Source organism: Rosa chinensis, chromosome 4 (assembly GCF_002994745.2).
Source record: "Rosa chinensis cultivar Old Blush chromosome 4, RchiOBHm-V2, whole genome shotgun sequence".
Taxonomy (NCBI): Eukaryota; Viridiplantae; Streptophyta; class Magnoliopsida; order Rosales; family Rosaceae; genus Rosa; species Rosa chinensis.
The window spans coordinates 54,049,981-54,192,387 of record NC_037091.1 but is presented as its reverse complement, the minus strand read 5'-3'; the positions used below and the strand labels follow the sequence as shown (position 1 = coordinate 54,192,387).

Sequence of the window (142,407 nt, the reverse complement as noted above, 5' to 3'; positions counted from 1 at the left end):
TAGAAGAAAAAAAAACCTCGAAATAGGTCGCAGGAAAATTTGACCGGAAAAAATCGCCGGAAAAAGTGGCTGGCGGTTGTTGACCGGTGTTGACTGTTGACCAGGCTGACGTGGTAGTGGGTCCCCGAATTCTGACGTGGCAGTGGGTCCCCCGGATACTGACGTGGCGGATGCTGATGTAGCAGTGGGACCCCGGATGCTGACGTGGCTGATGATTGTTCTGCTAACATGGCTGTGAGGTATGTGGGTCTGCGTCAGTGGGCTTGGGCTTGGTCTTGGGCTTCTGGGCTTCTTTTCCTTTCTTTTTTTCCTTCCTTTTTTCTTTTCTTTCTTCTGCCGGCTTTTCTGTTGGCCGGTTCTGCTACTTTTATACCGGTTTTTGGTATTTTTCTTCCGGTTCCTAGATCCTAGAATCGAAGAGCTGCTGCTGGAAAAATTTGGTAGCAATCGGAGGTCCGGAAGGTGGTTGATTACACGCATTTATATACGTGTAATTATATCTAAAACACTAGAATTAAGCTAATCCTCATGTCAATTATTATGTAATTAATCCACTTTTATTTATATTGTAGTAAATAAGCGGAGTTGTGGATTTCAGAAAAAGTTGTACCAAAATGGAGCTAATTGGAGTTATCGACAAAAAGATGAAGAGTTAACATTGGTCAACCGGTCAATACAAGCAAATTTGTGAAAATCATTCGTTTGAGCTTGGCGAAAGCACAAGACGAAGAGAAGAAAATGAAAGCAAAAGAAGGAAAGAACAAAAAGAAATGGTGGAGATTTGTTAATTAAACAATTGTTTAATTAAACAAATGTTTGGTACGAAAGGGAGGCCTCCGACGTCTTCGGAGCGATCTCGTAGAGCAAAACCTAGGTTTTGCATGTTGGCGGCGGTGAACACAAGTTCCCCAGACCAAGCAACGGCAAGGCTCAGGCGTGAGGGTGGCTAGGTGACGGCGCGACGACGGGCGAGGGTAGCGAGAGCTGCAATCGGTGACGGAGACGCGGTTGATCACAGTGGTGAATCTGTTCAGAGTCATCTGGGTGCCAAAGCTTGATCTCGGGATTCGGCGGCGGCTTCACAAGACTCTACCGAGGTTTACGGAGGGGGCTCTGTTCCTCTAAGGCGGTCGGCGACAACCGCGGCCTTCAAGAGAGGGGGCGGCGACCCTAGTTTTTGGGGGCGGCGGTCTGATTTGCTTCTAGGCCGAGGTCCCAGAGTTTCTCCCGTAGTCCAAGGCAATGGTGGAGGAGCGCGCACGCCCGCAGGAGGATTGATGGGGCGCGTCCTTCCGGCGACTCCGGTCTGCTCGATCTGAAGGGAAGAGAGGGAAGAGATGGATTCTGGGCCATTGGGCCTCCAATCTGTCTGGGCTGCATCTTTGTGGCCTGGATGGGTTAGCCCATCTCTCTCCTTTTTCTTCCCTTTCAGTTTTGGGTTGGGTGGAGTCTTTGGGAGGAGGCATGTTCCTTTCTTTATCCTATGTTGGTCTTTGATTGGTACTATGGCTGTGTTGATTTGTTGCGACGTACACCATTGGGTCTTAGGCGTCAAGATGCTCAAGACGGTGGTTCCATTTTTAGACTGGGTAGGGTTAGGGAAGTTTTATTTTGTTTTGCTTTTCTTTTCGGCAGTTCCTTTAGGTTTTTCCTATTTGTTGGCTAGTAATAATTTGGCTGCTTGTTGCAGTCTGTAATGTGTTTGAATTTTTTAGTTTAGGCACCTCTGCCTTTGCCAGTCTGAATTGTACTCTGAGATGTATTATGAAGGATTTGCGAATCCTTCTAGCTTGACGCAGCGACGTCGTTAATATATTGGAACCTGATTCCATTCCCCTAAAAAAAAAAAAAAAATTAAACAAATGTTTAATTAACAACATGGTGCTGCACGTGTATTCAAAGCAAAGGGATTGAAATCAAATTGCTTAATTAATCATCAAGTCATCAATCAGCTGCACGTGCTCTTTCATTTTCCTTCTTCTTTTATGTCGTCCTCTTTATTCTCTCCTTGTCCACTCACACGCTGCCACGTGGCAGTCTCAACCCCAATTCTCACCCTCAGCGATCATGAGCCACTCACCCCATTGGTATCATCTGACCATTATATCTCCTAGTCTCCTTTAATTGATAGCCACCGTATATATAGAGGACGACCTAATTCTTCCCCTCTACCTTAGACACACAACAGCCGCAGCACACCCCAATCCTCTCCCCAGATCCATTTTTTTTTCTTCTCTACAGCCGCACACCAGCCCCAATTACCACTTTTCCATAACTCTCTCACTGACTCTCCCATTTCACTCACTCTTCCACATTAAATTATTGGGCTATTCTCAAATTTCATTAAGGGAGATCATCAAGACCTTAATTTCATCTTGGGTAGTTAGGAGGATTCAAGCTAGCTTAGTTTTCTTTGCTTTCTAGCATTGTTGAAATTAAGCAAAACTTATTCTCTCTCTTCTCATCTATTTTAATTGTACATGGTTTTGATGTTAAATCTTGTTTTAATTATGAGTGAGTAGTTTAATTTTGGGAGTTAGGGTTGTGAATCCCTAACTCATCTTGTATAAATATTGATGCTTTAATTTTAATAAATGCAATTTTCATTGTGTATGCTTTAAATCCGAATTTATTGGTCCTTAGAAGCATGTTTCTAGGCTTTGTCACCCTTTGAAATTATGTTGTGGGCAATTGTGATGAATAGATTGATAAATTGACAACTCATTAGTCTTGTGGCATCTAGGATTTAAGTGTGGTGACCATTAGCTAGCTTAATTGTAGCTAAGCTTGCTTGGGTCTCTATTATCTTGCTCTCTAGGCCTCTAATTTTGGATATTGCGGCCTTAACCGGCGTAATGCCCAAATTAGAGAGTTGATTGTGGGCTTAACCGGCATAATCGATACACCGAAAGGATAATTGGTTTAGTGGCCTTAACCGGCATAATCGATACACCGAAAGGATAATTGGTTTAGTAGCCTTAACCGGTACTAGATACGGGACTCGACACATATAGGAAATGCATGCATTTGTGAAATTGGCATCGATGTTTACAAGATAGTTAGTGTGAATCACCCGACACTCGCATGTTCCCATTAATTTGAAAATCCAAATTTAATTTCTTGCTTGATAATTAGTTGTTTGCTTTTATTTTAGTTTGCATTTAATTTACTTAATTCCCAATTCAAAACTTCCAAACAAAATTCTACCTTCCATTGTGCATAACTCATTTGGGCTACAAGTTAGCGGCTTTGATTAGGTTTAGTGTGAGCTAAGTCGAGTATTGCCGAGGCTTGGTGCCTTGTGAATATTATTTTGCTTTATTTTATTTTTATTTTTCATTGTATGCTTTTTAAGTGACTCTACCGCCAATTACTTCGGTTAGGTCCAACGCCTAATCCCCGAGGTACGATAATCAAGGTTCAAATACTTCCGTTACTTGACAACGATTCGTACGCTTGCGAGAGTTTATGAATCAAGTCAGTGGTGAACCGGTGCAGGGATCCCTTTTTTTCTTCTTGGAGGGCTGGTTCGATACTTCCGATGGCCGGTTCGGTGGTTTTCCGGTCGATTCTGGTGGTACAGCCACCGGTTCTGGAATCTTGGAATTTAGGGCTTCAATATATGCGGCAGTGGTGGCACATTTAGGGTTTCAGGGTTAGGGTTTCGTGTTGATAACGTGTTTAAGGAAAACTGAAATTGGGAGAGAATTGAGTCTTCCTTTCTTTGATAATAGGGGTCTCTTTATATAGAGGATTACAAGGCATAGAATCAGAGTTCTACATGGAAACATAATATTACAATTGATTAGATATCTCCAAGATTCTCCGATATTATCTCTAATTCTAACCCTATTACCATTAAGTCAAGTAACCTAGAGTTTGGACCAGACACATATTCTAGATTTACATGAACATTAATCAAATAGTCTTTATTACTAATTAATTATAGCATTAGTATTTTCCTTAACCAAATATAATTCTTTTTACATGCATTTTATGACAACCACAACAATTAATGTAAAAATAGATAATCTTTGTTTTAGATGTCGTAACTACTTCCCGTACAACTTGTTATTACCGTTTTTTGAACTAATTTACAAATATTACCACAATGTGTTATCATATAGGTAAACCATTATATTTTGACTAAAAGCACGTATGTTCTCATTGGTGTAATGAAGTTCTTCCTTGCATAATTTAAGTCATATATTGTGTAATTTGCATCGTCGAAGTTGTAATTACTTTTAGTCGATGCAATTTATCACAAACTACAACAATTGATGTAAAAACAATAATTTTTGTTCTAATAGTAGTGATTACTGTTTGAGCCAAAAAATATTTTTGGCAAGATCCCTTTAGGGGATTTTTTTTTTTGGGTTAAACCAAGGTATCCCCCACCCGTAGGTAAGGACTAATCCCTCTCGAGCCGGGTCGGACCCATTTAGGGGGGAAGCTCTCCAAATACTGGCTGCTCCATTCACAAGGCTCGAACTCGAGACCTTGCTTAAGGGGAACAAGCTCCTTACCACTTGAACCACCAAGCATTGGTTCCCTTTAGGGGATTTAGCATAGCGGGCCGATACCTGCGGCCAAAAAATAAGCCTACTTGGGTTTGGGTCACAGCTTCACCCATTCTAAGATTCATAAGGAAAACGAGCCCTTATTGGAATCAGGTAGCGGAGATTGAATAGGAAACGTCAATCAATAATCATTCTATAGCAAGGAACAGTTTAAACCCTAGAATATAAATACTAGGTTTCAAGGACGAAAAAAGGACAACTCTTCGATCAATCAAATAGATTATCAAAGCCTCTCCGGAGCGAACCTACCTGCAACCTAGTTGCAAACCAGCGAAGCAAGGGTAATGCCCTGGCAACCCAGCGAAGCTAAAGTCATGCTTTAGCAAACCCTGTGCTTTCTCCTAACTTCCCAGTGATTGCTCTGTTTAGTCTACAACACTAAGTATCGATTCAGTGAACGCAAAAGATCACAACCAAAGCCCTTATCCGGAAGGCAAGAAGTCCTTTTCCGGAAGGCATAGAAAAGAACCTCGTGACGAGGTTGGTGCTCTCCTCGTCCACAACGCTCGAGAAGAAGTCAGGTCAAGGGATTCTCCGACGACTGCACCCCACGGTGCTGGCACGCCTGCGCACACACTCAAAAGAGACTGTTTGCAACCAGACTGGTTTTGGAGCCAAACATTTTGGCATGCCCAGTAGGACCTGCATAGCGTTTCTTCGTGATTGCAGCCTTTGGGAAGTCAGGCGATAATCCCTACCAAAAGGTTTACGTTAACTGCCCAAACCACCGGACCACCAGTTACAGGCCGCACTCTCGTGCAGACTGTCGTGGTCTTTCTGAAGAACATGTGATTCAAAAGTTCTCACTTAACCCACAATCATCCAACATGTCAACTGAGCAGGGAACAACCTTGCTGATGAGGCCAAAGTGCATGCTGATAAGATTGCTGACAACAACCTTACACAGTACCAGGAACTTCTGAATTCTGTTAACACCCAAAGCAAGGATACTGCAGCCGACATCGCGGCCATGCGCAAAGATAGTTCCAACCTTGCGACCCAAGTCGCCATGCAGAGAGCTGAGTTGAACCAGGCTAAAGAAGTGCTGAATAAGGCTTTAGGAGATCCTAATGCCATTCTTGGTTCGCTTGGTCAACCCTCAGGCGCTGGTAAATACATACCACCTTATGCTCGCGAGAAGGCTAACAGCAACACCGTTACGCCATTTGCAACAGCTGCCGCTTCGTCAACTAAAAACAAGGATAAAGTTTTGGTAATTGGAGGCAAAGAGAAGTCTACACCTCCGGCAACGTAGAAGAGTAAGACTCTGAAAATCGGTGAGGGCACTCCTACTGATCCTGTTGTGTTTACTCAATAAGACAGTGACGGGGCGGAAAATGTGTACGAAGAACTTCTATGGCATTGATCAGACAGGCAATCCAATCAAGATAACAACTCTGGTAAAGGATGTCACCACGCTAGCGGTGACTCTTCCGCAACCCTTTATCCCCCGGACTATCCGTCTGGAGGAAAGAACGGCGACTGCTAGCCAAGCTATACCTGTGGCGACCAGAATGGGTATACCACAGGGCCGTAATATTAAGCCAATAGGAGCTCGATACGTCGTAGACATACCGTAGACCTACCAACTTAATACTACAAGGCCTTTTTGAAAATGCAATTTTTAGAAAATAGGAGACCAAGAAAAAACTTTTAAGAAAGGACTTTAAATCAACAATCCAATACTCAAATTAACAAGTCTGGAAATGCTTAAAAATAAAGTGGGCAAGTGCACTGTGGCACCTTAGGGCTTACATCATAACTGAAATGAAAGGAGTTCAACAATAACAATAAAACAAAGGGGTGAGGCGCGCTCCCAGGTAGGCGGACCTCACAGAGTTCAACATGGAATGAAAAACGAGTAAATTAATGGAGTACCAAAGGGAAGAACTTCAAGCAACAGGAGCAGCAACACACGGACTCGGCCAACGACCCACTTCTAATCCAAATCGTCCGGAATGACCTCGTTTTAACCTGAAATGTAGGGGTGAGCATTTCGTCCTCGCTTGCCCAATAGGGGTCGACCCAACCTTAGTTAGGTTTGAAAACTATAGGTAAAACATAGCTACTAGAATATAGGTTGCGCGCATTTGTAAATCTAGTAAAACATATGCAAACAAAAATAATCACAATTGTTTCGTTTCAGGAAATCATATGCAGCATGCTTCACATAACTTGGAGCTCCGAGATACTTACCTGTCGGCTAAACTAAAATAAATCGGTGACCGACCTGGTTCGTTATCCTTCGATAACCGGCCAACTACTCTATAGTCTTTATGGCTACAAGTAGCGAAAGTGTCCATTTCCTGGCTCTGAGTCTCCTATGACTAGTTCACTGTCTGTACTCACCTTTCCTCGACAAACATAGGAGCACAGCCCCCTCTGGAGGTTCACGGTTATCGACACCGTGGGATCCCTAGGAATCTACGCATCTAGGTCCCATTCACTTTTAGGTCACAAACACAAACATACAAAGGGTACAGTATCTCAACATGCAAGTCTAGCCTCGGTTTTCGCAATCAACAATCATCAGTTATGAAAACATAGTTATCACGAGGCATCGACTAATGAACAACCAAAAACATAGTTGCAGGCAACATAATATTATACTAGAGCATTCCACATATATCGAAAAGCCTCTAACAAGGAAGGGACAACTCACCCTACTTAGAAAATGCTGGCGTACTCCACACTCTGATGCTTTCCGCTTAAGCTTCCTTAACGATCGTGTTTTCTGAACCATTACTTAGTTTGTAAGTAATTATCCAAGTAAACATCATGATCAACTTAAAGTAACCGCGCACACTAAATCTTTTTTATTTCAATGAGGCCATTAATTATTTCTTTTAACCTTTACCAATTTGGGAAAGTAACTTATTTCTTAAAAAGGAAAACGTCCTTATCACTCCACTAAACTTTCGCCAATCCGAGCGACCAAAGTTGAGTCGATCCTCACGTTTTACGAGGTCGGTCAACATTGGTCAACTCTCGGAGTTGACTTTTGACTTTTGACTTTGACTTATGACTTTTGACCGAGTAATCCTTTATTTACTATTATTTCTTATTTATTAAAAATAAATAAGTAAATAATTCTTATTTATTAAAAACAAATAAGTAAATAATTATAAATAAAGTTTTACTTTTACTTTTACCCATTTACTTCTCATTTTTCACCTTTTCACTTTTACCATGACTTTTACCTCCACACTTTCACTTTTACCTTTTACCTCCTTTTTTACCGAATTTACCTTTACTTTCACCTTCTTCACTTTTTACCACTTTACCACAGTAAAAACTCATTTAATCCAACTTTTACCATTTTCTTTATTTCCCTTTTCTTCCAAAAATAAATCCATTTCTTTTCTTCTTCCTTTTCTTTTTCTTTTGGCCAAAACTACACAACAACAATCACCAAATCTTCAACAACAAAATTCCAACACTATGAATATTAGGCTAATAAAATCCTACTGATTAAACTCTTCTCAAAGATCTAATTTTCACAATTTTCCCAACAACAACAATGGCTCAACAAAATCAAAATCAACCAAATAAATTCCAAAAATTCTAGGGTTTGTCCAAAACCCATTCCTTACCCTTTCTTCTTCAAAAATCACGGCCTATTCCTTCTCCTTGGCCTTCTTCACCTACAAATCCGTCCAACATCATCATCTCAACCAAAAACTCGAAAACAAGGTTGCATGTATAGATCCTTACCAAAAATCATTGCCAAACCCGTAGCCTAGCTTTATGGTTTAAGGAGAAATCGGGTTCATGCACCAAAAATCAAAATGGAAATCAAAAACTCGAATTTGATATGAAAGATGTATAGATCGAAGGAATAGAGGCTAGATTAGGATGGATATTACCTTGATTTAAGCTTGGAAAGAAGAAATCACAAAAACCCCCAAATTAGCTTCGGGTTCTTAGGTTTTTGGAGGATTGAATGGCCAAATTTCTTGATTTTGGTTGGAGAAATGGAAAGAGGGGAGGAAGAGGAGAAAATCTGGAAATTTTGGTGAGGATTGGGATTCCGACTAGGCGGCGGCGATTTCCGTTGAGAATGAGGAGAGAGAAGCTCTCGGGTAGAGAGAGAAAGCTGAAATGAAAAATGAGGTGGGTTGAGGCTAGGGTTTGGAGAATGTGTTCCTTAAATACCTCTCCCAAATTTAATTGTGAAAAGTTGAATCTGCCCCTCCTTTTGGGCCAATGGGCTTGGGCTGCTCCTATTTCATTTTCCTCTAAATTTTCCTTAAGCCCACTCCGAAAATTACCTCTTCAAACATCCTTATTTCTCCGATACTTCACCGAATCCTTTCGGGAAAATTTTCCGGGCTTGTCCTAAGCCTCGATACTTTAAAAATACTTTTCTAGACCCAAATTGGATTTTCTCTAATTTCTTAATCCTTTAAATGGCCTAAAAGTTTTAACCTAAGCGCGAATACTTGTGTACCTTACGAATACGTAATTTCATACATTATACGATAAATTAAAATAAACAATAAAAAGTACGGGGGTCTACAATACCCCTGCAAACTGCTCGCCAGACTATGGCGATACCTCCTCCTCCTGGCCTAGAGTATGTCAGACGCGAAGAGGTTGAGGAGATGATTAGGTTGGATAACCCTAGGGTCCACCTTGATGGGGTTTATGAGGGGCCTTCCCCACCGCATATAATGCTCGCGCCCTTTCCTAGAGGCTACAAAAATATCATATTTTCTACTTTTTTAGGGTGCAATGCGGCCAGTATCAGAATGATGACATACTCAAGTGCAGGATTTTTGGCACCTCTCTTTCTGGAGCTGCTTTCAGATGGTTTTCTAAACTCTGACCAAGATCAGTAGCAGATTGGCCTGCAATGGAAAAGCTCTTCTGAGAAACTTTCGGGCCTATTGAACCTGAGGTTGACTTGGCTTCTCTCAATCAGATGGCCCAACAGCCACCGAATTCGCTGTTGCTTATCTTCAACGCTTTCAGATTCAGAAGGCCAAACTGGGTATGGTATTGCCTGAGAAAGAACTGGTCAAGTTGGCAATCAAGGGCTTGGAGCCACGCCAGCGAAAGAAGTAACATGGCAGCATGATCCAATCAATGGGAGAGCTTATCACGGAGGTGGGGAGCTTTGAGCATCTCCTCAGAGAAACCGACGCTAGAAAGAATGAGTCTAAGGGTACCTACGTGCTTGGAAAACATCGTACAGTGGCGGCCCTGAGTTATCAGCCGACCACATATGATCCTTATTATCAAGGTGAAGAAGTTTTCCAGGATGAAGATGATGAAGAGGAGAATGATGTCTCCTCGTTTGAGCTGACAGGAAGGAAGAACTCAGTCCTCAAGCAGTTGAAAATATCCAAGGAGCCTGTCAAGCTCAAATCTGTAGCCTTCAACAAACCTGAGTCCGCGACATACACATATGATGCCAATAAGGCACATGAGATTTTAGATGAGATGATAGCCGCGAAGATGGTGAAGACAGATTTTGGACCATTCCCTTGACCAGATCAGTTGAAAGGAAAAAAGTACTGCAAATTCCACAACTTATGGAATCATAACACAGCTGACTGTGTGAAGCTGAAGGATCAGATTCAGGTATGGCTTAATAATGGTAGTTTGCAGGTGGAAGCTCCGGCGACCCCGGCAGCACTAGTAGACCTGAACCCTTTTCCTAACACCCGGGTCAATATGGTCGATGTGAATTGGACCAAAAAGAACCAGAGGAAACCAACCCTGGACCTAACTACGAAGGGTCTAGAAGAAGATAAGGATGAGGTCCCAGCAAAGAAGAAGGCCAGACCTGTCAGCGAGGCTAAGCCAGTGGTCTTATGCTCGCGATGCAAGGAGGAATGTGGCATCCAAGTCTCCCATGAAGAGGTTGAACAGACATTTCGTTTTGGCTCTTTCCCGCCAATCAAGTGAGCTTCGCCATCACGAAATTATCAACCCTCTAGTCCAAAAGCAAGGGACAAGACGGAATCACCACCATCCCCAAAGGATTCCAACTTGTTCAAGAAATTGAAGGCGGCCGTAGCCGAACAGAGCCGAGAGGGAAAGGCTAGGGAGAAACACAAAGACATCCTGACCAAGCCATACATTCCGCCTTCCAAGAAGGGGAAGGCAGTAGAGATCAGCCCTTCCAAGAAGAGGAAGCTACAGCGCAGGTTTGGAGCTGCCAAGCGAACACTAGAGGCTCTGGCTCAGGTACTGATCAAGTCTTCTTAACTGGTCAAATCCCCTGAACAATATCAAAAGGAGATGGAGGCGCTAGCGGCTAAGCCTTTAGTGGCTCCCTACAGCTTTCAGAAGCAAGTAAGTTCAGAGTCAGGGGCTTCTAGGCCCAGTGTTTTCTGCAAGATCACTAAAGAAAAGATACCACTGCCAGCTAGGAAGGAAAGCTCGCCTACTAGGCGACCACGTGTAAGGCGCAGGTTGTGTCGCGAGGAACCTGAGACCAAATCTTCAGTCTTTGAGAGACTGGGGGGCAAAGACAAGCCTTCAGATACTTTGCAATGCAAACCTAAGAAAGTTCAAAGCCTAGTGGTCGCGCCCTCTACGCAGGTCCCAGAAGATAAACCAGTGTCGGACCCACCAAGACAGCGCGGCGATAACAGAACACGAACAAGAACAAAAGCCGCCCCTCACGGATGAATTGTTGGTAGCTCTAGTGGCTAGGAAGTTCAACACTGACATACCGGTTGATGAATCTAAGCTTAACCTGGAAGACGACATGGATGATACAGAAGTGGTTGACACCTCTTGCAACATGGTTTATGTACTCCTCGTGAGATATGCTCTACCAGTCGCCGCGCAGGAGTGTACAGAAACCGAGGAAGGGAATGATCACCCTTTGCAGATTACCTCAGCGGCAACAACACTTGTAGAAGAGGCAGTGATCCTTGACACTGAAGATGCCAGTAGCAAAGAGTTCTTCATGAGCTTTGCAAGACTAACACCCGCTATAGTTCAGCACATGCGGCCTTTGTATATCACGGCGGAAATCGACGGCACCAAGGTTAGCAAGATAATGGTCGATACCGGAGCTGCGGTTAATGTCGTTACTACAAGAACCATGCAGCTGCTTGAAATCAAGAAAGAGAAAATCCAGTCTACGTCCCTCACGCTTAAGAATTTCGCGGGGACTATAAAGAAGACATTAGACCTAGTCTTCCTACGTATCAAAGTCGGCCCGGCAGAGGGGGTTTATGCTTTCTTTGTGACGAACTGTTACGCAGCCTATAGCGCCATTCTAGGACGAGACTGGATTCACCGGAGCTATTGTGTTCTGTCTACTCTCCACCAAGAACTGATTATGTGGAACATGGTTACTGATAAGGCTGAGGTGATCAAGGCTGATCCTTGTCCATTTCCGGTTTCCGCGAATTATGTAGATGCCAGGTACTACTTGGAGTCAATCACTCTATTGCAGGTCAGTGGCATCGACAATAAGGGCCGCCCCACGGGGGTGACGGCCTCTGAATTAGCACAGTGGGGGCTCACGCTCTCAAAGGAGGACCTGGAAAGGCCCGGCCACACTGTGCCCAATACTTTCAGTAATTAATGGATTACGACCTTCTAGAGGAAGGGATAGAGGCCTTCCATTCTTTGTACGAAAGGTTATCCTCGTACTTGATGGAAAAAGAGGCCTATGATCGATTTACGACCTTAGAGATTGTTAATGAAGAGTTCAATGACCAAGAAGAGGAAGAAGAAGAGATTCAGCTTGCTCCAGCAGCTTTAGACGATACACCTCCGAAGGTCAGGGACCCTACTGAAAAGGTCAATCTGGGAACAACTGAAGAGCCTATGGAAGTGGCTATCAGCGCTTACTTAGAACCTAGCGAGAGACAGGGGCTCATCGACTTATTGCTGGAATACAAGGATTGCTTCGGGGAAAAATACGAAGATATGCCCGGCCTGTCACCAGACTTGGTATGCCATCAGTTGCCAACACTCTCCGACAAGAGGCCTATGAAGCAAGAGCTGCGAAGAATGAACTTTGAGACCCAAGTTCTAGTCAAAAGGAAGTTGAAAAAATGCCCAAGTCAGGCATTATCAGGGTAGCCAAGTACAATTAGTGGCAGTCCAATATAGTGCCTGTTCGCAAAAAGAATGGCATGATGAGGGTCTGCGTGGATTATAGAGACCTTAATATTGCTACACCTAAAGACATCTACCCCATGCCGGTCGTGGATATGTTGGTAGATGCAGTAGCAGGACATGAGTTGTTGTCCTTCATGGATGGAACTGCAGGGTACCACCAGATTCCGGTCGCGGAGGAGGACAGACACAAGACCGCATTCCGCTGCCCGGGATTCGCGGGCATTTTTAAATATATGGTCATGCCTTTTGGACTGAAGAACGCTAGGGCCATGTATCAGAGGGCCATGAACATGATCTTCCATGACATACTGGGGAAGATCTTAGAGGTCTACATTGATGACGTGGTCGTGAAATCTAGGAAGCGAGGGGATCATATGACAAATCTCAGAAAGGTCTTTGAGCGCATGCGACTACACAAGCTCAAGATGAACCCCGTTAAGTGCGTCTTTGGGGTTCAGGCAGGCGATTTCTTGGGATTCATTGTCCATCAAAGGGGTATCGAGGTCCCTGAGGATAAGGCAAACGCGGTTATCAACGCATCTCCCCCGCGAACGAAGAAAGAATTGCAGCGACTGCTGGGTAAGATTAACTTCTTGCAATGATTCATCTCTAACTCCGCAGGTAAAATCCAGCTCTTTTCTCCACTACTAAAGTTGCAGGGACAAAATGAGTTTGTGTGGGAACCTAAACATTAAGAGGCTTTTGACAAAATCAAGGCCTATCTGGCGAGCCCGCCAGCGCCTGTTCCTCCCAGAGATGGATTTCCATTAAAGTTGTATATTTCAACAGCTGAGGCTTCCATTGGCAGCCTACTCGCTCAGGATGATGAAGAGGGCGTAGAGCATGCCATCTTTTACCTCAGTAGGACACTCACAAATTGCGAAACAAGGTACACTCCAATGGAAAAGCTGTGTCTTATATTATACTTCTCAGCGTGCAAGTTGCGACATTACATGTTGTCCTTTACTACTTGCATTATTGGTCAAACCGATCTAGTCAAGTATATGCTATCGCGACCTATCTTGAGAGGTCGTATTGGCAAGTGGGTGCTCGTCTTATCAGAATTCTCGCTACAGTATGTCCCCCAAAAGACAGTAAAAGGGCAGGCCATTGCAGATTTTCTTGCATACCACACCCTATGATGGATGTCCCCGCAATGAGAGATTTAGAGGTCGCCGTTGAAACTATAGATCGCCTGGATTTAGCGTGGTTACTGGAGTACGCCGCGCTATATCAAGCCACTGTCTCACTGCAACCCTGGGCATTATATTTCGATGGTTCGCGCACCGATACACTAGCAGGGGCAGGGGTTGTTCTGGAAAACCCAGCAGGCGATCGTTTTTCATATTCTTTCCAGTTGGAGTTCCGGTACACTAATAACCAGGCAGAATATGAGGCCCTCATTATAGGCCTCGAAGTGTTGCTGGAACTCAGGGTCAGAGACATCCAGGTACGCGACAACTCTTTGCTAGTGGTCAACCAGCTTCGCTAGAAGTTCAGGTGCGTCAGCTATTTACTCGCCCCATATCTTAAGCGCGCTCTTGATCTTTTGGTCCAATTTGATGACGTGGACTTGGAACATATTCCTCGTGAGCGCAACTTTGCTGCAAATGAACTCGCTCAGCTGACTACAGGCATTACCTTGAAATATGGAGTTCGCGAGAGAATTCTCAAGGTTGAGCGACGCACGCTGCCTTCGTGGCTTGCGCGGCCTGACCCACCTGATGACTCAACGGTGGCTGTCTTAGATCCTATTGACGTGGATTGGCGTCTACCTTCAGGATTGGCGCCACGGCGGGGTGGGAATACCAAGAGGGGTCAAATGAGGGGGCGCCGACATTCAGGATTAAGTCGGAGTTCCAACCTATCCTAGGTTGGTGTTAGCTTCCGCTGATCGAAGTTGCCGGTTTTGCTTGTATGATATGTTTTTGTACTCTGCTAATCCTTTTTTTTTTTTTTACAGCGGGCTTGCATTATAACTTGACGCGCGAGGCAGAGTGTCGCGTGGCGAGGATTAGAGGTTGTTGGTGGAATCGTAACCTGCTCGACCTCCGTTTTCTCACCGGTTAGGAGCTGTTGGTCGATCAACAGTTGACTCGCGCCCTTGGTAAGTAACTTCCGTTGATCTGTGCCTTGGTTCAGTTCTCCCCAGGCTAACCTGTTGCCTTCCGTGTAGATTCTCCGCCGGGTAACAAAGCGAGCCGTGACGCGTTTGCCAAAGCGATGGACTGCGCAAAGATTAATGACTTTCTGGAGAACATGTACGCCACTGGGCTGGCGGATCAGCAGAAGATGGTCGATCCGCAAACATTGGCGGTAAGCACGTCCGAAGTCCCAGTGGTGCTGCCGATGCCGCACCACTCACATCTCGGCGCCGACGGTTCGTTCGTTGTTTAGGCGGGAGGTGGTACCGCCCCAAGAGCGCCCGCCACCCGATGTGGGACCCAGAAAGAGAGGGTGGTGCCCTCCAAGGAACCAGTGACTATTGCGGGGCTGGAGCCGCAGATGCAATTGAGGCCTGTCGCCACTGGTACCACTCGGGCGGTTCTTCAGAAGAACCGGTGACAAAATGAAGTCGATTAAGAAGAGGAAAACGAGGCAGAGACCATTGGGGCCCGCAAGCAGAAGAGGGCAAAGCAGGCCCCGCCGACGGTGACTGTGGCTGCTGTTGGAGAGGAACAAGCGAGCGGTCTGGACTCTTTGGCGCATATGCTGAATTCCTGACCGACCCTGAGTGGGAGTTTCTCTTCCACCTCTGCGAAAGGCTCGGGTTCGGCGGGCTGGATGGGATCATGCGTCCGACGGCCGTCCAACAATCGGCCTTTAGCTCAGCCTTCGGGCATCTGTCAGTGGGGCTCCATGAGTTGTTCTTGGCGGTGTCACGCCAACCCGAAGTTGAGCGGCAACTGAAGGAGGAAATCGAAGGTCTCCAGAGGGAGCTGTAGGAGACCAAAGATAAGCTGGCGGATGTGGAGCGGCGCCTGACCAAGGCAGAGTGCGACGCTATGGATGCCCACGGTAAACTGAATGTGGCCATTGAGAGGGACCTCGAGCGGAAATACCACATCTCCAAACTAGAGCAGGACATAGCTCTGCTGAAGGATCAAGTGGCGGCAAAGGCCAAGAAAATTGAGATTCTTCAGCGGGAGTCTGCCGCAAAATCTACGGAGGTGAAAAGGTTGGAGGGCGAGGTTGCCCGGTTGGAGGCTAAGAAGAGCCGCTCTGAGGCTGCAGCCGTGGAGGCGTTTAAACAATCTGCGGAATATAAGCGAGCCATGATGGAGGCGGAGAAGGTTGGTGCTGCCGCCAACTTGGACATGCTGAAGCAGAAGGGCGCCATCGACTGGGTGAAAGCGTCCCAACCCGCCAGATCATCTGGTCAACTGGAGCCCGCAAGCAGTGTGGTTCCTACCCGAGCTGGGGGTGCCAGCTCAGGTAGCGGAGAGAGTGGTGAGCGTTCGGCGGACTATTCTCAGCAGACTCCACCTCCCACTCAATCCGACATCTCCCGTGCAAACTTCATGGCCGCCAATACCCGAGCAGATGGCACCATGGTGACGCTGAGCCCTACCGCTCTTGGATCTAATCAGACGAGCCACCTGGCTGGGCCACCCCTACCGCTGGAGGGTGAAGAGGTTGCCGCTGCTCCTGAGAATTAGCTTTTGTAATGCCGCTGAGGCTTGTTTATTTTTGTAATGTGACTACTTTTGGGTGGGGAGTCCCGACCCTGAATATACGAAGAATTTTGCTTTTGAAATATTCGAAGTGTGGGATTCATTTAGATGACTGTTGTTTTACCGCTAGAGTTTTGACTTGTGCTTTTACTAATCAACGAAACATTAAAGGAATTAAAATTGTTCCAAGTGCAAGATGTAGCGGACGTGGTCCGCCGAATATTGTTGGCGTTGCTAGTTAACTCTTGTGCTTGGACTTGAAGACAATGGTTTGAATAATTCTTCGTTTCATTGATAGCTGATAGGTCAGAGTTTACAAAAGAGGGGTTGTACCTGTTGGGTAGCTTCCCTTAGCTAAATATTGAACAAAAATTTAGCTAAGTCAAGATGCTCTTGGGTAGCGGCATGACTATTTGTAGTAATACCGAAGATGCTCCGTATTCCAAGGGTGGGTCGTTGTGACGCCATCCTTGTCCATTAAGAAGAAGGTGCCGGGGCTAACGACTTCTACTATTTTTTACGGTCCTTCCCAAGTTGGGCGGAGTGCCGTTGGCGGTGGAATGACTTCCTTCATTACCCAGTCCCCCAGTTGGAGGTTGTGGGCTTTGACTCTGGCGTTGTAGAAACGTGATACCCGCTGTTTGTTTTGCAAGTTGTGCAAATGGGCCTTGTGGCGTCCTTATTCGAGGAGGTCCTTGTTGAGGTTGATGCCTTCACTGTTGGTCTCAGAGCAGTGCCCTCGACCCTAGCAGTAGGTTGGGTGACCTCAACTGGTAGGACGGCTTCAGTGCCAAACATCATGCAGGATGGTGTTTTACTAGTGGCGGGAGTAGGGGTAGTCCTGATGGCCCAAAGTACTTCTGGGAGTTTCTCCGCCCATAATCCCTTGGCGTCGTCGAGCTTCTTTTTTAGCAGCTTCTTGATTATCTTGTTTGCTGCTTCGACTTGGCTGTTGGATTGGGGGTGAGCGACAGATGCAAAACTCAACTTGGTGCCCAGGTTGGCGGTGAAAGATATGAGTTCCTTGTTGTTGAACTGTGTGCCGTTGTCTGTGATGATTGTATGGGGGACGCCGCAGCGGCAGTAGATGTTCTTCCAGAGGAATTGGCTTACCTTGGCGGTAGTTATAGCCTTTAGCGGCTCCGCCTCTATCCATTTACTGTTGTAGTCGATGGCGACGATGATGTACTTGAATTGGCCTTTGGCGTTTCGGAGTTTTCCAATCAAGTTCAGGCCCCACATGGAGTGGATCCATAGGCCAATTATGATCGACAGGGGCTCCGCCGGGGCATGAGGAAGGTCAGCGTATTGTTGACACTTGTGGCAGGACCTGGAGACCTTCCTGGCGTCGTCGCTGAGCGTGGGCCAAAAGTAACCTTGTCGCATTGTGCGATTGGCCAAAGACCTAGCGCCCGAGTGGTTTCCACATTCCCCACCGTGTATCATTGCCAGAACTGCCTTTCCCTCTTCTGGGGTCAGACACCAGAGGTTGGGATGGGTGAACCCTTGGCGGTAAAGCTTGCCATTCTGGATGTTATAACGGGTTGCCCTCCGCTTAAGCTGCCGTGCTTCGACCTTGTCGGTGGGTAGTGTTCCATTACGCTTATACTCTATGATTTCATCCATCCAGCTGGGATTGACCTCAATATTGAAGATTTCCGCCAGGGTTTTGCTGATGCTTAGCTTATCAAGGCACTCCACCCTTGTGTCCACTGGACTTTGGTGTGGTTGAGCGGTTGCTAGTCTTGCCAGTGAATCAGCCTTGGCGTTCTTTTCCCTGGAAATCTGTGTGATCGTGTGAAATTTGAATTTTTTGAGTAGTGTCTTGATGTACCCCAAGTATGCCGCTAACTGCTGGTCTTTAGCTTGGAAGCTGTCGTTGACCTGGTTAACGACTAGTTGAGAGTCGCTAAATATGTTGACACTGTCAGCTCCTGAATCGATGGCGAGGAGTAAGCCGGCAATGAGCGCTTCGTACTCCGCCATGTTGTTTGAGGCTTTGAAATTGAATTTTAATGTGTATTCCACGTTTAGTCCCCCTGGTCCCTTCAAGATGACTCTGGCGCCGCAGGCCTTGGCACAGGCGGAGCCGTCTACGCGGAGGTTCCAGTCTGACTGCTGCTGGGGGGCTGGTTCCCTAGCGGTTACCATTTCTGTGTTGGCCTCTTGTGCCCCTAGGTTGGGTTCATCCTGAAACTCGGTGAGTTCAGCGATAAAATCTGCCATTACCTGGCCTTTCATGGCAATCCTTAGCTTGTAGTCAATATCAAACTCGCTGAGCTGGATGGCCCACTTGCTAAGGCACCCAGAGTGCTTGAGGTTCTGTATTATTTGCCTCAGCGGTTGGTTTGTTAAGACATGAATTGTGTGAGCTTGAAAGTATTGGCAGAGGCGCCTAGCGGCGACAACGAGTACGAGATCGAGCCTCTCCAGAGGGGGATACCTCATCTCCGCCCCATTTATGCCCCTGCCGGTTTAGAATACCGGGAGCTCCTCCTGGCCCTCTCGTCGCATGATAGGGCAGCTTACCGCTGATAGGGATACCGCTAGGTAGATGTATAGTGTCTCACCCTGTACTGGAATGGAAAGAAGTGGGACTGCTGCTAAGTATTCCTTCAAGCTCTGGAATGCCGCCTCACACTCTGGGGTCTAGTCAATTACTTTCTTGTATGTGTTTTTCAGCACTTTGAAAACTAGGAGGCATCTGTCGGTAAGTCTGGAGATGAATCGAGAGAGAGCGGTTAGCTTTCCTTGGAGGCTCTGAACGTGTACCTTCCACTCCGGGGCCTTTATGTTGAGGATGGCTTGCACCTTGTCAGGATTGGCCTCTATCCCCTTTCGCTGACTATGTAGCCTAGAAATTTGCTGGCGGTGACGCCAAAGAAATATTTTTCTGGGTTGAGGCGCATACCATAAGCCAAGAGAATGGCGAATATGATTATGAGGTTTGCCACGTGTCCGCTGGCCTTGATGCTTTTTACCAACATGTCGTCCACATAGACCTCTATTATCTTGCCAAGGTGCTTAGCGAACATGGCATTCATCAACCGCTGATAGGTTGCACCGACGTTCTTCAAACCAAAGGGCATGACATTGTCATAGTATAGGCCCTTGTCGGTGGTGAAGGCGGTGCACTCTTGGTCCCCGGGGTGCATCTTGATCTGATTGTAGCCAGAGAATGCGTCCATCATGCTGAGTAGCTCGTGTTCAGCGGTTGCATCGACCAACTGATCTATGCGGGGTAGCGGGAAGCTGTCCTTGGGGCATGCCTTTTTGAGGCCCTTGAAGTCGACCCACATCCCACTTTCCTCTAGGTTTCTTGACCATGACCAGGTTGGAAATCCACTGAGGGTAATTGACTTGGCGGATGAACCCGATGTGCTAGAGTTTGGCGACTTCTTCTCCTATTGCACGATACCTCTCTTTATCAAAGGCCCTTCGCCGCTGCTTGACAGGATAGAAGGATGGTTTGATGCTCAACTTGTGTGTGATGATCTCAGGGGAGATCCCTGGCATGTCAGCGTAGGACCACACAAAGACGACGGCATTGTCACGTAGAAACTGGGTGAGTTCAGCCGCTACCTCTAGGTCTAGCTGGGCGCCGATGCGGACTGTCTTCTCAAGGTGTTCGTCGGAGATGCTGACAACCCTCAAGGATGTTTCTGGGTTGACAGGTTCCTTTTTGACATATTTCTTCTCGTCATCCTTAGGGTCTTCAAAGATGTTGGCCGCTGGTATATGGTTTCCTACTGTTAGGATCTCATGGCGGCGTGCTGATCGTGTGACCGTTGTTGAGTAACATTCTCGTGCCAGCTGTTGGCTTCCTTTCACACTTCCTGTCCCGTTGGGTGTAGGGAACTTCATGAGAAGCATGTACCCAGCTATGATGCACTTGAGCTTGTTAAGTGTCGGTCGACCGATGATGGCATTATATGAACTGAAGCAATCGACCATGATGAACTCCGTATGTATCTCCGCCGTACATGGACTAGCGCCGATAACTAGTCGCATGTAGTCAGAACCCAATTGTTGTATGACGTCACCAAAAAAGCTGAGCAGCGGCTCGTGGTCCTGGTGCAATTTTTTGTTCCGCTGGAGTTAGTTGTAGCAGCCATTGAAGATGACATTGACAGCGGATCCGCTGTCAACAAAGACTCTTCCCACTGACCATTTGTCGAGTATGGCGTCAATCAAGAATGGATCGTCGTGGGGCAGATGTACTCCGCGCTCTTCCTCCTTCGAGAAGGTGATGGGTTCCCAGTCAGATCTTGGAAGTTTAGCAGATCTCTCATAGCGGATGTTGCAAACTTCCTTGGGGTGGTTAGAGCGTGCATAGCGCTTTCTTGCCCTATGAGACATGTTGGTGATCGGAGCACCGCCGTCGATGGTGTTGATGCGGCCCATGGGCTCAATGTTGGTGACCACTGGTGGCGGTTGGCGCACTTTGAATTGTTCCAGCTTACCATCACAGTACAGAGTCTCAATAGCTGTTTTGAGAGCATTGTAATTGTTGGTGTTGTGACCGCTATCCTCGTGATATTTGCACCACTTGCCGGTGTTCCTTGGTTTTCGTACTCTTGGGTAATTTCTTGGGGGTGGTGGCGGAATCTGGTCCTCGCACTGGTCGTATATCTCCTCATATGAGGCTGTGAGAACTGTAAACACCGCGTACCGCTGAGAAGACTTCGTCGGTTTGTTTTGGTTATCCCCATGGGATGAGCGGTTGCCCTTGTTGTAATATTGGTCCTTCTGCCGCTTGCACTGGTAGTTGCCCTGTTGCCACTCTCTCTTCTTGTCAGTTGGCGGAGTAACAGAGGTTTTGTTAGCGGTTTGCTGCTTGCTCGAGGAGGGCTGAGCGGACTTTGCCGGTGCATGGATGACTGCCTCGCCCATGACGTGGTCATATATGGCATTTGGGTGATTGTAATTGAGGTGGTAGAGAAATGGCCCCTTGAGGAGTCCTTGCTTGAAGGCTGCCAACACCATTGTTTTGTCAAGATCGCGGTACTGAGAAGCTACCGCCCGCCACTTGGTGACAAATGCCTTCAACGCCTCCTCGACGCCATGTTTGACGTTGAACAACTGACTTGTGTTGTAATGTCCGATGGCTAGGAGGATGAACCTAGAGAGGAAAGCATTTGATAGTGCCTGGAATGAGTCAATGGATCCCGGCGGGCACTCAAAGAACCAACTCATCGCCTCAATATCCAATGTTTAGCTGAACAAGTGGCAGAGGGTGGCGTAATCAAATCCCTTGTTGTTAGCGACCTTCTTGAAGGTGTCCATGTGAACGAAAGGGTCGGTCATGCCGTTGTAATGTGACATCTTTGGTGTCTTTGCATATGCTGGTCTAACGGCTTGCAAGATCCTAGCGGTGAATGGTCCTGGTCTAGCGGATTTGGGATTGGCGCTGGGGCGCCTGCCTCTGCCCGGATTAGCCTTTGCTCTAATTGCTACATTCTCTCTAGGATTAAGGCGGTTGTGTCGCCAGCGGGCCCTGCGTGGAGATTTTGCTGAACTAGTTCCTGCCTGGGGACAGGTGGATTGCCTTCGGTCCTGGCCCTAGCTGCCAAGCGGTTGGTGTGCAGCTGTGACTCCGCTTCCTGTTCCATCATTAGGCGGGGCAGGGGAGGTGGGCCCATTCCCAATAGTTCTGGTGGGTTCGGCGATACCTGCATTTGTATGATTGGTACGAGTACCAATCCGCCGGTATTGGGTCTACTACGTCTGGTGCTCCTCGCTCTGCCCTGGGTTAGCGTTTGCCTCTAGCGCCCTTTTCAGCTAGTCGAATTTTGACATCAGCGTGGCCACCTGCTTTTGGGCCTCGGCCTTCTTTCTGCACTCTTGTTTGCGCTCCCTATTCTCCTTGTGGAGGTCTGCCAATGCCAGCTCATACATAGCAGCGAGATCCCGGCCTGGGGGGCGACTACTGCTTGGCAGTACCTCCGCTGCAGTCTAGGTCAATGGGACCTGGGATGAGCCCTGGGGTTCCACGCCAGGGTTGACCGGAGTGTTGAATAGTGCTCGGTTAACGTTAACCGTGGGGTTGGTGGGATGGGGGTTGGCAGATTGATCCGCTTTCTCCTCAGCGTTTCCCCCGCTACCGTTAGTCATGGTGATTGTTGTGGTGGGATGGCCTTTTGTTCAAGGGTTCCCACAGACGGCGCCAATGTTAATGTTTAAGATTGAGCGGTGGCCCAAGTCTTTGTTAACGCTAGTCCGATGGGCGGACCGCTACTCGCAATGTTCTCAGAGCTTCCGCTACCTGTCAAGTGAAATACAAAGCGGTGTCAGAGGGAGACCGCCCTGGGCGGTCTTCTCTTCTCCGATGCCAAAGTTAGTCAATGTATTTATGTTGACAGAATAACAGTAGGTAAGTAGTAAATGCGTAATTAATGAGGAGAGATGAGAAAACCTTTTATAGGTGGGGAAGAGGCTGAGCTCTTCCATGTTTTCGATGTGGGACTGATGTGCTTCAGTTCCCAGCTTCTGGAGCTTCTGATGCTAACTTGGGGCGGCGCGTCAGTAGTGATTTGGGGGTGAGCCGGGGCTCAGGCGGTAGACTGTTTGGCTGTGTTTCCGTAGGTCACACAGTTGGCTGTAGTTGGTACTGCTGGTTGTATCATGAGCGCGACTCATTATAACTAATTATGCTTGCAAATGCTTATGTAAGTACATGGCTGAAACATTGGTTTTCAGATCTTCTAAGAGTTTCTGGATTTTCTGCTGGGAGGGGCAGTGAGATGGTCACTCTTCCTCTTGCTCTCTTCACCCTCCTCAGATCTGAGCTGCAGCTGCTATCATTTGTACTGCAAGGAGAGGGAAGGAAATAATCCATCGCAACCCTTCCAGATGGTTATCCTCCGGGATGAAGTGGTCATCATGAGGAGAGCGCAGCCCAGTTGCCTCAACTCCCTCAGGGGAAAAACATAAGTTTGTTCATTAAACCCCTGAGGTAGGGCACCGAAGAAGAGCGTTCGGCCTTGATTGGCCTCCCACCCTTCTTCGATTTGCTCTGCGCGAGGGAACCTAAGGAGAAGGACTCCCCATAATGTGGTATCCAGCGTTAGGAGCACCGCGTGTTCTTCAGCGTAACTAAAACCGGTGAATCCCATCCAGGCTCTCTGAGGCTAAAGACATGTGGTTGGACCTGAGATTAGGCCATAAGGCCTACCCAGGACTTGAGATTAAGCCATAAAGCCTAAGATCTAGAGGCTGAGAGCGAGATTATGAGGGGAAGATTTCAGAAAGAGAAGAAAAAGAAGTAGGGCTCGCAAAGTTATTTCTGGATAAGCCATGGTTACGTGCATTCTCACTTCCATCAAGTACAGGTATTTATATGGCCAACCTCAGTGGCCTTAGCCCTTTGATGGACGGTTGAAGTAGATTCAATGCCATCAATAAGAATTGAATACTATGATCTCGAAAATGAAGGAAATTAAAGACGCGTGAGAAACGGAACGGTCTTCAAGGTAACCGTTCCTTTTCGAGATTATCTTTTTGAAACTGTTTAATGAACAGATGAGGCAGAATTAAGTGCACACAAAAAAGAAGTGTTTGGGCCAGTGAGTGGGCTAAATAGATAACTAATATTAATACTGATTTTGTTCGTACAAAATAATGGGCCTAATACTAGAGGCCTAAAGGCCTCGGCCTGCATAAGTTAGGCGAAGGAAATGTTCATCCAAACGAAAGCTGGCATCAGCGAGGCCCGTTCTGCTTGTTGGGTTGCCGTGCGGGCCTAGGCCAGATTTTGAGATAATGCCTCATAAGCGGCTAAAGGCTACTCCAGTAGAGGCTCCTCATGGGCAAGCCTGGCCGTCACGGCGGCTAGTTGGGCCTGAAGGTCTTGAATTTGGGACCGAATATGATTCTGCGCGAGCCTCAAGTCCCTAATGAGGATGTCCCGTTCACCCAAGAAGTCGCGCGAGGAGTCCGTCCGTTAGGCGAGGGCCTGATATTGTGCCTTGGCCTGCCTGTCCTGGGCCGTCGCGGTTGTCTTCTCATTTAGCCACCTGGGAAGATCCTCCAGTAGCTTGTCTATGTTATGAAAATGGTCTTCAGTAATGGCATGCTCGCGAAGGACACGGAGGTACTCTAAAGCTCTCGCAAGCGCACCAGGTGTCAGAATATCAGGGCCCAGGAGGCAGCGAAGGCCTTCTCTAGCATCATCTACGACTCCAGGGGGAGTCACTTCAAGCACACGTGCCAATCGTTCTAATCTTGACGGCGGAGCTTTCTGAGGAACTGGAACATTGACAGGAGCCTCAAGAGGTTCCGCGATAGGGATTGCCTCCGGTTCTGGCTCTGAGTTCATCACTTCTCCTGCATGGGGGGCAGGCTCCTGGTCTGCTATGTTTTCACTATCCGGTTCAGCGGGATTCTCGACAGCTACCTCCTCGACAGCGATAGCCACTTCCTCATTTGGAGCGACGTCTTGACCTTAGAAGGAGGCGTTAGAATGTAGAAAGATTAAGACAGGAGTCAAAGGAGAGATGGTTACAAGGAAATGTACCTCTTCAGCAAACATCGCGCGAAGAGTTACTGTTACCATTTGTTCCGGGATAATCTCAGCAGTGTCTGGAACCAAATCAGGCGTTACTTCCAGGGTGAGTGTCACGGTTGTCTGTTCGCGAGAGGTGTCTGGAAGTGGCACTATTTCCTCAGCCTCAGGAGAGCTGTCATCTAAAATCTCCACTGGCACCATAGCCAATTGCTGGTCACTCACTGCATTGGCAGAAGGTGGAGGGTTGGTTGAGTCAGGCGGCGGTTCTTGGGCTTGCGAAGAGGCTTCTCCTCCGCCAGCAGCGGATGATCCTTCCTCAATTTGCCTTGAGGACCTGTGACGAACCTGCAAGTGAGGAGCGTTATAGTTTCAGACATAATGGTAAAATGAAAGGTTTCAATGCTCGCTATGAGTATGTATTACCAGGCAATCAGCAAGTGATTCGTCTTCTTCCCACGGATCAATCCGGGGGTCAGCGCGACTACTTTTTCGAGCCAAAGCTGCAGCAATCTGGTAAGAAAAGGAGTCAATTTAGACTTTGAAAGAAATTGTCGAGGCATCAGGTTCTAAGAAGAACTCCTTACCAATTGCGGATCTTCATCTTCAGAGGAGTCTTCGATTTAGGCTCCATCGCTATTGCTTTTTGCTTCGCAGCCTAGCCTGTGGCCTGGGAAACAGCAACCGCTTGAGTGCCGGAAGGCGGCATACTTCCTTACTGCAAGGGAGTTCGAGTTGGGAAGATAAAAAAGTGAAACAGAACAGGGAAATGGAGAACAGGCTAAGGGAGTTACCTCGTGAGAGGGCTCGCGGATAACAATTTCGGCTTGAACAGGACGCGAGACTCGCTCGGGTCGTGGAGCTGGCGCAGGTACTGGGGAACGTGCTTCATCTTCAGGGAAGCGGGCAAGCAGCTCAGTATCAGTGTCATAGGGATACCTCAGATCTTGGAAGATAGTTGCGAAGAGCTTGTCATCCCTTTGCCTTCAGCAGTTAATAGAAACCTCTGACCACCATCGCTCATAGTCCTCAGCGGCCCCATCGATGGGGTCGAGTTTGTTGGCCCAGTTAGGAAGGTCGACCAGCACGAGCATGCTTTGGGCTAGCGGAGGCCTGGTTGTGGGACCAATTATGTGCCAGAAAGTGTTGTAGTTCCAAGCATCATAGAGGGGGAATGGTACTAACTGGATCAGACCGAGTTGGCAAGCAAAGTGGTTGGTTGCGTAAAGCTCGTAACTGAGTTCATCAGCAGCGAGCCTGATGTCTGAGCAGGAGATCGTGCGGTGAAAGGCCAAGCGCGCGCGATCACTATAGTTGGGGTTCCCAAGAAGGAACCCATGTTCAAGCAAAGGCGGAAATCTTCTACTAAGTACTAAGTTGCAATAGGGCATTTCGTGCAGGAGATACAAATAGGTGAAGCACTCAGAGTAAGGTGGGGATGTGTACCTTGCTTCGCGGCTGAGCCATTGACCCAGAAGCGCGTCAGCAGGTGGAAGCGGTGGGATATCATCCCGGCGGAACTGCGGGAAATAGGTTTGAATCCAGAAGTCAAGGATCCAAAAAGGGCCAAAAATGCCAGTCTCGAAAGGGTGCATAATGGCTTGGTATAGAGTACAGTACAGAGCGCCTAGTAATGGTTGTCCGAGCCTTACGCGGCGGCCGTTGTAGAGGGCTGTGGCTAGGAAAGTCCAAGGATCAGTGGGCTTGTTAGTAGAGGTGCAAAAGATGAATTTGCAAAGCCAATACTCTAGGAATGCAATCCCGCCGGTCGCATTGTGCTCTTTGTGGTAATGGGCCAGCCACCGTGGGTAAGAGCTGCTATGCGAGCCGCAACCGGTTTGAACCATTGTTGAAGTGAAGGTGAAAGAGTCAAATTGGCCATGCACGTAGGGTTCGCCGTCGATGGGTAGACCGGTGATGGCTAGAATATCTAGCAATGTGATGCTCATTTGGCCAAATCGAAAATCGAAGGTGTTGGAGGTGGTGTTCCAGAAACAAAGGAAGGCGGACAACGGTGAACGATTGCCACCGCGCGAAAGTTGAAAGCATAGATCAATGGTGTGGGTAATACTTGCTGCGTTCCAGCGAGCCAGATCTCGCGATCGTGCCTCGCAATACTAGGAGAGCTTAGCCGCGGTAATGGTAGTGGGCCAGTACCCTATTTTGGCTCTGTGCGGATTTGCGCCCCAGCTTGTGAAATCTCCTGGGGTCCTTCGGAGGACCGGAATGGGCCGACAGATAGGTAGGCCATAGAGGGTGTAGATACCTCTACTAGCATGACTAGTTTGCTATCTCACCAAGCATAAGTAACACCCTCTTTGGGACACCCACAAGCCATGGTGAGGCCCAATCACTACTTGCATCTTGTAGCCCTATGTTCAAGCTACGCCACGGTATCCGGAAGTCACAAATCCGTCGCCGGGAAGCCACCTTTCCGGCCTTGCCAAGTTGCCCTCACAAATAGGCTTTCTACACTAGAATAGTTATCTTTGCTTGTCCCACATCGAAAACCATGTAAAGGAGATGGCTTCCTTCACTTATAAAAGGAATGCCTCCTCCCACAACTAAGTCAATCCCATTACATCTTTTGTAATCCCCTTGGGCCGCAAGGCTTAACACACTAGTGTAACATTCAAGTGGACGTAGTTTCCCGCTAAGGCGGGAGACAAACCACTATACATCTTGTGTCAATCTCTCTCTCTCTCTCTCTCTAAAGCTAACTAGAGATCCCACGGATCACTAACGTTAACATTGGCGCCGTCTATGGGAAGCCAACAATTGGCTTCGTCACCTACCATGAGCTAAGTCTGCTTAGCGGAACTCAAAGAAATTCTTCCCTCCTTTGAGCCATTTCAAATTCATTGGTCAACCGTTTCTCTTTAGTCATTCTTGAGTCTTCATTGGTTCCCAGTGAGTTCATGTTTGAATTTGTATTTCTTGGCGGCAACTTTTGCCAAGGCATGATCAAACACTACTCCAGCGGTACAATTAGAGCAGAAATGTGCAGAAACTTACACCTTGAGGGCAAGTCAACACCCAACTCAAAGGTCAACGCTGACCTACAAAAAAAAAAAAATTGTGCCAATTTGCTATGGACACCCAGAAAACTTCTCTGGGCACCCATGTTCATTCTTCGAATCATGCATCAGCGGTACATTTCCCGCCAGCTACTCCCAGCAGAAAGAACCTCCACAGCTTCTCCGCTGACCGAGTCATCATCCGCCGGAAAGACATCCGCCAACTCCACCAGTACACTCCACTGGCCCAAGCTCTATTTAACGAGCTCCACACCACCAACGGTTAGCCAACCGCTAGCCACCTCCGCTGGTCAAAACCCCGCCAGCCACAACTTCCTCCAATCAAGGCTTCCTCCACTGGCCAACCACCACCAAGCTTTTGTCAGCCTTCATGACGAGCTTCTGCTATGTAGCATAGCTTCTTCATCTCTGCATGCTTCCACTAGCATCACCGCCAGGCCACACTTAGTTAACTGGTACAGCGGCCTGCCACCCAACATCTCCCGCTAGGCCTGCCATTCACATGCTCATGTCAGCGGCAAGAGACTCCGCTAGATGGCACCAACGGCAAGGCAAATCACCGCTCCGCTTCGCTGCCACGGCCAGATTCTAGCCTTGCCTCTTATAACACCGCCAACAAGAACCACCTCCATGTCCTTCGATCAAAGCTCCGCTAACCTCAGGGCACCGCCAAGCCTGCAACAACCTTCGCTGCATCCCAGTTACAACATCGACGCACCACGTCATCGTCCAATGTGCAGCAACTCATCACCTTGAGCATATCAAGTCAAACGAACCGCCAGCAAGCTCCGTCGAGCATCACCGCTGGTCAAACTCCATCACCACCGCCCAACTTCCTCCGCTGGCACCATCTTAGCTCGATCAGCGACAGCCCAGCTCCGCCGAACTCCGAGCCTCCGCTGAACTCCAGGTCCGCTGCACTCCAGCTCCGCCGAGTTCCAGGTCCGCTGCACCCCAGCACCACCGAACTCGGAGCCTCCGCCGAGCTCCAGGTCGGCTGCACTCCAGCTCCGCCGAACTCGAACTCCGCCTAACTTGTCCTCCGTTGAGCTACTCCACCGCTTAGCATCAGCGCCGAGCTTCACCAGCTTCCGAGCATCACCGCCCCGCTGGCTATAACTCCCCCGACTCGTTCCGCTAGACATAGCTCCGCCACCGCCGGATAGCTTCACCGCCGACCAAAGCTCAGCTAAGTAGCACTCCCCGCTGGCCAATCTGCAATCTGCAATTGCAACTGTCCCAGAGCCAACGCTCACTTCTGCTGGTCACTTGCAGCTCTTGCTCTGAATGTTGGGCCCTTCGTCAATTCCGCTTGCAGCAGAAGCCAACGAGATAAGTCTTCTGGGTCTTCTTTTATTTGATATGCACGACATGTGCCCACCACTTGCTCATGATCAGAGTAGAAGTCAACAGAGACATAACTAAAATGCTATGCCATGTGTACCTTTGTCTGCCATGCACACATATAGCACAAGCATATTTAATCACTACACTTACAACATGCTCTTCATGCATGGGTATGGGGCGCCACAGAGTTTAAAATGATTCATGGTAATATAAATATATATATATATATATATATTGCTTTATTGAACAAAGTAATATATTATATTCAATACCATGTGTCCCCCCATGCATAGATCATCTTAATCCAACTAATTGTATGTCGGCAACTACATTGCCACACAAAATAATTAACTCATTGGCACACAAACACTCATGGCCGTCCATAATGCACGTGTAGCTCCATTATCTTAATCTTGCAACTATATTAATGGGCATTTATACATTTGTCTGGACAACGTCCCTTATCTCAAGTACATATTTAACTTCACGATACGTGTGTACTCCCACGGCCCAGGTGACACTGTGTTGTACATTTCAATTAAAGTGACCACATGCTTATATTCTTGTATAGCTACAGAATAAGAAATTAACTCCAACTGGCCTACTTTCCTTTCATACCATGTCTGTGTTCAAATGGCCGCCAGTACAATCACACTTGGTTAATAGGCATGCAAACATGCAATTGTTTGAACTCATGCCGTGTAGACATTTAGCTTCTTCGGTCTATAGGCTGCTGCACATATACAAATTATTTATGTTGATTTTACAAATCTACATATTAATCATCTATTTTTGCAAGGAAATTCAATTATTTCTAACGAGCACTCAACCTCAACTACGAGTTGACATACATTATCAGAGCAACTCATCCGCCAAAGCAGCGGAGCGTCATGCTTGGACAACTCCAACATGATTTGGGTACTTGCAATAATTCCAACTACAACTTGCTCCAAATCGGCACAAGATAAGTCACTATATCTTATCTTTTACGCTCTTTCAATTTCGAGCTAATGCCATGCCAATACCATGCTTTTACTACTTCTAAGCATGCTTATAGAATATCACACTTGATTTATCTTTACATGCTTCCATAACTTTTAAGCATGCCTACAACATTTCGTAGATTTGGCAACACTTTCTACACCTCACATGCTAGACATGCCATGCTTCTGTTTAATTGCAAAATTAAATAAATATGGGACAATCAAACAAAATTTTATTACTTGCTCTATTTGTTTGTCATGTTTCATACAAGTACAAACTTTACAAGTCTGTGGTCACAGCCAAGCGGTAAGGCAACGACTCATAATGACAGTGACCGCTACGCGGCATTGCAGTCAAGTTTCTCCTCCGAGAAATAGTAAAGGGACTAGTTAACACAGCCCACGGCGGCCATTGATCCGGCAGTTAACCCCGACGCTTGGGTACCAAAGATTGGGCTCGCTACCCAACACCCTTTGCTCCGTGCAGCTCCCCCTCAACAAACAATTTACCGACCATCTGGAGGTCCGTCGTGGCTGGGGAGTGGGGGACTCCCTGGAGGGCCTAGCAGGGGCCCACCCGAAAGGGCAAAAGCATTCGCTCCAACCAATTCTAGATGGACGACGCACTCGCACTAATTATGCTTGATATACGGCACAAACCTACACTTTGGTATCAACCCGCAAGAACACCCTTCTTGACTGGGGACTTCGGGGACTTGTGCATACAGCCCAGCATAATTAGCAACGGTCACGCTCATGCCTCAGGGCATCACCTTCGAGCTACCCGTTAAAGCCTCAGCGGCATCCACGAGCTCTCACGCTCTCGCCGCAGCGGTACCGTCGAGATGTCATGCTCTCGGCTCAGCGGCATCCTCGAGCTCTCACACTCTCGCCGCAGCGGTACTGCTGAGCTGTCATGCTCTCATCTCAGTGGCATCCCGAGCTTCCGCTCACGAGCTTACCGCTCACGCCTTCGCGGCACCCACGAGCTTCCGCTCACGAGCTTACCACTCACGCCTTCGCGGCACCCACGAGCTTTCCGCTCACGCCTTCGCGGCACCCACGAGCTTCCGCTCACGCTTTCGCGGCACCCACGAGCTTCCGCTCACGAGCTTACCGCTCACGCTTTCGCGGCACCCACGAGCTTCCGCTCACGAGCTTACCGCTCACCCCTTCGCGGCACCCACGAGCTTTCCGCTCACGCCTTCGCGGCACCCACGAGCTTCCGCTCAAGAGCTTACCGCTCACGCCTTCACGGCACCCACGAGCTTTCCGCTCACGCCTTCGCGGCACCCACGAGCTTACCGCTCACGCCTTCGCGGCACCCACGAGCTTACCGCTCACGCCTTCGCGGCACCCACGAGCTTCCGCTCACGAGCTTACCACTCAGGAGCTTTCCGCTCATGCCTTCCCGGCACCCCCGAGCTTACCACTCATGCCTTCCCGGCACCCCCGAGCTTCCGCTCATGCCTTCCCGGCACCTCCGAGCTTCCCACTCATGCCTTCCCAGCAACCCACGAGCTTCCGCTCATGCCTTCCCGGCACCCCCGAGCTTACCACTCATGCCTTCCCGGCACCCCCGAGCTTCCTCTCATGCCTTCCCGGCAACCCCGAGCTTCCGCTCATGCCTTCACGGCACCCCCGAGCTTACCACTCATGCCTTCCCTGCACCCCCGAGCTTCCCGCTCATGCCTTCCCGGCAACCCACGAGCTTCCGCTCATGCCTTCCCAGCAATCCTCGAGCTTTACACTCATGTCTGCTCGATACACCACACGTTAATGGAACATTGAATTCTTCTACCATTTGTCACTTGTGACAAATTGAATTCCTTTCGCGTTCCATTAATACGAGACAACCAAACAAACACAAGCGTTCACGTATTCATCATTCACGAATTACAAACGTTTACCTTCGCAGCGCTCATGCAACTTACATTTATCATATGCAATCCATATGCTCACACGACCATACGCGTTCTCGAGTTTGTACGTCATAATCGATCGTACTCGGCACCATTCGCGTGTATACATCAACATGTATCACGGACCCATACGTTCATATATGCCAACGCATATCAATGAAACTCACATTTGTTGCCCAATGCAACGAGCATTCTACATATGCTTGTTTTTTGTCTTTGTTTTGCAGGTTAACGAGTCCCTTCTTGCTTACGGAGTTCGGGGACTTGTAGGGGCTCCGTGCCGCCCAGTTACTTATGCTTGATGACTTCATGATTATAACTCCCCAACCAAGAAGCTCCTCTTACTTGGGGACTTCGGGGACTTGTAGATACCTCTACTAGCATGACTAGTTTGCTATCTCACCAAGCATAAGTAACACCCTCTTTGGGACACCCACAAACCATGGTGAGGCCCAACCACTACTTGCATCTTGTAGCCCTATGTTCAAGCTACGCCACGGTATCTGGAAGTCGCAAATCCGTCACCGGGAAGCCACCTTTCCGGCCTTGCCAAGTTGCCCTCACAAATAGGCTTTCTACACTAGAATAGTTATCTTTGCTTGTCCCACATCGAAAACCATGTAAAGGAGATGGCTTCCTTCACTTATAAAAGGAATGCCTCCTCCCACAACTAAGTCAATCCCATTACATCTTTTGTAATCCCCTTGGGCCGCAAGGCTCAATACACTAGTGTAACATTCAAGTGGACGTAGTTTCCCGCTAAGGCGGGAGACGAACCACCATACATCTTGTGTCAATCTCTCTCTCTCTCTCTCTCTCTCTCTCTCTCTCTCTCTCTCTCTCTCTCTCTCTCTCTCTCTCTCTCTCTCTCTCTCTCTCTCTCTCTCTCTCTCTAAAGCTAACTAGAGATCCCACGGATCACTAACGTTAACAGAGGGCGAGAGCGTCGTCCGGGATGGAATCTCGCGGCGCTAAACCCAGTCCAGCACTGTGGTTTGGGAGTCTGAGAAGCAGAGGTCTCTGAACATTGGTATGGATGAAACAGCGGGCACCAATGCTGGTTCCCCATGTATGAGCGGCCTTCTAGTTGAGTTCTTCCTCCTGATCGATGATCATCTTCTTAGGGGGAGCCATTTCTGGGTTTCTGTGAGGAGTATGTAGTTTCTGGGTTTAAGAGACTGGAAGGGTTTCTGATGTGACAGGTTTGAAGTAGCTGCGGGTTTAAATAAGAGATTTTGTGAGGGAAATGATACGACGAAAAGACGTTTTGCAAAGCGAATGGACGCGACCTTCATTTATGACCTCGTTTTAGTCATCAGGCGTGTCGTCTAAGTCCCCTTCAATCAGTTACATTTTCGCGGGCCTAATTTCGGGGCCTGGGGGGCAATGTTTGAGCCCAAAAGTATTTTTGGCAAGATCCCTTTAGGGGATTTAGCATAGCAGGCCGATACATGCGGCCCAAAAATAAGCCTACTTGGGTTTGAGTCACAGCTTCACCCATTCCAAGATCCATAAGGAAAACGAGCCCTTATTGGAATAAGGTAGCGGAGATTGAATAGGAAACTTCAATCAATAATCCTTCTATGGCAAGGAACAGTCGAAACCCTAGAATATAAATACCAAGTTTCAAGGACGAAAAAAGGACAACTCTTAAATCAATCAAACAGATTATCAAAGCCTCTCTGGAGCAAACCTACCTGCAACCTAGTTGCGAACCAGCGAAGCAAGGGTAACGCCCTCGCAACCCAGCAAAGCTAAAGTCACGCTTTAGCAAACCTTGTGCTTTCTCCTAACTTCCTAGTAATTGCTCTGCTTAGTCTACAACACTAAGTATCGATTCGGTGAACGCAAGAGATCACAACCAAAGCCCTTATCCGTAAGGCAAGAAGTCCTTTTCCGGAAGGCATAGAAAAGAACCTTGTGACGAGGTTGGTGCTCTCCTCGTCCACAACGCTCGACAAGAAGTCAGGTCAAGGGATTCTCCAACCTCTACACCCCACGGTGCTAGCACGCCTGCGCACACGCTCAAAAGAGACTGTTTGCAATCAGACTGGTTTTGGAGCCAAACAATTACTCCACCTACAACCTATTTACTAGTTTATGGACAATTTAACAAGTTGACAACAAATTTGTTGTCAGAGTGGTAAATCTTTATGTTTTTATCATTAATAAAATGATTACTTCAATAAGTATGCATTTTACCACAATCCACGGCAATTGATGTAAAAATGGTCATTTTTGTTTTATTTGTAATAATTACTCCACCTAAACTAATGTACTAGTTTGTGGACAATTTAGCAAGTCTGACAACAAATTTGTTGTCAGAGTGGTAAATCTTTATATTTTTATCATTAATGAAATGATTACTACAATGACTACACATTTTATCACAACCCACAACAATTGATGTAAAAGTGGTAATTTTTGTTCTATTTGTACTAACTACTTCAAAAACTATATCATTTACAAGATTATCAACCATTAATTTTACAATTATGACAACATTTGTGTTGTAAACATGGTAAAATTAATATTAGAGCAAAAGATATGTAAGTACTCAGTATTGTAAGGAGGTTCTTCATTTGATAATCAATGGTATCTATTTGATAAAAGTTGTCCTACTATAATATTTACATCTTTGACCACTCAATTACAATAACCGCAACAAGTGTGGTCATGAGTCGTAATTTTAGTTCTACTAGGTGTAATTTACTATTTTGACATTATTTATTACTTGTTTCTGAACAATATTACATATCAAGATAGAACGTGTTGTTAATATAGTAAATTTTATTTTTAAAAATGACACATATCAACATTTAAGTGGGTAACTTGTTAACCGGTTCAATAGGTTTCCACTACATTAATTTATTAAAAATTAAAAAATAAAAAAAAATAAGGGTATGACATGTCTAGACTAGGGCTAGGCATTAATTGGCAAAAATCCGGTTACCGACCGAACCGAACCGGATTTTCTGATTAGGTAACCGAATCGTGATCAAAACTAGGGTTGGGCTCGGGTCGGGCCGGGCCCGAAAATTAGTGAGACCGAGACCGAACCCGAAACTGTCGGTTCGGGCCGGTTCGGGCTTTTTGTAAACTGAAAACCGATAGAAACCGAACCCATTCGGGTCGGTTCGGTTTTCGGGCTTTTCGGGCCCAAAATGCCAGTTCGGCCTGTTTTGGTACCTGGAAGACTGGAATGCATATCAACTTAAAATTTAATAACCCATCACTAAAACATAGCTTCACCAAGCTCAATTATACCTTGTAATTGTTCAATACTAATTAACAATCGTATGCCCAGATTCCCACTCCTAGCTTTTATATCACAAACAACTTGTATTCAATAATTGGCACAACCACTTAATATGCAACGTAAAAGGAGTTTTGACAATTTCTTTCTTTAATTCCCAACTATCAAACCATAACCACAGCTCTGCAACTAAATCTAAACAACACAAACCAAACTTACGGTATCATAACTTCAAAGTTCAAACCTTTCAAAGAAATCCCAGCTTGCCTTACCGAATTTTTTGACCAATTTTGTTTCTATACACAGCTGGGCTCTTGTGAGTCTTGTCTGAAGTAAGAAAACAGTGTTCTCCACCGCTTCACCACTCCTTCCTTTCAACACCGACAATTCTGTATTTTTTTTAAAATACCCACCATGCATGAGTTCTTAATCCCATATACAAAAATCAATTCGGAAACGGCCAAAGAGAAGTAAAACCACCGTTGAAAACAATGGCAGCAGCACTGAACCCAGGAAGATCTGAACCCAAGAATTAATCATTATCACTAGTTTGAACAAAACAAAAAAACCCAGAAAAATCATCCTCCCCAGAAATTCGCTGCGAGGAGCGAAGTGTAGACTGCAGACCATCAAGGCTCAAGGAGAATCGACGGCGACGACGAACTTCTAAAGCTTCATTGGAGGAGGATTTCGATTTTCCGAGATCGAGACTGGAGCAGGAGAGAGAGAGATAGACAACTCAGAGAAGGGTGAGGGAGGGACTGAGAGAGTGAGAGGGAGATTTCATATTTTCAGCTGGTAATCACTAATCTGGGTTTATCAATTTCTGAAATTTGGGGCTTAGACTGAGATGCCGAGATGGTATCGATACTATCGACAAGCAAAGAGAGGAGGCTGAGGTCGAGTTAGTCGGAGTGTAGCCTTTACTCCTTTAGGGTTGTTTATTTTATTTTATTTTAATATTTAACTTATTATTATAACACCCAATCATGGACTGACATGTGGCAACTGCTACAGTATTCGGGTCGGTTCGGGCTTTCGGGCCCTGAAAAAATGAAACCCGAGACCGAATCGATTACATGAATTCGGGTCGGGCTTTAGACCGAACTGAAAATTTCTATTCTAGAACCGAACCGAATCGGGCTTTTTTCCTCGGTTCGGGTCGGGTCCTCGGTCTTTCGGGTCCGGACGCCCACCCCTAATCAAAACGACGTCGTATTGAAGGGGAACCGCACCGAACTGCTTCACTGCGGTGCGGCTTCGGTTCATGGCTTCGAACCGCCAGCATAGAACCGAACCGGACCGATTATATAAATATGATTTATTTTTAATAATATTTTATATTATTCCTCAAATTCTAATTGGTCACCCATTGCTAACCCTAGCGTTGGAGGGGTTCTTCTCAGCCGCTTTTCATTTTTCACTCTCAGCTACTATTCTCTCATCTCTCCCGGTCTCCCACAACGTCTCTCACTCTCTCATTTCTATCTCGGTCGGCAAGGTGACTCCCACAACGTCTCTACTCTCTACCACAACCGGCCGCCGCTTCTCTCTCCCCTCTCCCTTCTGTCTCAGCCAGAACCCCATCTCCAGTAAGATTAAAATCTTCTCTCTCTGTTTTTTTTTTTTTTCCAGTTCTTGTGTTCAAATCAAGTTGATACTCTATTCAATTAATGACGTGTAGATTGTCAGACTAGTGTGAATGTTTGATACTTTGATGCGTATTCTTGTTTTGAAATCAAGAAATTTTTTGTCCAAGATTGGAAATGACCGAAATGCGTGTTCTGTTTAAAGAAGATTGCAGATTTGTTGGTGATTGCATTTCGATTAGTTGTTTTTTCAAATCAAATACACTAATACAAATTGATTAGTGTTGGATTAGTTGTTGGTGATGCAGTTTGTATTAGTGCATTTGGGCTCTCAAATCAAATAAAGGTTTTTTCATGGTTTTGAATTGCAGATTTGTTGGTGATTGTGTTTCGATTAGTGGTTTTTTCATGTCTATTTTTTCATGGTTTTTCATGTTTTTTCCAGGTTTTTGTTGCATGACTTCGTATGCGGTTTGAGTGCAAACCGCACCGCACCGCACCAATAAAACGGTGCAACCGAAAATGCTGTCCAAACAATGTCAAAGCGGTTGCGGTTCTAAAAATAGGCCTACCGAATAATGCGGTGTGGTTGCGGTTTCGGATCCAAACTGGACCGAACCGCACCGAGCCCAGCCCTAGTCTAGATGACCCCAACCCATTAGAGCAAGTTCACCCGTTAGGTCACCAGGTCACTCACTATTCACTACTTTTTAGTATTAATTTCACCCTTTAGGTCACGAGCACAGTGTATTTTGTGCCCCGGGTTACCCTGTACAGTGTTCTGGGTCACCATGGTGACTTGCACAGTGTATTTCGTGCCCTGGGTCACAGGCACAGTATATTTCGTGACCCAGAGAATGAAAATATATACTAAAAAACAGTGAATAGTAGGTGACCCAACGGGTGAACTTGCTCTTAGTAAGCAGCTTACTGCAGAATCAACGTTCGAATTCAACATGTGAATCAATAAACTAGAAAGTATTGTAGGTATAGCATGTTTTCAAGAATAGTAATTTGTTTGAGTACCTGTTGAATTGCTGCAATGTACAGTCCCTGCCAACAGATTGTTTGAGACGTCCCTGCATTGCACATAAATCTATTTGATTAGACAATGATGTATGTAGAAAATATCAAAAGGTTACTTGAGGAAAAGAGAGGCCCCCCATTCGGACCAAGTATATACTCACAAAATTGCCAACTTGAGAAAACCAACGAGTCCAATGACCTCTATCGGTAGAGCACCAGTGAGCTTGTTACTGTTTAATTTCCTAGAAAATTAAGCATGGAAGCTAGCTGATCAGTAAGAACAAATTAACTGGTATAAATTTTCAAAGGGTTATCTGAAACTTACAGGATTACTAGAGTTGTAAGATTGCCAAGGGATGAAGGAATAGATCCGGTTAGATTATTGCGGAATACCCTCCTGCCAATAGAGACCACATATCAGAGTTCAAAAATAACAAAATTAATGTTGTTTTTTCAGTGTAGATCATAATATTCATACCAAAAGTTGATCTTTAAATGACAAGGCATAGATACTTGCAAAAACCTCAAGGAACTCAAGTGTCCAAAAGTCTGTGGAATTGATCCGGAGAGTTTATTCTTGTACAAGTCCAACCTGACTAGTTGTACTAAGTGACCAATGACGGATGGAATAGGTCCAAAAAAAATTGTTCTCAAACAACTCACTGCATGGCCATGATTAATTTACGCTTACTATTAAGGATGGTCTTACAAGTATTGCAAGTTAGTCAAGTTTCCAAGCTCAGCGACAAGAGGTCCCGAAAGTCCAGCATTGCCAAGGTCCCTTCATATAATAGACAGATAAACGTTTTCAAACTTGGAGACTTTAGATACCAAAATGCCAATCAGGTCTAATTAGTGAAACTATTGTACAAACAAGTCTGAAACAACTAGATACAATCTCTTCTAAAAAACTAACAAAAGTTAAGAAAACAGTGAAAGACTAAAGAGTTAAAGGCATCCAGTGCCAAACAAGTCGAAATGAAAAGGTGAGAAAGCAGTTAGAGGAAGGCCTTTTGTGAAATTTGAGCATCTCCGAGCGAATGGCTATGATTTGTCAAACTATATTAAAATGAGTTAGATTTCAAACTTAGCTGTCTTTATAGTTCGCATAACCATTTTTAGATATAAGATGAGGAGAATTTTAATTTTGATTTTTTTTTTCACACCTTGCCTATTAATTCTAACTTCTAAGGTTATTACTCTGCTGTTTGGTAGCTCAGAAAAATTGATGGAACACAAAGAAGGAAAAGATTTCAATATACATTAAGTAATCCAAATAGCAGCAATTGGATAATTTTAGGTTGATAAGATTATTACAATATTAAGTTTTTTTAATTTTTTAATTTTTTATATGTATGCATGTAAATCAGGTAAGAACTAAGAAGAAGGGATTTGAGGCTTTTACAATCAACTAATCAGAATCGCATTGCTTGACTGCTTCTATTACTATCCAAACAAAGAAATGTGTTACATGGATGGCAACTTTGGTCAATAATGTAGCATCTCTAATGCATTTAAGAGGAAAAAATAAAAATAAGACTTTGCTTCCATCTTCTTGATTTAATTTTCATGTTTGCTTAATCTGGCTTTGCAGAGGTCCATCTTATGGGAGATTTTCAAATTGTGAGCACCTGCAGAAGACATAACGCAAGAAATTTAAGCATATAGACTTGGAAAGAGAGGCAACCGATTCTGGAAGAATATTGGGCTCCATTTCAAGACCCCCCAAGGATGCCATTGAAGGTATTCCACTCTCAATTTGTTTATGTATTGTGAATTGAAGTACTGTCAGTGTGAACATAGTATTTTGTTTGATTTGTTTGTGCCATTTGATCGATTTGTTTCGATGTGGGTATCAATGTTTGCATTGCCATCTTTATCTAATTGTTGGTGATTTCTTATTCATATGGCTATGTAATTATGTACACACTATTTGATTTGTTCTTTGTTATTGGGTGGTTGAATTCTCATGAGCATAGAGCTTGATTGTTGTTCTTGCTATTTTGCGATTCATAGTGTATGTATATGCTCATCTCTTTGTAGAAATGTTTATTTCATGCAAAAGCTATTTGTGACTTCTTTTGTAACTTTTGGATGGGCCAAATTCTTTGATTCAAAATTTCCTTCAATTGTTGGGGAAGTTTGTGCTATGGCTGTTATTACTTGAATCGTGTGTACTCATGCAGAGGTTCAAAAATTTGGGGAAATTGGGAAAGAACCTATGTCACGAGGTTATAATTCAGTGAAGCATGTTGAGTTCTGAAAACATTGGACAAACTTTTTCGAATTCCTTGGAAGCACAGATATTGAGTTTGAAACAGCATGTGAAACTTATGGAAGGAAAGCTGGATGAGACTAGGGCTAGGCTTTAGATGAAGGAGTTCAGGGTTGCTAAAATGGAAGATATTGGTAACGTTAGCGGTTAGCAACTCTTCAAAAGAAGAATCAGGCTAAAGGCTTTGTAAACTCAAAACAATTTTGGAGGCAGGAAACTTTATCTCTTATATTCAGCATTACTGTGTGCTGCACTATTCCTATTAAATGTGTGATATATCGTGTTTTATCACTTTGATAAAAAATCAAGTCTTATTCAGTTATATCATATATTATTGTAAATTGTTAGCAACAACAAATCCCACGACAAAGCGCAGGTACCATTGCTAGTCTAAAACAATTTGCAACTCGTGAATTGAAGCCGGCATGGCTTTAGAAAAAGCTTAATATAAAAACTATGGAGACTGAGAAACGGTGATCAAATTAGTTCTTATGGAAAGGTTCGGGAAGAGTCAAACTCTTACGAGGAGTTAAAAAGTATTCAGAATATAGAAATGAATAGATTTTTAACGTTTAATGTTTCTTGTTTGTTATAACAACATTGAATATATAATGACTCTGTTTTCGGAGGTCAAACTGAAGCGTTAACTGACTGACTGCCAAGAAACTATTCTTGAACGCTAGAGGCCTCATATTCTATGGGAAAGTTTCCCTTTTACCTTTTTTTTTGGTTTTCTTTGAATGATAACTGAATGCCCGTTACCCCTTGTAGGACTACAGTGGTCACTAAAGAATACATCTTGAATAATAGCAGAGCCTCTTCTGCTGCAACAAAATACAAACTACTAAGGTGTGCGATTCTATGAGCAACATACACATGATGGTAGGCTAGAGACTGGATTACAGAGCTACAGTGTCGACAATCCTCCATCACAAGAACAGCACATTCACTCTCAATATCAACTTCCACCCACTGTTTCTCAATGATCAACAGGCGACTCGAAGGGACAGCGCTTCCACCTTTAATGCCAAAGATGCAGACTGAATCTGCCATCCCAGCGCAGCCACAACCTGATCATCCCTAACTACAACTCCGACACCCCCACAATTGTTTCTTACCTGAAATGCTCCGTCAATGTTGACCTTGAGACGTCCTCTAGGTGCGCAACACCACTTTGTTATTCTTCTTCGTCGGACCATCCTTTTATCCGGGTGGAAACCTTGATATTCTTCCAGAAAACGAATAGCAGTGGCCGCCATCTGCACTGGGTTGCAGAATTTCCACACCACCGCATTTCATTCACTCCAAATTGTCCATAGAAATGTGAGGAAAACATCCACCTGTTCTCTCGAGACTTTGAGAGTGTGAATAGCATTTCAATTGCCCAATTGGAGAGCGATATTGCAGGATGCTCTCTAGCTTTCAATCCGAGAGGCTTATGTATCTAAAAACAGGCTTTGACCGGGCAGTCTTTGAATAAGTGAGTAGCACGCTCAACGTGATGGTGACAGACTGAGCAATCAACCTCATGTAGCTTCAACTTTCTCTAGTGGGCACTATGTTCTTCAGCATCTTCCAAGAGTGTTCATAACTTGGGAGGAATCCTTTCACTTTCCCTCTTTAATTTTGAGAGATCAGAGGGGTTGTGTATATCCACAACTGAATAACAGAGAGAGATAAGAACAGAAATGGAAGAAATAAATAACATTGGACTTTGATGAAACAAAGACTGCAGAATTTATACATTTGCCTTGCAAAGAAAATTAAATATTTACAGACAACAAGCTAGGAGAACCCATCCATTCCAACATTATCTAACCATCAGGGGCTTCCGTAGCCTTAACAAATCGACCCTTGACTCGCTTCCTAGTATCAGCTCTTGCCTTCCTGGATTCGTATCTTATGTGCTTGTCGTATCTATTCAGAAAATGGTAAGTCATTATATGGTGATGGTGGGGAAGTGATAGAGAGAGAAAGGAGGACACCAGGACAATTAACATACCTTCGGTTTTTCTTCTTCTCTTTGTAACGCAGCATCGCATTGCCCCTGTTTTGCGCAAGCAGCTCCATGTCAGCCTTTGTTCCTGTCGTTCGCAGACTGTCACTTCTTATAAGGAAAGGTCCTTCCGTAGTGGCAATGTTGCCTTTGTCTTCACCAAAAGCAGACCCTGATGATGGCCGGCCAATAGAGATGTTGTTGCTCTCAGATGTTGCTGGCCCCTGACTCACTGCTGGGTTATTTGAGTTGATCTGCATTTTCAGATAAAACATGTCAAGCTATTCATTGTCCTTCACTTTGAAGAACCGTAAACCATCAAAGATGTGCATGCACGATGATTATATTACAGATAGTTTGATGCTATCCAATGTCAATAAAAAGCCCTTTTTTTACATTACACCGATGCTAGTTTATATTGAACTGTTGAATTTGAAACCACAGCCACTAGATACTAGAAGGCTGTAAAGATTGATCGAGCAAATTAAATACTTGAATTTGACAAAAGGTTACATAAGGTTGTCAATAGTATATACAATGCCTAAGCGAAGTGAAAAGAAAAAGAAAAAAAAATGAACAAATACATGAACGAACAAAGAAAAATTCAGTTAAGGGAACTTACATTGAATTTGATATCATCTTGTCCAATAGGGCAATTCATCTGGTACATATCTCCATACATTTTTGTATCAGTCAAAGATGCTTCTTTCAGAAGTTCACTAAAATTCTTAATCATGAATCCCGAACCACCTGAACCATATGGGACATCCAATGGAACTGTTTCTTCATGATCCCTCGACTTTCCTAGATTAAAATCCCATATCTGCGAGCCAGTAGCAAGTTAGCATGAGTATTGTAATGTAACTGAAAGTCTACACGAGGCATCAAGACCCTATAAGCATGGATAAATCCCCTCACACTAGAGGATCTATAAGAGTAAATCAAAAGATAGTAATATAATACGAGACCTAACTAGTACACAATTGTATCATCTCTTAATAAATTATCTTTGTTCACTCTTATACATGCCACTACACCAAGCTTTAAAAATGGCAGTGCTCTTATACATGCCAATACACTAAGCTTTAAAAATGATAGTGCACGAATAAAAGGAATGATACGTAGCATTGAGTTGCCTATACTAACTAATTCGGTGAGAATTGTTCACTAAAAAAAAACAATGAGAGCAGCTCCCTATGATTATCTGGTCTAGAATATACAGGAAACCACACAAAAAAATGCAGGAAGTTATTTAGAGGTGGAATCTGAATTAACACTGTCCATTTTCTTGAGTTAAAACAGTACAATCATTCAAACTTGGTGGCCTAGTGTAGATCTCATTATCAATGGATTATCATTTGCCGAAATTGCCCTAGTCTAGATTCAGTCCTGGTCTTAGTGCAGAATTGACTATAAAAATTTGGCGGAAACTGATAAACAAACTAAGCTAAATCGAAAAGCTACCTGTGTGCCTTGAGTGTTGTGGCCATGGGGGTTGGTATCCCACAACATATCTCGGTCAACAATGCCTCCAGCCATCATCAGCAGCGACGTGAACGGCGCTTGTTGCTGCAACAACGGCTGCGAAACGGCAACAGAACCTACATTCACCCCATCAACTCTTCCATTCTCCACATCAAACCCTTCCGCATTCACATTCACATTAACATTAACATTATTACTCGCATTATCATTTCCCTCCGCCGCCGCCGCCGGCTCCAGATTCTCTCCGCCGCCGTCGAAATCCCTCTTGAGCAGCTCCACCAGCTGCTTCTGAATCCCCTGCTTATACTTCCCCAAGCTGCCCCCGGATCCCTGTCTCTTCGCCGGAGCCACCTCCCCGCAGTTCCGGTACACCTCGCCGTTCTGGCTCGGCACGATCAGGTCCTGGAAGTTCACCCCGCTCCACGACGACTCCAGCTCCCAGTTCCGGGTCGGGTCCACCGGGTCGCCGCCGCCGCCGACCCGACCCGGCGTATTCTTGTGGAGATCTAGCCCCCAGAGGGCGGCGAGCTCGAGCGGCGAGGGGCAGCCAGAGAAGCCCTCGATCGGGGTGCGATCATGTGCGGCGGAGACGGAGCAGCTGCCGTGGGCGTCCCAGTCGCACTCGTGGCAGAGGACCAAGTTGTCGGTGGAGCACCGGAAGGCGACGGCGTCGGAGGCGCAGTTGTCGCAGATCTGGGACCGCACGTGCTTCCTGGACAGCAAGTTGGCGCCGTGCACGTGCTGGTCGCAGAACAAGCACAGCTTGGCCGAGTCGGCCTTACAGTAGAGCACCGCTGGCTGCTCGCTGCAGAAATCGCAGGGAATACTCTCTCCGGCGGTCGCCGGTTTCGAACTCACCATCTCTCTCTCTCTCAATCCGATTCAGAGACGACTCCAGAATCTTCACAGCTTACTAGAGAGAAAAGATTTCCAAAACCCTTTGAGCCCAATTTTTTTTGTTTTTTTATGAGTTTTAATTTTTGTGAGCCTTTAAGAGATGATTACAAGAGTGAGAAGACGATCTTTCTTACCATCTTGGGGAAGTTGGGTGCATTATTTTAAAAAGTAAAATATCACAAAACTTAGGAGAGGGGCCCTTTTGATATTTTTTTAAAAAAAGATGACCTGTTTCTTTTTGCGTTTGATTTTTTTAATTGCGAACCAATCTGTGATTTTGTTTTGATTTGGAGGTGGGGTGGGGGGGGCATTTAATTTAACTTTACGGAGGGGAAGAATTAATGAGTGGGGCCGGGGTGGGTGGGTTTGTTGACCTTCCGTGGCGGATCCGACGGTGGTGGTTTGGTCTTCTCGAATGGTTTCAGGTCGGTAGAGGGGGGAAGTGAGGTCGGAACGGATATTTTATTGCGAATGGGGCCAGGGGGATGCATCGAGCACGTGATTAATTTGTGGGAAAGCATCATTATTCTTCCCGTTTCTTGTGATATGGTTCGCTGCACTGTATACAGGCACACTCGCAGTTGACGTGGCTATGCCATAGATAAGGTTTTTTTTTTTTTTTCTCAAAAAAAACAAAAAGCCGAAAGAATAGTTCACTCTATGCTGAACGGATGGCTCCGTTACAGATAAGTTGGATTTTGTAATTTTTGTGTTACAGCAATTCCTAGTCGGCTACATAAAATGAAGAGTAAATTTCTTTTATGGTACTTGAAGTATGATCAATTAGACACTTTAATATCTAATCTTCAAACGATGACAATTTGATACCTGAACTTCCGTTTGACAGTTTGGTACTTCTGTTAATTTTTTCTGTTAAATATAAGAATAAAATTGATATTTAGAATATATATATATATATATATAAAATAAAAAATAAAATAAATATGAGTTTGTGGGACTTATCATTTTTTGGGTCATGGGAGAAAATGAACATGAATTAATACTTTTGGGTTATGTTAAAGATGATATAATTGAATTTTATGTTTAAAAATTTTATTCGTCATGATTTGAACACTTACGAGACTACTTTTGATGAATTAGACATAATTCGGTGGAGTAGTCTCGTGGATGTTCAAATCATGATTACTATATTTCTTAAACACAAAATTATAATATTTCACCTACAAGCATTAATTCATACCCATAAAATGATGAAGAACGGTCATCAACCCACAAAACTCATGTTTTTTATTTTGTTTTTATTGTTATATTCTAAATGTCAATTTTATCCTTAAATTTAACTAAAAAAAATTAACAGAAGTATGAAAGTGTCCTGACAGAAAAATTAGGACACGTCATGATACAACCGTAAGACATTCCTCAAACAATCATAGTAGTCCCTCACGAAATTGAGAGGGAGATTCTTTTACAGATTGTCACGCATAGAGCTAGGGACACTGGTTAAGTAGTGTCAGGGATCTTTTCAAAGTTGTTTGTATCGTAATTGTCCCACACTCTTTGTGGTCTGATACGTTTAACTGTTTAAGTAATGGCATGTACCAAGATATATAGACGTTGAAGGATGAGCTATCCGGTTTAATTAAAAAATAAAAAATAAATAAAGAGCATGTTGCCCCGATCGAAATGATCAGTAGATATCGAACCCGTAAGATTCGATAGCAACAATCAGTATCACGATCGATGAACTTCTAAATTGTTAGAATGACATCGAACTTCTTCTTAGGTGATCTAGCTTACTTGGTAACACTCGAGAAAAAGGAGGATAACAGGACGCCTAATGAACACTGAGATAGGTTGCATGCTGGCATGGTGCTAATTGATTAAAAGGGACCAGACGTACCATATATGTACGTAACCTTAATCAATCTATTTCTCATGCACTATTACTGTTAAAACTCGATCGGAAGCTATATCTATCTAGATCCTTTTCTTCGTCAATCGTCATGAATCATGATGATGTCTTTGAATTGTTCATAACATTTCTTTGCCATTTCATTCAGACCCCATTGCCATATTATGTTCCACTTTCTATCTATAATGCGTACTCCACCATGCAGTCACTAACTAGTAATCGAACAGTATATATATGAGGGTCGGTTGCCTCGACCCACTGTACATACAATTTGTATTGCAGTATCGTTTATATAGAACCGGCCGGCCAAGCTCCATTTCCTTACCTTAACACCGTGATCGATGAAATCGCATGCGCGCACAACGTACTCTTTTTACTGCAACATTCTTGATTTGGTTGATGAATCGATCGTGACTAACCAACTAATAAGGCCGATTCGTTAAGTGAGATGTACGTTTAACCGGGTCCTAACAAGGACCTCGTTTATAGTGTTTTAAACTATAAAAACAGTTTTGAACAACTAAAATCAATCAAAATTTATTGTGTCCCGCAAAATTAACAAATTTAAACTGCTTGAGATTAGACCAAACTCTCTTAAATGCTTTTAAATGAAGTGCTTCGATCGTAATAGTTCCAGATTTCCATATATATATATACAGATCCTATCCAGAGTGAGGCCTCGCTCGCTCTGAAATTTCAGAGCGAGGTTAGAGTTTAGGGTCACTTTTCGGTCTCATATCCACATCTTGACCGTTCAGTTTTTAGGAACTAATGTATAGATCGTCTCTGCAAAATTTCAACCAAATTGATGATCTTTAAGGTATCTAACTCGTTCAAACCAATGGACGAACTAAATCTGTCCACCTTGAACCATACTAGCTTTAAGGCAGTTATCAATGCCTTAACGATCATCAATTTGACTGAAATTTTGCAGAAATGATATATACATTAGTACCTAAAAACTGAACAGTCGATATGTGGATATGAGACCGAAAAGTGACCTTAAACCCTAACCTTGCTCTGAAATTTCAGAGCGAGGCATCGCTCTGGATAGGATCTGTGTGTGTGTGTGTGTAGAGAATTTGATCCAAAATTAAAATAGGCTAGAAAAAGAATGAAAAGATTGATATTGTAGAGAATTTGATTTTGAGTTGTGTTGGTCGGGGACTTTTTACAATGAGCTAAATGCCTCCTATTTATACTATTACAAACATAACATTTAGGAAAGAAAATACAATTAGGCATAATAAATTCCTTAATCGCACCATAATTGCATTCTTCTTGCGGTGCCATTATATTGATTTGTTCTTAAATATGCAATATTCTCTCTAATGCCTTCAAACTCAATAAAATCTCGGCATTAATTATTCCAAAGAATAATTATCACCGTTATTTCTTTCCCTTCTCATTTCTTGTCCAAAAGTTAATATCTAATAAAATCTTATAAATATAAAATTTATCGAGTATCAACAAGAAAAGCATTATATTTTCCTCATCTATCGGCCAATTGATTTACGGGCCGGTTTACCAAAATAGGTACAAACAATATCTTAACGATCATCAATTTGGCTGAAAATTTGCATAAATAATCTATACATTAGGACCTAAAAAACTAAACAATTAAGAAGCCGAAATATGATAAAAAAGTGGGTCCTACAGGCAATCCCTTAAAATGTCCAAAAAAAAATCCCTCGGTGGAAGAGCCCTACACACACACACCAACGAATCTTTGGACTCAAAAGAAGAATCCAAAGGATAAGCAACAAAGAAATGTAATCAATTTATACATACATATATATATATATATATATATATATATATATACAGATCCTATCCAGAGCGAGGCATCGCTTTGAAATTTCAGAGCGAGGTTAGGGTTTAGGGTCACTTTTCGGTCGCATATCCACATCTCAACCGTTCAGTTTCTAGGTACTAATGTATAGATCATCTCTACAAAATTTCAGTCAAATTGATGGTCGTTAAGGCATTGATAACTGCCTTAAAGCTAGTACGGTTCAGGTTTGACAGATTTAGTTCGTCTATTAGTTTAAGCGAGTTAGATACCTTAAAGACCATCAATTTCTTTGAAATTTTGCAGAGATAATCTATAACGGAAGGACTGCACTCGCATGTGTGAACCATTTTCTTCATCATTTACATGTGTTTGATATAATTTTATTATAATTTATACACTTACACATAGCTTGGTTAATTTTGATAAAAAAAACTTTGTTTGAAATAATCCTACTGTGTACAATTTTCTTTTCTCATGGTGAAACATAAACATATTAACAAAATAGAGAAATTTTTGACAACAGTACACGACAAATGGGTGACTCCGAAATTCGGTACATTTTCTTTCAAACAAATCAAAACGATACATGAACTTGTAATCCAGACCCATTTTGAGTACATGGCGTCAATAACGTCGTTAACTTTATATAATTATTCATTTTTCAAAGGGTAATTTAGTATTTCACATCTCTCTCTCTCTCTCTCTCTCTCTCTCTCTCTCTCTCTCTCTCTCTCTCTGTTAGCCAAATAGCCACCTCAAGTATAAGGGTCAAGTTATAGTGTAGGGGATGAATAGGGGATATCGTACCCAAGGGATTGGAAAACTCAGTCTCTCTAAGGAAAACCTAAAGGATGCTAGATGAATATGCAAATGTACAAGTCATAAACGAGGGCTCACAAGTGAACCAAAGTTCATGGTGAATATATGCAAGATTGTGAGTGGTTTGATTTTTTTGGCTTTGGAAATGGTTTTGAATCAAATTAACACACAATGAAAACTTGAAATGTAAACTAGGCTATGCTAAACTAGATGTGATAGATTGGATGAAAGTTAGAGCTTTAGGTTGTTCACCATAGCCTCCCTTGCATGCATTGATGTTCAAACTAACAATCTCAAGTATCCAATTACCCTCTTAGCATCTGAATAAGACTACTAAGGCCTAAACTCCTTTGATTTTATCAATTCCCACTGGATAAGTGCGAAACTAACTACCCAAGAACAAGTTATATTACCAGATAAGTATCAATTCATTGCTCCTAGATGCATAAAGGTTTGAGTTTAGATAATCAAGTAAGCAAACCAATCCTAGGTCTAGGTGATTTTAACTCACTACCCTCATATACACACCTAGTGTGCTATCATGCTATTAATGTTCAAAGCTAGCTACTCTGTAAACATTGTTCATGTAATGACAAATGCAAAGTATTCAAATTAGCTAGATTCAAATACAAGCATTCACTTCTTGAATTAACATGTGAAGATGATCATGGAAAATGCATCAAATAAGACTCAAACATCAATTCATTATAAGTTTGGCTTGAGTTTTTAACCCTAGCCCCAACAAAGTAACTACTCACTCATAATCAAATGCATAAGCTTCAACATGTTTATGAACATGAAACTAAAAAGTAGGGATAGAGAGAGGACTAGTGATAATCAAGTTGAGGATGGTGTAGATGAACTCATAAAGGCATTGACATGGTGAAAATGGTAATGGTGATGATGATTCCTCAAGTAATACTAGACTCCTCTCCTTCTTCTTCAAATGTTGATGATGGAATATGAGATGTAGAGATGATCAAGTGGTGAAATGGTGGAGTGGTGAAACTTTTTGTCTATGAAATTGAATGAGTAGATGGAAAAGATGATGAAGGTTGTGGTGGTGGTAATGGAGGTTATGAATTGATAGTAGTGGTGATGGAGGTTTTGTGGAGGAGATGATAGTGGTGATGAAGGTTTTGTGGAGGAGATGATAGTGGTGATGAAGGTTTTGTAGAGGAGATGATAGTGGATTGTGTAGAGAATATAGAGAGAAAAAGATGTTATGGAGTGGTATGAGTGGTGTCTTAAGAGTGTAATGAAAGGATGCTTATATAGAAAAGAGAGAGAGGAGTAAAATGATAAATGGAAGCAAAAGAGAGCAGCTCAAGAATTGTAAGAAGCATGGAGGTAGAGTATGAGAGTGATAATAGATCCTAAAAATAAGGGAAATGGGTATGGAATAGATGAAGTAAAAAGAGGGAAGTAATGATGAGTTATGAGAGCGTAGAGTAGAAAAAGATGACTTAGGAGAAGAGAGGAGCAACTGCTCTCTTTATTGTGCATGGGAAACATGAAAATGAAGAGTGTTGGGGTGGTTTTGGGTCACCAAAGTCAATTTGGCAACCAAAGGAGAGAAGGTGCATATGGATGCCTATTATCCAAAGGATAATATGAAGGACTAATCTTGGTATAATCTTGTAGGATTCTTCTAAGGCTCTTCTTGATAGTTTCAGCATCATAGACCTTCCAAAAATGCACAAGAAATCCGTCCAAAGAAGGTTCTAGGCCAAACTGCCATGTTTTGACTTTGTTTTCTGCTCCTGAAGCTTCCTTCAATTGAATCTCCATCGAGACATCGGAATTGGCCTTCGACTTCTTCATACCAAATGTTCCTTGATAAGTGTAGATCATTCTGGTAAAATTTCAGAGCTTAGTTCGCCGTGGTTTGGCCGGAAATACTGCCCGAATCTGTACAGGTCGGGTGTTGCCAGTTTTTCTTCTTTTAGTAAAAAACTTGGACTGATATTTTGAAGGCCTTACACTCCGAAATAGCTCTTGAAATATTCATAAGAAATGATCCTGATCCTTAGGATATCTAGAATGGATCTGAAAGGTTTCAACTCATTTGGAGTTCGTTTGATCAGGCTGCCACCCCTCATTTCTTGTCTAGCTCGCTTTCTCCTAATCGGAGTAAGAAAATGTGCTAAGGTTGACTTTTTAGTGCATTTTCATGCTTCTCCATCATTTCCTAGCATGATAAGGAAAACATAATAAATATATATAAATAAACACAAAGGTTAAGGAAAAGTACAAGATTAGGGAAATAATGAAATTGGATTAGTCAACATTAAATTGGACTTTAGAACAAGTAATTTCTATGTTTTAGGGGACAAATATGTATATGAATTATGATCCAACACTCTCTCTCTCTCATGGCGGTTCCAAAACCGGAGGACAAAGCCCACCTCACATTTCCGCTTACACACTGGTAAAGTGTATTTCAGAAAGATGGGCCAACTGAGACAAGAATTAAGATCTGTATGAAGCCAAATTCGAGTGAGATTTTGAGAGAAGCAGAAATATCTTTTATTCGTAAAACCATAGATTTGGAGGCTCGATTGGCCCAATTCTTATATTGAACACAATCCCATTTGTATTGACGCTTCGGTTTTTTCGACGCCCAATTCGACTTCTCCTCGGTTTCAAGTTTTTCCGGATCTTAAGTTACGGTCTTTGGTTTATTCTCTCTCCATCAAATTTTCAAACCCAACAAAATCGAAAAATGATTCATCGCAAATACGAAAAATCGGGCTCAACCTCCCAACCAGGATGTCTGAGTCGACTATGCGACTCAACTCGTTCTCTAGCTTCTTCTAGGAGATCTTGAGTCTTTCGTCACTGTTGAAGACCTCGACGTGCAGCGATAGATTCATACCGTGTCGATTGTCAATGAAAGATTGTGGGAATGACAAGAACGAGGCTATTGAGATTAGTACTTTTCGGGTTTGATTTGTCGCTGGTGAAGGACGACAGGAATGAGTTTTTTTTTTTTTTTTTCAGAGGCTGCTGAGGTCGGAGTTTCCAGTCTGATTTCGATTCATTTTCTTCTCCTGCAGGTAGAGGAGGACATAGAGAGAGAGAGAGAGAGAGAGAGAGAGAGAGAGCTGATTCCCTTCTTTTTCTTTTTGTCTTCTTTATCAATCATTGAAAAGACATATTTACCCTTACAAATTTGACCAAAATCACATTGACTAACGATGAATGTAACAGCATGTACATATTTTCGATCGAGATTACAAATTCATGTACAGTTTTAATTTGTTTGAAAGAAAATGTACCAAAATTCGGAGTCACCCATTTGTCGTGTACTGTTGTTAAAAATTTCCCAACAAAATAACCGTAATTGTTTGTGTCAAATCTATTTCTTTCAATTCGGTGCTTTTTACTTTGAAATTTATTTAAAATTAACAAAATAATGTCCCTAACAACAAAATTTCTTTTGTGTGTGATGGTTTGTTGGCAAGAAAATTAACTATGGCCAATTTGAGAATTTTAAAGAAGATACCAAAAATAATGTAAAAAGAAGAGATTTTTTTTTTTTGCTTCTGAATGTAATAAGAATAGGTTAGATGGCTATTAAGGAAAAAAAAAAAAAAAACAGAAGCCAGATGATTTGTTGGGTATTATTCAAATTGTCTAGGGGCAAAATTGGAAGTTCAAAAATTTGACCACGAACAGTTCACTCTGGCCTTCGCTTTATATATAGAGATGCCAAGAAGATATATGCTCGATCACCATGCATGCAGCTGACACGTCCATGCTCCATAGCTTGGGCACTGTAATTTTCTTCTGATTCGATGCGGAAAGGAGGGCAACAACCGCAAAACACTATAGAGATAAACATGAAGGAAGGACAGAGAATTTGTGGTATATATTTCCAGGTTCCCTACCTTTAATTATAGAGCTAACAAACATAGCTAGTGGTCTGCTTTTTATGCGTTGAAATCGCGATCGAAGACAATATCGATATGTATAACACGACTGTGACAGCCCTTACAAGTCAATAGTTCTCTTCCATACCTCACCACCATTCTCGACATTACACATGCCCCTCCCATTCGCAATTGGGGATGTGATCTTTCATGGTTTTTGCTTTTGGTTGATGCAAAGACTGCAAGACGTGGACTTATGGTTTTCTAGTTGATGGACATGTGGCTACGGTTGAGATTCACTGGTTCACGGAAATGGAATAATCTGACCAATGTAGTGGGATAGGGAATTGAATGGAAGAAATCAACAACTCGATCCCTTCTACCAACTTGATCGAGAAACCAAATATTTCTTTACAGATTTTGTTCATCTTTTCAGTCTCTCCGACCCTTCAAAGCTAGCAAGGTCAAAGCCCTTTCAATCCACTAGGACATGCTAAATTAAGGAGCGAGTTCAAGTTGAGACAAGTAGACGTAAATAAGTTCTAAAAATTCGTTAGAATTAAAATAAGTTAGACGATTATTACGAGTCTATTTACTCATTATCAAATTCAATTAAAAATTGCATCGATTATATTGCATAAGCGCTTGTAAGAGACTGCATCTCTCCACTTATCGCTAATTGATTTTGAGTTAAACGACTTAATTTCTTTATGATATCACAAGAAGTTCGCTCACGTAATCGCACATACTTTGTATCACCAAATTTAAGTTCTCCGTGCATAAGGCAAGCCCTAAATTGTTCCAAATATTAAACCAACCAACACAACACAATGTTTATATTCATGTCGTCAAAAAATGACATGAAATCAATTTCCCAGGCAAAAGCCTTTGGGAATAGGCAAGAGGCAGATATATATGGAGATCTGACTCATCTGAGCAATAGCAGTACGACATGTGAGGATTGCCTTTTCTTGTTTCAGATCAAATGGGATAGTGGGGATTTTCATGAGGCAGTACAGAAAAACCCTATCTGATCTGAAATATTATCATCAACTGGACCAGACAGACCCATCATGGAACATGGGCGACCTACGTCCGCCATGTAATTCAAAATCCTCGAGAATATATTCCACGACAACAACTGTTGATGATTGGATCATGCAGGAATTGAATCGCAGTACTCACTCTGTGGACAATGGGAAAGAATACCAAATCACAAGTCTTTTAGTGTGATTTGAATGGAAAATGCACGAAGCTCAGCTATAAATAGAGTCTCAGGACTTCGAAACTGGCAGTGGAGTGAGTGAGATCAGTAATTAATAGTACTACGGAGATGGGTTTCTGGTTTCATATCCCTTTTAGTATTTTATAATGAGGAAGAAAGGTTCTACATGAGGATAAAGAGCTTGTTTTGTAGCCAAGGATGACTTGCCTGCAGCCTCCCAAGGGGTCTCGAAATATTTATATGATAGTTAACAAAAATTGAGAGAAAAGAGAGAGAGAGAGAGAGAGAGAGAGAGAGAGAGAGAGAGAGAGAGAGAGATTAGTAACAGAAGCGATCCTTCTGTGGTATACAGGCAGTCTCCTTGGCTATCATGACAGGCTCTTCTCTTTCATGCTGGACCTATTCTTCCATGGCTTCAGGGCGGGATAAGTTTCTTAAGCAAATTGAACAACAGGTAAACTTTTCGGTTTCATTTGTTGAACGTTGAGATACGTTTAGTGAAGACTAGTGTTAGAATCTGAATGCTTCTTGATTACTGTTATGCATCTTGTGTCATTCAGTCGAGTATTTAACTACATTCGCTGCATTACAGCAGCCATGCATGAATATTAACACAGGAACTATCATCCATCCACATTTCGAGATGAATCATAGAAGCAATGTGGTATCTATATTATATGTTCTAGTTGCCTGTCAGTATAGAAACAATCAAACAATGTAGTATATGGTTTAATTTGTTAAGTTGGATAGTTTTTGTTCTACTCTGAATACATAGTAGCGCTTGCCCTCACATGTACCAGACTAAACTCAAAGTCCAGTTGCCGCGGGTGAATGATGATGTGACCTATGCAACAGCGTTATCAATACTGCGGATGAGGTGAGGGGTGTAGGGAAGATTGGCTATGAGGTAGACGGCAAAGCCTTAACAACGATAGGTGTTACGTGATCATGAAGAATGGCCTACAGATTTACAATTAGCAAAGTAGGGGGTTTGACCCATTTTAATGTAACAGAAAACAGATTAGGTGTTGTGTGGCTGTGAATAAAATGCAGAAGCGCATTCGATTCCATCATGATCAGAACTTACTCTTGTAAGAGAACACGGCGCTTCAATCATCACAATCAGCCAAAAACTCTACACTAGAACAGTCCCAAGTGCAATAATAGGTGTTATGTGGTTACGAAGGCTCGGACTACAGATTTACAATTAAGCAAAGTAGACAGGTCATCTCCTCTAATGTAACAAAAGAAGTGGCAACAGTCATCAAAATGCAGGTGCGTTCAATTCTGTCATGCTCAAAACTTACTCTTGGCGCCATCACAATCAGCCACAAACTCTTGCACTACTCCAACAGTCCCAAATGCAAAATCCCTAATTTTGCTAGGACAATGTAAAATCCAGACCACTAGAAGAATTGCTGTTTTCAATTTACTCTATTAGTCCTGATAAAAATTTCTACTCCATTTCAGACCGTCCACGAAATCAAAGCATTTCAATTTTTCAAGTACTGAGCAAGGTGACAGATTCATTCGCACAAGCAGAAGAACAGCTTAACCATACTGCTGTTAGACCTCAAAGCACAGATTCTAGGCTAAAATAGGAGTATAGTGCAAAAAGGGTGTCCATGTTTTTGATTAGGAATCTGATGACTAAACTCTGGAAGCTTACTGACCAATTAAAACCCTCAAACAACTAAGGTGCTTAGTGAAAATGGAAACTGCATGCGTTTTATTGTATTGAAATTTATAGTCAATCTATAGGTTCACACAGCATCGTCCAGCAACCATTTCAACTTTCAAACTCCATATACACTTATAGGTCACATGAAAATAGGTTTACACAGCAATCTTAGAAATATAGAGTGAAGCAGAGGGCACGGTGACAAGGTGAGGAGGAATAAGAACGAGACACTTATCATGCAGGCACTGCAAAGCTGGCTTCTGTCCAGTTAGGAGGGTCCATCACAATACAAGGATCAGACTTCTCAAATTCAGCAACCTAAGAACAAAACACAACCCATCAATCTTCAATTTCTACCCGAAAATCATAGAAATTTGAGAGACAAGTCATAAGCCACGTTCACCTTTTGGTGGCAGTGTGAGCAATAATGGTACTTATGCCAGAGGCAGTCCATGGAACGCAAAAGAAAGCAGAACCCACAACCACAACACATCAAACACCCCACAACAGATGCCAGACTCGGCTTTGATCTTAAAAAAAAAAAAAAAAAAAAATTCAAATACAAATCGCATCAGAAATTAAATCCCAACCATCAAACACATCAAAAATTTCCCCGAACCCGGAACTTACCTGACTTGGGTGAGTCCGGTGTCGCCGCAGTAAAGGCAGTTGAAGCTAGCGGGTGTGTCTCTGTAGATGGTTTGTTGAAGCGGAACTCCTTTTGGGTCGCCGTAAATGGCGTTGGGAGGAACCATACCGGCCTGGTAGGGATTCTCGTGGACGTAGTAGGGGACTCCCATCACCGGCTCTCCCATCACCGGCGGTTGCTGCTGCGGCGGCATCTTCGACATCTCCGCCTGATCCGGTGGTGGAGGGTATCCTTGCATTTTGATCAATCAATTCTGGGTCTTTTGGAGCGATCGAAATTGGGATTTGTGTGAATTACCAAGGAGAATTGAGGATTGAAGGAGATGGAATTGGGAATTGCTTTATATAAGTCAGGAATTTATGACTTTTCACCTTCTAGAGTTTCTTTCTATGAATTTTCCCAGTTTTCTTCTTTTACGCGTTAAGGTTGATGTCACTTTCATAGAATTTGGGCTACTTTCTTTACCTGGGACTGCTTTATATGGAAGGTTGGGCCACGCTCGGCCCATTAGTATCAGTTTTATATAGAAACGTTGGGCCATTGAAAAATTTCGGCAAATATATGCAAGCAAATTGAAACAGGAACCCAAAAATAAAAAAGGGAAGAAAAAAAAGAGGCCACTACACCAAGAGCAATTTGTTCATCTATTTTGTTTTGGATTCTTTAGCTAGCTCCACTGACACCTTGTGTTCAGCCCCTACGTTTTATTTTGTGCAGGATGATTACTATATATTAAAGGTGATAATTTATGATACGACATGATCACACGATTCAAATTTACATGATATTTATATATTTACATTCAAACATTTATCGACATGAGTCACATGACCATGAATGAAACACGACGTGCTAAGACTACATAATAAAGAAGACCAACTTGTGGCCAAGCATGTAAATCGAATATTGACACTACAAACTCCATTAATTAGTACTACAGAGACTGGTTGGTGATTTTTTTAAAATATATTATTATATATAGACACAAAATAAATAGCACAACCCGCTAACGCATATCGCTCCACTTAGGGTGGATGCACATAGAGCCCAGTTTAGGCACTTGCCTAGACTGGATTTTTGAGTCTACACAGATTTGGTATAGGCAAGCTATGTGAAAATGACATAAATAGGACAAAAATAGGGCAGGAATATGGTAAAATAGGCAAGCTTGGAACTGAATATATCCTTAATAGGTTTGGCACAGGCAAGCTATATATGTGAAAATGGTAGAAATAAGATAAAAACGGGCAAAATAGGCAAGTTTCGTAGGATATATTGACCTACTGAATATATCCTTACTATTTACTTTGAGTCTTGCCTTACCTGAGAAACACTTCTGGATCCGCCCCTGCCGCCTCCACCTACTAGTTTTGTTCATGTATCAATACAAGTGCCGAAGTGCGAAGTTGTACTTACGTTATTTCTCATCATATCTGCTCTTAATTTTCTGTTCTCTTTGGTTGATATAGATTGTCCTAGTGGTAATATGTTAAATGTCATTTTAACATAAAGAATGTGATCATCGATCTAATGGCGTAAAGAGTACATCACTAGTATATATTTGCATAGAGAAGAGAGCAAATTTGATGCCGTGCAAGAAGCTTTATTGAGCTTCCCTTCCCATAAACACGAATATTGACGAAGACGTAAACTATTCTAAGAGAAACTGTGATAATCTAGTACTGAACAATCAGAATAAGCAGCAAGATCGATATAAGGGCACGCTCAGCTCCACTACCACCACTAATTAAGCACAGCACTAGATTTATAGGCCATGTTTCCTTTCCCTAATTCCCAGCTAATTCTTGTGCAGAAGAATGAATCGGAATTCTCGCTCTTGCTCGAACATACCCTGCTGTAGTATCCATCTGCTAGCTCCATTTCTTAATCTTTTCTTTCATAGTTTTCAGGTATAAATAATTAGTTTTCCCCGTAGAGCATTGTTTAGATTAGAAACCAGAGCATGTATGCTTAATTAATTAGTTGGTTAATTAGTTTTCTTTCTCACAGAGCCAACGCCAACATGTATGTACCCAGATAAAACGTGGTGTTGCAGAGAATATGTGGTATTGTTTAATTGACTGAGAGGTCATGAATGACCTTTCTGATTCAAAATGTTTAAGTTGAAGGAATACTTCCTTTCCATGTTTGACCATTTATACGTACATGTAACATGCACGCATGTACGACAATATATGGACAAACAGTGGTACCAGTGAGTTCTGTTTGTTTTTGGTACTGTACATGTGTTCAATAACCCATCATACTCTAATAATTCAAGAGTATTCATTGCAAGTGAAAACGAAAGTGAAAGGTGAGAATACGTTAATTACAAGTACATTAGTTGAATGATGATACTAACATTTACTATTCGTAATTAATGCTACGTATTATGAGTAAACAATAAGAGTTATCGGAAATTAAGAAGACCGAATTTAACACTTCGCTTTTCAACATTGATCTTTTAGCATTTGCATGTACTTCATTCTTAAGTAAGAATAATAGTGAGGTTCTTGTTCCTCACACTCTTACTGGATAGGTGATTGAATTTGAGACAATTAATATCGATGTACGTTTTGTCAATTAATAACATAATGGTTCAGATCATGATACAACATTGAGAACAAACTGGAGAAAGATCCGTGAATGGAATGGTAAAACGGAATGAAGTTGAATTGGATTCGTATGTGATGATGATCATGATCATGATGGATCCGTGATGGAATTTCTGAAATGGCACAGCATGACAAATACTGTGGAACATCCCAAGGACACAACTGCTTTGCTGCTAGCAGCAGAGGGAATATTAATGCAGACCAGACCAGAGAGAAAACTATTTAAATTCAATTTGAGAGAGAGAGAGAGATAGTGTCAGGAGGGAGGAGGACTGGGGAGGAGTGTCAGGACAAGTCTGGTAAAACTTAAAAGTAGTACTTGGGGAATAGATTCCCACAATCCGGAAAAGTCCGAGACCGAGTCCGACCCATTCCCCGAACCCTCCTCTATAATGCAGAATCCTTCCATCTCGTGAGAGTGAAGTTCCCAAATTAACCAAAACCAGATTCACCATTGCTGCCCTAGCTAGCTACATTCCTGCTCTGAAATGTACAAGCATGGCTATAGTTTATTTACTTGGCCTTTTAATTCCTAATTTGACTACCTACACTCTCCTCCGATGACGTATCGAGCCAACGCGCGCGCATGCAGCTCCCCCAATACACTTTTGCTCTCTGTCACTGTTTCCTCGTCCCTTTCTTTCTGATCTGCATCCATTTTCAACCTCTCTAGCGTCAGATTTTTAATTAGCTTACAAAAAATATATATCAAACAGTTCAACTTCTGGTAGAATATTATAATGATTCTACATTCTCTCTTTCCCGGTCGAAGAATTGAAGCCTTAATTAAACGTCTTGATCTGGAAACTAACGAGCTTTAAAGTCCAACTGTACTGTCACTAACGAGCTTTAATTAATTCTATAATGAGTTCTTTAACCGTTAAATTCTCAATTAGTTGATATAAAATATACATGCTAATTGCTAGCCAGCTAGTCAGCTACATATGCTAGTATGTGTAGGTATACAGTATTGGAAATTATTTTATGCACTAATAGTGTAAATGACCCAACACTTATAAAATGATCTCAACCCTTGATATTTATAATTAATATTTTTATTAATAACCTAAGAATGTATTTAATATTATCTAACCATCTATTTATGTCGGTGCAAGTGCATGTCGGTGCACTAAATCCTGCCCCGTATTGTATTTAATTTCCTTCTTGTGACCATTAATTAACTTATTTTCATACATCACATCGTCCTTATTCCTTTTATATCATTACAAAATACAGATTATGTTGGAAATTTTGTGATTTAAAATTAAAATGTATTTTATTTATTTTGTGTTATTACTCTATTTATGATTTTAATGGTTTTATGTTGTAAATATATATATATATATATATATATATGATTATTATTTGATCGTTATATAGTTAAAGATGATCATGGTAAGTGTGACCTATATAAGGGTGCATGGGTAGAGTTGGAAGGCACATGGTTGGAAGACATGTGTGGTTGGATTACATATCGATGTCGGTGTACAGACATGTGTGAGATTATTTGCGAGTGATAATTCACCATAATGCAACCACTCTAGCACAACACCCTACTTATTTGAAGTCATCTCACATATTACACATATCTATTTTAAGTATACATCGATTTGAGTGCACGAGTGATTAAGGTTTAATGGAGCTTCTTAGTTGTACGACGGAGCTTGAATGGTACGTTGTTATATCTTGGCAAAATTCATCATTCAACCTTGTGCAGTAGGAGACGAATATTCTCTTAGAATAGTGCACTTGCACGCCTCAAGATATATATTATCATATTATTATATATTATTATATTCTCTTACTGTGCTTTTGTTTTCTTATTTCTATTATTAGTGCTATTTCTCAAGATATTATCATATTATTTTGTGTTTTAATTTTACAGAAATTCCGTCACATATTTTTTTTACAATAAATTATATGTTGCTATTTTTAGCTTTGACGCACATCTAAATGACTGATCTAATCACACTGCAATTGTAATATTTTAGTTTGAACTCAATATAGTGAATTTGAAATAATGACGATCTCATGTTATAATTGTGATATAATTTCTAGTCAATGCACATTGAATTTAAAATAATGTTAAATACACCTTATTATTTTGCTACTCAATTTCACTCGATGCAAAGTGAATCAGAAATATAATGAATTTATGTTATAACTGTGATTTTCAAGGTTCTACTCGATAAGATATATTTTTCTTTAAATTTAACTTTAAGTAAAAAGGAAGATTTGATTAAATAAGAAAAATGTAGAAGGGAATGCTAGCTTTGTTCATTTTATAAAGATAAAAGATCTAAATAGGTTTCAACGAGATTAATAAATTCAGAGCTTATTAATCAACACCGGTGGTCCTTCGCTCCTCCTAATTGTCCTTTACTAATCACCACATGCATTTACTAATCACCACATGGTTCAACAGGACAACAGGGGTTCTATTAGGTAAATACGCTGAAAACTATGATCTAAACTCATAGGGTACTTAATGAATAATTGAATATTTATACATGGATTGACTTCGGATTCATATAATTAAGAGCTTAAACTTCACCATATGTTGCCAAGCCGACCAAAATATCTCTAATACAGCTACACACATCATTGCAATATAGACAGATAGACTTGTACAACGCTCTTAACACGAATATAAAACACAATTATTTAGCCTAATTCACGGCCTCATTCTAACAACACAGGCAAAAAAATCAAACATATAATTATGTTCGTATATTAATAAAGAAATTAATAATTAAATATAGTAAAAGCGAATTCTTTTGGCTTCGGTTTATAGTTCTTGGCCGGAGAGTCAGCGCACGGCCGGATACGGCTGCCAAAGGCCTCATCCCTCCGTTTCAAAATTCCACCGAAGAGTGGGGTTTGGAAAATCAGAAATCATGCTGTCGACACAGGGTAGGGTTTACTAGGAAGAGTTGGGAGCTCTACGGACAAGACTTTTTGTAAGTGCGGTAAATTTTGATGGTCTCCCCCAACATGTTAACCGGTAATCAATTGTTTAACAAAACTCCAGCATTCAGTTTCGGTAATCGCGTTTTTACCGGGTCCTCTACTTTTTTCAAAAGAAACAAATTTAATCCTCCCAAGGTTAATATTCTGTGGCAGGCTTAATCAACTTTTTTCAGCAATTAGGGGAACACCTGTATTCTCTTCACGCGCCTCGACGATGTCCGTGAGACAAAGTGCAAATTGCAATTCCGTTGCTGGTCCCACTCTCTTATTCCCTCAAAACCCTCCCCACGCGCCATTCTAAGCGCGTGCGAGACTCTCTCTCCCCTCCCACCTCTCTTCTAAGGGCTCTACCCACTTTCTCATCTCAATTCAGAGCTGGGGGTTTGGGAAATGAAATGACCCTTTTATCTGTCTCTTTCTGTATCTCTTCCCTTGTTATACTTCTCCTTCCAAAATCCCACCTCTAATCTCTCTCTCTCTCTCTCTCTCTCTTCTCTCTATTCTCTCTCAGCTCCCCTGAGTCTTTGTGTGTGTCACTAGAAATTGTGTAAGATATAGTCGATGACAGCTCCGAACATGGCGACGATCGCTGCATCTCTGGAGCAGTCTCTGCAAAACTGTTCCTTAAACCACCGCCAGACCACCATCGCCGTCGGTGGCGGAAACGGTAGCCGTAGTAGTCAAGGGTCGAGTCATGTTGGGATGAGAAGGTCGTTGTCAACCTCATCAACCTCAGACGATGCGCAGCAGAATCAATTCATGCCCGACAACAACAATGAGGACACGGCTCTGGAGCTCAACTCCCATGTCTCGCTTCCCTACCATTGGGAACAATGCCTCGATTTAAAGGTAACAAACGAGTTTGGTCTATCGATCTCCTTGTTGGACAAAATCGGAAACCCATTTATAGTTTTGGGTTGTTTTAGTTTCCATTTAAAGGGTTCCATAAATGCAGAGAAAACATAGCAGAGATCTTGTTCATTTAATTTCTGAAATGTTCAGGGAGCTAGCTTTCAATCATTAGTGGGTTTGTTGTATTTAATGCTATGTGCTTCTCCTTCCCTTACCTTGTGATCGAAGATAGGGAACCAGAACAAAATTCTCAGAAAGAGATCTTTTTTTTCTTTTTTTTGAAACCCCATTTATTTCTTACTTTAGACTTTAGACGAAAGCCAAAAAGAAAAGCTAGCTTCACTGGGATTGACCATCTAGTTGGTACATTTCTTAAACAAGAGAGAAACTTTTATTCTTTTCTGTGTTTGATCATCTAGTTAGCCGCATTTTATTTAACAAACCTTTTTGGGTTTGTTGTTTTTTAAAAGTGGTGGTTAAAAATCTGGGTTTCATATATCTTATTGGGGTCTTCCTTGTTTCTGCTGCTAATAGTGTGGCTTAATTATTGTGATTAACTTTCAGACGGGTGAGATTTACTACATAAATTGGAGGAACGGAATGAAAGCGAAAGAAGATCCGAGAACAGCAGCACAATACAGCGGAGACTGTTACTACTCGGATGATGATGATAATAGCTCCTATGATAGCGAAGAGTCTTCGACCGAGTCGTCTCCATCTTCTTCAAGAGAGAGAGAGCCCTATAATAATCAGCAGCAGAAAGAATCAGATCAGAATAATAAGCAGGACCATGTTCTGGTTGTGGCTGGCTGCAAATCGTGTCTCATGTATTACATGGTCCCCAAACAGCACGAGGATTGCCCCAAATGCAGTGGCCAGCTTCTCCACTTCGATCGATCCGAAAGTGGCTCACCATGATCAATTACATCCGTTAGCATTTCTAGTTCCCCTCTAGCCATCCATCGTTTTGTTTAGACCGAAATGTGAGAGACAAATCTGTTAGTGTGGTGGTCGTTATTGTTGTTGTTCATTTTTTCTGGGCCTAGCTAGCTAGCTAGCTTGTTTTGTCAATTTGGGTTACGTTTGTTTTGGGAAGAAGCCATGGGAGAGGCAAGAGATGAGTCCTACACAGTGCCAGCAGCAGCAGCAGCAGGAGGAAGAAGGAGAAGGAGAAGAGCAAGGTCAATGGGATTGGTAGAAGTAGAGAAATTATTTGGTAATGATTGCGACGTGTAGGTTTCTTCTCTTTTGTTCCATGATCTTTCTCCTTAATTTATTTCAACATTTTTCTTTCTAAATATTGAACTATATTTTTATTCCTTATTATATATTATTTTTCATGGCCAACTAGCTAGCTCCCAATATTTCCGCTTAGGATTTACAGTGAACCTCTGCATCTTTTTTTTTCGAAGAGGACAGCTACTCATCATCAATGTCAATCAATGTTTGTTTTTCTTGTCGATTAGAGTTTCATATGATAAAGATATTTATAGGGATCATGTACATCATGCATGTTATGCAATCAATACAATTGAGATGAAATACATACAATGAAAATAGATTATCTTTCCCATTATCTTTGAATTAATAACCACTTTGAAGAACCCCGGAAATTAATGGATCGCCATATATTGTTCTAACATGCCTTTGCCATCATCTTCGCTCCACTTTCAAAGTTGTCAAAGGATTGGGGAGAAAGTTTCAAGCAATAGTTGTTGGGGGAGAAAAGAAGGAAAGAAGCTATGGCGGGTTGGATTTAATTGCCTCAGAGTCTAAATGTTGATAAAATGGTTAAATGGTTAAGAAAAGAAGGAAAGAATCTGCTAATCGAGTCCAACTTTAGAAGAAGATGAACCGTAATCAACAAGGTTATTTGCAACTTGGTCTCTTTCGTGGAAAATACGAGACGCCCTAAATTAGTCACTCCATCTTTGAGAGATTCGATGTGTATCGAATTTTCTCACTCCATCCTTTGTTTGCCAAGTAACCAAATGTGGAGGACGACAAATGCACTCCTTAGTCAATTAGTCATAGTCTTGTTTTTGTACGTGGTTACAATTTTTATATTGATCGCCATCATTGAATCTTTCTCCCTATATCAAAAATTATATGCCCATTGTATGACTGTTCTTCTATTCCATAAACAAAATAAAGAAATCGATAACTATAGTGGTAAAGAATATTTACGTTACGTCATATATACATGGATCCAATGTGAAGTTTGAAACTATTCCTGTATGATCTCTTTCGTTACTTTGTTCATAATGCTCTACTCTCCGCTTGGTTCTGAATTTATTAATTTAAGGCATAATTGCAAAAATATCCTTAAATTTGGCAATAACGTCAATTTACACCCTCAACTTGCAATTGCAAGAATGAACTCCCTGAACTTGGCGAAAACTATTGATTTGCACCCCTCCGTTAAATTCAACATTTTCCATCCAAATATGAGGACTAATATGGTCATTTTATGTTTTTATTGTAATTTTATATTTATTTATTTAAATAATAAAAATAAATGAAAAACAATTCTTTATTTTGGTTTATAAAGATTGTCTATTATAAGTTAAAAAAAAGTTCATTAATTAGGTTAAGTGCTAAATTTTTATTTTCCCACTTAATTTTTCTTACTAAAATAACAAAATGTAGGCATAATTTTGCAAAAAAAAAATAAATAAATAAATGAAAATCATGAATGAATAAGTAAATAAGAGTAGATGAAATTATACAAAAAAAAAAAAAAAGTAGATGGAAGGGCATGAATCTCCCTCTAAAGAATTATTTTTATTGTTCAAAGAAATAGATATAATTTGACCATATTACCCCTCATATTTGGATGGAAAACGTTGAATTTGACGGAAATGGTTCAAATTGACAATTTTCGCAAGTTCAGGGTGTTAATTTTAACAATTGTAAGTTGGAGATGTAAATTATTTAGAGGGTATTTTGACAATTATCTTAACTTAATGTTGTTTCTCATCCAAGTCAAAATCGATTAGAAGAAAGAAAATAGTAGGCGCCAACCTTATTCAAAATTCCTTCATTGCACGCGTGGTATGGGGTTGACCCTGTTGAGTGGAGTTGGTCTGGGTGGCCTGTATAGGTTGCTGAAGCAATGCCATATAGCTCGCTCAACCTCAAAGCTAATTAGAATGGTCAAAACCCAGGTTTGGTTTTGATATAAATAAATTGCGATCGAGCACCGCTACCTTTTCATCGTCTTGAAACGTTCCTTATTTTTTTCTTCTTATTTTTTGTTTAATTTGGTCAACAAATAGCGACGTCTATTTATCTTTTTGGAATTTTGGTAATAAAATAGCTATGAAGAATTGAAGATACGTACATGATCTTCGTTTAATAAGAGTTTGCAACTCATCATTTATGATTCCATTATTGGACAGCTGAGCTTTGCAATTGATGAGGTACCAATGTTGATGACTTCTGTGAATTATATTATCCAATTGATTGGTAAGAATTTCGTTGAATTAGATGGCAATGAGTGATCTTGTTGTCGATTTGATGTTAAGAAAAATGATGCATGAATATTTCGTATTGGCTCCAAGGGTTTGTTGAGCACAACGATTACAACTGCCACAATAAGGTAGATGATCGGTTTCCTATTTGAACGAATTTATACTTTTATGGTACGTGTAGACGAGTGATATGAATTATTTCTTTGTATTTTTTTTTGTTTCAGGATGTATTTTGGTCAATTCGCTTTAATTTTGCTTTTGCTCTTGAATTTATGAACAAAGCCTATAATAAAGTCCTAATTGATAGAGCAGTAGCATTCGTGGATTGCAACTCTTTCAAAAAAACAGAAGAAAAAAAATCTCTGTCTAACAAATTAAAGCATATTTTTTTTTTCGCCTTCTAAAAAGACTATAAACGTAATGTGAATATGTGATATTAATATGGTTGACATTTCGTTTCCTTGAAATGCATACGTAGAACCGAAATCAAAAACATGATGTATACCAAGTTGAATGCCCTCCAAACCAGTTATTACTTCTTCCTGCAAGTTATGTCCTATGATATTCTTAACTTACAAGTTTTGTCCCATGATTTGAGGCATGTACATATAAAGATGGTGACTTCCAGATGTGGATCACTGGATCTCTTTGTTCTTTTCCTTTTGAAAAGATTTTGCTTTCACCTGGGAAAAAGAAAAAAGAATCATGGAATCAAACACCAAGATGAAGAAACGTTTAGAATATTCATGTCGAACGTACCGCAAAGCTTTTTATTTTTCCTTGCTGTAGCTTCGGGAATGACAAGTGCAAGAATCAAAGCTAGTGCTGCTCATCGGCCTTTCTTCGAATTAAGTTGAACTAGATCGAGTTAGTTAGCTACTAGAATAATTGAATATATACATATAACACAGATTGGATGCAGAGTTATATACATAATAGAGAGAGAGAGAGAGAGAGAGAGAGAGAGAGAGAGAGAGAGGATGTGACATGGATGGTGCCTGTCGGTGTAGTACGTAGTTTGGTCTGAGAAGGTGAGGCCCGGCCTCCGTCCTAAAAGATTCGAATTACATAGGAGAAAGAGAGAGAGGTCGCGCGATGTGGTTCACTTGATGGTACATAGGAGGAGTATATATAATGGTCTAAGGCTGCTCTAAGCCAAGCATGGCTAGCTAGCTGAACTACTATGTAAATGACTAATGAGAAAACAGAGGAGCCTTCGGGGTCGAGTACGTTGTTGGTTGGCAGATAGAGTATTTATATGTACATGCATACACATATTAAATGTGGACTTCTAATTAGAACTTCATGATCGAGACTCATTTTTTATCACATTTCAGCAAATCAATGGTTAGATATTTAGATATTTATGAATATATCATTTATGTAAATAGATATTCATATAATCGTGATTTATATTTTATGAACATGAAAGTTTTAGGTTTGACAGTTCATTGATTTGATCTATTTTGGTACCTTAACGATTAGCAATTTTGAATAAAATTTGGAAAATTCTTAGGTTCACTCCTAGGGTGAACTAGCATATTCACCCTCATTGTCGATTAACATACTTTTACTTAATAAATTTATAATCCAACCATTCATGTTGTATAAACTATAACGTAATACAAAGATTAGCTATGTAAAAAATCAATCAAATTGAAGACCTTTTAGTTATTCATTTATATGAAAGACATGGACGGTTCATCATAATAGTAGTAAGTGTTGTTAGAACTATCTATTTGTTTGGTTCAATTAGATAATTAAACAATTTCCGATTCGATTGGTTTTTTTACAGAGATGATCTTTAAATGCTAATTTAAGATATGGACTGTTAAATTATAAATTTATTAAGTAAAAGTATGTTAATTAACAATGGAGATGAATATGCTAGAGAATTGTTCATAAAATTTTCAGAAGTGATATACTATGTATACTCAAACATCTTAACTGTTGATTTGCCAAAATGTAATCGAAAAGTGAATCTCACAACTATTGATTAGACAGTCCTCATAGAGTTTTCATTTTAAAAGTCTTCATTAAAATCTCACATTGCATGAAAAAGATTGAGAATCTAGTCATCCATCAAATTCAATTGATCAAGAAAGAGGAGTCCGAGCAGTGCAGTACGTACAATATTGTAGAAATATACAGTTATTAGAATACGATTGACAATAGGTGATATATATATATATATAGATATATAGATCGACAATATCCATCAATAACTAGACCAAAAAAAAAGAGACATCCATAAAAAACAAGCATATAGTGACTTAATGTGAGATCGAGGGAAGAGGACATGGAAACTCTCTCTCTCTCTCTCTCTCTATCTCTCTCTGGTTCTGAGTGAGTCATGGTCAGTTCTCAGTCGGCAGCAGGTCAATTAATCAAGGACAAATAAGGAACTCATGCATACTGGTGAACTGGAATAAATGCATGGAGATTGGAGGAGGAGGAGAGATAAGGACCTGCAAGCTATGGACCAAGGTCACCTGAAAATGAGGGGCAAAATGGGACATTTGAGTGTAAAAAATGCTGATTTTTTGCCTTAGTGCAGGTGGACCAAGGTGCAAGACTCTTTGCTCCTAATTAAGCCCCAACCTAGCTATTGCCTTTTTACTATAAGCCAGCTTGGGTCTCTCTATAATGCATGATCCTGCAGACGAATCTCTGCAGGCAATCTGCAAATGGAATCTCTGTCACATTTGTCCTTTTCTCTCAAGCCAACCCCTCCACTGGTAAATCCTTGCCTTTTTCTTACCTTTTGCATCTTTTATTACCATTACTATTACCCCTTAAGTTCAGAATTCAACTATTACCTCCACTTACTGTGAAATAGTCTTCTCTTTTCGTTAGAGATTTGTTCTGATCGGCTCATGGATTGGACTTTACGTCGGTGAATTGTCTCTATCCTTGAGTAGTCGGAATATCCAGTGTTTTTTTTTTTCACCCTCGAAAGACGAAGACACCTATGAGACGGTCCATATCCTCCTACAGTTTACTACTGCTGATATAATTTCAATGCAACAAGAAATCAATTAGTTGAATGAAATGATGAATGTGTTTGACCTCCAGATTAAAGTCCAGAGCATGATGGGACTTTGTCTCATGATTTCAGGCATGGATGGTGCATGTCTTTTTGTCCAGCTGATCGATGTAGATCAATTGATTTCTACCCCTATTTTGTTTTCACCCTTTTGGATTGAATAAATACATGGGCAAATTAAGCTTTTAAAATGTCAATTTCTTCTGCCTGGGAAAAAGAAAAGGAATCCTGCATTGCTTTGAATCATTCAAGTAACATAAGGCTAGATGGAACAGGGTACGTCGACTAGAAAGGAGGAGAAAACTGTTAGAACAGTTTTTTTCATACGTACGCTAATGTAATAGTGAACATCAATTATTATCCAACAAGATATCTTTCATTTTTCGATTTGTATATAAATGTTCTCTAATAATTTTTCATGTAACAATTCTCAATCTACAAAGACAACTCATGAATTCTCGAAGTGTTTTATGATTAAGATGTGTTTTTAATGAAGTAATACTGAAGTAAAATAGACCATCATTTGAATCCGAGTCCTAAATGAATGATAATTTCTCCGACATAAAACATTCGAATTTCGCAGAGATTGATAATTATGGATGCTTCGAAGGAGTGTGATGGTCCAACAATAAGCATTTCAGTGGGGTAACTTGTAACAATGTTGATGGTTGGCACTTGGCAGATAGAAGTGACAATGCCAGATCAGTATATTACAAGCCAGGGAATCTAAGCATGCATCAAATTCAAATGAAAGAGTAGAGATACAGAGTGAGACGAAATCGATATTATACGCGGCCTGTAAATAGCGACTTGGCTAGTGAGAGGAAAGGGAAAGGGAAAGCCTGGGTGTGGTTGTTCTTGGTGAGTTGGTGAAGGACAACGAATCGAGGAACTGGTACTACTGGAATGGCCTGGCCTAGATAGGGAAGAAGATAAGGACCCTCGAACAAAGTATAGCTATTTGAATTACTCCGATCTCTTCGTTGTTGATGAAGACGTTTCCCTGCAAATGGAATCTCTGTCAACGAGTTTGTCCCTTTCTCTATTCCCCACTGCTTGTGTCCTTCCTTTTTGCATCTTTTACCACTACTACTTTGGTACTTCCAAGTTCCAACCATTGCTCTTCCACCACTCACTAACGGTAGAAAAACTCAATGAGGGAGCATATGTTCCATTTTTCACAACCAGAAATTATATACGATGACTTATTCCCTCTTTAATTTTTTTATTTTTTATTTTTTTTATATATTGAAACGGAGATCGAAAGATCTGATCACCTATTTATTAGAAAATAAAAGGATACACCAAATTTTGAGATCGAAATAGGTCAAGTCTTTCATTAAGTTCAGCAACCAGTACAAAAACGAAACACCCCTATAAGGTTGACAGAAATAATCATTCCCCAAAACCTTCCCAAATTAAATCCCTATTCTAGAAGAATAAAAATCTCAAAAAGTCCCTAATACACCCACCTTTTAGGAAGTCCACGCACCATTATTCTAACAAAAACCAAGAAATCTCGAAGCAGATATAAAATGGTTTCAACTAAGGTTATGGTTTTTGCAACCCAAACAAGATTTAAACAGTACTATGAGCCATAGAAGCCCATTCCATCCAACAGAGCAATCCAATGAGCCCATAGTTCAAGGCCCAAGTGCCCCAATCAATCAAGGCTTTTGATGGAGGAGGGGAAGAAGCAGCGATGCTGCCACACCAACGCCCACCACCACGTCCACCTCCGCTGCTAATGCTGCCAGTACCAACTCCGTCTTCAACAGCCCAGCCGCTGTCATCCTCACCTTCAGCACTATCCAAATCTGTAACTCGAGCAACCATACCAAAGCCAAGTAATGTTGCCCATCATTGTGCAGCAGACGAACCAAAATCGTCTCCAATTCCGCGATCACCTATCACATCAGGAAGAAGAACCAACCTAAGATCCACAAATCTCCGGCAATCACCACCCTCACCATCCAGCAAAACATCCAGAAGTCTCGACCCCATCAACTTCTCTGCAGCAAACCAGGCTATATCGCCAGTCTCATCACTCGCTAGACCCCTACATACCCAAACTAGATCCAAGCCTGGAACGGTCCCATCTCCGCCGAGGCTGAGCACAACAAGCATCATAAGAAGAAAAAGCAAAACCCAATGCTCCATCATGCAAGAAGCAAAAACCGTCCTACCTCGCAGCACCACCAGCGCACCCTACTTCGGCACGAGACGCAGCAGAGAGGGCGAAAGCAACAACAAAGTCATCTATGGCATTAGCCATAAGTTTGAGAAATTTATTGAAAACGGGAGGCCTACTAGTAAACCCTAGCAGAGTGGCTAGGTCAAAAAAAATAATAGGGATACACCAAGTTTGTGGTGATAGAAGTAGAACAGTAAACAAGCAATCAAATGATGATGCATGGATCATAGATATGCTAATTTCTTCCATTTTCCTTTTAAGAGCCGATTTTTTTTCCTTTCTTTCTAGGTTCATTAAGACACGTGTCGTACACATCCTTAAAGAAACAAAACCAATAAAGTTACTGAATACACTTGTAAGTAGTAAACACTATTAGAGCAAGTCCACTGATTTGTTTTTGACCAGTCACCAGCTAGATTTGGTGAGGTGGTGACCAGCCAAACACCAAAAATTGCTTCCACCAGGCCTTCCTTGACCAATCAATATCTGGCCTTTCTTGACCGAGTCGAAGAAAAAGGGCAAAGCCCTGACTAAAATTATGACCAGTTGAAGGAGACGCCAGCTCGGCCCAAAGCCGGACGTGGCCGACGTCAACGATAGACAATCAAAGAGAGACGCGGAGGAGAGGCCGCGTGGAGGCGAAGCACGAATGAGGTTTAGCCGCATTTGCTGACCGTGTGAGTTGACTCGTTTGTCTCCTAGCGACAAAAATTGGGCGGAAGAGAGCACGCGTGGAAGCTAGCCGTTGGGTGAACCGAAAATTTGAAATCAACGGTCAAGTAATCTTAGCCGTCTGTTTCAATTAAGATGCAGATCTGACGGCAACTAATTAATATGTATATATATAAAATCAAACGCTAACAAAACGGTAAGAAAAAAAATTGTAAAAAATTCTAAAAATTTCTCTATAAATACCTACCATTTTCTTTACATCTTACACCCAAAAATCAATAAACGGTAAAAATTGATGAACAGTGAAAAATGAACAGTCTTGACAGGTCAAGAAAAAAAAAGGGTGGAAACCCATGTCCAATGACAGTGAACAGTTACTTGACTGGTCGACGCCTTGACATTTCTTGACTACGGGTGCACTTGCTCTGAATTAAAAGATTTCATACTAGTGTTGCGTCAAAAGATTACCTAGGATCCTTAGCCGTTGCTCTTGTTATAAATATAGTTAAACAATATATATATATATATATATATATATATATATATATATAGGGCATAGTACTGAAAATGAAGAACTCGGTGAAACGAGAATCCACTTAATCTTGCCAGTAAGCCATTGCACGTTGGAAACTGGAAATCACGGTCTTTAATTCTCACTAATATCATGGGATGGGTAGAACCGTTGAATGAGATGAGATGAGGCCTGTTTTTTTGGTCTGGGGATGAGGCCATTGGGGTAAGAGAAAAAACAAAAACAAAAAAACCACTTGATCAGTTGATCTTGTCCCATGATGTCGAAAGATACAGGCACCCCCATGTTACAGCCCATACTGGGCCAGTGTCAAAGCCCAAGTGTTGGGCAATACTCTGCTGAATGGTGCATCAAGCTCCATTAATGGAAATGTATTTACCTTAGGCCCAACGGATGTCTCTTATGCATGCTTTTTTATGCATAATCTGGCAATATATCAAGATCCTATGGCCCCTGTGAATGTGTTTCGTGATGATGATGGAAGCAGTGGTTGAATTCGACAGGGGTAATTACACTCGGCTATGATCACAATAGCAGTCATGACTCGATTGAAAGGAAGATACAATTCTGACCCTCAGTTAGCTAGCTAGCCTCATTTTTCTCAGGACTAGCTTGTACAAGTTTCGCTAGAGGAGTAGAGTGTTGAATGGTGGATTGTTAGGTTTAGGTGAGAGCGGTTAGGAGGCCAGGTAGCTTTGTCGTAGCTTTATTCTTGAGCATTTATTCTGGGAACGGAACGAGCTTGTTGACGGTTAGTTGGTTCGATTACCATAAGCGCTTGTTGGAAAAGCAAGTAAATTGTGGGAACCGTTTACAAATTTCCACATTTCTTTAGTTTCCACTGGAATTGAAGCACTGCAGCACTGTGTTATAGTATTACAAGACTAGGAGCTATCTAATCTGGGCTGGAAGCAAAACACATTTAGCAATGAGTTACCGCCCTATTCCTGGAGAACCTCCACCGCCACCTCCACCAGGCAAGTTACTGACCATGCATATATTGATCTCTTCGTTTGTGTTAGTGGTCATTTAGTTCAATTCAGGTCTGTTATTTGTACTGGTTTTGCTTATGTTGTGTGACAAATGAAAACCACAGAGTTTGCGCCTCCTCCGCCACTCGACTTTGGGATGCCACCGCCGCCACCAGAACACCCTCATCCTCCGCCTCCCGGTCCACCTCCGCCTCCCGGACCCCCTTCACCAGGATTCCCTTATCCTCCGCCTCCCGGACCCCCTCCACCAGAGTTCCCTCATCCTCCACCTCCAGGACCACCGCCACCTGGCTATCAGGGCTACTTTAATCCTCCTCCACCACCACCACCACCGTCGACTCTACCCCCGCCCCAACCCCCTCGGCAGGAAGACGATGACTGCCTTTCATGTTTCAGAGGCTGGTATGTCCTCATATCCCCAGATTAATTATGTACGACACCTTTAGACATTGAAGGTGTTTAAACAGCTAATCTTACCATGCAACGAACAATCAGCTAAGCTCAATATTGACAGTTTGACTATTACTGTCAGATACTCGGATTATTGTATGAACAGGCTTGAAACTACTTTGCCAAATGAATCTACTAACTGGTTAATTCATGTGAACCAGATATTTCTATGAGACAATCAACTTTTTTTCTACGAGGCAATCAACTTGTGGCTTCTCCTTAATTCGTTCTTCTTCACTACTTGCTGATCCCCTGCCCCTCTTGTCTGCATTTTTTGCAGTTTGGCTGCACTTTGCTGCTGCTTCCTGGTGGACTCGTGCTGCTTTTAAATACATGCATCAGTTCTTGCATTTTTATGATGAGTGGTTTTGGTTGTTCTGGGATAGTAGAGTGCATCATTTACAAAATGATTTAGATAAATAAGGGGAAGAGTTTCTGTATTTCAAGGAACATTATGTGATTCTAACGTAATATATTGAAAATTTTATTATGTCCTTTCATTCTCTCATTTAGAGTCAACTTGAATCTTGTATCTTGCGGATATTCACTATATATATTGAACTAAAATTTTCAATTAAAACATGCATGGAATGTGTATATAACTAAATAAAATACAGGGAAGCAGAGGATATAAGAATTACAGGAATCAGATAAACGTGACTATTATAGTACAATATTTGTATCACAAAAATCAAAGCAAACCTATTGAACTCGGACCTTGAAACCAAGATAGGACGATTCAAAACGAAACCTCATCTTCTAAACAACAACAGGTTGCACTTCATTGGTCCCAACTGCTCTGAAATTCGACACACTGTCTAGCACGTGATGCGAAGCTTTCTCGAAGTTAACAAACCCCATAAACCAGAAATCATGTCCATCGGTGGTGACAATCTGAAGGTACTTCTCCGGCGTCGGGGTCTCCGTAATCACCACAGGGTTCACTCTGCCTACATTCGTCATAGGAATCATCACCTGTTCATCAACACAGAGATATTTTCAATCAAATTACTCGAATACCAGAAACGAATATCCACAAATCAGTCAAATTAGTAGTTACCTTGTAGTAGCTCCAAGTTGATTGTCCAGACGGAGCAGTAAAAGTCAACGGCCGGTCGCTGCAAAAACCGATTCTTGCCGTCGACAGATACAGAGTCCCGGCCACAGGTCCGGTGGAAGTCGAAAGATAGCAAGCGAAAGTCTTCTTCAACCTCTCGTTGGGATCAGTAGCGAAAATCTGCTTAAACAGAGACTCAAACCCGCCTTCCGTGATCGCCTTGGCCGTCAAGTTCACTTTTCCCCAGGCGGCCTCGGAAACAGAGGGCCCTGTTTTGAGGTTGTGCCAGATGTTCCGGGCGATGGTCTCGGCCTTGTTTCCCCACGAGTTGAAGAGGTTGATCACCGGCTCGAAGGGGTTGTTGGTCGGCTTGTTGATCGGAGAGTACTGAACGTACGGCTGTTGTTGCTGTTGTGTTTCGAGCGGTTGCTGCGGGATTTGCTGGTGGTCAGCGGCTTTCCATAGAGCAGCTTTCTGGTTATCCGGGTGGACGTTCGGAGCTGCGGGAGTTCCCATTATGTGGGTCCCCCATTTCTTGGCGTCCTCCTCCGACGGCGGAGGCGGCGGCGGCGGCGGTTGCGAGGCGTGAATGTCGGGGACGGTTGTGGTGGGAGGATAAGACTCCCGGGGAGAAAGCTGGTCTTCCGGTCTGCTCGACATGGTTAAACTAGATCAAAAGGATTTGATTGATGAAAGGGAAGGAATGATTTGTTAAACCGAAAAGAAATCAGAGGCTATATAAGGGAAGAAAATTGAGGAGATGTACGCGGTGGTTTTGTTTCTTTGTAACTAAGCGAATGCGTTTGGATTATAAAAACGGAGTGGATTAGGAAGGAGTTGCAAGTATTTGGTATTGGGAAGATTCCAGAAGGGTTATTTAGGTAATTGGGATCCAAGGTCGACAAGGTTCCATTTCTGGAGAGGATCAGGAGGTTAAGGATATGTATGAACCAGAGTCCTAAGGAAAGGTGCGTTTGCTGTAACCAGGTGTCGAAAGTGAGCCCCTCCACGCATGTAGAACCAGTGACACTTATATTACACGCGTGGCATGGCATCAATAACACTTTTATTACAGTCAACTCTCAATTTAGATAGTGGAGCCGTTAAAACTGTGGGTAGCTTCTACGCATGGATTTGGTAACTGTATAAAACAACGCCATTTTTGATGTGAGATGTGACATATCTTGGATCGGGCAAAACGAAATTTCGTTGCTCTTTCAAGTCTTTCGTCGTTGGCAGCTTAATCACCGGTTGTGAGGAACAACATCAATAACCACAACCCACCTCCCTCCATCGATCTCATCACATATCAAAGTTTTGATTGACTGATTGATTGATTAATCATAGCGAAACAATGAGTTACCACAATGTGGTTCATGTTGGTCACCAATCTCATGATCCCCCATCAGGTAAGTACACAGGTTTTGATTTTTGCATTTTAATTTGATTAGGGATGTAATGGAATAAGTTGTTGTGGTGACTATGAAATGCATTGGATTGATGATCAGGGTATCCATCGGAATATCCTCCACCGCCTGATTTTCTTCCACCGCAGCAGCCGGGGTTTCCGAACCCTCATGAGTTTCATGGCCCTCCTCCGCCTCAGCCACCGCATCAACACCATCAACGCTATCAGGATTACTTCTATGAAGGCTACCCGCCGCCGCATTCAGCTCAGCCCTACAACCGCCAACATTACCAGAACAACCCATATGACTATGACAGTGGCTGCCCTCCTTTCCTCAATTCCTGGTATGCGTTTTCTATCCCACAATATGATCATCAATTAAATTGTTATGGTTCCAATTGGATTTCGATTATGTAGTCATCAGATCAGCTGCCTTGATGTGCACTTCTCTGTCAAAAATTTGGCTCACCATCAAGTTTGTTTAACATGAATGAGTGATGTCTACCTAGATGCATATGTAACTTATGCACATTTACCCTGGATTGAATTGTGAGATTGCTTGAGAATTGGATGAAACTACAGTAACATCTGAATGATCCAATTCAGAATTAGCTAATGACTGTTTTTGATTTCCGATCGTTAAATTTCGGCTGATATCTTCCATTTTTTTTGTTTTTGTTTACATTGGCAGTTTGGCCGCACTCTGCTGCTGCTGCCTTTTGGAGCGCTGCTGCTTGTGGTGATTCTACTCTTTGAAGCCTCTCTACTGCTCTCAAGTATCATTTGATTCTGCAGCGGCTTGGTTCTGGCCTTCTGAGTAAATGTAGGATTCTTTGAGAGCAAGAATCCATCAATTCTGTGTAGAATTGGATCATAAATGTTTCACTGCATGTTTTGCAGCTATCATGTACATCACTAAACTGTATGTTTGATGTTGTCACATAAACTTGTGGAAATTCCACTTCTTTTTAGACTTCATCACTCTTCATGGTGGAGGATGGGTGATCCTTGAGACAATCTGATTAATTTCAAGCGAATCTGTAAAAGTAGACTAATGCCTTCGGCTCAGCCAATTCATTTACACATACAAGACTGAGGTTGGCTATGTGACCCGTTCAAACATCAAATCCAACCCGGAGTTCCAGGGCAAAAGAAAAGAAATAAATTTTTGACACTTACATGGGCCAGCGGAGGACATTATTGCCTTGTCTAGACTTGAGCCGGGTTTGTCCACTTTTATGGGCTCTTCTAACTCGAGGGTTTAGGAAAGTAATTTACTTTTTGGCTTCTTGAGTTCTTGAAGTGAAGCGGCGGAGTTTCATTCACACGTCGGTCACATTAATGGCTTTGTTTAGTTCCAATTCTCAAATTCCAAGATAGATTTGGAGTGAAAGCAAAACTGTAGAATCGAGCTCTCCCCCTTCCTGCTAGTCAGACTTTTCTTCCGGATAATTTAGGTGTGGGCTGTTATAGTGAATTTTGTTTGTAATTGTTTTTTTTAATATTTTTTTTTGTAATTGTTTTTAAACTATCGAAAAAAAAAGTACTGATAAAAAAAAACAGTAGAACTGTTAAATAAATTTTCTCTTAACGGGTTTTGTTGGTACACCCGAAACGATCCATAAAGTGTTGGTTATCAATGGAATAATGGATTAACACATTACAAACTAAATGGGCTTTATCATGCTGATTTGGGTCTGGTTAACGAATTGCAAACTCGTTTGCTACTTTTCACCGGTTAGAATCCAATTGGTTACAGGATATCAAATTGATAAGAAGTTTAAGAACTACTTATCGCAAACACCACACGGTATTCTATAAACCCCGGTCATCTTCTAAACTTGATTAGGGCTACGCCATACGATGACTCACACTCACCACCACCATCACAATGACCATCACGTTATCCATGTCCGCCACGAATCTCATCACTGTCCTCCTCCGCCGCGGCCAACCGGCCCAACCGTACCAGGTAAGTCACCTGCAATTGTAATTTAAGGTTTAGGGTTTTCTCTTCTCAGCTAGATTATTTGGTTTTCGATTTCTTGCTTTAATGTGAGTGTAACAACGAAATTTTGCAGGCTATCCGACGAAGAGTCCTCCACCGGCACATAAACATCACACACATCATACGTATCAGGATTACTGCCATGCACCACCACCATGTTCAAACCCACCGGTGCATTCAGATCTAGATCACGAACATGCAACTCATGGAGGTTATTGGTAATCAATCTTATATCAATCCCTATTTTTTCAATAAATCAAATTGAATTATTGGTTCGACATTGTTATTGATCTCTCACTTTTCTTGTTTGATTTTGTAGCTTGGCACTGGTTGGGGTGGTTTTGCTCATTTGGTATTTCTGTGGAAATTGATCTGCTTAATGATATCATCATTTTCTTCTTAATCTTACATATTTGTGTTCGAGAACTACATGTTTATTTCAACTGAATTAGTATCTTCAAATTATTGGCTCTTAAAACTTTTTCATCAATGGTTTGCGTGACCAAACAATGCAGTACTTTGTAAATGGTACCTAAAATGTGACTTGTATAAGTCCCCATCCTTTTGCTCATTCCGGACCATCCTTCAGCTCATTCGGGGATTTTCTTTTGCTTAAATAATATATGCTTTTGTATATTTTTGCTTCTTGGCTATTTATATGTTTGCTATTCTAATTGTCGGCTTGGTACTTTTAGTTTACATCACGCGACGTTGAAAACATAATTAGGATGTAGACTTTTGGTCATCAGTCATCAACTGCTGTCAACGTTTTAAGTTTCTCCGAAACTGCCGAAATTTCCATAAATTTGAAGTACCGAAACGAAATTCATATGCTATATCATTTCCATCAAGACTTTCCCGAAATTTTCCGTACATTTCCGCGAAATTCTTAATTTCCAAAATATCTACACACAAAAAATATATTTAAAAATTCACACCAAAATTTTGTCCGAAATTTCTTGAACTTCGTTTGTCACTGACAAAATATGAAATTTTAATTTTTTTTTTCTCCAATCAAGTTGAAATTGAATACAACACAACCCTCTTTGCTTTTATCTGCTATCAATCGTGAGGCAAATTATGGAAATGACAAAGGGAGTGGCAAATCATGGCACTACAACCAATATAGTGATGATCATACTACTTATCCTGGTGCAAATCGTAAATACAATTTTACAGCTAGGGATACACAAGGAAGACGCGATAGCCGTTTGTCTCTAAATGAGTTTGAATCACTTTCTTCAAGTCTTGGTTCAATGGACATAGGAACTCAATATAGTGATAACCCTAACCCATTCCATTCTCATTATCCTCATCATGAAATGAGTTCTACCTCAGAAAGTACTTACAGAATTGGATCAAGCTCACAAGGTGGAAGTACATATGGCCTTTTTGATCATTCATCATCCCAAATGTCGTATGCTTTATACAATGAAACACCATATTGGGTAATTCCACAATATCCGATATATGGATTGCATGTGGGAAGAGATCAACACACATACATTACCTATGTGATGAAGTACCAAAATCATGTACTTGGGAGCAGTATTGTATGATACTAAATGGGAACAGTTCAACCAAATGGATCAAACCACATTGTAGTAGCTCTTATTAGTTATTACTAATATTTTATATTGCTTTTGTTGTACTTGTTCATTTTCATTCACGGGATTTCGGTATTACGTCCCTCCAGTTGTATTTTTCTAATTATTAGTGAAAAAGGTGTGATGATCAATCATCCCACCGGATTCCAGTCATAAAAAGAAAGTAAACCATATTCACATTATCAATATACATAATATTTATAATTACATATAAATAAAAACACTAGTTTAGCAACTTACTACATTTTTAGTTAATTACTCTTCCATATTAAAATATTAAATATCACAATTCTATTATTTATGTATATATATATATATATATATATATATATATATATTTTTTAGTAAAGCCACGAGGGCGAAATAATATATTCATCACAAGCCAGAATAGGTCGTTACATACCCTTCCGCTGCCTTCTATAGACAGACAAGAAGCTAGTGGTAATACCCACAAGTGGTACGTACATATAGTCCTACTCATTAGACATTTAAATACGTAGAGGTATCGGATACCCTCTTTCAATACTACTCCAGAGGCGCTAGAAGTACATAGAGTGTTCCTAATACAAGGAACTTTATTGTAATTAGACAAACTAAAAACATAGGGATGGGCTGAGAGCAAAACCCTAGCCCACCATAAAAGCCCAAAGGCAGCCCAAAGAGGAGTGATCCACAAGGTCCAACAGGATGATGTGACCCAAGCCCAAAATTCACCTCAGCCTCCCAAGCTGCACACAGCATCGAAGTAGCCCACCATAGAAGCCCACCAAAGGAACTTTATTGTAATTAGACAAACTAAAAACATAGGGATGGGCTGAGAGCAAAACCCTAGCCCACCATAGAAGCCCAAAGGCAGCCCAAAGAGGAGTGATCCACAAGGCCCAACATGATGATGTGACCTAAGCCCAAAATTCACCTCAGCCTCCCAAGCTGTACACAGCACCGAAGCAACCGCCGGATCCCATCGCTGCATCCCACCGTCTCAACCCTCGACGCCGGATTCCACCGCTGCAACCCACCACCTCACCCTGCAACGCCGCATCCCATAGCTGCCAACCCACGCCTCAAAACCGCGACACCTCGTCCTTCGCAGCCACCTTGCTGCAAGTCATGCTGCCACGGTCAAAAACGCAATTCCAAAGTCTCGACCTTCATCAGGTGCAGATCCACCGCCCATCACTGCCATCGTCGATGACCTACCGTGTACAGACGCTCACCGCGTCCTAGACATCCTCTGGTACTCACCGTCAACATCATCAGCCAAACCTTGAGCCAACCCCCCTTTCAAAGCTCTGGATATTTATGTATAATTTTGGAGAGGTTACATTGTAAATAGGTTTATTATAAGTTAGTTTAGTCTATGTAAAATTTTCATTCAAAAATATCATATTATACACGTAATTAATGTGATTTCTTTATTTTTAACCTAAATTTCCACTGAAATCGAAATTTTCTTCGAAATTTCCTTAAATTTGAAGTACCGAAATCAAAATTGAAACCGAAATTTGAAACCTTGGGCTCTACTGATTACCAACGTCCTCAGCTTCATCCCACCATTGTAGGTTTTTTTCTTTTTATTTTTTGTTTTTTTATTATTTAATTTCGTGCTTCAGAATCATAGAAGTATTGTATGGTTTGGCTGCATAATATGCAATGCTACACTTACAGGAAGGAGATCCACGCAATGTTCATCCACAAAACCACGTTTCATGTTGGACTGCTACAGGAAATGATTACATTCCTGACCTGCATTAGCTGGATCGTTTATGAGCTAATCTCTTTGAAAGAGATTGTGGTTGTTATTCTGAAAGCTAGCTGTGCAATTATCGAGCTTGTGGCCATTGTTTTCATCATCATATATGGTCCTTTGGAAGCTCAAGTAATTCCTTAACCATCAAACTTTTGTCTATTGAATCAATGATATTGGTTGGTTGTCAATTTAACTTCATTCTTTTGCAGGGGAGAAACATAACAAGAGTCATTCAGTTTAGTCTGGCATTTGCTGTACTTACAGTTGTGCTTGCTGCATTAACTGGATTTGACCTAGCTGCTATTGGAATCATGGCAGCCCTGGCCAACTGCTGTCAAATCTGCTGGAAGATTGAATTCATTGTGAGTACTAGATATATACATTGTGTTTATGTTATATGATGATTTTGTTGATGACATATGCAATCTGTATAGAGAAAGGTCATCAAAGAAAAGACTGTAGACCCGCATCTGCACTATTCCTGGAACGACACAATTTTTACTACTGTCAACGCGATTATTTGGAGTCTTTACGCTCTGTGGACCCTGGACTACTACTTACTGCTCTACCAACGTTTTATGTTTCTCCGAAACTGCCGAAATTTCCGTAAATTTGAAGTACTGAAACGAAATTCATATGCTATAGCATTTCCGTCAAGACTTTCCCGAAATTTTTAGTACATTTCCGCGAAATTCTTAATTTCCAAAATATCTACACACAGAAAATATATCTTCACTTCTTAATGATCAATTTTCGCAGTCTAATATATGTTTTCTTTCGTCCGTCTCAATATAATACCACTGTAAATTTGAAATGGAAATGGAAATGGGTCTTATATTGATATGTAGGTGATAAAAGGGGGTTAATGATTGTGTTAGTATAGGTACTTGTATTATTGGCATTCCCTATACAAAACTACTGAGTCCTAGGTTAAGATTTGTACTTGAGAAGAATGAAATTGAAGTTCAAGCTTGTTGAGTGAGACATGACCCTAACTGACTAGTATGGCATTTCAGGTAAGATTCATTCATTGCATTTTGCATAACTAAGTATTGGGATTGACAGCTATGTGTCAATCCTTTAGTAGTCTATATTGAGTCCATGCATGGTACGTTGTATGTGTGTTCTGTTTTCCAAATGAAGTTTATTTCAATTGGTTATGTCAATCATTAAGTCCTTGATGCGTTATGTTTTTATTTAAGCATATATCTTTTATCTTTATGATACAATATTCCTTGTTTATCATGCTGTCTTTTTGGAAAGGTTGTTTCCTAATTGATTTCAAACTGTTTAATACAATTGATGATACCCTAAGAGATTTAGGGATAGGGTTGTTTGACGCATATATAAGCTTTGCAAAACTATTTTCTTGGGCACGCTTTGCAAGACAGAAAAGTTCATTTGTTTCAAATGGCAAAACTGTATCTTGATCATTAATTCATTTGTTCCATGTCTAAGTGAATTAGTGAGTCAAGGATTAATTCATACATCATCCATATCATTCTTATATTTGAAAGTCCTACGAGTTCAGTTAGGAGTCAAGCATATTCGAGAATTGAAGATTGACGAGTTGATACGTGTGAAGTGCATCTAAAGGCAGTGAGCAAATTGGTGTGAAGTAGTTCAACCAGCTTGAATGAGTTTAGCCAGAGGTAACCGCGTCCAGAGTTATCCGAGAGGTTGTAAGTCTACTTTGTAATTTGACTACTATCTTGTAGTGTGTGCTTGAGCACTTGGCCTTCAAGATTTAAGGCCACGCAGTTGTTTACCTCACCTTGAGGATTTTTACTGCGCAAACATCTTCTGTGTTTTTGGTTCTTATATGTGTGTTTGCCTGACACGTTGATTTCTGCTTGTTCTATTTTTCATTGTCTTGGGATAGAAATCTTATTACAATCCTTGAGATTAGTTTAGGTTTTGTGCGTACATCCCAGCGTGTTGCCTATTCATACCCCCCCTCTAGGCCATTGAAGTATTTTCAGATGAGTTGGGGAGAGGAATGCAATCTCCTTCATTGATACGTCTAAAAGATGCACAACTTAAACCTTGCACTCAAATATCATCTTTGGTAATATAGTGATCAAGCAAGGGTCATTACCCGCTGAAGATTGTTCCTAAACTGCTAATCAAATGTCACAAACTACTCTAAACTATGCTACTGAACAGTTAACGAAAATAAATTATTTAACTAACCTAGAATAGACGGAATTTTCTATAAATTTTATAGGACACTAAAGACACATTGAATAACGTGCGTACAAAATTTCAGAATAATCGGAGTTGATTTGATATATGAAATAATTCATGTAAAACTGAACACAGTAAGATAACAAAGCAGAAACAGATTTTATAACTTTAAAACTATTGATAGAAACAAAGCTAAAGACTCATTCTCCACCACCAAACACACTCAATCATATCAAAGCCCAGTTATGGAATCTTAATTCTCAATTGAATTTACCCGAAGTTAACTCACAAGCTCGAATTAACCCATTACCCTTTCTCAGTTCCTCGTTAAATGAATACAAGCTCACCACTTAATCTATTTCCGATTATGCAACCTAGACACAAGCCCACTAAGTTTAACATATCAAAATCATTAAGCAATAAAAGGGTTTGGATAAATCTAGGGTCACAAGTACATTGTAGTCTTGCTAAACCTAGGGTTTGAGTCACATGCAATTCAAGAAAACATTTTGCTACTCAATTGCAATGAACGCACGACATATACGAATCTAGTGTTACTCGTAGCATTAGAAGCCTAACCTATTCATTTAGTTGCGCACCTAAACAAACAAGCAAAGATTCATCTTGTAGACACAATGAAACAAACACTCAATTGATAATATAGAAAACCAAAAACTGAATTGTCTTCAATATGAATTGAACATGTTTGGGGCTTTCAAATTGCCCCTAGCTACAAAAGTATTTAGCTAGACATAGTCATGAAGAAAACAAAAACTAAAAGAAAAGAAAAGGAAGGGATGGCGGCTGGATGATGGCAAAAAGGATGCAGTTCTCCCTTTTTTCTTGTGCCGCCGTCTACGTCCAAACTAATCACGTCCCTCTTTTATTGCTTAGGTTAGGAGATTTTCACTTCTTTTCCTTTTAGGAATCAAGTAGCTTCTCCTCTAAGATTTCTAATAATTTTCACCCATAAAAATATGTCATATATCTCTAATAAACAAAGATATTCAGTTAATACTCGTCGGTGGGCTTCTAAAATGAATTCGGGCCTCAAATAAGGGATTTCAGTCAAAGTGTCAGATTCTCAGACTGCCCGACCTTGCTGTACTAAATCGGCCATAACTTCTTGTAGAAAAATGATATGAATAAACAGTTAAAAGTCCAAGAAACTAGACATCCAAGGCTTTCCAAGCATGTAAAGTTCACTGTCTAGTTCATGCTGAGCTGCTCTCAGTTTCATGTCGAAATTGACTGATCTGCACAGGAAGATTTACTGATTTAGCTTCCTTTCTTCTACTTTGCTCCATAACACCTACAAAACATAAAAATAAAGTAAATGACTCAAATAGATGAAAAACTAGCTAAGAAAACATGAAGAAATCAACACAAAATCATATACATTTATGAGCTTATCACATCTCATACTGTGTTTCCTAGCAAAGGGCAAATGGTCTGAGATTGTATTTGGTTTAGGCCTTTAGTTGTAGTAACTGGGGATGGGATTTCACTGTAGTCTAAATTAGGCTGCCGGTTCTTACCTTGCTCATCTTTGTTCTTAATCGATCAATAAGATATATATATATATATATATATATATTGATTGAAAGAAAAACGCGAGCATTTTGTTTGTCATTCTTTATTAGGTTGAATTCATCAAGTTTGTTGGGGAATGCGTTCGCTAAAGCCTAAAGTACAACCCACATGGTCCAGTTCAGTTGGCAAGTTGACTGTGCTCCTTAAGCAAGTTGAGGGACTTGAGGCAGAGGTCTCAAGTTCGAGCCTTGTGTATGGAAAAGACTATGCGGGGAGGGCAAGCCCACCTATTTGGTGTACTCGATGCCCGGAGGGGGGGTGTCGCTGCGTCTTTGGCGCGGCACTGTGCTGGACTTCGGGTAAAAAAGGCCATTGCGTGCCTCCTTGTGGTCCTTCCCAGTACCTCCTTTTAAAAAAAAATAAAATAAAATATAAAAAAAAAGCCTAAAGTACACAGTAGTAAATTTGGAAAACCAAATTGGTACATGCATTTGTAACAATGTTAAAGTTGTAATCCACGACAACGTGTTGCGATGGCTACTTGGCAAGGCATCGAGCAACACATTTTGGTGAATCCGTGGGGATATGTGTAAGAGATGTCTTGTGTTTGATTATCGATCACTAATAATGGGGATAGGAGACATGCACCTCGGAAGTTTCTTGGAGAGTATGTTCAAAATGACGAATGATATAATAATAGTTTCTAATATATACACTAAGCCATGTTTATGTTTCAAATCTTTAAATCGAAACAAAATAAAGTGACAACTAATCCATTAAAAAATCATTCTTATTCTTCGAATTTGTTAGTTGAAACGAGCTAATTAATGAGCCAATTAACTCATTTTGAAGTCATTCTTATCTTTCACGTCCAAAACGTGACTGAGTGACTTACCTATTAACCCATTTCAAATTCATTCTTATCCTTGAAATATCTAAATTGAAAACGAGGTTGATACAAACTAACACGACAGCCACACCATTACAAACGAGGTAATTGAAGAACAATAAATGTATTAACGTTCACCTTACCAAATTTGTTCCCCGAAATTAGCAGTCACACTACCAAACTTGCCAATCTAATTGTATCTCATTTATATCCTTGCTTAACCAATAAGAATTCTCAAAAATGGTTAAGAACATTCAAACAAGAATTAGAATCAAAATTCAAATGCAAGTCCGAAAAAGGAAAAGCATGAACACAGAGAAAAAATGGAGAATGGCGTGAGCCTGACTCGGTCACGTTTCTTGATGCCCAAGTAACCCTATAAAACCGCCACGTCGCTCTCGTCAAGATTCACATTTTCACAGCTAGCTCGCTCACGCAAACCTAGCCATGGCTCCTCGCAGCCTTCTCGGTCCTCCCGAGCTCCACAAACCCTCACCCACCACCACCGCTCCGCCACCACCCCAACCCGAATCCAAACCCGCCACCGGCGAACCCTTCGTGGACCTGATGGTGGCGAATTTCAACGACGTCGGAACCAAGCACGACCTCCCGATGGGACTGACGGAGAACGCCTCCGCCACGTTTCTCTCCACCGGCAACCCCTGCCTCGATCTCTTCTTCCACGTCGTCCCGAACACTCCGGCCGACTACCTCACCGAGCAGCTCCCCAAGGCCTGGGACCGCGACGCCCTCACCACGCTCAAGCTCATCTGCAACCTCCGCGGCGTGCGTGGCACCGGGAAATCCGACAAGGAAGGCTTCCACACGGCGGCGTTTTGGCTCCACAAGCACCACCCCAAAACCCTCGCCTGCAACCTCGCGTCCTTCGCCGAGTTCGGTTACTTCAAGGACCTTCCGGAGATCGTGTACCGGCTGCTGGAGGGCGAGGACGTGAGGAAGAAACAGAAGGCCGAGTGGCGGGAGAGGAAACGCGGCGGAGGCAGGAAGCGACGCGAGTCGAGTCGGGAACCCGGATCCGACGGAGAAACCGGGTCGAGGTCCGAGAAGAAGAGAATCAGGAGCGAGGTGCCGAAAGAGGAGAGGGAGAAGAAGGCCAAGGAGTGGCAGAAGGGGGAGAAGGCCAAGGCGAGCGGGTTGAGGAAGGAGAAGAAGATCGCCATGGCCAAGAAGGTCGTGGTCCGGTACGAGCGCGACCCGGATTTCCGGTTCCTTCACGACCGGGTCTCGGATCTTTTCGCCGAGTGCTTGAAATCCGATATGGAGAATCTCAAGTCCAATCAGCTCAACAAGATAACCCTAGCGGCCAAGTGGTGCCCTTCGATTGACTCCTCATTCGATCGGGCCACTTTGATCTGTGAGAGCATTGCGAAGAAGATTTTCCCGCGCGAATCGAACAAGGAATATGAAGGCGTGGAGGAGTCACATTATGCGTACAGAGTGAGGGACCGGCTGAGGAAGGAGGTGCTGGTGCCGCTGAGGAAGGCCTTGGAGTTGCCGGAGATTTACATGGGGGCTAACCAGTGGGGGAAGATTCCGTATAACAGAGTGGCCTCGGTGGCAATGAAGCTGTACAAGGACAAGTTCAAGAAGCACGATGAGGAGAGGTTTAATAAGTATTTGGAGGATGTGAAAGCCGGAAAGGCCAAGATTGCGGCCGGAGCTCTGCTTCCGCATGAGATTATTGAGTCTCTGAATGATGGTGAGGGTGATGATGGGCAAGTGGCGGAGCTTCAGTGGAGGAGAATGGTGGAGGATATGTTGAAGTTGGGGAAGATGAACAACTGTTTGGCTGTGTGTGATGTGAGTGGGAGCATGAGTGGGACTCCGATGGAGGTGGCGGTGGCGTTGGGGCTGTTGGTTTCGGAGTTGAGTGAGGACCCTTGGAAAGGGTTGGTGATCAGTTTCAGTGCGGATCCTCAGCTGCATTTGGTGAAGGGGGAGAGTCTTAAGGACAAGACTGATTTCATCAGGAATATGGATTGGGGGATGAACACTGATTTCCAGAAGGTGTTTGATTTGCTTCTGAAAGTGGCTGTCAAGGGGAATTTGAAGCCGGAGAATATGATCAAGAGGCTGTTTGTGTTCAGTGACATGGAGTTTGATCAGGCTTCGGCAAATGAGTGGGAGACTGATTATGAGGTGATAGAGAATAAGTTTAAGGAGGCCGGGTATGGGGATGTCATTCCGCAGTTGGTGTTTTGGAATCTGAGGCACTCCAGGTCTATCCCTGTGCCTGGGAATCAGAAAGGGACTGCTCTGTTGAGTGGATTCTCTAAGAACTTGCTGAAACTCTTTATGGATAATGATGGGGAAGTTCAGCCGGATATGTTCATGGATTTGGCCATTGCTGGACCAGAGTATCAGAAGCTGGTTGTGCTGGACTGAAGTCGATGGTGATGATGAGTTTTGCTATGTTAATCAAGGATCTGTTTAGTGATAGTTGGAGGACAAAAAGTGAGATGAAATAAAAAATTTCTATGTTTTTACTCCCATCTCTATTGAGCTTTTTTATTACTTGCATTATATGAGCCTGTTAGATATGGTCTGCACAATCCATAGCTTCTGTCTACTTACCTAGACAGATGTTATTATCACTGTTTGGTCCTATTTTGATGAAATATCGTGTTTGCAGTTTAGATGGAACAACTCTAATTTCCAATGGCAGTCGTCTGGGAAATCTTAAAAAACAGAAGTGAAAAGGGCTTAGCAATTGCCTCAGTCCTAATTCCATGGTTTTCATGTTTGCGAAAGAGTTTAGGACCATAGATATTTAACTATGAATTTGTTGGACCAGTGATATAAAGCTTACTAGCACAGCGCCTCTGAATTTATCAAGTGCAGTGTTTTCATTCAGTTCTGGTGTAGCTACTAGCATAGTGCACAAAGCCTTTGAACTTGAAATTCCCTCACAGGTTTGCTTTCAAGCTTCAGTGACTAAAATGTTTATCTGTTTGGAATCATGTACAATTGCATTATACTCATGATTGAGCTCTAGTTGTTTTCTTGATGATGCATGTTCTTGATTTTGTGATCATTCTGAATCAGAATTCAGATGGCTTAATGTGGTCAGTTTAGGCTTCATGTGATCTTTCTCATACTTACTATGTACTGTCAATTTGGAAACATTGCAGTTTTGGATATTAGGTGATGGCTGTTCAATAAACAATTTATCTCATCAATTTTTCCCACCTATCACTTAGCCAACCAAGATTTGTTCCTCAGGTCATTAGGGAGGCTGAGTAACATTGTGAGTCTTGTTGAGATTCTTTTGATTGACTAGTTACTTTCTGTTTATTTGTATCTGCATGGTAAATCGTTTTTAGTTCACTCTGTAATTGTTAAATTTAGATCCTGGGCAAAGTATTATTAGCACACAGCATTCAAGTTTTAAGGCAACTGATGTTCTCTATGTGAGCCTGTCGTTTAATCCCTGCATAAGCCACAGTTACCTTCTTGGCTAGACCAGTACTATCAAACCCCCTTTGTTCCACAGAATCACCACTTTTCTCTGTTTATAGCTTCTGTCCATTTGCTTTAAATGATGTGACAATTACCATTTGGTCCGTGATTTGATGAATAGTGTGTTTGAGTTTCATGAAAAAACTTGAAAAATCTAATCAAGGATTTGATGTTATGTTGTTAATTGACCATGATTATTTGTTTGACCGTTAGTTTGCAGCTTACAATCCCTCTTGTATTGTGTAGCTACTAGCGTACTAGCACAGTGCCTCTGAACTTGGTTGACACGTCTTTGTCTAAGCTCTATTAATGATGAAAATATATATCAATTTCAGATTGTGCTCAACCTGAAGAAATTGTTTCAAAAATGATTATTACTCATAATTAACTTCTAGTTGTTTGCTTGGTGTACTAATTACATTTTTTATGTGTCCTTCTGAATGAGAATAACGCAAGTTTAATGTGCTCAAGTTCAGATCCAGTTTAGACTTAACACTTTTGTCATCGTTGTTGTATTGTCAATTTTTCAGCTTTGCATCTTTGGTGATAGTTGATTTTGATCAATAAATGATCTCCTAGTAGGGAAACCTATCACTTTCGGAAACATATGAAAGGCTCTTTTGTTCATTAGGCACGGAGAGTCAGGCTGCATGTCCAATATCTTGTTGAGAATCATGTGATGTAGTACTAATTATGTTGTTATTTGTTTGAGCTGCATAATAAGTTGTTTAATTCAGTGTTCTTTTGAGTGATAAGTAATTTTTCGAGTCAGAATGATTCTCCATTAGCAACATGTTCACAACCCAGTCTGTTTTCTGCTGCAGAACATGCTTCACTAGAAAAATTGACATGTCTATCATGTTTATTCATCTATTTGTGTTTGCATTGTGGTTGACGAGTTTTTCAGTATTTTCTCATTTGTGTCTGGAGGTATAAACACATTTTGGTTTCTTATAGTACCTCTCCAAGTTTTCTATTTTGGTGAAGGAACACGGGTTTAATTATCAACTGGTTTGCTGGATTGCATTTTGTTAATCTTGGTACACATGATTCTAATGCTCTGTCTTTCAGAAGAAACTTGATCAAACTTGTGGATTTCAAATAGGACCTGAATTTTTGCTATTGCTGCTGCTTTGCAATTCACATGTTCACAATTCTGGAAAATTTGTTCCATATGTTCACCCAGCAAGGAAATTTCCTCCTGTTATTCTCCTACAAATACTGAATGATTTAACCTCGATATGGTTCATCTTGAATTTTGTATATTCCATGCTTCAAATTTAAGGAATATAAGTACTTGATTAGTTCGGTATATACGAGTCATTTGGTTTAATACTGTTCTCGTGTATTTTGGTAGTAAATATATAAAAGGGTTGTGAAGATGGGTGAGACCCGGATATTAGTCATAGTTATATTTAAAATGGAATCTTGCCTATGGGTTTATAAGGGTTTGGACCACTCCATTCATTGCTAATTGGTTTTGGATGTGAACCCCAGATTACTTTATCATGGTATCAGAGCGGGTTATCCACATGTGCATGCCTAACGGCCACACGGGCTCCACGTCACCCAAAGTTGTCCACGGGTATGGCTTGAAAATTCGCCACATGTGCGGGGGCGTGTTGAGAATATATACATCCCACATGGGAAAAATGGGACATTGCCTATGGGTTTATAAGGGTTTGGGCCATTCCATCCATTGCCAATTAGTTTTGGATGTGAACCTCAAATTACTTTATCAGTATTTTTCACACCAGATTGGTTATCTAGAGTACCTCAACCAATCAAGAAAATAGCCATAAATAGTTATTGAGCTATGCAACAGCCTGAAAGACAATTTGGAATTTGGGATCCTCTTTGGTATCTAAGTTGACAAAGTAATGAATTTGGTTGCAGATTTGATTGATTTTTTCCGCTTCATGGGTTTGGGTACATTGTAACATTGGTATTGCTGTTTGATTTGTTCTAATGTTTTCATATTGTTCGCACTGTGTTTGATGAAATGTCCATATGGTGCTGTATATTCTTTTCGTGGGTCGAAAGTGAGGGATTGTTCATGTGCTTGAAAACCCTGCATCCATCATAAACACGTCTTCTTGTTGAGACTGTCCTTCGCTTACCATCAACGTACAATTGCTTTCTCTATGCACTGGGATGAAAGCTTATGTTTCCAGAGGAGGTTCATATTCATGAAGAGTTGATTCCACCAACTGACATCGATAGTATTGTGGCCTTATCGGCTCCGGAATTGTAGATGTTCCGATGCCAATGTTAAGAAAGCACCATGAATGAAGTTGATTAATGTGCTTGAGAAATGCAGAGTTAATATTGACTCGCAGAATCTGTCACAACGTCTGCTTGAAAAATTCGATCAGTCTCCTGGAACCAAATTTGAAAAAAAAAAAAAAAGTTAAAAAGTGTTTCCGGTGCCAGGAGTCGAACCTGGAAACTCTTAACCATTGAGAATTGTTGAGCTACACCGGATGCTGTGGTAACGTTGGACAGGAGAATAAATTAAAACTCTACGTGTCCCCTTGCCAAACTGACCGAGCTCTCAGCCCAAAACAAGGCCCAATATCATCCATCATGATTTGCTACTAATTTCATTTCGTTCTGTCGTCCGACCTCGTATTTCAGCTTCAAATTGGTCTCTTGACTTTCTTCCCCAAACCCTTGGGCGATTGCTTTCCTCCGATCTCTTGCCCATATCGTTTTTTTGAGTTCCCCCGCCACCCCATCCCATCCCAGTGCCTTCAAATTCTTCAACACCAACGCCTCTCGCAACTATGACTCCGATGAAAGCCACAAAAGCAACATCAATTCCGACCACCTATGAACTATTAAATGAAATGGATTTGCCATAAAATTACAAAATTACAAAAATATGAATGAAATGAAAATAGAGTGCGTCTTTTGTGAGAGAAAAAGAACGCACTACACACGCTGTATTTTGTGAGAGATCATGATCCGTTTGACGACGCGTACTATGGACGTCGTCGTCAGACGGGCAACTAGGGGTTGTATTGGCCTAGTATCTTGTCGAGGTGATTGTAGTGGTCGAGCTTTGGCCTTCGTTGAGACTGAACCATTTGATTCAGGTCGGATCCGTCTTGATCGGCGGTCGAGTGTGTTGGGTGGAGGGATAGGTTGCATCGGTTGGCAAGGGGTGGCCGGGTACAGGCTGATTAAATGGCTGAGATGGAGGAATGGGGTCGATGTCATTCATGCCTCTACATTGCTACGTGTTTCTGGGGTTTTGATGTCTCTGCCTATGATTTGACTGCTTGGGGTCAGATTGGTCTGAGATCTGCATGTTCGAGTGGCTGGGATCTGGATGGAGAATGAGGCCAGGAGGAGGCGGCGGCGGCGTTGAGTTTGTGGAGGTGCTGGATTGGGTTGTTTGACTCGAGCTTATCCCTTGCTAGGCCTAGTAGGTCTTGGTCCTAGTCTATGCACCTTGTGTGTCTTGTCTGCTCTAGGTGGGCGACGAATTTTGTGCATTGGCAAATGGTCTCAACCTCCTAGTGGCAGTAACGTGTTTGCTCTGGGTAGGCGACAACTTTCTTGCTTAGTCAAATGGTTGCAGCCTCCTAGTGGCAGGGTGAAACTGAGTGTCACTGGATCTATAATATTCCAGTGGCAACATAGTGGGAAAGCTGTGTTATTTGTAATGATACTTCTTTATAATAGAGTTATCTTTTCGGTATGTTACCACATTTGTAAAGCGAATGTAGTAGCCAGTAGAGCACTCTTCGTTAGTCGGTACTTGTTAGAATACATTGTTTTAGTCGAGACTCTTGTTATTATCTCATGAAGTTCTCTTGATGCATACTGTAATATGGGGTTTAGGCACCCTATCCCCCCCCCCCCCATGTATTCTGCAGTTTCATTAATTAAGGCTTAAGAACAGCCACACCGGCCCTTCTTCAAAAAAAATAAAAAATTACAAAAATATATAATTTGTGTCTTAATCTATGTTGACATTACCAAGTGACAATGAAAATGTGCATATAATGAAGAAAAGCGTTTCATTTGCCTCTATTTTCATCTGAATAACTAATATAATACTCTTTTGTAACTTCCGCATATTAGTATTAAAGACGTAAACAACATGTTAAATTTTTCAAAATCCTCCAATGGCCTTTGCTTGATTCAAATGTTCCAATAGTAAAAATACATATGACATGGATATAGTAGTAAAATAATTAGTGGGCATGGCATAAGTCTCCCCTTCATAAGTGAGAGATCGTGAGTACGATTCTCGGAAGAGAAATTTTAAATACACACCCCTAATTACTTAATACACATCCCTATTATTTTATATTTCAAATTAGATTTTGTAGGTAGGTTAAATGACCAAAATAGACATCTATGCATTAGAAAAAGAAAAAAATAGTCATATTTTCCTTATATTATTCTATTTATGTATACATAGTTAGATAAACACAACAAATTTCTATACATGGCCTCCCAATTTAATACAAGAATAAAGTTAGAAACTATCTAATTTAATTTTTTCTTAAATAAATTGTAATTAAATGAGGTTAGAAACCATAATATTTACAATTTCAAAATCAATGGCATTAAATGTTTTTAAAACATATCGCTTTACTCCCATTTTTTAGTTAATTTTCTTTTTTGTTCTAAGAGTTATGATTAATCAATTTATTTTCTAATATAAAACATCACAGGTGAAAAAACTTTGTAATTGTAAGTTTGTTTGGCCCCTCTAATGACAACTTTTTAGTTCCGCCACTATGGAGAAACTACTGATAGAGATTTGGTTAAATGTTCAACTCATAATTTTATACTTGATTAAAATAATACAAAACCTATTTATATGCATCTATTTATAGGCCTCATCAAAAAGCCCGCGGATCAAGTGGGCCGATGGAGGCCCGCCGGCCCGCAAGGCTTTTGGCCCTGCCCGGCCCGTCAAAAAATCCGCAAAAGCCCGCCTTGGTGGGCCGATGGAGGCCCGCAAAAACCCGGCCCGGCCCATAGGCCCGGCCCGTAAAAGCCCGCAAAATATTATATATATATATATATATATATATATGTGTGTGTGTGTGTGTGTGTGTGTTTATATATATATATATTAATATATATATATGTGTGTGTGTGTGTGTGTGTTATATATATAGATATATCTATATGTGTGTGTGTGTTTATAAATATATATATATATATATATATATATATACAGATCCTATCCAGAGCGGAGCTCCGCTTTGAAAATTAACGTGTGAAGTTCGAGTTTTGGGTCACTTTTCGGTCGCATATCCACATCTCGACCGTTCAGTTTTTAGGTACTAGTGTATAGATCGTCTCTGCAAATTTTCAGCCAAAATGATGATCGTTAAGGCATTGATAACGGCCTTAAAGCTAGTACGGTTCAGGTTGACATATTCAGTCCGTCCATTGGTTTAAGCGAGTTAGATACCTTAACGATCATCAATTTGGTTGAAAATTTGCAGAGATGATCTATACACTAGTACCTAAAAACTGAACGGTCGAGATGTGGATATGCGACCGAAAAGTGACCCAAAACTCGAACTTCACACGTTAATTCCAAAGTGGAGCTCCGCTCTAGATCGGATCTGTATATATATATATATATATATATATATCAATATATCATATATGTGTGTGTGTGTGTTTATATATATATATATATATGTGTGTGTGTGTGTGTGTGTTTATATATATATATATATATATATATATTAATATATGTGTGTGTGTATATAGAGAGAGAGATATATATATATATATATATATGTATATATATATAGAGAGAGAGAGAGATATATATATATATATGTGTGTGTGTGTGTGTGGAAGTTCTTATACTATTATACTTCTATACAAAATATGTGCATATATATATTCTACATATCGGTTGACCAATCCGATCAAATTCGAAAATATGGTGAAATTGGCTAAATTTTTTACCACACTCATAATTTATTGTAATAAACTCATCCAACGGTCGGTTTTTTCATTTTCTTTGAATTGATAGGGGTTGCTCTTTGGAGTGTATGATATATAAATATAGGTTTATAAGAGTAACTACGTTTGACCTAGTTGATCGAATTCGAAACGAGAACCAAATTGGCTGGATTTTCTACAACCACCATAAAACATTACAATCTCTCCATCGAGCGGTTGGTTTCTCCGAATTCATTTTCTACTTCATGGTTGCTTTAGAATGAACCTAAACAATTTAAATGCAATGTATAAGTCATACAACTATAGGAATAAAATTGGTATAGACCAATGTGTTTGTAATTAAAATTAAATTTTTTTTAATCTTATGTCCACGCACATCCATTGATGGAATATATACAAACGTGATGTGAAAAAATAAGCACGTTTCACAGTTGTCACGGCATCGGTCAACCAATAAAACATATAAGTGACTACGGTTGACCAATCCGATCGGATTCGAAAATATGGTGAAATTGGCTAAATTTTTTACCACACTCATAATTTATTGTAATAAACTCATCCAACGATCGGTTTTTCCATTTTCTTTGAATTGATAGGGGTTGCTCTTTGGAGTGTATGATATATAAATATAGGTTTATAAGAGTAACTACGTTTGACCTAGTTGATCGAATTCGAAACGTGAACCAAATTGGCTGGATTTTCTACAACCACCATAAAACATTACAATCTCTCCATCGAGCGGTTGGTTTCTCCGAATTCATTTTCCACCTCATGGTTGCTTTAGAATGAACCTAAACAATTTAAATGCAATGTATAAGTCATATAACTCTAGGAATAAAATTGGTATAGTCCAATGTGTTTGTAATTAAAATTAATTTTTTTTTATCTTATGTCCACGCACATCCATCGATAGAATATATACAAATGTGATGTGAAAAAATAAGCACGTTTCGCGGTTGCCACGCCATCGGTCAACCAATAAAACATATAAGTGACTACGGTTGACCAATCCGATCGGATTCAAAAATATGGTGAAATTGGCTAAATTTTTTACCACACTCATAATTTATTGTAATAAACTCATCCAACGGTCGGTTTCTCATTTTCTTTGAATTGCTATATGTAGCTCTTTGGAGTGTATGATGTATAAATATAGATTTATAAAAAATTAGTGTCTTTAAAAATTTATTTATTAACAAATTAGTATCTATATATAAATATAGATTTTTTTTTGGTACAATATAGTTATATAGATTGTTATCTTTGGTTGTATTTGATCATTATCCATTGAATTTCCAAAGCTTGATTAAAAAAAAAAAAACTTGTGTCTTTAAATATTTATTTATAAATAAAGCCCGCAAGACCCGGCCCAAAAAAGCCCGCAAGGCCAAGCCCGGCCCGGCCCGAAAAAGCCCGCAAGGCCCGCTTTATATGGACGGGCTTGGATCCTTTGATTTTTAATAAAGCCCGGCCCGGCCCGGCCCGCAATTATTTAAAAATATAGCAAGGCCCGGCCCGGCCCGGCCCAAGCCCGCTATGAATGGGCCGGGCCCGGCCCGGCCCGTTGACGACCCCTATCTATTTAAAGGGAACAATAATAAATCTTTGGATTAAATACTTGTTACTCCCTGTACTTTGCCCTGTAAAACAGTTCAGTCCAAAATTTTAAAATTAAACAGGTTAGTCTTTATTCTCTCTAATTCTCACACAATAGGTTCAAAATGACTATTTTACCCCTCACTTTTTATTTTATTTTCAAATTTTTATTTTTTATTTTTCTCTTTTTTTCCATTCTTCTTTTTCTCCTTCTTCTTCAATTTTTTTCTTTCTTTCTTTTTCTTCTTTCTCTTCCTTCTTCCATGACGGTGTTCATCGGACATGATATCTCTTTCCTTCTTCGATTTGAAGAGTTAACAAATGCTCCAAATCTGGTCTTGCAGGTTGGTCACCGGAATCTGATTCGGAGCAGTCAGTTCCTTCACGGCTAATCTGACAGGATCTGAACGCAGCAAAGCAGGAACCCGATCTGGGTGTAAGTCCAGTGTTTAGATGTTGGTGTTCTGGGTCAAAGATGTCGTCCAGGTCTATTCCTTCATTCTTCGACGATACTGGGTTGATGGTTATGGTATTGTTCTTCTTCACCTTTGATTGTTGAAGCGCAATGCCAGAGAAACAACAATAAGTATTAAAATGGTTATGGACTCTGGGTATGTATGTGGCTATGCTTATGGGTATGGAATAACAATATCTGAATTCAAGTTCGATCTCTATCAAAGCTTGACCTGAGCCCCATCGACCCAAGCCTGATCGAGGTCCTGCAACTTCCAACTACAGTCGTCGTCGATGGCCGAATCCTCCGCGTTTAAGGTGGCCCCATGGATCTTTACCATACATAGCTTCACTGATGAGTCTGCCGACACTGACAGATTTGAGCACACATACTGAATATGAATAGGTGATTAGCTATGTAAGACCCCGGAAATTTGTTATTAATTCCTAAATGTTTCTTGGGATTAATAAAGTGTTCGTTTGTACTAGTTCGTGATTCGAGGGTGGAGCAGAAGTGTTTCGGACGAATTTTTATTCGAAAAGTATGACTTTAGGGGGGCGCAAAGGTTGACTTTTTATACGTTGGGTTTCTCCTAAAACTTCCTTCACTAAAGTTGTAGAGCGCGTCGATACGAGTTCGTGGACATGTGGAACGCTAAAATCGGAGTTCGTATGAAGAAGTTATGAAGGATGAAAAATTTGGGAATTTTCTATAAATATGAGAAAAATCTGGATTATTTCAAAAATCCCGAATTTTCCCTTTTTTATGTTTTCCTCCCCAGAACTCTCTCTGTTGTCTCTCCTCCGCCCGACCCGACCAGAGGCGATACCCGGTTCCCTACCCGACTCGATCTTCTCAGTCCAACGCCCACCGGCGACTCTACCACAGGTGTTGGACTCAGACTAGCGTCGCCGTTCGCTTTCTGGTGCTTGCCATCGACAACAATCGCCGGAAGTAGCGGATCGAAGCGCCCAAAGTTGGAGCTTTCAGGATCCGACCGGTTCTTCCATATTCTGGCGTCATCTGGGCCGATCTATCTCTGCTTTGGAATCTACTCTTCCTCCTGATCATCCTCATATAAGCCTTGCATCACGATTTGGGGTGTAGAGAGCTAGATAAAGGTTTGAAGATTTCGACGGTTCTGGTTGGATCTGGAAACGTGATCAGACGGCAGAGATTTATCCAACTTCCAAGCTTGATCTAGGACGATCTAGGCCGAACCAGACTTAGCTCCAGGTATGAAGGTTTCTCAGCTCTTCAATTTGAACAAGTTTGTAGTTGATGACTTTTGCATCGGAGGTGGTTGATCTGGCGTTGACGACCGCCGTTGACCATCGGTTGACCCGCCGCTTGTGGAGGCACGTGGCGGCGCGTCTGGCCTTATTTTGTGCTCTGTTTTCAGTTTATTCATCTACGCATCGATACAGTCGTTTTGATATATCATAAGGTCATTTTAGAGAAAGTTGATGCATGCTAGGGTTTCGGTTTTACGCGTTACCTTCGGTTTGCAATCCGCGAGGATTCGACCGTCCGAGTGACTTGTAGTTTTGGTATATTGATCGTATAAGTATTCTGAAGACCTCGGGTGGTCTTGGATGAAGTTTCGCCTCGATTGGCGTCATTTTAGGATTCTTAGTGTGTTTCGGGAGTTTCGGAATTAAATGGTTTTTGTTAATTCGTGTATTGAATCGGGGTTGTACTTGCTTTAGGTGATTGGCAGTACGTCCAGTAATTTATCTTGGCTGTTAGAGAAGACGCAGTTGGATTTGAGGTGAGTAAATCTCACGGTGTTTCGGTTGATAATTAGTTATGTTTTATTTTAGTAGATTTAATTGTTAGTATGCAAAATCATATTTATCAAAATAAATTATTTGTTTTAAAATATATGAACTTGATCGACAACGGTTCATGGGTAAGTTAAAACAATATTTTGATATGAAATGATTTTCGAGAGGAATAATTTATAAACTATAGTTGGTATTAGTGGTCATTCCTGCGTGAATGACTACGTATATATATATATATATATATATTTACGTGGAATATATATTGGATGGTGTGACATTGGTGAAGTTGTGTTTGAGAGTGTGATTAAATATATTGTAATACCAAAGTGGCAACCAAAGTGGCGATAGTTTATATTGTAATACCAAAGTGGTGACCAAGTGGCGATAATTGATGTGTTGATTGTTATGAAGAGGATATGAATTAATGTTGAGTGATTGAGGTTTGAGATTGTTGATGGGTGATCATTGACTTTAGTGTGGGTTGTTTGACTTCTTCATTGATTTTCCTTTTCCTTCTAATTGTTGAATTTTAAGTAATCTCCTGAACTAAGTTATATGCAGGGATTACTGCCTTTTGAATTGTTTGTTTTAATGTAATCTCCTGAACTAAGTTATATGCAGGGATTATAGCTTTTTGAATTGTTTGTTTAATGTAAATTCCTGAACTAAACTCTATGCAGGGATTTATATGATTTCTATTGTTGTTTTTAATGTGATCTCCTGAACTATGTTTCCATGCAAGGATTACTGATTTTACTTAATTCAATTATAAGTGCGGTTGTGGTTTGAGACTTGTAGTGAGTTGTGAATGAGTTGTGAGGTCATCGTTTTGACAAATGCTTTATGTTGAGGGGAAGTGAGTGTGATTTGTCGTTGAGATGGTATGATATGAACTTGATGTTTGGTTGTGTTTTGTGAAATTAAATAATGTTGCTTTAATTCATCTCATGAGTTGAGAAATTATAAGCATGCGTGACGTGAGTCACTTTATTTGAGTTTACTCATACGGGCTTAAAAAGCTTACCGGGTTTGTTTTGTTCAATCCCGGTGCACTATTCTATGGTGTAGGGGTTTTGTGCAGGTTAGAATATCGTTTAATCGTCGTTGAAGCTGAGGTGTACGTTGGGTAGCGTGGACGTTGAATGGTACTATTAGTTTTAAGTCTTCCGCTGTGTAGTGAGTTGTGGTGGGTGTGTTTACTTATTGAATTGTCATTCAGTTTGATTTGTAAACTATCTGTAATGTAATATGTGACTCTAAAGAACGAGTCGGTATTGACATTGTGAGCTCAGTTGTTTTGTTGCTTAATTTAAATGAAAAAATTTGCTATGTGTTTTTCTTGTGCTTGTTAAGTTATCGCGTTTCGGATTTGAATTTAATTATTCGAAATTCGGGGCGTGACAAGCTAATTACCAAAACAGTAAGAGAGAGAGAAAGCGAGAGCAGAGAATAAGAATCGATCTCAGAGGGAGAGAGAGGAGAAAGATAGAGAAGCAGAAAAATAAATAAATAAAAAAGAGGGGAAAATTAAAAATAAAAAAGAGAGAGAGAGAGAGAGAGACGGAAAAATTAAAAGAAAAGAGAGAAAAAATAAAAAAATAAAATGAGGGGTAAAATATTCATTTTAGACTTATTATGTGTGAATTTGGACCTATTGTGTGAGAATTAGAGAAAATAATAACTAACATATTTAATTTTAAAATTTTGGACCAAACTGTTTTACCGGACAAAGTACAAGAAATAACAAGTATTTAATCCTAAATCTTTATAGATTTCTCAATAACTAACACAAGTAATCAATATGCTCATTTACAAAATGTCAATATACTAGAATATACTAATCATATTAAATAGTAACCTTAATATAGTAAAAAAGTAGGATATTTCATGATTTTTTAGATTAAGGATATTTTAGGTACTTTGGATTGTGTATTTAGTAAAACTGTAAAATATTAGAATGAGAAATTAAATGGGTGGTGTGTTAAGTATGGGGTGTGTATTTAAAACTTCTCTTCACGAAATACTAATTTTTACTATAATAAAAAAATCATCATTATATTCAGTGGCATTCTCAAACAGATATATTTAACGAAATAGAAGATCAAAAATCATCCATGGTAGGAGAAAACTAATAGAAAGAAATTAGACAAAAATAAATAAATAAATATTAGGCTCAAGCAACTAGGGGTGGGTTCGGTTCTGATCGGTTTGGTTCCGAGCCTAAACCGAAAACCGAACCGAAATGACATTCGGTGCGGTTCGGTGCGGTTTTTGCGTTTTGGGAAGTTGGCACCGAAAACCGAACCGAACCGAACCGAACGGTTCGGGTCGGTTCGGCCCAGTTTCGGTTTTTTTTTTTTTTTTTTTTGAAAAACAGATTTTTACCTAATATACTCCTTTGGTATTGTAACTCGAGAAGTTTTTGTTTCTACAAACCTGTAATTATAATCTATAACAAGAAGTTTACAAGTTTACTAATGCATGTTTTGTACTTCACTAGACAATAATCTCTAATTCGATACTCCATAGTCCATATAATTCAATTCATATAGTCCATCAAATTCTAGCATCAATATATGAAATTGTCAAAAAATATAGAGTCCAAAGTTTATAAAAGTCCATCATTACATCAACACTAACCTCACAAATTAAAAATTTATAAGTTCACTAAAAGATTAAACATAAAAAAAAAAAAACTAGTGTTGTAGAAGTTCCGGAGTTGCAGTAGAAGTTCCTTCATGGGGAGTTATTGGTGCTGTAGATTCACCAACACTAGTGTTGATCTGCAAAACAGAACAGAAACTGCAATAAGATACAAAAAACAGAAACTGCAAACATAAACAAAATACAAAAACTGCAATAAGAGACAAAGAACAGAAACTGCAGTTTTAGTGCGCAAAACTCAAACATAAGCAGTTTTGATATATAAGAAACTGTAATAAACTAATAATACTAATACCACAAAACAGAAACTGCACAAACATCAGCAGAAAACAAAAGGCAGAAACTGCAATAATGCCAGCACAAAACAGAAAAACAAACTGCAGAGTGCAAACAGAAAAATAGTATTACTTTATGAGTTTAACAGCTATGGATCATGCACAGATCAAAGTCAATGATTAGATGAAGGTCAAATTAACTCAATGTCGGGTATGCATCATGCAGAAACACATATTAACATCAGTTTTTTACTTCAACACACAAGCCAAGGAAATTTCCAGTTAATCTCCTCACAGAACCAAAAACAAAAGTTAAAAGCATAACTTGACCAGCAAACTCCAAGAAGAAATTGCAAATGCAAAGATTGTATGAATAAGGAAAGAGAAGGGAGAAGGGTAAGAGATCCCCTGGGACAGAAGGGTAGGCAGGGAAGGAGTTGCCTAAATATTAATCTTAGTTTACATAAATGACTAATTTCTCATAAAGGTTTAACTAATTGTTTCTATTGAGTAGTCTACCCAAAAACAAGGGATGGTATTGTGTAGTCTACCCAATCAAAAAAACTTTTTTCCTTCTTAAAACACAAGACCACAGGAAATTCTAGGTAACTGAAAACGAAAGTGAGAAGCAGTCACAAGCCCTGTGAATCCCAGGGTCACATAACATACAGCCACAAGTGCTCTTTTGGTCCTTGCGCAACCCGTTGACCGGTATTATTAAAATGAAATATGTTGATCTAAAACCAAAACCATCAGAACTGGTGTAACAATGAGCTGTATGAGTGAGTCATACCAGGTTGCAAGACATACAACCTCAAGTCCTCTTTTGGTCCTTGTGCATATACGAAATATGTTAGATCTAAAACCAAAAACATCAGAACTGCATGGTAGCAGTTGTATTGATATTGTCAAAAGAAATGCAAGAATGAATACCTCATGTAAATTATAATACTAATACCACAAAACAGAAACTGCACAAACATCAGCAGAAAACAAAAAGCAGAAAACAAAAGGCAGAAACTGCAATAATGCCAGCACAAAACAGAAAAACAAACTGCAGAGATTTAGATTGGTACCTGAGATGAAGAAGTTGATTTCAGATTAGCACCGGAACTAGTAGCAGCAGATTTAGATTGCCTCTTCATAATGTTTGCTACTGATCACTCCTATTCAAATTCAATGAGTTGCAAACTGCATATAAAAACAATAATATATAGTCTAGTATAAAAATTGCAAAATCACATCAGAACATCATTACACAATATTATACTAATACCACATTATACATAATAAATCAAGTACTACCTAAAATTGCAGAACATCACTATAGAACATGAATAAGAGTATGATACTATGAAATATGAACATTGAATAACGTCTGGGAAAATCAGAGAAAAGATCTTTTAGCAATTCAGAGAGAACTTTTAGCAACTCATTAACAAAACCTGACAATGCTTTTAATACCAAACCTATATCCCAACCTCTACAAGCAAACAGATCGTAATAAAAGATAATACATTTGAGTTCAGTAGGAACTCATTAACAAAACCTGACTGAGAGAGAGACATTTTGGAATCCCCTGGTACTCAAAACCCTAATAAGTACTCCAAATCATCGATTCTATACACAAATGAGCAAAAATGAATCACACCCATCGATTCAAGATTATGCAATCCAACCCTTACCGGCGTAAAGATTCGGATGAGTGTACTGAGGTGGAGGTGGCTTGCTCGCTTGCTGTTAGCATTAAAGCCACCCTCAAGTGCAAGAGGTACAAGTTATAGAATAGGGGATTAAGTAAGGATGTCGAACCCACGAGGATTGGTAAATCATTTCCTAGCTAGGGAAAACCTAAGGAAAAACTAGAAGAATATGCAAATATACAATCACAAACAAAGGCTCACAAGTGAACCAAAGTTCATGGTGAGTATGTGCAAGATGGTGTGTAGAGATTTGATTTTGATTTTGAGATTGGTTTCTATTCAAATTGAAACAATGAAAGCAAGTAATATAAACTAAGCTAAACAAAACAAGTTGTTATCAAATGGATGGGAGTTAGGGCATCGGGTTTCACCTTTTGCCTCCCTTGCAAGCATTAAAGCAATTGAATATGAATGATGCAAAGCTAATTGTCCAACTACCCTCTTAGCATCCGGATAGGACTACTAAGGCTTAAACCCCTTTCATTTTATTAATTCTAACCGGATAAGTCTAGAGCTAACTACCTAGAGACAAATTCAATTACCGGATAGGTCTCAATCCTTTGCCCCTAAATGCATAAAGCTTAGAGTTTAGGTAACCAAGCAAGCAAACCAATCCTATCTCTAGGTGATTTTAGCTCACTACCCTCACATGCACACATGGTGTGCTTTCATGCTCCCTTTTTGCCTAAAGGTAATCAATCTCTAGGAAAAACTTCATGTCATGGAAAACACATAACTCAAATTGATTAGGTCTAAGTAATGCATTCAACTATTGACTTAGCATCTGAGAATGACAACATGAATTTGCATCAATTTATAAACAAAAGCATCAATCCAAGCAAGTTTGGCTAGGGCTTTCAACCCTAGCCCCAACTAGTTCACTACTCACACATAGCTAGATACACAAGCTTCAACATTCTATTAAACATCAAATACATAAAGAGATAGAGAGCAAAGGGTGACTATTGATGATTCCGGAAGAGGTGGTGGAGATGGGTCTCCAAGAACATGATGTGGTGGTAGTCACCTCCTTCTCCTTGCTCCAACCTCTTGATATTGGTAAGAATAGTGAAATTTGGGATCTCTAAGATGAGTTGTGGTGTTGAATGGTGGAGGAAATGAAGGTTGTAGTGGTGGAAATGGAGGTTTTAGAGGTGGAGATGGTGGTTTTAGTGGTGGAAATGGTGGTGTCTTCTCTAGAGAGAAAAGTGGATCTTGGATAGGATGAAGATGATTGAATGGAGTCAAGAATGCTGAATAAATCCCTTTGGCATCCCCTTGATCAGCTATGTGTGTCCTCCTTGGTCCCAAAGTGTGCAAGAGATGCTCTTACACATTGTCCCCCAAATGGTCCCAAATAGGCAAGGTGACAAAAGGACAAGGTGTAGGGAGATATTTGAATTTCAAGTGATGGGATATTTTCACAACCATGGTCCTCCTTTGCTGGAGAAAAAACCCTCCATGAGTGGTGGCTCGCCGGAAAAGTTTGCCGGAAAAGTCGCCGGAAAGTTCGCCGGAAAAGTCAATTTGCAATTTTCTTCTAATCTCCGTGTCTTCTTCTCCTAGCTTCAAATCTCCGCATTTCAAGCCTCAAATGGTCATTTTATTCTCAATGCAAGGTTTCCTACAAATAAAAGGAAATGGATTAAAAAGGGTAAAATAGAGTGGAAGACAAATCAATTTTCATAATTATGGGGCACAATTGCGTAAGTAATTTGTGACTCAACACTTGCTGCTGTGGAGGAGAACGAGCCCAGAACTCCAGACAGAACGAGCCCAGAACTGCTGTGGAGGACTCGAGGAGGCGAGCTGGTGACTTGGTGAGGAGAGAAACTGGGGGCTGAGAAATGAGATAGAGACTCAATCAGATCGATGAGAGAAACGCAGAAACTAGCCCTAAATATCAGATCGATGAGAGATACACAGTGCTTACCGGCGAGATCGATGAGAGCTTCGATTTCCGGAACGTGATCGGCAGAGAAGTCGGTCTGAGAGAGAGGTCCTCGTTAGTCGCCGAGTCGGGAGAGCTTCGATTTCCGGAAGGTGATCGAGAGAGAGGTTGGTCAGAGAGAGAGAGGTCACCGATCTGAGAGAGTTAGAGGCTTAGAGGAGGCGATCTGAGAGAGTTAGGCTTAGAGAATAGAGAGTTAGAGGAGCGACTAGGGGTGGGTTCGACAGAGATCGCTGTGAGAGACTGATACTCTGAGAGTGCGAGACTGCGAGGGTTAGGCGAGAGTGCGAGACCGAGTGGATTAGGTCATTAGGGTAAGTTAAAAACCCTATTAAAAAACGATGTCGTTTTGAGGTTGCGGTGCGGTTTTGCGGTTCGGTGCGGTTTCAGCACTGCCGAAACCGAAAACCGAACTGAACAGATTCGGTGCGGTGTGGTTTTTTCCAGTTCGGTGCGGTTTTTTTGGTGCGGTTCGGGTATCGGTGCGGTTTTTTTCGGTTTTCGGTTTCGCGAGCCCACCCCTAACTTGTGGTGTTTAGGTTGAAGACAAAATTTAAAAAAATAAAAAAAAATGAAGAAACAGAAGAAAAAAAAAAAACTAAAAAACAGAAAGAAAAAACAATTATTTTTTTTATGTTGAAATAACCATTTTAGCCCTCAAGGGTCAAACTTAACGTCCAATTTGGACGGAATATTAGAAATTGGACACGGCTTATTGAAATTGGAAAGTTTAGGGGGTAAAAATTCAAAATTGAAAGTAAAGGGGGTGAAATGATGACACCCCCAAACCTCAGGGGGGTAAACTGAAATTAATCCTAAATGATTGACTAAAGGTAATATTAAGCAAAAAAACTAACACCAATCGACACATGCACATAAGAGGCTAGTTTATGTATGAAATAGAAATATTGTATATAAGCTTTTAGATTATCAATTAGAGATTTCAACTTGCTACTAAAAATTATCTATTCAAATCAAAAGATAGAATAAATGAATTGTTTGTTTCATGTTTGTCACTTTATCCCATCACTTTTTAATTTCTAGTGATGCTTTATGTCATTTTCCCCCATGCAATTAAATTTCAGTAATTCTATCTGGTTCTATCTGTAGTACACGAGTGTATTTTCATAGATCTCATCCAAACACAATGATTTTATTGAGTTTTCGTCATCAAATAAATTATATGATAACAAGTCCAAATGACGTATTTGAGTGAAAAATACAAAAATAACTTCTTCTTTTTTTTTTTTTTGAAAAAAAGGCTAGTGCGGTTGCCCTCAAGGTTTAATTAATGAAACTGCAGAATACAAGGAGAGACATAGAGCCTAAACCCCTAATTACAATAAGCATCTAGAGAACATCCCGAAATGATATCTTGAGTCTCTACAAAACACATGTATTCTAACAAGCACCAATCAGTAAAGAATGCTCTACTGGCTACTCAAGTTACTTTGACAGAGCGGTGAAAAATATGAAAATATCTTAGACATGAGTCTAGTTTAGCAGGAAATCTAGATGCAATTATCTAAAAATTGACAGCAAATTGACACCAAATAAAGAATAAATCAGCACAAATAAGAACAATTGTAATTCTATTAAATAATTTTCTCTTAATAACACTATAGATAAAAAGAGGACCGAAACCTAGGATTTCGTGCAGCAGAGTGGCGGTGACTATGTTGATTCTCGCCGGCTAGAAGGCATCTTTCGAAGTCGTTGTTTTCTTCTGGTGTGAGACGCAGACGTGGGTTGCGGCGGTGAATTTTTGGGTTGAGGATTGAAGAAGAAGACGGCGTCTGGTCGGGTCGTCGGTGCGAGGCGACGTCGAGTCCGGTCTCTGTCTACGTCGCGGGGCACTACAGCCTTGTCGGTGACTCTTCGAAGGTGACTCAGGTCTCTGTGGTGGGACGGGCCTCCTCGGGCTGCAAGTTTCTCTTCTAGGTGACGTGTCTCTCTTCCAGGCAACGGATCTCGTGAACTCTGCGAGGTCGGGGTGTAGCGGAGCAACAAGGCAGTGATTTGGGGCAATATCTCTGCCGGTTCTATGGCAAAAAGGAGGCAGCAGAATTCCTTGGTTCAGACCTTGATGGGGTGCTAGAAAGGCCGGCTGCTGGAAAACCTGGTGGCGGTGGGGGTGGCGGAGATGGATTGGCAGAAGGTGCAAGATTTTCATCACCTTGCTAAACAATCAGAAGATAAATCGACACGACTAGACATAAAAAAAGTTGAGGGGACAGATAACTATTTCTGGAGTGTTTTAGTTATTTGCATCGATTATAGAGAGAATCTTGCGTAGGACACCCGCACGGACACGTGGTGGGGAGGGCCAATCACTGCCTAGCAGGGAGGTGTTTTGAGTATTGCACTTCAGGGAACAGGGGCAATTTTGGAAAAATGGAAAATTTCCTCTCTTCTGATTAGGGGGCGTAAAGACACGTGGTGGGGAAATCCCCACCTAAGAATTTCTCCCGATTATATTATGCTTCACCGGTTAATCGTGCCTTGCTGTAGATATAATTTGGATATTTTGGTGAGTGGATGTGGATTACTTACTACCCAGGTAGTTTGGTTTCTTTTTTTTTTTGAACAAGGGCCGGTGCGGCTGCCCTCAAGCCATCATTAATGAAACCGGAGAATACAAGGGGGGGACAAAGTGCCTAAACCCCAGATTATAATCTGCAACTAGAGTACATCCAGAAAAAAATTCATGAGACGACTCAACTAAAAACTTGTACTCCAATCCACACCCGCTAGCAAAGAACGCGCGACAGACGGTTCTATTTGCTTCCCAGCGGTGACACAACGGAAAGATTACTCGAACTGCAACTTTAATGCAGCAAAGCGTAATTTCCATACTACCAGCTTTCCTATCATGTTGCCACTTGAATCTCCATCCAGTGGCATGTAGTCTCACCCTGCCACTAGGAGGCAGCGACCATTTGACAAAGCAAGGAACTCGCCGCCGCCCTAGAGCAGACAAGGCACAAAGAGTGCACCCACGGGCAAAAAGCCCAACTATCCCTACACAACGAATGCAGGGACTTATTTCGCGCAGCATGCGCAAAGCAATCCACCAACAGCAAACAACTAAACAAACAAAGCAACAAACAGAGGTAAAACAGACATAAAATAAACAGCAGCAAAGCCAAACAGCCGAAACCCGGCCCATCCACCCTCTCTCCCAGAGGCCCAAAGCAGAAGCCCACCAATCAAGCAACGATCTGCAATCGCCGGCTCCAGACCGCCCTCGAGTAGGCTGACGCCGCCGCTCAGCAACCCTGCACCGCCGTATCACCACGACACTGTGCAGGCCCTTCTTCAACCCAATCGGTGCCCACAACCCGATCCATAACCGACCAGATCGGGATCGCAACGACCGTCCCCCAGCCCCCAGTTGCCGCAGAGCATCCACGGTTCTCCGCCGGCCATCCGTGTCCCAGAGCCACTCCAACTGCCCCAGATACAACACGGAGTCACACCTGCAGACCCCCGTCCAACCCCAAACCCAGATCGGACCCAAATCCACCCGAATCCAGATCGAAACTGCCTCCTGAGCCTCCATGGTTCGCCGCCGGCCATCCGTGTCTCATAGCCACTCCAACTGCTCCAGAAACAACACGGATTCCCGCCTGCAGACCCCTGAGCTCGGCCCCGAAACCAGAATAGATCCAGATAGATCTGCCCTTTCCAAGATCGAACAACCTCTCTCGGATCCCGGACCGAGTCGCTGCCGTTGAAACCTGCTGCTTGCCGGAACCACCATCCTCTCCCGGACCGGAACGCAGCGGCGGCGTTCGGCCGGGAGAGAGCTCTCTTATCTTTTGCTTTTTTCTCAGGCGCGTGAGGCGCGTTCTTGTGTTGCCTTAAGCTGGTAGTTTGGTTTCTTTGCTCGGAAGAGTCGTCACAAATTTACTATCTTATAATGAAACACGTTTCATCAGTGTTCACGCAATACTTGCCCTAAATTGAGAGGCTGCTCCTGGTAGGAGGATAATAAAAGCAACGAATAAGTGATCCAATCAAGGTGACCATCTTCACACATTTCACCGATTCGATCCATCACCATCATCAACCTCACCCACTGCAGTCTCCATCAGTCACGTGGTTTTACTGTTTGCTTGCTTTTTCATTTTTCCTGAATTTCAAAGCGACCGTTGAAAATGGTTAGTCAATTTCCAGAATTCCAGTGCAGTCCCTTTATTTATTTATTTATTTTTTTTTTTAGAACACCCGGTGCAGTTCCCAAAAATTCCAGACAGAAAATGACTGAATCAAGCTGTTGCTTGTTGCTGCGAACTGGATGGTGGGGAAGAAGTCGACGACGACTACGACTTTTGCCGTGTTTAAAACTTAAAACTTTACAGGTGAAAGTGATAGCTGGGGTTTATTTAAACATGGCTACAGTTCATTGTCTCCGGATTTTGGTCACGTTCTTCTCGAGTTTTCTTTTGTTTGAAGTGACCGGCTCCGTTAGCTAGTGCTGAGAAATTTCTTGTTCTCTACTCCCCATTTTCCCAGCATACCCGGCCCCTTGTTTTAACTTTACCTTTAAACTTCCTTCCATTTTTCACGTTGATGGGGACGGACAGGGTATCGTCGTGATTCTGCTCACCTACTCCTCTTTGATTCTTGATCTATAATCAAGGGTTTAGGATTAACAAAAATGTTATTATGATAACTTGATGAGAAAAGAAATTATATGACCATACAATTCCATTATTACTAAAATGATATAAACACTACATCATTAATAGGTATCCAACCACCCTCAATAACTTTTATGGTATCCAACTAGAGTGGAATATTCCCTCAGAAACAATAACTCAGAGTGAAATACGGATCTTACTACGCTATTTATTGTCATTGGGTGACATTATAAAGAAAAATATGATTTTTGAGAGAATGCATCGCTCGTTTTAGCATATTTATTTTATTTTATTTTTATGGGTGGTTTTAGTTGGACTTTCTAATTTACTCTTTGAACCTCCCATCCTAATTTTTATCAACAAATTTCATATTTTGTCCTTGTTTGTATTTTATGTTTTATTTTTATTTTTATTTTTTTTATACCTCCTACTATGATACGTGCAGTTCTTTTGAACATCAATTTTTTTATCTTTGTCCTGTGAGGGTCTATATACATAGAGAGAAGATGAATGATTAATATATGACCACACTACCAACTTTAAAGTCTAAACCCTATACATAGCGTGGAGGGCCATCGAGAGATTTGTCAAAAGGGATAAATAAAGGCATATAGCAGAGTATTTAATTGAGAACTACAAGTGCAATTGTGTTGGAGTACAGAAGAAGGGCCAAGTTGGAGGCTAAGTTCTCAACCCAAAAACCAACAAAAATTTCTGGATTCTTGCATAATTTAAAACCACCTGCACATCTCAAGTGATGTAAGCTGCTGTTTACTCGTTCTTCTTTTCCTCTTTAATTTCTCATGGCTATGGAGTTATGAAGTGCATCACAAATTTTGAATAAAAATAAATAAAAAAATAAAAACTCTATTATTCATATTTGTCAATTGGCTAAGAACAATCCTTTGCAGTGTTTTTAGAGATTAAATTTTGACAAAAATTTAGATTTGTCTAAAAAGCAAATTAGGAGGTCTGAATAGAACCACAATTTTTTTTTATGTCGTTGTAAAAAGAAATGTATTGAGAAAAAACAATTAAAAATTTCAAAAATATAAAATTAATTCCTCTTCATGTTTTAAAACTTAACTATTAGAGTATTAGGAGAGATTATATCTTATAATACTTATCCAAGATTCTTTTTTCTTTGCCTTATTCACTAGAAATCTAGAATAAGTCATTTTCAAGATGAGAATTTCGTGGAAAGAAATCTAAAATAATAAAATGGCATTGGGTAAGTCTTAATTAGGCTGCAGGAGGAGGCGTCCATCCTAGCTGGCCTTGAATATTGAATTGTATTGCTGCCTATGACCACAACATCATGCTACTAAGTGAAAGAACAATTACCACATGACGAGGAGGAGCAGGAAGTACTGAAGTAGTACTAGTGTACCACTACATCAAAAGGAACTTTACCTAATGTTTGGACCTTCCAAAGTCCAAAACTCCAACCTGTTCAAAAATTTATTTTAAATTAAACTGTAGATTATTGACAATTAAACTAGGGTGTTTAGAGTGTTTTAGCCTCCTAAAACACCTTAATTTATTTAATCCCATTCACTTTGTAATCAACCTGTTATTAATCTATGGATGTGTCTGTCTCACTCGAGTCGATCAATTTCTTGTAGTCCAAGTCTCCGACCTATAAACATAAACGTGACAAATTTGGTCACTTAACTTGAAAAATTAGTAATTAACAATTGTCACATCAATAATAGGTGTATTGTACTCCACAGTTTAGTAACAGGATTTTGGGTCAATGAGAGATAAAAAAAAACACGGCATACCGCCATACCCCATATACACGAAACCATAAAGAAAAGTAGAAGAGGGGAACATTCAAAAGCTCAAAAGTTTTTTGAAAGATAAGTGGTTCCATAAGGTCATACAATGGGCATATTGGTAGAGAAAAAAAGCATCTAGAAGAGAAAGTATTATTCACACAAGTTTAAAACGTTGGGGCATAAGTCCACCCCGAAGGACAAGTCAATCCAATATCCAATGAAGGGTGCAGGCTAAGAATGAGAGGGTTCATAGTTAAAATATAAATAAATAAATAACAAGGTTATATGCTAATTAGCACTTGATATGTGGTCATTGTGGTGTATTTCAAATTCATATAACAAGTTCATTTTGATAAGAAACTCATGTAACAAGACACAAGTTAACAACTATAATACCCCCTTAAAAAACAAATAACCTATAATAAATAAATGCTTTAAAATTTTATTAATTATTATTATTTTTTTTTTTTTTGAAGAATATCATGTCGATATATTAATACTCAGGTCAGAAAAGACCATTACATATCCTCCTTCTACCATCTATGGGTAGATAAAGAGTTTGTGGTAAACCACAACGATATATAGATTAGGTCCGATCATTTGACCATTAATTAATAATTGATGTAAGGGCATTGGTTGTATCCACTTTTTTATTTATTTTATTTTATATTTTTTTTATGAAAAACAAGTCAGCCCATTATATATATTCAGCCAAACAGTATAAAAACGAAACACCCCTATGAGATCGAGAGAAAGATTTGTTCCTTAGGGAACCCTAAAACCTATTCTGAAACAAGAATAAGACCCATGAAACTCTGAGTACAGACAGTACACCCACCTTTTAGGAAATCCACTCACCATTATTCCAAACAAAAACTTAGAGACTCTGAAGCTAATAAAGTAAAATGATCCTCAGAGCCACTGGTCTTTGAGACCTAGCAAAAATTTAAACAGTACTCTAGGCCATAGAGGTCTACTTCTTTGATTATTTTATAATTTGGTGAACTTGTTTGACATCAAATTATCGCATCTATTTATAGTAGAGATTGATGTTTTAGATAAGTTAACTTATGAACTTTTCTAAAACTAGGGATGAAGCAAAGGATAAGAGGGGGCTTCCGCTTCCACCTCTCAAGTGAGCTTCATTGTATTCTTTATAGTGTTATTTAAAACAAAAATTCGGCACAAGGAGTTGGATTATAATACAATTTTGATGTGAGACACAATTTCAAACCCCAAAAAATTTGCTAACTATCCAAAAAAAGAAAAAGACTTGGGATTCGGATGGTCATGTTGACAAAATGGAAAAGCAAGACCACGAGACACAAGTACACTGAATCTAAAACTTTTGAGGTTTATTTCATTCCATTCTTCCCAATTCATGTGACTGTATCAATAATACTTAGGCACAAGTTGAACCCAAAGCACATGGATTAAGTTGTTGAGATTTTTTTTTTTTAATAGAAACTGATATCATTAGAATTAATAGCCAAAATAAGGTCAGAGTCTACAATCCCTCAAATAAGAAACCCGGCAAGTAACACCTGGTACAACCTATCTAAGAAAATGCAAACAATTAAGTTCTAAAAACGCTCACTTTACACAAGCCTACACAAGAAAAGATTACCTCGTCTTTTAAGGAAAGGAAATCATTCAACTAGTCAGGTAAGGACATCATGCAATTGTGGTACGAGCAAATAACTATAAACGTCGTTGTACATACCTCCAATAATATGGAGTATTTACTACATCACCAAGCATAAGTAACACCTACTTTGGGACATCCACAAGACATGGCAAGGCCCAACCGAGACATGCATCGTGTAGCCCTATGTTCAGGCTACGCGGCGGTATCCGGAAGTCGCAAATCCGACGTCGGGAAGCCACCTTTCCGCCCTTGCCAAGATGCCACCACAACATAGCTTTCTACATGTTAAATAGACTAGAATAGTAACTTTGCTTGTCCCACATCGAAGAACAAGTAAATGAGAGGCATTCCTTCATCTATAAAAGGAATGCCTCCTCCCACAACTCAACACATTCATTACAACACACTTTGTAATCATGTTAGGCCGCAAGGCTCAACACACATAGTTAAACATTCAAGTGGACGTAGTCTCCCGCTCATGCGGAGGCGAACCACTATACATCTTGTGTCACTCTCTCTCTCTCTCTTTCTTTATTTATAGCTAACTAGAGATCCCGCTCAATCACTAACGTTAACATTGGCGCCGTCTGTGGGAAGCCAACACAAAGGCTTCGTCACCTACCACGAACTTTGACCTGAAAATATCGAGTCAACGCTTATTCAACATCAAATAGGGGTCGGTCAACGCCCGGCGGGGCCGGTCAACGCCCAGCTGAGTCGGTCAACGCCCAACATGGCTGGTCAACGCCCGGCGGGGTTGGTCAACGCCCAGCGGGGTCGGTCAACGCCCAGCGGAGCAGGTCAACGCACATCAAGGCTTGGTCAACGCCCAACTCAACTCAAAAAAAAAAAAAAAAAAAAAAAAAGGGTGGCTGCAAATTTGCTCTGGACACCCAGAAGGCTTTTCTGGGCACCCATCCAGTTCTTAAATTTCCCGCCAGACAATTGCTCCGCCAACTCTCCTTCCTTCTTCGCTGCATCCTCTGCTCCGCCAGTCAAGCACCCAGCCCCTGCAGCTCCGCTAGCTTACCCCTGCTAGTCTCCCTCTGCAGCTCTGCATATCACCGCCGGACATGGCTTCTTCCACCCAATTCACCACCGGCAAGGCTCCACCGCCACACTTCTTCAGCGACCCTTCTCCCTGGCAGCTACTTCTTGGCCAAACCACCTCCGCCAGCTCCAGGCTCCGCCGCGCTCGGATCCTCCGCCGAGATCGGATCCTTCGCCAGCTCCGAGTTCCGCCGAACTCCGTCAGCGACAGAGCCCATTCCCCGCTGCACTCAGGCCTGCTGCGAATACCCGCTGAGCTCCGGGTTCTGCCCACCTCGACGTTCCGCCCACCTGCGCTACCTCCGCTGGCAACACCTCAAGTCCGGCGACTCTCCGCGGCGACTCCGGTCATGGTAGCATCACCTTCGCCCTTCTACATCCAGCAGCGCCGCCGAACCTTGAGCTTGCAGCTCCACCTCCACCAATCTTCATAAGCGGAACACCACAGCTAGCTATGCCCAGCGGCGGCACACCGCCGCCCACTGGACCAGGCTCCCCCGCTGGAAATCACCGGCGGCACACCACCGCCCACTGGACCAGATTCCCCCGCTGCGCTTCACCTTCGCTATGCCAGCAGCCATGGCCAGAGGATCCGTTCCGCCCGACTTCGCCACTCTTGAGCACCAGCGGCAAACCTCCGCCCACCAAGACTCCGGCGAGCAAAGGCAGCTCCGCTTGGCCTCTTTGCTAGCTCGCTACAATCCTCCGCTAGCTCGCTGCGCTCGTTCTGAATATATGGTTGGCGTTGACCTGGTCAATGCTTCCTGTTGACTTTGGTCAATGTTGACTGTTGACTTTGGTCAGCACCGAACCTTGAGCTCTTTTCTTCAATCATTCCACCTCCATTACGAGTTGCTGCATGCTTGAAAACGCCGCATCCGCCAGATAAGTCGCATTTTCTTATCTCTTACGCTCTTGCACTTTGAGCTACCACCGATGCTATGACTATACATGTCTCTATACCTTTAAGCATGTCTACAATATGTTATTAGCAACTTTCCTACAAGTTCATGCTGCACACATACATGCTTCAATTTCACTTTCATGTGACATTCATCTAGAACCTTGTGACACTTATAGCTCAATTAAACATGCTCGGATAAATGCTTGCGAAACGGTTATGACTCGCTTAGGTATCAAAGCATGGCCGCGACTCGCTTGGGCTACGCCCCGCACGCTCATATAGCGCCTACACCTAACTTGCTCGAACACCTAACTCGCTACACTTATCCAACATGCTTTAATTACGCTCTTGGTTCTCAATGCTTCATACATGTGGTCTAGTCTCCGGGCACCACACTTTTTCACGTTTCCTAACATATGGTCTTACATATGGTCCCTCCATGAGGAAGGGCGACGCCCCGTTATCTCATGCACTTCATCCTTTCGTGCACCTCCGATGTAACTCCATATACGAATTTTTGTCTTTTGTGATACAGGATAGCGAGTTCCTTCTTGCTTGCGGAGCTCGGGGACTTGTAGGGGCCGTGCGCCTCTCGGATATTACCTATGCTTGATGACTTCATGATTTGAACTCCCCAACCAAGAAGCTACTCTTACTCGGGGACTTCGGGGACTTGTACATACCTCCAATAATATGGAGTATTTACTACATCACCAAGCATAAGTAACACCTACTTTGGGACATCCACAAGACATGGCAAGGCCCAACCGAGACATGCATCGTGTAGCCCTATGTTCAGGCTACGCGGCGGTATCCGGAAGTCGCAAATCCGACGTCGGGAAGCCACCTTTCCGCCCTTGCCAAGATGCCACCACAACATAGCTTTCTACATGTTAAATAGACTAGAATAGTAACTTTGCTTGTCCCACATCGAAGAACAAGTAAATGAGAGGCATTCCTTCATCTATAAAGGAATGCCTCCTCCCACAACTCAACACATTCATTACAACACACTTTGTAATCATGTTAGGCCGCAAGGCTCAACACACATAGTTAAACATTCAAGTGGACGTAGTCTCCCGCTCATGCGGAGGCGAACCACTATACATCTTGTGTCACTCTCTCTCTCTCTCTTTCTTTATTTATAGCTAACTAGAGATCCCGCTCAATCACTAACGTTAATAGTCGTAGAAAACTTATGGAAGCTCTCCCAACTCACATAGGCTTGAAACCCTGAAAAAAAAAATAGAGACTATGCCACAACTAGCTCCTTTCCTTTTGGATTAGAGCTTGCAGTAGCATTTGCACCATTTAGATTGGTCAACAGGCTCTTCTTGGCAGACTTTTGCTTCCCTGCACCATCTACCTTCACAGCCTTCTTCTTTTCAACAGTTCCAGGTGGGAGTTTGTTTTTGCTACCCATCGGCCTTCCTCTCTTCTTCTTCACCATGCCTTGATAATTTTGTGGCATTGCAACCAAACCCATATCTACAGGTTCTAGGATTTTTTTACCCATTGTCAAGCTCAATTTCAGTTTTTTTGGAGAGATGGTTAGCTCAGCCTCAACCTTAGATCGACGCTTGCCTGTCATAGTTTCCACCATACGGTCAGAATCTCCAATCTCTCTAATGCTTACCTTATGACATGGTTTTTGCACCAAGTAAGTAGGGTTGCACAAAAGCTGCTCTGTGATCGTCCTTGGGAGTTGAGTTTTGAAGATCAAGTTATGCCCATTGAATGAAACCCTAGGAGTGAAAGTAGCATCATGGCTGCAACCTTCAGGGCCCGACCCCGTACCCAGGCCGCCAACCCTAACCTGCATGGCACCGGCCTGCACCGCCGCCGATGTCCCCCAGCACCGTACGCTCTGCATCAACATCTTCCTCATTCAATGCCGACCCCGAGCAGGGCAAGCCAACCTGTATGTGACCAAGCCACACACCCCACACCTTCCAAACAACTTATTAAACTTAAACTTGCACAAGAACTTGACCGTATCCTCCACCCAATACCATCGCTGAAAGGGTATTGGCCAGATCAAAGGAATCTCAACCCGGATAAGATACTTACCAACTTTCTTTCCCTGCTTATCAATCTCCTGAAAGTCCCCCAAGGTATACCCAATCATCGTCATCACCCTTTCGGATTTGAAAGCAGGTGGAAAACCTTGCAACGTGATCCAATAAGATGACTTCACCAGCGATACCTTCTCAATCGGAATAACCCCATCATATTCAGCCAAAACCACAGGAGCACGGTTAAACCCCCATGGCGCACCCCTCCAAACCCTAGCCCAGTCTACAGGATCAGAAAAAGTAAACAAAACCCTACCTCCTTCAGCCTCTTCGACTTGCAATGTCCCATTGACCCTCCATGCATATTGAAACATATCTAGGAAGGAGCGTACTTTGAACTCCTTGGCAGTGAGGAGTTTCCCAACCATAAAAACTTCAAATTGTCACAATCCCTTGCCTTGCGACGGACGAAGATCTACCTTCGTCTTTCCCTCTACCCAGAGCAAGAGAGAAGGTGAGTCGGGCAGCTATAGCATCAACGGAACTCATGATGAGGCAGTTGAAAATTGCACATAACGCAAAAACCCCAACCCTAGAAAAGATAGAGAGAGCGCGGCGTTTTTTTTTTTTTTTTTGACATATGTAATAGATGAGACTTGTTATCTCATTCCTGAAAAAGAAATTAAAGAAAATTTTATATACACATCCCGATTTTTTCCATTTCAAATAAAAATTTATGGGTAGAGAAAATGACCAAAAGACACATCTATATTAGATTGATAGAAGAAAAAAATTTAAATGAATTATGTTGTCTCTTCTATATATCTCTTTGTTTGTTTTTCCTAACCCTAAGCTTGCACACATCAACATTACCATCATAATCATCTAGCTATATTTGTATATGTCTAAGTAAAAATGAACATGAAATAATTATTCAATTAATACACCTGCAATCATGAGTTAGAGAAGCTAAATAATTTATTTAAGATGTAAATCATTATTCACTTGAATTGTTATTCAATTCTTAAAATAAGATGAATATGACATCATTATTCACCTCTAGCATGAAAATAATCTATGTCCTTTTATCTAATCCTATTTCTACTCATTGAGGAAAAAAAGAAGAAGATGAATATGACATCATTATTCACCTCTAGCATGAAAATAATCTATGTCCTTTTATCTAATCCTATTTCTACTCATTGAGGAAAAAAAAAAAAGTTCTAATCCCATCAAGGTCTTCAATTATGTTGTCTGACACTGTCTTGATCTTGGACACAAGGTCGATTGATTATGGTGCTGCCATAATCTTGGATTTGTTTGAGTGATTGATAATGAATGTTGGTTTATGAGAATTGAAGATAGTTTGAATATTTTTGGGTTGTATTTTTAGTAAAATATTTAGGATAAGAAATTAAATAAGTGATGTATTGACTATTGAGTAATTAGAAATGTTTATTTAAAACTAGTCAAAATTAAAAGCACGGTCAAGGTACTGCAAAAAAGGGCACAGCCTATGACATTTCTTATGACAAATTCTATGAGCATAAGAAAAACAACAGCTCCTTTAAAAAAAAAAAAAAACAAGAGCTATGTGCATGTATGGACCAGTTTCCCTGTTTCTGTAATTTCTGTTTCCTCCTCGTGGAAGACGTGTGCCATAAAGCCCTAAAAAGACTGAGACAAACACAGTCCTCTCTCTCTCTCTCCACCTCCCATGAAACTCGTGCTCCCTTTAAATTCTCGTTCCTCACACCACTTTAGAGCCCCACACAACAGTTTCTTCCCGCCTCGCCATTTAAGACGCTCTGAGCTTCTCACCATTCTTCATTTCACAAACAAACTCAAACCGAAGCCGAAAACAAGTCAACAACCAAACATGTACACACCGGCCGCGGCAACCGTCGAGCTCGATTTCTTGGGAGTCGGGACGACGACGATTATGGATCAGCACCACCACAACCAGCAGCGTGGTGGTGGTGGTGACACCTTCTCTACTGCCTTGCCCAAATCTCCGTTCCAGAAGTTCCTCGAACGCGGAAGAAGCTTCCGAGGAATCCAGGCCCGAGAAGTGATTCCTAATCTTCTCAGTTCCGAAGTTCTGAAATCCGTGATTGAGGCCAGGAAATCCGTGGCTGCGGCTCCGGAGAATTCCCCTCAAAAACCAAAAGCAAAGCCTATGACGATTTTCTACGGCGGAAGCGTCTCTGTTTTCGACGTCACTCCGGACAAGGTTGGTTCTTTTTCTTAGATTGCTTTGTGTTATTGGGAAATTTTATAGGTTCCAATACATAGTTACTAATTACCATTACAATTGTTTGCTTTGCTTAGTTTGAGAGCATAGTGAAGCTTGCCATGGAAGAGAAATTCAAAGCTGCTGGAGCTGCAGATCAACCACTGGATCCAAAACAACAACAGCTGGTGAATGTTGAGGATCCTCTCAATGAAGGTAGGTTCTGTAATTTCACTTTGCATTTACATGCATGTTAGATTTCTTTTTTTACTCTTAACTTTTAAGGAATTATATTTCGTTGAGAATACTACACCTAGTATTGAATTCAAATACGGTAAAAGTAGTTTTGGTTGCAGTTAAGACCGTGCACGTTAAAACAGTGTTGGTAAACTGGTCAATAAGATTTTTATTAATTTTTGTGTGATTATATATATAGATAAATATGGGTAATCCGGACATAACACATCGGACACATTTTATTTCGTTTTTGCGTAAATTGTGTTTTCATTATTATGTTTCAGAACTGCCAATTGCTCGTGCAAAATCACTCCAAAGATTTTTGGAGAAGCGTAAACAGAGGTAAACCCGGCCACACACGAATTCATTGCTTCCTAGACATACTATGTTGCTTCAATTCTAACACCAAGTCTGGGTCAACAGTAACACTACTGTAATTAACCTAACTTTGGAGAGAGATGATGAGCATGTGACCCTATGATAGCTAACTAACGCGTTATGTTTGATTTGATATGATTGCAGGTTGAACACGGTGTCCCCATATGGTTGTCACACCACCAACTACTAGGAGTCTAGGCCACGCCAAACGCGTTTCGCGACCTGAAAAAAGTTACAAGACTTTAGAAATCTAATTAGAAAGAAGGAGGCGAGGGTAGTAGTACTTAGCATTTTATGTTTTTGCTTGAATTATGAATGGGGCTAAAAGAAAAGAGTGTTTTCCCCCCTTGGCTATAGTCTTGTTTTTGACGTGAATGCTGTACAAAGGCTTTTTCACGTTTTAGTTAGGGGGGGGCTTTTGCTTTGCTTTTGGCCGTAGTATTATTCTCTATGTCGACTCGTCTCCTTCCTCCCACTTTCCTTTATGCGACCATTCTTTGATTAATGGCATAATGTGTAAGCATTATATATATATATATATATATATATATGATTTCAATTCTTTATAGATTATCAGTATTAGCACCTACTCACATGTGGCATTTTCTTTGCGACCTAACTGTACTGTTGTTTAATACTATCGAGTTTCGTGGAACTATGTCATTCTGACCATTGGCTTGAAATTTAGAAACGTGTGTTGTTGGCTTGGAAGTCATATCCCGATTGTTGTTTTCAATCTGGTATTTGTTAGTCGTGATGAATGGGGCAGCTCTTTTTAAAGGGTAAAAGTCTTCTTTCTCCCTGAAAATTTACTAAAACCAAGGCATAATTTTCAAAATTTTCAATTTTGAGACTCCCCCACCACCACACCTCCACCCGGCCTTTATCTTGACCAGATCTTCTAGGGTCCTCCAATTTAGTCACATTTTCTTTGAATTTCCAATTCCTTTCTCTTATAAAGGCCATCTACATATTAGAAAGTCGTCTTAAGCTAGTCTTTTAGATCACCATAATTCATCGACGGCTATTAAAATAAAGATGAGTTTCTAGCGAGAACTTTTGAAATGAGGAATTTATGATAATTTTTAAATCAATGGTTTGATGAATGTTTAATTTAAATTTATAATATTCAACCCATAACTCATCAAACTATTAAATTCATAATAAGCCCTTATTTTAAAATAGGGAAAATTTCACAAACAGTACACCAAATAAAGACCACTAATAATTTTTATACATAAACTTCTAAATCGATTATTTTGGTATACGAAATCTTAAATCCGACCCGCTATTCATACACGACGTTAATGACGCCGTTAACTGTATGTCATTTTTCATTTATCAAGGGGTAATTTAGTACTCTCTCACTCTGACTCTTCTTTTTGGTCCCAAAAAAAAATCTTCTCTCTCTGACTCTCTCTCTCCACACACCCAAACCCAGAAAACTCTCCGGCGACCACCGCATCTCCTCCACCTTCCAAATCCACACGCATCAAACTCAATCCCACTTCTAATTCCACCACAACCCATTCCACTTCATTCGAACAAGACTCATCAATCTCTCTCCTTCTTTCCCCAATCTTATCTCTTCTAATCCACTTCAAATTTGGGGGTTTAATTAGGGTTTCCTCCTTTCAAATCCTGCTTCCAATTCATGGCTCCTAGAAAGAAACCCAATTCTTCTTCTTCCACCGCTTCATCTTGGAAATCGAACTCGAAAGCTCAGCCTCAGCCTTCCAAGTTCAATACACCTACAACTCTCAAAACCACCAAACCACCGCCTCTTCCGCTCCTCACAACCCTAAGCCCCCGATCCCCGACTCTTCCTTCCTCAGCTCCTCCACATATCTCCTCCCCACTCCATTCAAATGGTTTTTCTCCGCCACCAAACACCAACACCTTCTCACACCTGAACCGACCTCCTATCCTGCAACCTTCCATTCTCCTTGTTTATGTAAAGCCACATCTCATTGTCGGTCCCTCCCGTGCTATCGCCACCGACGAAGACGCGGTTCAAGTCGGCGTACTCGTTTAGCCATTGATCCGGCCTGGTTCCGTTCGCATGGGTGGCGACCCATTAGAGAGAGGCCCAGGAGTCCTCGTAGCAAGTGGGTATGGGCCCAAGAACTTTTGAAGGGATTTTAGGGAACGTGATGTTTGAAATCTCATGTTTTGTTCAATTCCAATACCAAGTTCAAGCAATCATAAAGAGGCTTACAGCGGTTGACTTGCTTGCTTTGGATTAGGCCTGTCATAATATGCTACATGATCAACAAATCAAGTAATTTATTTTGCTAATCATGATTTAACGGACCTACTTAGAGCATCTCAAATAGTAGGAATTATTTTGTAGTTAAATATAGCTAAAATTGCGAAATATAGCTATTAATTTAACAATGTTGCTCCTGCGTAGCTATTTATAAATAATATACTATATTTTATCCAATCACAAACTGACATGTGGACAAAAGAGGAGAGATGAATATAACTTTTGTTTTAGCTATGCATGATTCTCTAGCTAAATATAGCTAGCTAATTTAGCAAAAGCTAAATTTAACTAGCTAATTTAGCAAAAGCTAAATTTAACTTAGCAATAGCTAGTCTGTTGGAGTTGAATTTTGTTTTAAAAATAGTTATATATAGCTAAAATTTGAATTTAACTAGTCTGTTGGAAATACTCTTATAACATAAAAGTCAAATTAACATATCTCAATAGACTTCCGGCATCCGACAATAAAACGGACCTATTTATAACAAAATAGTCAAATCAGCATATCTCAATAAACTTCCTGCATCCGATAATAAAATCACAAGATCTACTAGATAGTCTAACATTCTAACCATGATGACCCACTCGATGGTTTTACCTCCCGAGTGTTCTCTCCAAACTTGGGTACATATGAGATTTGAAAGGCCTGAACGTTCTTTTAGATTCATCCGTCGACAGAGCAACAAGACTCGTGTGAATCGTGCCCTTTGTTAGGTGCCGGATTAATTCACAGATAGCGGACTGATTTAATGTTAGTGGGGACTGGGGAGGGGTACCATTTCATGAAACACGTGATTAAATATCTTCATCCTGAGAAACTTACTGAGAATTTCTACAAACAAAATTATATTCAAATTTTAACTTATTTACCTAATCTGTCTCGGAATACATCTGTCCTGGAAATCAAACCGAAATGTATTGTGAGTAACAATCCTCTCCTGAAACCCTGTTGCTGTCTAAACATCTTACAAATTTTATTTGAAAGTTTAAGCAGGAGATCGTGGGCCTTTAAACATCATCACTCTGGATAAACTGAAGTGGGCTTAATATTTCGTTTAGCAACGTTTGTGCGAACCCAGAACTCTAGTTTGTTTCATTCTCTAGGTTCGTTCATCCGCACATGGTAACCTTGAGACAGACCCATTTAGTGAGTCTGCCCCCATAATCAGATATCAAACGAGCAAGAACCCATTTGGATCGGCCAATTTTAGTCCCACAAAACACACGTTAGATTGCCAGATATTAGATATGTATAAGATCTTTCTTTCATTGTAGAAGAGAATACAACAACCTTCTTCTTACAATCCAGAAAGAAATTAGGTTTCTTTATGCCCGCAACGGAACACGAGCGACACTTACGCTACTTCGCTCGGTTCTCTCAAGGCAATAACCAAAACACCCAGACCTAATTTCATGTCAAAACCCAGAAAAACAACCTGGAATTTATACAAACTGAACAAAACCCATGATTACTTAAAGTGAGCGAAAACAGAGCAGAGCATCAGTTTTAAAAAGCTCGAATTTTGGAAGCTTCATGGTTATTCACCATTCAGTTTTCATTTCCAAATGTTTCTCATCATTTGCTCTCTCACTCTTCTTCACCAAATCTAACAAAAATACGAAAAAAAATTGAAGCTTTTAGAGGCACAAAAATCTGGAATAAAATGGGAACAGACTAGAACACTCGATACAGAGGCGGAGACTGGAGGCAGGAAGCACCCGTAACACGGCTTATATAGAAGGATAAACCCGAACCCTAACATTTCCAAACGGCGTCGTTTGATTATATTTAGACTGAAATGACGAGAATGTCCTTGAGTGATCGAACGGTCCACATCTCTCGGCTCTATTCATATAAGAACCCTCTTCCTCATTCTTGCCTCTTCCTCTTGCTCTGTTGTTTTAGGGTTTCTGAAGCTCCTGCCGCCCCTTCGCTGATAAGCAAACAGCGATTTGTTCAAGATGGTGAGCACAGCGAATATTTGAAGACCCTTTTTTCCGATCTGAACCGGTTTCAGTTTAAATGGGGTGCTGATTTTTCGTGGTTTTGAAATACAGGTGCTTCAGAACGATATCGATTTGCTTAACCCACCGGCTGAGCTCGAGAAGAGGAAGCACAAGCTCAAGCGACTCGTGCAGACCCCCAACTCTTTCTTCATGGTAACTAAAATCCACCTATTACTCTTTTTCGTTTTCTTCGAGATTTTATTTTTATTTTCCCAAGGACAAATTTTGATTTGTTTCTTTTAAGATTTGATTTTTATTTTTCGGAGGGGCTAATTTTGTTTTGTTTTGATCACGCCCAGGATGTTAAGTGCCAGGGTTGCTTCAACATGTAAGTGATGCTAATTTTGAATGTTCAATTTTTATTGATGCTGTTAGTTTCTGTTTGCGTGTGATTTTACTGAAGCGAAGTTTTTTTCTGTGTGTGCAGTACGACTGTGTTCAGTCACTCCCAAACCGTTGTGGTGTGTGGGAATTGCCAGACTGTGCTGTGCCAGCCCACTGGTGGCCGTGCCAGACTCACTGAGGGTTGCTCTTTCAGAAAGAAGGGGGATTGATTCATGCTGATACTGCTTTTGCAAGAGGCTTGATTTTGAGGATGGTTCTCATTTTTGTAATGGGTTTCTAGTTTTTTCAAAGTGTATTTCTGTTAGAGAGAGTTTATGCACATTTGCCATGAGAGTGCTATGCTATGAGATGAAGTTCAGTTGTTAATGTTATTGATTATTCTTCTGTTAGTATCGTTGGAAATATGCTTTGAAATGAAGTTCAGCAGTTAACGTTATCTATTACTGTTATTGTTGGTCTGGAGATGTTATTGACTATGATATGTCTGCCCTCTATTATCAATGATTAAATCCCCTGTGGATGATCTTATTGCAGTTATTCTGTTCTTTATTGTGCCTTTTTGTACTCTAGAATTCGATTAGAAGTATGATTTAGTAAATTGTCCAGCTCTATTTGGTCTGGTTTAGTTTACTTTGTCTTCTGCCAAAGTGTCAGATTATCTTGTCTAAATAATCTCTCACTGATTGTGGGATATACTTAGTAGTTGGTGATTATTTGGTTTCAGTACAATGAATCAGGTCTAGAGTGGTGATTCAGTAGTTATTGATACAGACCTATGAACATGGAACCAATTATGGATCTCCTAGTACCTGCATGGTTCTTGTAAATCTTAATTGTTTTGTGCAATTGATTTGGCTGGTGGTTAATTGTTGGGTACTAGTAGCTGTAGTTACTCATTGTGAAACTATCATTTGGTAGAAATAAGATTGTGGCTTCACATTCAAAATGCAGTGGTTAGTGGTGATCTGGTCATTTTGGGGCATTGTTATTATGGTCAGCCTTTGTCATGTCTAAATCCCAGTTGTATGGCGGCCTCAACATCTTCTTTTCGTTTATGAGTTTCCAACTTCTGATTCCCAGCCATTTATACATAATCGGATTGGCCAAGCAAATTTCAATTTATTTGAGACGAGACAATCCGCCCGACATTCCAACCAACCAAAGAAGTGGAATGCTAGCAACTTTGTTATTTCAACATTTGTCGTCTCATGAGGCGGTAGTATTTCGTTTTCTAAATCATCTAGGCAAAAGTTGGTTCATCCAGTCTCTTTCGATAATTGAATCCGAGTACAGTGCTGCGAAAAAAGAAAACCAATGAACAAATTTGGGATAGAAAATATGTTGCCACATGACATGATGAAACAACATAATCTACTACAGTATCGACGACGATCTACGCATTTTACGTGTAGATAAATTAAAGAGAAATACGAGGATCTACGCATTTTAATTAAAGAGAAATTCTTATGCAGGGCACTCGCACCACCTCATGTGTAGATCAACTGAGAACAGAACCAGAATAATCGAGATAAAATATATATATAAGGACATGAAGAGGTCACCCGTTGAATTTGACGCATACATACATTAGCCTTCCTGCCGAAACATATAGCTTTTGATTTTGGTGGCCATGCTCAGACTGATTTCTCAAAAAACGTTTCAGTGTGCGAATTTCACTACCCATTGCAAACCCAACTCTTGCTCAAGCTTTCAACGATGTGGGTACACTGCCCAATTGACCCAACACTTGACGTGCCACCCAGAGCTTCCCAACCCAGAATTCGACTCTTACGCCTACGCAACTACACTCCAGCATCACATCCAAACCGGCGACTTTACTTCAGGAACGGCTCTTCACTGCGATATTGTGAAGAAAGGCGGATGCTTGGACCTGTTCGCTTACAACATTCTCGCCAACATGTACGTGAAAGCGGGTCTAGTCAGTGATGCAGTCAAGGTGTTCGACGAAATGCCCCACAGAAATGTCATTTCGTTCGTCACGTTAATCCAGGGGTTTTCGGAGTCTCAACGCTTCGTCGAGGCTGTAGAGTTGTTCAGTAGGTTGCATAGAGAAGGCCAGGAGCTGAACCCGTTTGTTTTCACTACCGTCTTGAAGTTGCTTGTGAGGATGGGATTGGCTGAGCTAGCTTGGACTGTCCATGCTTGTATTTATAAGCTCGGACATGGAAACAATGCCTTTGTTGGCACTGCTCTCATTGATGCATACTCTGTTTGCGGCGACGTGGATATTACTAGGGATGTTTTCGATGGGATTGTTTGTAAGGATATGGTAGCTTGGTCTGGGATGGTAGGGTGCTATGCTGAGAATGGCGGTTTTGAAGAAGCGGTTGAGCTCTTCTGTCAAATGAGGGTGATTGGATTCAGGCCTAATAATTATACTTTCAGCGGTGTGCTTAAGGCCTGTCTCAGGTTAAAGGCACTGGATCACGGCAAGTGTGTTCATGGATGTGTGATAAAATCATGTTTTGAAAAGGATCTATATGTTGGTATTTCATTGCTCGATTTATACACCACATGTGGAGATGTTGATGATGCTAGGAGGGTATTTCAAGATATGCCTAAAAATGAAGTGATTCCTTGGACTCTCATGGTTTCACGGTATGCTCAGAGTGACCACTGTGAAGAGGCGCTGGACATGTTCTGTCGGATGAGGCAAGCTTTTGTCGCTCCCAATCAGTTTACGTATGCTAGTGTGCTGCAAGCTTGTGCAACCATGGAGAGTTTAGTTTTGGGGAAGCAAGTACATTGTCAAGTAGTCAAGGTTGGTCTTGACTCAGATATCTATGTTTTAAATGCCCTCATGGATTTCTATGCTAAATGTGGACAAATAGAGAACTCAATGGACCTGTTTGTGGAATCATCGAACAGAAATGATGTATCTTGGAACACAATGATTGTTGGTTATGTCCAGTTAGGTGATGGGGAGAAGGCGTTGACTTTGTTTTCAGATATGCTTAGATGCCAAGTGCAGGTCACAGAAGTGACGTACTCTAGTGCTCTCCGTGCTTCCGCTAGCATAGCAGCGTTGGAGCCAGGACTTCAGATTCATTCAGTGACGATTAAAACCATATTTCACGAGGACACTGTAGTTGGTAATTCTTTGATAGACATGTATGCCAAGTGTGGGAGCATCAAAGATGCCCGCTTGGTGTTCGATAAGTTGAAGCAACGAGATGAAGTTTCATGGAATGCAATGATCTCAGGATATTCTTTGCATGGTCTTGGTAAGGAGGCTCTTAAACTTTTTGAAATGATGCAGGAAACAAATTGCAAACCAAACAAGTTAACCTTTGTTGGTGTCCTATCGGCATGTAGCCAAGCAGGACTGTTAGACCAAGGAAATGCTTATTTTAATTCTATGGTAGAAGACTACTACATTGAACCATGCATGGAGCACTATACTTGTATGGTCTGGCTACTAGGGAAATCAGGCCAGCTTGGTAAGGCTGTGAAGTTGATTGGCGAAATCCCATTTGAACCTAGTGCTATGGTATGGCGTGCTTTGCTCGGAGCCTGTGTTATCCATAATGACGTTGAGCTTGGAAGGATTTGTGCCCAGCATGTGCTTGAAATGGATCCCCAAGATGAGGCTACGCATGTGCTGTTGTCAAACTTATATGCCACTGCAAAGAGGTGGGATAATGTGGCTTCTGTTAGAAAAAACATGAAAAGGAAAGGAGTAAAGAAGGAGCCAGGCCTAAGTTGGATTGAGAACCAGGGCACAGTTCATTATTTCACTGTGGGTGATACTTCACATCCTGATCTGAGACTGATCAATGGGATGCTGGAATGGTTGAAAATGAGAACCTTGAAGGCAGGTCATGTTCCCAATTGTAATGTTGTTATGCTTGATGTTGAGGATGATGAAAAGGAGCGCCTCTTGTGGGTACACAGTGAAAGATTAGCTCTAGCACTTGCGCTGGTTAGAACTCCATCTGGGAGCCCCATTCGTATCATTAAAAATCTTCGGATATGTGTAGACTGCCATGCCACGATGAAGTTAATATCAAAGGTCGTGCAGCGTGAAATAATTGTTAGAGATATGAATCGGTTCCATCACTTTAAGGGTGGCATTTGCTCCTGTGACGATTACTGGTGATTGATTTTTATTAAGATCTGGTACTAGGAAGGTGATTTCATGAAGTCTTCCTGTCCTAAACATGGAGAAGTAGAATGGGATGCATTCTCTCGCAGGTAATTCCATATTTATGACCAGCAACATGAGCAAATAATACTGTGTCTAGTGTTTGAGTAGTGATTAAGGTGTAGTTGTTTGAAATGTTGGCCAAGCCACAGAAGTCAACGAAGAAATAAAAAAATGGATGCCATATTTAACACAAATCACAGAAGGATTAATAGTTACCTGATATGAAATCTCTTGCCTCAATATCCAGTTTGTAGAATTTGACACACGCACCATGCTTAAGACATTTGTTGCAACAGTGCATTACACTTTTGCTGATATATTATCTTTTTATATATTTTTTGGCCTGATAGCAGGGATAAATTATCTAGTTTAACCTTTTTGAATAACCATGATGAAGTTTGCACCTCTATTGCTAATTGGCATTTCCCAACATTCCCTAATTGAAGACCCTTCTGGGCCCCAAACCCCATACTCCAAAATGTGCAAACGTGGACTACAATTTCTACTGATCTTTTTAAATGCTGTCTTGTTGATAATTCGGAATTGTTCTCTTTTACTTTTTTTTTTCTTTTCTTTTTTTTAACTTTGGCAACTTCTTTGTTCCATTAAAATTTCTTTTTTCACTTTGTAAGTTCAGAAAAATGAAATGAAAAAGAAGGCAATCCACTTTCCCTAGAGATCAGCTTACCAATTATGGCCAAGTGAAATAATAGCATAGCCATTTGATTAAATGATATCATGCATTACCAATCTGTGGTATGAACTTAAGTTCATACACATCATGGGAGTTTAGCAGCACCCAGTTGCATGAATTTTTCGGCATACATTGTCACTGTCGTTGTCACTATGCAGCTCGAGTAAATTGCACGCACATGTTTTTTATCCCGATCCTGCAAGGATCAGAGTCAATCTTGGATGATCATGCATGAAACTTGATCCTGGAATTTTTTAAGTTTTTTTACTTTATTTTGGTCGTTACGGCATCATCTTGCTAAGAAAAAATTGTTGGTATATTGCATACATGCATCTGTCATTTGTGTGCAAGGATGCATGCATTTGTATTTAGAATCTACCTATCTATATGCTGTATATGAATAGTATGGTTTCTTTGGAAGTACATTGGTATAACCTAGAATTCTTTTCTCCACTTGTTACGGTCTTCCCTCTCAAGTATATTGGAGAACACGCTTAATAGACTTGTTAATCCACTGACTTAAGGCAAAAGCACTCATTATTTTTTTTTTTTTAACCTGATAGTGGATAATCATAGCCAAGTAAGTCATTTGCTATATGATAACTGCCTTCAAATATCTGCTATATACTGTGTATTACATCATAGTTTCAGTCATTTTTGACATTAGACACATCAAACCGCACTTTAAGTTTTCCGTATTGGCGCTTCAACTTATTATTCATTCAAAATTACGATTGTAATATTAAGTTTTTGACTTTAAAGTCTCAACTTTTCGATAATGTTGTAGGTGGTAGTGGATTAGAACAATGGTGGATTAGGCAGGTCTATTGAAACTTGCTCCATGGTAGCAACACCAGGAGTCAAAGTTGGCCTTTCTTCAAAAATTTCTGCAAACAGGTTCAAGGCTAGGAGTAAGTCATTTGCTATATGATAACTGCCTTCAAATATCGCTATATACTGTGTATCACATCATAGTTTTAGTCATTTGTGACATTAGACACATCATATCGCACTTAAAGTTTTCCGTATTGGCACTTCAACTTATTTTTCATTCAAAATTACGATTTTACTCAAGTTTTTGACTTTCAAGTCTCAACTTTTGGTGTTGTAGGTGGTAGTGGATTAGAACAATGGTGGATTAGGCAAGTCTATTGAAACTTGCTCCATGGTAGCAACACCAGGAGTCACAATTTGCCTTTCTTCAAAAATAGCAACACCAGGAGTCACAATTTGCCTTTCTTTAAAAATAGCAACACCAGGAGTCACAATTTTCCTTTCTTCAAAAATTTCTGCAAATAGGTTCAAGGCTAGGAGTGGAAATTCCAGCCTTTGGTTTGTGTATTTCTGTTTCGACGATTGACATGCACTTCAAGCCTCACATAATATGAATGTCCTTCCACTAGTTTGCTGCCTAGATCTTAATTGCTGCCCAAGTGATGTCTCACCAGGGAAATGACTATATTGGCAAAGCTTGTGACTACCGTACAAGTATTTGCACTAGTGAGTATTGAGTATATGGATAATTGGTGCATAGATAGGTTACTTGTTTTTGCAAGCCTGAACCACGATTTCACTTCCTTTTTCCTTTTTCTTTTTTTTACAGGAAGAATATTGGTCAACCTTAGCTGCCATTTTTATTATCTTGAAAGAAAAGTATGAATCAGGTATAACTTAGAGTTTCCACAGAAGAAAACATATCTCAAATTTATCTATAACAAATTGCATTTTTTTTTATTGTCAAAAATAAATAAATGCATTCCCTTTGAGAGAATTTACCTGTTGAGAAAGTAACAGTTCATCTTACTGAAAAGAGCTTGTTTATAGCTCTGCTTCAAAAGAGAATTGACAAACCAACTATAAAGTCCCCACTATCACTAGCAGTATTCAAATTATTCCAATTAATGTTGAATTTCTATTTGACTTTGTTTTCTTTGTGATCCACTGAGACTCATTACTAGTTATATATCCAACTCCAGATGAAGCACTAAATTAGGTTGCATAGTAGAAATCATTTTTATCTTCCACTTAAAAAAGAAATTAAATGTGATCATTTCCTAGAATAAATCATCTATTTATAATTATATACATGTCAAGGTGTCATCTAAACAATGTTGCCTTTGTGTATTCACAAGGAAATTGTTTGATACAAGTAGCATTGCATCCTTGTTCGACACTAAATGTCATGGACTCAACTTGCTTCTCAGATCAGCAAAGCCAAACAAATATCTAAAATTACTTGGAGAAAGACTCTGTTTTCTCCTTTTCCATTGCCCTTTGATCAGAATCTCAATGTTGCCCAATGAATAACTAACTGGTACATTCTTGTCTTCTTTTCCAGAATTACTACTTTTGCCAGTGTATGTGAATTTATTTTCTCTGGTTCATGTTACTGATAATAACCATTTCCGTTTGTAAGGATTAAGCAGTGTGTTCTGTTGCCAAACCCAGAGTAAATTAAGGTGCCTCTGTTTGACGTCACTGATCATCATATCCGAAAACAGTCCTGATACTGCAACTTCATTTCATATACCCTCTAATTGTCAAATGTTTGTAGGTAAGGAGGGTCTGACTTATAGAAGGCTACACTTTCAGAAGATTTTGTGCATCAATTCTTTGGTAACAGGTGTGGCTTTGGGTAAGCTTTCTTTATATATTCAAGTCACACAAATTTGCCAGAATTCTTCCACGTGTTCAGAGGAAGAGATTGATGAATTATTTGACAAATAGTTACTCACTTGTATAACTATTATGAGAACATTGAATTGCTCGATTCGATTCTGTAGAGCACTGAAACTGTAATGTAGTTTGTACAGCTCACAATTGAAACTTCATGTAGCTTCACCGAAGTTTTGGGTAGTCGGCATCATGCTATCAATATGTATTCTCATACTGAAATTTTTGATTATCTGACTACATATTGATAGCAACACTGTATAAATTTATAAGTTGTAACATGAAGAAAATGTTTTCTGATGGTTCACAGTGAGTTACCTACCAGATTGAGAGAAGGATGATACAGAGATATCCTCCTAAATTTCCATGTATGTTGATTTTTGAGGTTTGTTCCTCGTTTTCCCTGTATAGAAAATTGCCTAAACCTATACATGGGCCATGTCTTAAGTTTTACGCGAGCCCAGATTTATACAGTGATTGCTTTGGAAGCTGGCATCTCACAACTAGACTTGAGGGGCTCATCATCAATCTTTCCAATGCGTAAAGGCTTAGCATTAGCAAAACACTTAACATAATTGCCAAAAAGAGTTATGAAAATGGAAATAGTACTTTTCCCATTCTTCAAATTCATCGTTGGCAATTAGGGTATTGCAGCACTAGGAAAGTTAAGGGTCACCAATGTTGGTGGTAACCAAAAATTGTTTCTCAAATTTGAGCATTTTGCTCAATGCCGATGAAACTTATGTGCAAAGAGAATATGAGGATTGTTTTTGGCTTAAAATACGTAGTATTGGACAGAGGGGAGAGAAAATTCTAGTGCATGCGGGATATGGCCTTAGAAGGCATTGAGAAATTCATGGAAGTCTTATTCAGAACGTGTCCCTTTGGTATAAAATAACACGTTCGGATCATATATTCACATGGGAGAGGGAGGCAAAAGTATAAAGGTGGATCAGAAACATGCACGCACCCATAAACAGCAAACTAAAAAACAGAACTTTCCCAATGAAATTGGAACTCTCTGTTCCGGTAGGAATATATTTAGGGTTCCTATACGTTTTTCAAATTAAAACCAAAGAAAATATCTGAAAGGAAAATAACCAATACTCCATCACACTTAGATATTTGGTTTGTCTTTAGAGTGATTTGCTAGCCATCCTTATCAGGTCTGATGGTTTACCAGCGTGCTAATTGTGACGTCAATATATTATTGTTATTGGACTAAACATCATTCACCATCAACCAATTTAATATCTTAAGCAGTGGTTAGCTATGTTCAGGAAAACCATAATGTGAGTACTAAACTCGATTAGAACATTAACCAAAAATAAAACATGCTATGTTTAAAATTGCTTCTGGTACGCAAAAGAAACAAGCTTTTAATTTATATAGCATCCCGACTTTCTCTCCCCTCTCTCTCGCTCTGCTAGGGTTAGGGTTTGGAGTTTTTGAAAGTTGTACGGCGTCCCACTTCATGGCAACAGCTATTGCTTCCATGACAGCCAGGCTAGCGACCAAGTTGTCGCTCAGGGAGGGTGAGGAACCGGTTGACCTGGGAAACCTTAGGGTTCCGGGGAAGGAATTTCTCGTTCGCCGTTTCTACTTGGTGGGGAAACTCAACACTTGTAGGGCGGTGGTTTTGGATTCTTTTAGGAGCGCGGTGCGTTCAATGTAGAGATTGACGAGGACTGTGGAAGTTCAAAAACGCGGGGATCGTTTTCTGTTTACATTCACTCTTAAACGTGATGTCGCCCGGGTGAAGAGGGGAGGCCCTTGGAGTTCCAGCGGGCTATGATTTTGTTGAATGACTATGATGGCTTTTCAGTGATTGATGCGGTGAAGCTTGACTTTGTTTGGATCTGGGTTGGGATCCATGGCCTTCCACCGGGTATCTTGACAGAACCCACTGTCCGGCTGGTGGGAGGAACGATCGGTGAGGTTTTGGAGGTTGATCAACAGGCTATCCGGCGTGGTGATGCTCGGGTTCGTATTACTTTGGCCATCAATGATCCGGTGCGTTTGGATCGTCGTGTTAGGGTTTCGCCCACTGATGTTCTCACTTTGAGGTTTCAGTATGAGCGGCTATTGGGGAGGTGCAGACTGTGTACCCTCTTGAACCACGGAGGATAGAGGTGTTCAAGGGAGGAGGTGGAGGCGACTGACACTGTGGTGGACGATGGTTCGCAGCAGGTTCCGAGGCTGGCTCTTCCAGGGCTCGTGTTTAAGGCTAATTCCCAGCCATCTCTTTCCTTGCCTTCAAATTTCAAGGTCTCCAATCTGTTGAAGAAGAAACCAGTGCAGATTCGTCCTCTCCCGGAGGTGGAATCGTCGCCTGGGTCTAAAGATACCTCTGCTCTTGACCCTGTGGTTGGGATGCGTCGCCCTAGGGAAGAAGAGGATGAGGATGGTGGAAAACGAGCTAAACATAGCTTAGCATTGGTTTCGGGCATTCTGCAACCGGAGAACCTTGGGCTGGAATTCTCATTTGAGGGTTTGGTGGAGGTGAAGGTATCGTCGCCTCCCAAAGTGTACAAGAAGAAGGGCAGGCCTCGAGGACATAGAAATAAGGTCAAGAAGGCGATGTCTGTGAGTGAGGGTTCGGGGTCCATGGTCTCTACTGAGGATGGCGTTGGTAACGCGCCTGGACTTGAGGGAGCGACGACTCCGCCAGATTCCCGGGCTGTTTAGGAGAGGATCCCCCATGCCTACTAGGTGTGATATTGCTTGTTTGTTTTGGGCGACGTACACCAGACGGGTCTTAGGCATCAACTGAATTAAGGAGGTGTCACACTTCGGTAGTTGCAGGGTTATTGCTTTTTAGTTTCTTCTGCTTTTGCTGGTAGTTTTTTCTTTGATTTTGAACTTTTGTTTTCTGGATTTCCTTTTGGATTTTGAGTTCTTGATGAGCTTGCATTGTAATATGAAGGGTGCTTGTACCCCTCATGCTTGACCGAGTGAGGTCGTTATGATTTTCATCAATGGATTAGTTTTCCGTTGCCCTCAAAAAAAATAATTTAATATCTTAAGCAGTTACAAGTTCTTGCTACAAAACTTAGTAAATTTTTGAATTGATATTTTTTTTTGGCAAGGAGCAGGCAAATGCCTGAACGCTCAATTTATTGAGATATAGAAAAGAGACAACAAAGTACAACAACAACAACTGTTGTTTCGGCCTTGTGCCTTCTTTGTTTCATCCCTTCGACCAAAAAAAAAGTACAACAACAACTGGGGAACAAATTAATGTTCAAACAATCAAACCAGTGATAGAACTGAACATCTAACTGACTCGAAAACAAGGCAAGTCTTGTTAGTCCCTTACAATAAATCTACGGTACGGTGAAAGGAGTAGCTTCCCACCATGTCATACTAGAAGAAGACAAACCATGATTTGTAAGTGTATCAATCGCACAATTACCTTCCCGATATATAAGAGAAGAACATAGTTGAATTTGACATATAAGATGCACGGTTTGTCCCCACTTTACGAGAAGTTGTCAAGGCACCAACATGGAAGAGCGAAGGAAATCAAGGACTAGTGAAGAGTCAACTTCCAACCAAGTTCCCAATCTGTAACCAAATTTTTGGCTTATCTTTAAATACGTGCTCTTAGGACAGGTTTGTTTTGCCAAAAAGTTTGTTTAAATGGAGAAAATGCAAAAACTTGAACGATAATGTTATCAAAATATGAATATTGATGAAAATTTTAAGTAACATTGTCCAACATGCATGTGCTATATCAAAATGTATATCGGAGAAGATTGTTATGTAATATGGGCAATTATCAAAACTATATATGCTTTGGGAACATGCAGTAACCTTTTCTACAGAACCTAAATAAACAAAGGATTCGTTTCAAAAAAAAAATAAACAAAGGATTAATCTTCATTAATATCATATAGATATGATTCACTAGCTTTATCAACAAAAATATATATGAACACGAACAGGATGATCGAGGTTGTCTTATATGACAATTTGACATGTGCACTCATCATTCATCACTACTCCTCCACTCGTTTTTGTTTGTAGTAATTTGTACACCCTAGCTAGCTATAAAGCCTAAAGCTAGCTTGCTATGCTACTAAAAGACTAAGAAGATTTCTTGTTTATTATCCATGTACCCAAGCACGACATAACGTGTTTTGAACCTAGCTAGCAACATAGCTCATAACTGCAATGCAAACAATAGAAGAAACCATGATTAAAGTCCATGATAGGAAAAGCCAGAAATTTTTTTCATGAATTTTGTGCTGAGCTAGCTCGCTCTATCGATCCTTTTCATGATTCCCCTGCTTACCACGAAAGGACAAGCAATCAAAAAGTTTAAAGATCGATATGATATTTGTGTTTGGGCAGTTGAGCTGGTAATGTATGAACTATCTTGTCAAGATCTTAGAGTGGAATTACCAGGACAATTCGAGAGAGAGAGAGATGTAGAAAGCTAATATGATCATGATGATCATTTGTAATTTTTCTGTGGCTGGGCATTGATCCATCTCATCATCGTGTAAATCATCGAATCGATCTAGTAGCTATTCACGTTAATTCCCATTACCAGTTGACTGTTTAAATCGAATCTCCACTTTTCATCACTAATCAAACGTCCACGTGACTCAACCATGACAATGCAAAGCAAAACCCTCTTATCTTTTACAAACAATATAAATTTCTTTTAATGAAACCCAATAGCAGTAGCAGGTAGCTTGTGAGTTGTGATATAAAAAGATAAACCCTAGTAGACGCAGAGAGAATAATGAATATATAAGGATATAATTTTCTGGTACGTAATGATGATAAGCTGGGTTATAAAATAATTAAGCAATCAGAGGACAATGAAACACAGAAGATTAACATCTAATATATATCACCGGTCAAAATCCCCAGATTAGATATAATTAAGAAAACTCTCAGCAATATATAATAATAATTATTATTGGTAAAAAAAAATAATAATAAAAAAAAAAGGAAGAAGATGATCATCATGGCTGGCGGGAATAGAAAACTGAGCGCGCGGGAGCGTAGCGAGAGAGAGAGAGAGAGAGAATGTTGAGGGGTCGGTGGGGGCCCACAGGAGAGCCCCCCACGAAGTCCGGCTTTGCACGCGCAGTCAGGGAGGTGGGGACCACGGATTGCAGTCCCACGCCTCTGTCCATGCAAAAATTTTATTTTCCAAAAAAAAAAAAAGGAAGGAAAAAGAAAGAAGGCGTGGAATTTTATGGCCCCAGAGAACGTCGAGGGCGTACGCTGTTATCGTGAACCAGCATGCACCCTACAACAGTCTATTGAGAGGGACTTCTGTACGGCACCCGCACCACGTGGTAGTGCGGCGGCTCAATTAGTGTCCAAGTAGGGGGGTATTTTAGATATTTTACATTAAAATCAGGAGCAATTTTGGAAAACAGGAAAAAATTTCTTTTTTCTGATTGAAGGGCTGCACCGCCACGTGGTGCGGGTGCCCCTATGCAAGAATTTCTCCAGTCGACTACCATCATGCGCATGCTGCATTTGCATGGCTATGACTGCCTTTTTCATTATTAATTATTATTATTATTATTAGAAAAACACGACGTTCTATGTAAAAGAAAAGAGTGAGAAAGGGAGGAAAAAAGAAGAACGAAAACGAAGTCTTGTTTTTTTCTAGCTTAAATAGCTGACCATAATGTGGAAATGCATGTACTGAGATGTACATGCATGGTGGTCTGTTTATTTGAGAGGAAGAAATTTACAATAATAGAAAGACGTTTCTCCCAATCTAACCTACCTTACGAGATAGCTTAGGATCTACTAGCTATGACTATCAAGTTAGTGCTGTGATTGTTGTGAAAGGATTCAATATACGGTAAAGCTTTAAGCATGCGAATATACTTTAATAACTTTCCAATGTATACGTTTGTATGTACGTAGGCGGTAGGTCTTCTCCATTTCCAATGAATAATTCTTGCACGTGTTTTAATGTAATGATAAAATTAAGGGTGATTTAACCTATTTATAAAAGCTTATTGACTAAATGCGCCGGGGAATTGAAGTTTCTGGCCACCCGTAACAGAAAATTCCGCAACATGTTAAAAATGAGTATGTGACATATATAAAATTATTATTTTTTAGACTTAATTACTCAAATAAGAATTTACTTTACTTTAAAGTATTTCATTTCACAAAAAAAAAAAAAAGAAGACGATCTTATTTAGCTTAACAAAAAAATTTCTTAGTTACAATATGAATTATTAGAGTAGTAAAATAATTCCGTATAAAGTGATAAATATTACATTAAATAAGTCAAATATAATAAAATAGCTTTACCCTACTTAATACGTTCTCTTTGTCTTTGCTGGAACGAAGTGAGGGAGGAGCTCAAAACATGCCAATTCAATTGATCGATGTCAAAAACAAATCAAACTAATGATCTATATATGCTATTCTCATCACGATGCGAAAATGTGAATAGACGAGCTAAATTTTACAGTAAAAGGGAAAAAAATCAATAGAAAACTTCCTAAAGTTCACAACACATCACAATGATGTGATTGAATTCACGAAAATATAAATGAGGCATGGAATTGCATCAAATCAAACAGAGACAATGGATATATGGTTAATTCATGTACATACTTTAGAATTCCCGAAACATATATGTACATGCATGAGCTGGCTAGCAGCCAAGAAAACTACCATCATCAAATATGAGTAAAGGAAAAGGAAAGTGGAAAGGTTTGATTGCCTTCCAAGGCCATCAATTGACATGCAAAAGTCTAGATAATTAAAATATTCGTCATACAATATGCATTTGTGATTTGTTAGTATTAGCCATTAAGTAATACACACATACTATATAATTGTTGCTGGCCCATATGCAAAATTCACTTGTGAAGAAAAGTATACTTCTGCAACATTTTATAAAACTCTTCCTATCGAACTACACTAAACTAAAACTAATCTGAAGGTGTTAATATAATTTTGATGATTAGGAATCTAATCGGATAATTTCTTTCTTGTGCTTGAGTTATGGCGGGAAATATTGCCTAAACACATTAAAGACCACAGCAGACTAATTTCAAAGGTTGAATGCAGGTAGGTAACATGACTCGTAAAAGTTGTTCTTGTTCTTGTTCAGAGAGAAAGAGAGAGAGAGAGAGAGAGAGAGAACGGAAAAGGCGATCATGTCCAAGTCAATTTGAGTGTAATTGCAAGTAAACCCTTTTGGTAGTAAAACTATTAATCAGTACAGAGCGGAGATAAACAATGATAAAAAAGTATGTAAGTGGTGTACGTTTTGTAATAAAGAAAGCCACATCTCTGAAAACCCAGCCGGCCAAGGAAAAAGTGCGAGTATTAATCGTATATAAAGAGTCGAGGAATGATGAGGTTTGTGGTGATGATGGTAAGTGGGAAGCAGTGAACAAGAAAAAGGGGATAGAAAGAAGAGGAAAAAACAGAAAAGGAATATTTAGGGTTTGGTGACATGCAGAGAGCAGCTTCCTGTTTCAGTTTGTGTTAGTTATTAGTTAATTTGGTTTATTATCAATTACTCACTGCTCATTATTCTCTTTTTATTCGTAGTTAAGTCCCATGCATGTGTGCTTTGATCAAATCACCAAGCGTGCTCTGTATGTTCTGAGCTCTCACACACATGAAAGAACAACACCAGCAGGTCTCTGTTTTATTGGGTTACTCAGCACCATTATTTAGCTATTTTGTTAGCTATCTCAGTACAAATCCAATTGCATAGCCAATAATATAGAGGCGAGCTAGTTTGGGCAATGGATCTTTTCAATTTCATGCTAAATTTTATAATTCTAGCTCATCATATATAATCCCATTTATTTGATTAGTGATGAGCGCGCAGTTGATTATATATAGATTAAACTAGGGTGTGTACATATCCAAAGTGAGAAAAGGGGTACCCCAATTACGAAAAGAAAAAGGATATTTGAATGCGAATTGGAGAATGAGGATCAAAATCCTGTAGACGTGAGAGGGTTTGCTTCCAGTTAAAGGGGACATGCAATGCAAAGTGGTAAATCCAAAACGGAGGAATTTATAGAAAGTTGGCCCCCTTTTTACTTTGGAATGGGAATGGAATGGATGATCGATGGATGAATTGAATAATTGTGAATAAAATGATCGATAGCCCTCGCGCCACAGGCCACATCCCATTACAAAAGGCATCTCCTCGATCGCACAATACAATAATACATGATTGTTTGTATCCACTAGGCACCAAAAAATTTAAAGTAGAGTACTTCTACACAACCCTAGCTTGCTACCTTCTCTTTAAGATTAGTCCCTGTCACCAGATTGCAAAAGAAAGGATGTTGTATGCTTTTATGCTTTGTTTGTGTGATGAGTAGAGAGAGAGAGAGAGACCTAATTTCATAAGTTTCAACAGTAGAGAAGCAACATATATCATAAAGTAACATAGCAACTTCACAATTATAGTGGCACGATAAAAAAAATGTCTAATGATTTACCACTAACAAAACTGAGACGTCCTTAAATAAGACCTATCGAGCTTGAGCCGACATAGGTAGCGAGGGAAGGACAACTTAGGGCTATCAGTGCTTCTCTCTAAAATCAAGTTGGTTTGATAAATTACTTTTGAATTAAGAGAAAATAACTCAAATTACATTATCCTATTAATTCTCAATACATCGTCGATGATAACGTACTTCTAATTTAGGTA

At 41.0% G+C, this 142,407-nt stretch overlaps 10 protein-coding genes, 2 long non-coding RNA genes and 1 other non-coding gene across 27 annotated transcripts; 7 read left to right on the top strand and 6 right to left on the bottom strand.

Moving 5' to 3' along the window:
* Positions 1 to 6,271: 6,271 nt before the first annotated feature.
* LOC121052443 lies at positions 6,272 to 8,681 on the bottom strand. Of its 2 annotated transcripts, XR_005809081.1 has the most exons (5): positions 8,447 to 8,681; positions 8,295 to 8,319; positions 8,174 to 8,224; positions 7,243 to 7,314; positions 6,272 to 6,554 (listed from the first exon to the last, which is right to left on the bottom strand). It is a non-coding gene; the product is annotated as an uncharacterized LOC121052443 (long non-coding RNA). The 2 variants fall into 2 exon arrangements; XR_005809082.1 differs by lacking the exon at positions 7,243 to 7,314.
* A 33,283-nt stretch (positions 8,682 to 41,964) lies between these two features.
* Positions 41,965 to 44,765, bottom strand: LOC112197478 (zinc finger protein CONSTANS-LIKE 14). The gene is made up of 4 exons (XM_024338174.2): positions 43,748 to 44,765; positions 42,906 to 43,106; positions 42,290 to 42,537; positions 41,965 to 42,204 (listed from the first exon to the last, which is right to left on the bottom strand). The coding sequence occupies exons 1-4, from the start codon at positions 44,627 to 44,629 to the stop codon at positions 42,102 to 42,104; spliced, it is 1,434 nt and encodes a 477-aa protein (XP_024193942.1). The 5' UTR covers positions 44,630 to 44,765; the 3' UTR covers positions 41,965 to 42,101.
* Positions 44,766 to 55,954: 11,189 nt separating this feature from the next.
* LOC112200912 (GSH-induced LITAF domain protein) lies at positions 55,955 to 56,974 on the bottom strand. The gene is made up of 3 exons (XM_024341922.2): positions 56,564 to 56,974; positions 56,337 to 56,463; positions 55,955 to 56,251 (listed from the first exon to the last, which is right to left on the bottom strand). Exons 1-3 carry the CDS (start codon positions 56,818 to 56,820, stop codon positions 56,168 to 56,170), a joined length of 468 nt encoding a protein of 155 aa, XP_024197690.1. The 5' UTR covers positions 56,821 to 56,974; the 3' UTR covers positions 55,955 to 56,167.
* A 5,509-nt stretch (positions 56,975 to 62,483) lies between these two features.
* Positions 62,484 to 64,366, top strand: LOC112197606. Its single transcript, XM_024338342.2, has 2 exons — positions 62,484 to 63,016; positions 63,584 to 64,366. Exons 1-2 carry the CDS (start codon positions 62,729 to 62,731, stop codon positions 63,935 to 63,937), a joined length of 642 nt encoding a protein of 213 aa, XP_024194110.1. The 5' UTR covers positions 62,484 to 62,728; the 3' UTR covers positions 63,938 to 64,366.
* Positions 64,367 to 73,636: 9,270 nt separating this feature from the next.
* Positions 73,637 to 74,878, top strand: LOC112196914 (basic proline-rich protein). Of its 2 annotated transcripts, none has more exons than XM_040518345.1 (3): positions 73,637 to 73,913; positions 74,033 to 74,330; positions 74,540 to 74,660. In XM_040518345.1, coding segments are annotated over exons 1-3 (348 nt in total). In that variant the 5' UTR covers positions 73,637 to 73,864; the 3' UTR covers positions 74,541 to 74,660. The 2 variants fall into 2 exon arrangements, with proteins under 2 accessions (XP_040374279.1, XP_024193161.1); XM_024337393.2 differs by having other exon boundaries at positions 73,649 to 73,913; positions 74,659 to 74,878.
* Positions 74,879 to 74,898: 20 nt separating this feature from the next.
* On the bottom strand, positions 74,899 to 76,246 carry LOC112196913 (GEM-like protein 5). The gene is made up of 2 exons (XM_024337389.2): positions 75,439 to 76,246; positions 74,899 to 75,353 (listed from the first exon to the last, which is right to left on the bottom strand). The coding sequence occupies exons 1-2, from the start codon at positions 76,093 to 76,095 to the stop codon at positions 75,138 to 75,140; spliced, it is 873 nt and encodes a 290-aa protein (XP_024193157.1). The 5' UTR covers positions 76,096 to 76,246; the 3' UTR covers positions 74,899 to 75,137.
* Positions 76,247 to 76,447: 201 nt separating this feature from the next.
* LOC112196915 (cysteine-rich and transmembrane domain-containing protein WIH2) lies at positions 76,448 to 77,816 on the top strand. The gene is made up of 3 exons (XM_024337395.2): positions 76,448 to 76,844; positions 76,944 to 77,187; positions 77,535 to 77,816. The coding sequence occupies exons 1-3, from the start codon at positions 76,790 to 76,792 to the stop codon at positions 77,584 to 77,586; spliced, it is 351 nt and encodes a 116-aa protein (XP_024193163.1). The 5' UTR covers positions 76,448 to 76,789; the 3' UTR covers positions 77,587 to 77,816.
* A 9,263-nt stretch (positions 77,817 to 87,079) lies between these two features.
* On the top strand, positions 87,080 to 89,330 carry LOC112200007. The gene has a single exon (XM_024341002.2). The coding sequence runs from the start codon at positions 87,265 to 87,267 to the stop codon at positions 89,221 to 89,223; it is 1,959 nt and encodes a 652-aa protein (XP_024196770.1). The 5' UTR covers positions 87,080 to 87,264; the 3' UTR covers positions 89,224 to 89,330.
* Positions 89,331 to 96,974: 7,644 nt separating this feature from the next.
* Positions 96,975 to 104,765, bottom strand: LOC121052898. Its single transcript, XR_005810179.1, has 3 exons — positions 104,711 to 104,765; positions 104,102 to 104,191; positions 96,975 to 97,040 (listed from the first exon to the last, which is right to left on the bottom strand). It is a non-coding gene; the product is annotated as an uncharacterized LOC121052898 (long non-coding RNA).
* Positions 104,766 to 120,367: 15,602 nt separating this feature from the next.
* LOC112197750 (protein TIFY 9) lies at positions 120,368 to 122,160 on the top strand. Of its 2 annotated transcripts, XM_024338568.2 has the most exons (4): positions 120,370 to 120,956; positions 121,055 to 121,172; positions 121,478 to 121,535; positions 121,716 to 122,160. In XM_024338568.2, the coding sequence occupies exons 1-4, from the start codon at positions 120,441 to 120,443 to the stop codon at positions 121,759 to 121,761; spliced, it is 738 nt and encodes a 245-aa protein (XP_024194336.1). In that variant the 5' UTR covers positions 120,370 to 120,440; the 3' UTR covers positions 121,762 to 122,160. The 2 variants fall into 2 exon arrangements, with proteins under 2 accessions (XP_024194337.1, XP_024194336.1); XM_024338569.2 differs by lacking the exon at positions 121,478 to 121,535 and having other exon boundaries at positions 120,368 to 120,956.
* A 3,175-nt stretch (positions 122,161 to 125,335) lies between these two features.
* On the bottom strand, positions 125,336 to 125,426 carry LOC112201275. The gene has a single exon (XR_002936715.1). It is a non-coding gene; the product is annotated as a small nucleolar RNA SNORD36 (small nucleolar RNA).
* Positions 125,427 to 125,658: 232 nt separating this feature from the next.
* Positions 125,659 to 126,725, top strand: LOC112198014 (40S ribosomal protein S27-2). Its single transcript, XM_024339020.2, has 4 exons — positions 125,659 to 125,805; positions 125,899 to 126,000; positions 126,147 to 126,175; positions 126,275 to 126,725. Exons 1-4 carry the CDS (start codon positions 125,803 to 125,805, stop codon positions 126,399 to 126,401), a joined length of 261 nt encoding a protein of 86 aa, XP_024194788.1. The 5' UTR covers positions 125,659 to 125,802; the 3' UTR covers positions 126,402 to 126,725.
* Positions 126,726 to 127,619: 894 nt separating this feature from the next.
* Positions 127,620 to 134,060, top strand: LOC112195981 (putative pentatricopeptide repeat-containing protein At5g13230, mitochondrial). 12 transcript variants are annotated; one of them, XM_040519261.1, is made up of 6 exons: positions 127,620 to 130,407; positions 131,842 to 131,965; positions 132,166 to 132,554; positions 132,658 to 133,368; positions 133,481 to 133,513; positions 133,609 to 134,060. In XM_040519261.1, the coding sequence occupies exon 1, from the start codon at positions 127,823 to 127,825 to the stop codon at positions 130,310 to 130,312; it is 2,490 nt and encodes an 829-aa protein (XP_040375195.1). In that variant the 5' UTR covers positions 127,620 to 127,822; the 3' UTR covers positions 130,313 to 130,407; positions 131,842 to 131,965; positions 132,166 to 132,554; positions 132,658 to 133,368; positions 133,481 to 133,513; positions 133,609 to 134,060. The 12 variants fall into 12 exon arrangements, with proteins under 12 accessions (XP_040375195.1, XP_024191998.1, XP_040375191.1 ...); XM_024336230.2 differs by having other exon boundaries at positions 133,471 to 133,513; XM_040519257.1 differs by having other exon boundaries at positions 132,658 to 132,718; positions 133,259 to 133,368; positions 133,471 to 134,059.
* The last annotated feature ends 8,347 nt before the right edge of the window (positions 134,061 to 142,407 follow it).

Bases quoted from the DNA above. Each gene is read 5' to 3' on its own strand.
- LOC112197478 (XM_024338174.2), bottom strand. From the start codon at position 44,629: ATGGTGAGTTCGAAACCGGCGACCGCCGGAGAGAGTATTCCCTGCGAT. The intron at 43,107-43,747 runs GTAGCTTTTCGA...ACTGGCTCGCAG, and splicing joins ACAACACTCAAGGCACACAG to ATATGGGATTTTAATCTAGG. The intron at 42,205-42,289 runs GTATGTTAATTG...TTTTCTGAATAG, and splicing joins GAGAAGAAGAAAAACCGAAG to ATACGACAAGCACATAAGAT.
- LOC112200912 (XM_024341922.2), bottom strand. From the start codon at position 56,820: ATGCAAGGATACCCTCCACCACCGGATCAGGCGGAGATGTCGAAGATG. The intron at 56,464-56,563 runs GTAAGTTCCGGG...TTTTTTTTTAAG, and splicing joins ACCGGACTCACCCAAGTCAG to ATCAAAGCCGAGTCTGGCAT. The intron at 56,252-56,336 runs GTGAACGTGGCT...TTTTGTTCTTAG, and splicing joins GCTCACACTGCCACCAAAAG to GTTGCTGAATTTGAGAAGTC.
- LOC112197606 (XM_024338342.2), top strand. From the start codon at position 62,729: ATGACAGCTCCGAACATGGCGACGATCGCTGCATCTCTGGAGCAGTCT. The intron at 63,017-63,583 runs GTAACAAACGAG...ATTAACTTTCAG, and splicing joins AACAATGCCTCGATTTAAAG to ACGGGTGAGATTTACTACAT.
- LOC112196914 (XM_024337393.2), top strand. From the start codon at position 73,865: ATGAGTTACCGCCCTATTCCTGGAGAACCTCCACCGCCACCTCCACCA. The intron at 73,914-74,032 runs GCAAGTTACTGA...TGAAAACCACAG, and splicing joins TCCACCGCCACCTCCACCAG to AGTTTGCGCCTCCTCCGCCA. The intron at 74,331-74,658 runs GTATGTCCTCAT...CATTTTTTGCAG, and splicing joins CTTTCATGTTTCAGAGGCTG to TTTGGCTGCACTTTGCTGCT.
- LOC112196913 (XM_024337389.2), bottom strand. From the start codon at position 76,095: ATGTCGAGCAGACCGGAAGACCAGCTTTCTCCCCGGGAGTCTTATCCT. The intron at 75,354-75,438 runs GTAACTACTAAT...GTTGATGAACAG, and splicing joins CAACTTGGAGCTACTACAAG to GTGATGATTCCTATGACGAA.
- LOC112196915 (XM_024337395.2), top strand. From the start codon at position 76,790: ATGAGTTACCACAATGTGGTTCATGTTGGTCACCAATCTCATGATCCC. The intron at 76,845-76,943 runs GTAAGTACACAG...ATTGATGATCAG, and splicing joins ATCTCATGATCCCCCATCAG to GGTATCCATCGGAATATCCT. The intron at 77,188-77,534 runs GTATGCGTTTTC...TTACATTGGCAG, and splicing joins CCTCCTTTCCTCAATTCCTG to TTTGGCCGCACTCTGCTGCT.
- LOC112200007 (XM_024341002.2), top strand. From the start codon at position 87,265: ATGGCTCCTCGCAGCCTTCTCGGTCCTCCCGAGCTCCACAAACCCTCA.
- LOC112197750 (XM_024338568.2), top strand. From the start codon at position 120,441: ATGAAACTCGTGCTCCCTTTAAATTCTCGTTCCTCACACCACTTTAGA. The intron at 120,957-121,054 runs GTTGGTTCTTTT...TGCTTTGCTTAG, and splicing joins TCGACGTCACTCCGGACAAG to TTTGAGAGCATAGTGAAGCT. The intron at 121,536-121,715 runs GTAAACCCGGCC...ATATGATTGCAG, and splicing joins TTGGAGAAGCGTAAACAGAG to GTTGAACACGGTGTCCCCAT.
- LOC112198014 (XM_024339020.2), top strand. The intron at 126,001-126,146 runs GTAACTAAAATC...GATCACGCCCAG, and splicing joins CCCCCAACTCTTTCTTCATG to GATGTTAAGTGCCAGGGTTG. The intron at 126,176-126,274 runs GTAAGTGATGCT...CTGTGTGTGCAG, and splicing joins TGCCAGGGTTGCTTCAACAT to TACGACTGTGTTCAGTCACT.
- LOC112195981 (XM_024336234.2), top strand. From the start codon at position 127,823: ATGCTCAGACTGATTTCTCAAAAAACGTTTCAGTGTGCGAATTTCACT.